The sequence below is a fragment of the Antechinus flavipes genome, chromosome 5 (genome assembly GCF_016432865.1).
Source record: "Antechinus flavipes isolate AdamAnt ecotype Samford, QLD, Australia chromosome 5, AdamAnt_v2, whole genome shotgun sequence".
NCBI classification, from domain to species: domain Eukaryota; kingdom Metazoa; phylum Chordata; class Mammalia; order Dasyuromorphia; family Dasyuridae; genus Antechinus; species Antechinus flavipes.
This window is the reverse complement of record NC_067402.1, coordinates 172,377,411-172,499,306: the sequence shown is the minus strand read 5'-3', so window position 1 is coordinate 172,499,306 and position 121,896 is coordinate 172,377,411. Positions and strand designations below refer to the sequence as shown.

At 35.4% G+C, this 121,896-nt stretch overlaps 2 protein-coding genes across 2 annotated transcripts; one reads left to right on the top strand and one right to left on the bottom strand.

Annotated features, from left to right (window-relative positions):
• Positions 1 to 620: 620 nt before the first annotated feature.
• Positions 621 to 41,361, bottom strand: TM7SF3 (transmembrane 7 superfamily member 3). Its single transcript, XM_051961963.1, has 12 exons — positions 41,114 to 41,361; positions 24,058 to 24,209; positions 23,136 to 23,286; positions 22,514 to 22,634; positions 16,982 to 17,153; positions 15,151 to 15,328; positions 11,457 to 11,543; positions 9,988 to 10,068; positions 8,341 to 8,493; positions 5,416 to 5,513; positions 4,412 to 4,574; positions 621 to 2,714 (listed from the first exon to the last, which is right to left on the bottom strand). The coding sequence occupies exons 1-12, from the start codon at positions 41,202 to 41,204 to the stop codon at positions 2,452 to 2,454; spliced, it is 1,710 nt and encodes a 569-aa protein (XP_051817923.1). The 5' UTR covers positions 41,205 to 41,361; the 3' UTR covers positions 621 to 2,451.
• A 13,881-nt stretch (positions 41,362 to 55,242) lies between these two features.
• MED21 (mediator complex subunit 21) lies at positions 55,243 to 66,319 on the top strand. Its single transcript, XM_051961964.1, has 4 exons — positions 55,243 to 56,167; positions 60,114 to 60,228; positions 61,824 to 61,924; positions 62,653 to 66,319. Exons 1-4 carry the CDS (start codon positions 56,126 to 56,128, stop codon positions 62,827 to 62,829), a joined length of 435 nt encoding a protein of 144 aa, XP_051817924.1. The 5' UTR covers positions 55,243 to 56,125; the 3' UTR covers positions 62,830 to 66,319.
• The last annotated feature ends 55,577 nt before the right edge of the window (positions 66,320 to 121,896 follow it).

Below are 121,896 nucleotides of genomic sequence, written 5' to 3'. Positions count from 1 at the left end.
ATTTATCAAAAAAAAAATCATATGATGAGATCCTATTTTAAAAATAATTTCAAACGACACTATTTTCAATGTCATCGTAATTCCTAAATACATATACTGCAGGGGGGAGGGGAGGAATAATATCATATATGACAAGAGACCCTATTTCAAAATAATTCCAAACTTGGCACTATTTTCAAGATTGCCCCTCCTAAAGATATATACTGGAAAAAATGTACTCGACCTATAATATTCTTTGCAAAGGTTTCCTATTTATCAAAAAATCTAAATTTATTTTTTTTAAAAAATCATACATTGATGAGACAAAAACTAGTTTTTATACTTTAGATGAAAAGAGGCAAAAAAAAAAGGCTTTTTTTTATCAATTTACTTAGAAAAATCTTAAGTGCTATTTGTATAAATTGAAATAAAAGAACTCTAAAACATCTTAGAGCATACTGATCTACTATGTATAGTACCAAATGTACTTAAATTTTTAATAAATTCTCTAATTTAGACTTTCCATAGGAGGATAAGAATTCAGATAGCAAATTTCACATTTAAATAAGAAACAAGCTTTATACTATTTTTTTTTCTTCTAAAAATTGAACTACAGATAAGATTAATAGCCTGGAGAAAGGTTTTCAGAAACATGTATTTATTATATAAAAAAGGAGAGACAAATTTCTGCTTCTGATTACTCACAAAATAGTATGACAATTTGAAAAGTTAAACAAATTGTGTTTTCTTCTTTATTTGAATGCCCTATCCTTACAGTCCCTAGTAAGCAACCAATCTAGACTTTAAAATAAATTTAAGAAGTGGAAATGCATCTTGTAGGCATAGGCCCCATGCTTAATGTAAAAAAAGGGGGAAAGGAAGGGTTTTCCAAGTGTTAAAATGTTATCAGGAATGATATAATTTCAGAATTATATATTTCAATGAGATTCATTTAAACCCCACAGGCCATAGGAATGGGGGTTAGGAAGTGTGAAAGAAAATGATGACATTGGGCAGCAGAGGCAATTAGAACAAAAAGTCATTTATGTTTTCCAAGACAATTTTTAAAGATTAAAAACAAAATTTGTACAATAATAAACAAATTCCAAATATCACAAAGATGAGACTATGAAAGCTGCACTGCTTTAAGCATCAATGCTTAATCCATATATAATTTCATCCTGGTGAACCAGTTTCCTGTCCATTATTATGGCAAAACTGGGAAAAGAGACCTGCTGAAATAAGCAGTCCAGGACACAACATTTTATTGTAGTGAGGGAAAAAAATGCCTCTAGGATGACAAAGAAATAAAATTAAAAGTTGGTTAGTGTGTCATTGCATTTTACCATCCTCTCCAATAAATTCATTTTCAACCACCAAGATAACAAGAGTCTTGAGGAAGAAACTGTCAGGCAAGTTTTTTATATCATGCCAGCACCATTTAATAAGTCACAATATAAAAAAACACTTGATTTTGTTTTTAAAAGGGGGGGACAGAGTGGAAGTTAATAAGTGTAAATTTTTTTCTAAAAGAAAAATACAACCTACCTATTCTCAAACAACATTTGTTAAAAGTTTTTAGTGTTATGCTGGAAATGGCCTTGAAAAGGTGAGAGTGGTCATTTATTTGGATTTTGAAACTTAGTAACCAACCTTCATTTATAAATTTTTACCACTTTTCAGTCAGTTGAAACGTCAGAGATAATTATTCTACTTTAAGCCAAAAAAATAAAGTTTGCCTTTTCCATCATACAGTCCAATGAGAAAGAGAAAATGACAAATATCACTCTCCATTACTGGTCAGCTCTTGTGAGTCATTCCTCATCTTTATATATTCTCTAAAATTCAAAGTCCTCTCAGTATACCGACAGTGGGTATACTGTCGGGTCTCTAGACCTCCAGCAACCACTAATACAGATTCAGTCTAAGATTTGCATAGAACACCACAAATTAGACAAAACATTTTAAGGGGTAGGGAGAAATATGAAGGGATTTCAATAATGAAATGACAATGGGCTTTAACAAATATTTCTCTACTCCCCGTAATGCTACCAGCCCATGTACTTTTCCTTCCATATTTAATGGATTAAGTTGAACATTAAATTAAAAGCTTTCTTTTCAGATAATTTAAAATGGGAAAATGCTTCCCTACAATCCACAGACATTTCCTGCCATCCACTCCTATCTCCATAGACACCCTCCTCAACAATATTTAGACAAAAGTGTAACTGCTTCTGAAGGATGCTTTATCATGAGAATGTCCTGAAGGCATGTCAAGCCTTGTTAACAAACACAAGGAGATTGACACAGGTTAATTCCATAATGGAGGCAGTATTTGCTGCCTGACCTCCAGACACTATGGGTTTCTAAGCAATCAAGGCATAGCACCATAAATGCCAAGCATTGCTTCAAATGTTCGTGCAGATTTGGTCCTTTGGATGAAAAGGAAGCAATGAGAGGGCATCTCCTCCATCACAGCAGCAAAGGGGTTCGTTCTCCCGTGGTCTCCTCCTCTTGAAATAACTGCTTAAACTGTGCTAATTTACTATAAAGTCTCTCTTTCAGTGGACGAACATGGTAGCTGGGATCCAGAATGTTGGTGACTCTGCGCTCTCTCGCTCTCTTCCACATTTTATATGGATGGGGAGGGAAAAATGGTCGTCCCCTCTCTCTCCGGATCTGTAATGTAATTCCACTCACTGCCAACATTCCCCAGATTGCCAGAATAATAAAGTCTACAAAGTTAAAAGAGATACAGTTGAAATTCATCTTTCAAAATCCAACAGACTTAAAATTCAGTTTACCTATTCATAAAAATGAGGATAATAATTGCACTTACCTCCCAGATTCAAATGGATGAAATGAGAATTAGAAAGCCTTTAGTACAGTACCTAGCACATAGTACTTGCTATGGCAATGTTAACTATTACTATTGTTACATAATGCACTAATTTAGTCATCTTTTGATATATGGCTACTAAGATGATCAGTCACAAGGACATAATTTCTTAGGAGACATTTTGCATACACTGAGAGCAAGTATTAGGTGCTACCTCTTTTTCAATCACTTTTATTGTTATCTAACTGAATGGGAAAATAGGTCCCTGTCATTAAGTCTTTTTCGTCCCTTGTGAGTAGATAAAAGCAAACTGAGAGTAACTGAGTCACATTGTTGTTTATCATAATTTCTTGTCATTTGAAATGAAGGAATTACATGAAAGTGTGGTGAGGATGGAAATGGTAGGAAATGTTTGTAACATGGATATTGCTTCCAAAACTATTTATGGAACAGCTATTAAAGTCTCCCATTCAATTCTCTTTCATTATTAAATCTCTCCATTCCATTTCTCAGGTTCTCAGGCCCTTCTAAAGGCAAGCTAGGGAAGAGAGAGGACTGATAAAGTTTACTACTGCTAGTGCCTTAGAAAATTAGATAGATCCTAATTGTGTCTATACCCTGTAGTACAAAGGAGCCAAGCAGAGGAATTGAAGTAGCACTTTAAAATTGATCTAATACTTGATAAATATTATTTCTTTTTAAATTTCACAACTCCAAGAGGTAGATATTATTATTATCCTCATTTTTGCAGACGAGAAAATTGAGACAGAATCCAAGTGACTTGACTAAGGTCACACAACTACATTTTGAATTCAGGTAATCCTGATTCCAACTAGCACTCTTATGGTCCTGTTTTGGAGTTTTCTTGACAAAGATCCTGGAGTGGATTGCAGTTTCCTCTTCCAGCTCATTTTTACAGATGAAAAAACTGAGGCAAACAGAATTAAGTGACTTGCCCAGGCCCATACAGCTAAGAAGTATCTGAGGACAGAGTTGAATTTATGAAGTTGAGTCTTCCTAATTCCAGGCCCAGTTCTCTATTGCACTATCTAGCTGTTTCTGATATATAACAATGTACCAACTATCTATTCCTGTGGTCTAACATTAATACCAGGAGTGAAGCAAGGGAGTCCATGGAAAAATAAATCAGGCTATCCCTATGCTCAGAAACACCACCAATGGTTAATTCAACAAATTAATGTCCTGAGCATTTACTATGTGTCATAGATCTTAATGAGGGGTGTTAGGAATAGAGGGCAAGAAATCCATTCACTACTATGAAAATTTGCTCAAACTAGAACCCACCTTTTTATTTAAATCCTTTAATTTAATTTAAACACTTTCTTCCTCAATGCCAAAAGTTACTGTCAACAGTAAGCTTTAAAATTAAGTGTTTTCCAGACCTTAATGTTAAACTTTTATTATAAACAGGCTGTTTGAAAATGGAGGAGTTTCACTTCAGTGAGTATTTTCTTGTGGTTAGTTTTGAGATAATTAGAAACAAATACTTCAACTTCACACTACCTTAAGATTTTTGGGACAGCTTATAGACATTCCCAACTGACCACACTACTAGTTCCTTTAGATACTTACCATTAGTTTGAAAAGGCACGTTGGTATAAGCTCTGTTGAAATTGGTATTGACTGCTCTCTTAAGTACATTCAAAGTGATGTATGAAAGGCTGGTATAAAAATAGCTGTCAATGGCTAAAACCACAGAATAGGAGCCAGTAATCCCACAAGCCAGTATGTTCAACTACAAGAGATGATGTGAAAAACAACGTTAGACCCCAATCTCTAAAAGACCATTGATCTCAATCAAGTGTTACTGAGAGCTAAAGAAAGGGTCTTGTCCAATCCATCAAGAATCACTGTAGGAAACTTGAGATTTCCATAAAGGTTACTGTCACCATAACAGATTGAGCTAAAATGTTTAATCCACTTTACAAACTGCTTACATGCTCATACTTACTTGGTTATATTATGTTAGTAAGCCATAGAATTTCGAAAAATTGGAAGGTTCTTGAAGGCCTTCAAGTCTGACCTATATTTCACTAAAAATTGTTGATATTCAGTCACTTTCAACTCTTCATGACCCTACTGGGGATTTTCTTGGCAAAGATATTGGAACATTTTGTCATTTCCTTCTCCAACTCTTTTTACAGATGAGAAGACTAAGGCAAAGAGGGTTAAGTGACTTGCCCAGGGTCACACACTCAGAACTCAGTCAGATGAGTTTTCCTGATTCTTCCAGCACTCTATAGACTGAGCTTTTTAGCTGCCCCCAAAATTACCTTTACAAAAATACTTGAAAATGATTATCAAACTCATCTAGAGACCTCAAGTGAAAGGAAACCTACAATGATCTGAGGCAACCCTTCAAATAGGATCAGTACACACACACACACACACACACACACACACACACACACACACACAGAATCAGTACCCCTTTTTTCTTTCTCATCAAAATCATTTCACTTTATATCTTCAAAATATTCTCCTTCCTTTTTAAAACAAGTATTTATTACTTTAGTACTAAGAACAGCAATGTCTAGAACCACTTAAAGAATAAAAATCCATTTTGACATACTTACAATTCTTAGGCAACCTATGAAAACTATTGGAATTGAAATGGCCATACAAGAAAAAGCCACCCAGAACACAGCATCATCATGAAAAATCTTCAACTCTCCTGGAAAAGAAAAGAAAATCAATAATCACAAAGATCCGTGTGAAATTTAATTTTCTCAACATAAAGGAAATATACTTTAGCTCTTTATACAATGCTACAACTGAAAGTTATGGACATCACATTTACAGATTTTTGGAAAAGTGTAAAAAGTTAAAAAGCTGATAAATTATTTCTTTACCTTATAAGGTCTACATGTACACAATTATATACACATACAAATATATGGACCTCATTAAGTGATGCTATTATTGGTACTGTATTTAGCTATTAACTTTCACTAAAGTGGATCTAACATTAACAGAATAAAAGTATATTCCAAAAACATCCTACAATGAAAACTGTTGAAACCAAATTTTCATACATGAGTCAGTGGAATATGTGTCTTCAAAATACCAAGCTAATTTTCAAGACACTTCCTACCAAGCTACTAAATGTCATAAGAAATGTGTGGGGTTTTTTGTAAGAAGGAGAAACAGCAGCAGGAAGATAAATCTCCAGAGTCTGAAGACAAGCAGCCATTTTCTTTGGCATTGGGAAAGGAAAGGAAAATAGTATTAAACATTCCTCTCCAAGATATTTTTAGATGTTCTAAGTGCATAAAAAATTACTTATCCCTTGTATATAAAGGTAATGGAGTATTGTTGTTTTATAAAAATGATGAACAACTGACTTTAGAAAGGCCTAGAGAGATTTACATGAACTGATGCTGAATGAAACAAGCAAAACAAGGAATACATGTACACAGTAACAGCAAGAATGTGCAAAGATCAACTATGAAAGACTTGGTTCTTCTCAATGGTTCAGTGATCCAAGGTAATCCCAATAGACTTTGGACAGAAAATACCATATGCATCCAGAAAAAGAACTATAGAGATTGAATGTGAAGCAACACATGCTATTTTCACTTCTTTTTAATTTTTTTTCTCCCATGGTTTTTCCCTTTTGTTCTGATTTTTCTCTCCTAACATGATTCATGAAGTAGTGTGTATTAAAAATCAATAAATTTTTTTTAATTTTTAAAAAATCAATAAATTAAAAAAAATTTTCAATGGAAATGCCTTTCTTCCAGGATGTCAGCCTTAAATCTTCACCTTGGTAATTAATAGCCACCTTACCCCTCTAAATGCACAACATAATACACATTCATAAAAATGCTATCTACACGAGTGTGTTCTGCCCTTATTAGATTATAAATGCTTAGCACAGTACTTTCTTCCTATTAAATACTTAGTGTCTGCTGAAATGAACTTTTTATATAAACTTTGGTATTTTGTGGTTTGTTTGTTTTTTTTAATACCACCAAGAAATACTGATAAGAGCTTCTACTTTGTGTTCATAATAGCTGGTACAAATATAATAAGCTTAACAATATAAAATCATCTCTGGATTCCAGAGAAGTCAAAGGGAAAAGGACCTATTTGTACAAAAATATTTAGAACATCTTTTTCTGTAATGACAAAAAATTGGAAATTGAGGTATATCCATCAATTGGGAAGAGACTAAACAAAATTTTGGCATATGGTTGTAATGGAAAAGCGTTATGTTACAAAAAATGAAGAACAGGATGATTTCAGAAAAACCTGAGAAGACTTATATGAACTGATGCAAAGTAAAATAAGCAAAACCAGGAGAATTCTGTACACAGTAACAGCAATTTTTGTAAGGATAATCAACTGTAATCAGCTCCTCTGATCAAGGCAACAATTCAAGACAGTTCCAAAGGATTCAGGATGAAAAATGCTATCCAACTCTGAAGACAGAACTGGTGAATTCTAAATGCAGATTAAAGCACACTTCTTTTTACTTTCGGTGCTTTTAATGTTTTATTTGTGTTGTGGGGTTTTTTTTTTTGCAACATGGTTCATATGAAAATATGTACTATATAACTTCACATGTACAATTATAAATATATAATATAATTGTATAATGTTCATATGGAAATATGTACTGTATAACTTCACATGTATAATGATATATATACACACACATACACATAATGTAAATTAAATAATTAAAACAAATTGTTTGCCTTCTTAAAGATAGAGGAGGGGCAGGAAGGAGGGAATTTGGAACTCAAAATTTTTTAAAATGAGTGTTAAAAAAAATTTCCATGTAATTGGGAAATATTTAATGAAATAAATTTAAAAAATTTTAAAGCAACAATGTAAAGCTATTACCAACCATTTGTTATGCATCTATGTATAACAAATATTTGAAGAAACATAGAGCAAAAAAAGGCATCTCTGTGTTCAACAGGAGCTTACATGCTATCAAGGGAGAAACCATGTGTGTGTGTTTGTGTGTATGTGTATACCCCCCCCCCAAAAAAAATATATATATAGTCAAAGAAGTAGAACAGGATTAATGCTTACAAAATAACAGTGAATTAAGGCAATAATGGAATCAAGTATTGAGCACTGAGGCTGCATCATAAATGTCACAGCAGTTCAGAGGAGAGGAAGAGCTGTGAATGGGGATTTAAAAATCAATCAAATGTAGAAAAGTCTTTTCAAGCTAGAGAAATATTAGAAACTCAAGCACAAAAACAGGGAGGAGCATGCTACAATATGTTGGAAGGCAGCAAAGTACAGAAAGGAGATCTGCCTGACTAAAATGGTGAAGAAAGATAGGACTTTGGAGATTGTGATAGAGAGACTTGGGAAACTGGTTACAAATTCTTTCCCTAGAGAATGGGAATCTATCCCTATATTTGTACAAGTTAAGAATAGTTTTCTAACTTTAAAATATGTATTTTATTGAATTTTATTTTTTAATTTGAAATATAATTCTTTGAACAAAGGGTCTAAACATACAAAGAATCTCCTACCTAGTGGAGTAAAGAAAGCCACTGATGAAACGAGGAATCCCAGTACTAGTCCAACACAGAGCATACAAACCAGGATCAAACCAAATCTCCACCAAACCATTACCAAGAGAATTCCACCAAGGCCTCCGGCAACTGTAGTCAAAACCAGGCGATCTATGCAAAGGAGGAGGAAAAAAAACCATTTTATTTAAATTCCCATACTCCATTTGCAGTTATGACTTGAAGTAAACAAACTCAGCCTTAATCTCTGGGACAAAGTGAAATGTAAAGTCACAAGTCTCTTTCAAAAAGCCCACAAAAAACATGTCAGCCCAATTCATGAAGGAATCTCCAAGAAGCCTGCCCCAGGATATGTTAATCATGATTCTGATAAGAGCTTGAAAATCTTTCTACAAGTTTGGTGCTAAGTAGGTCAGAGTGATAAAAATCTATTAATTATTTTTTAACATCCAGAAAAACTCTAGAACTAAAGACAAACAAATGCAGTTCCATTATAAATGAGGCAAAGTCACCTCTAAAAACAAACATTCACAGCATGATTAATCTGGGGATGTGTTTTATATAATTCCACCTTGATGGGACAAACATGATTTCTATATAATACCTTCCATATCCCTGGACCCATAGGAAAATAAGGGTTAAAAACAAGTTCTTCATTCTCCTAAGCATCCTGGAATTTATTATACTGATAAAAAGGTATGGAAGCATCCAGAGAAAGGAATCTGAATGCAGATTGGAACATACTAATTTTTTCATGTATTTTTTTCTTTTGATCTGTCTCTTCTTTCACAACATCACTTACATAGAAATGTTTTTATGATTGCACATGTATAATCTGTATCAAATTGCTTACCATCTCAGAGGGGGATAGATGAGAGAAAAAATTTGAAACTCAAAATCTTAAAAAAAAAAAAAAAAGCAAAACAAACAAAATGTTATAAATTATCTTTACTGGTAATGGGAAGGTTGTTGTGTTATTTTTTTTTTAATAATAAAATTTTTTTTAAAAAAACTTGTGGAAGTAGTAGCCTATAAGTAGCAGAGTAAACATTTTAACCATTAATCTGACACTATCAGGGGTAGTGATATTTTCTATTTTATTTTAATTCTGAACTTGAACACCAAAAAAACCCCATACATTTCCACATATATAATAGGAGAGAAAAAGAGGAATGCACACGAAAATGCAGAACTCTAGTTTATACAACTTTTCTTTTTTAAGTATAGAAGTTCAACCTTTATCTTTCTGTCCTGCTTATCCATGGCATTATTCTTCAAGGATTAAAACGTGGTGGTGGTTATCATACTACATTTACATTTTTGGAAGGATAGATAACACACCAGATGGTCCAGATCTATGATTTCACTGCTATTGGGAACTCCCTCTATCAACACAGATAAGCAACTACTAGCAATTTAAAATCTTAAAGTGCTAAGTAACTTGTCCATAGATATACAAGCATAGATATACATGTGTTAAATAATGGGCTCAAACCCAGGTCTCCCTGACTGAAGGCAGCTCTCCATTCACTCTGCCAAAAATGGAGGATTGGTTATTAAGGAGTCAACAGAAGGCCAGGAAACTAACTAAAGATTTCCCTTCAAGACTCAGGAAAAAACAAAAAGAAAAATTAAAAAAAAACTTACCATCATATTGAAGAAGAGTTAATCTTGTAATCAATATATAAAAAAAGAATCCCACAAAGATAAAACCTATGAAGAATAGTTCTAAAAATAAACACAGAGGAAATTACAATTCAATATTCTGTTAATTACATTAGTGAATTTTTAAGACAACATTTTCTTCTCATTACCAATACGCTTTTGGTTGTCCAGTTACTACACATTAGAACCTTTAGTGACAAAGAAACAAAAAAGTATTATGTGGCAAAGCAGAACTGAGAGAATTATCAGCCATTTGATACTATATAATAAATTTTGACACAATAATGACAATAGGGAACAAGTCCAGTATATACAAATCATCTTTTTATTATCCACTCTATGAATAAGACAGATTTATCACCATTTGAGCCTGATACCCAGCTTACTATCCAACACACACACATAAACCACTCCCAACTTTGACAATACTCAAAGATTATAAACTTAATTCTAGTATTAATCTATGCAAAACAAATTAGAGAAGTTAAATTGATTGATATGTTGGTTAGCTTTACTTTTTTTCCCCTTTTTTCAATAGTTTCTTATAAAGGATGATTAAGTAGGAAAAGTACAATATGAGCTTTACAATCTATATTTGGCAATAAGTGATGTAAAACAAAAAATATCAATTAAAAAATTAAGATTTTAAAAAAAGAAGAGTAAACCTGCAATCCAAAGACTGAAGTATCTCAATCCAAGGGTATCTGAATGATACTATTCCCATTTTTAACATAAATATTAAACAAAACAAAACAAAAACCTGTATAACTTTGATATATAATCTAGTAATAATATCTGGAGATGCCAAGGGCTCAGCAATAATTGCCAGCACATGAGAAAAGTTCTCAGTTTGTCACATCATAAATTCATCTTATTGTTTTTCTTTCTCAGACATGACAAGAATATATGACTGTAAATCAGGCAGCAATTAAGAAAGTGCTAATATATGTTGAGTTCTATCAGCTCACTCTAATTCTTTGGTTGAAAATAGCCTTAGGGAAATAACTTTATAAGGATTCAGGATGAGCTTACTGCTCAAACCTACCATCCCATTTCTACTGTGGATTTTCTAACTTGCTCGACACAAATACATTAGTGGCCTGCATTTTTACAGGTACAAACAATAGCAAATAAAACTTTTTGGACATTGCAATGGGTATCTCATTTATACAATATAAAATGCAATAACTGTCCCCCCAAAACTCACATTAATGTAGTAATTTTTTTTTAAATCCACCAAAAGAATTCTATAAGGCCACACAAATACTTGGTACCCTTCAAACTAACCTTCTATTTTGAAAGGATAATGTAGAATTCTAAGTACTAAGGAAAGGCAAAAGGCAAAGCCTCATACATTTGGTTAAATATCATGGAGATATTATTTATGTAGGTCATAGGACACCAATAACATTCAAAAGAGCACAGAAACATATTTAAAAGGTAGAGATTACCTGTTTTCCAGAATCTGTGTCCAAAGAAACAAATGAAGAGACCAAGAATAGCAAAAATGGTGAAAACCACTTTGGTGGAAAGTCTTCCTAGAAATAATTAAAATAAAATAAGAGTCATATTTGGTGATCAACTGAATTGCTACCCAGACTTAATTAACAACTAGAAGGGCCAGGAATATCAACTGATACACAAATGTTGCTTTTCAATTTAAAAAAAAAAAAAAAAAACAACTTGCTCTACTTTCTCATTTTCTTTCTTACAATTTTTTTTTTTTTTAATGCTTTGAGGTCTCCTTAAAATCTGGTTCTTAATATACCAAAAGGTCACAGGAAAAGAACATGAACTGATCATATTAAATAGCTGCTGTATCCACTTTTAGCACAAGATCCCAGAGCTGGAAGATACTTTGGAGGGCAGGTCCTACTCAACACATGAACAAGAATTCCTTATACAGTCTAAAGCGTTCCTAAGACTTCCACCACATCCTGAGGCACGATATTCTACTTGCAGAGGGCTCTAATTGTCGCGAAGTTTTTCAAGCCTCTATCTCTTCCTGCCTCTCCACTGCTCCTAATTCTGCCCACTGGATCAAAGCATAACAACAAGCTTAATCCCTTTTATCCTTGTGACAGCGGTGAGAGCAAGCCTAATATCAGCACCCTGTTAGTTCAGGTTAATGCTGGAATGAAATGAGCCACTTGAAAGTCAGTGTGTTGTTCATAAAAAAAGGTTTTATTTGCCCAAACACAGAAAAGATATTCAATAAGGAAATTGTGGCATTTAGCTTATATGGGTGCAGTCCTTCTCATCTCCATCTGGTCAGCAAAGCATAACAGGGTGCCACCAAATCAGAAATATCCTTTCTATTTTCCAGCTTGTCCATTTCTAAATTTCACTTTCTAAATTCTACTTTCCAGCTTGTCCTTTCTAAAATATAATAGTCAGAACTGAACACAATACTACAGACAAAGTCTGACCAGGGAGAAGAACAATGCAACTATTGTGTCTTTAAATGCAGCCTAAGTTTGTATTAGAGTTTTGGGCCCCATCTTACACTGTCATATAGTTTACAATTCACTATAACTCTAATTCTTTCTTAGATAAACTGTAGTCAGACCATGCCCTGACCTATACAAGAGGTTTTTTTTTTAAATCAACTTCATAAGCAAAGGATTCTTATTGAAGTATGATAGCTTTTACTGCCATCTTATAGGCCCACAAAATAAGCATTTAATCATATTTTTGGACTTTATGAAATCATTGCTTTAAAGCATAAATCTTAAAAGTATCTATTAATACAATGGCAGTCACAATGCTAAAAATTAAAACCCATTTTAACTGTATAAGTTTCAATGAAGAAAGTTCTTTTTTTCTTATATCTTAAGATAATTAATAATGAAGTATGATAATTAAATGTTTTCTGGGGTTAATAAAAACCTGATCCCATGATTCTTAGTCTCAAATTTACAGTCTAACTCAGCTTCCCAGAGATAAAACTGCTCCCTAAATTTGCCATTGATGTGCTTGTGGCTCTCCAAAGAAAAGTGAAAAGAGAATGATCTCTTGATATATTTTTAAAACAAGGTCACCTATATTCCTTGAGTGTCACATTAAAATTCTTCACACTTTCAGAAATCAAAACCAAAATACTTTTTTTTTTTTAATTTCAGAAGTCTATTTGATAGGAATTATCACCAAACTATTTAGAACCTTTCCTATTGTCTCATAACGGTGGGAATACAGGATGGGTGGGAATATATATAGGAATATAACCTACCAGTATAGAGTAATGGAAATTATGAGGTAACTTGCTCAGCCATAACACTTGCCAATAAGTCCAGATTGAGGGTATAGAAACTTTCTATTTGTTGCAGGACCTTTATTCATGCTTCAAAACTATAGGCCTTTTAAGGACAATCTCCTGGATTTACCAGATGAGAAAAGTCACTCAAAGGATAAAGGGGAGTTTCCCAAGACCACACATCAAGATAATATGAAAAGATTCCCTCAAGTTGCATATTTCTATGAGATATCTCCTTCCTCTGCAGCTGGTTTTCATTTTTTATTTTAACCTTTTTACCAAAGATACATTTTCTATCTATTTACTATAAGTGTGATCTGATATTGATAAAATACTCAGAAAATTTCAAATATTGATTAATTAACTTTAAATCAAGGAAACTCAAGACCTTAAAATTGAAAAGGGTTTTGCCCTAACCTGAGCAAAATCATCAGACATCTCTCTCTTCTTACACATAACTGTCAGATTCTTGATGTTTTGCTTAGTTTTAATTTCTCTTTCTTTTTTAGTTTTTTGTTACAAGGGGATGGTTCACTGATAGGAAAAGAAGGGAAAGACTACTGGGAAACAAGGATAATCACACAATATTGGTGAAGCTGAGGATTGGTCCTGCCATTCTGGAGAACAATTTGGAACTATGCCCCCAAATTTATAAAATTTTGTTTTTCCTTTGATCCAGTATTACCAATAAAAGGTTTGTATATCCAAAGAAATCAAAGAAAAAGGAAAATGATCCATATACAGAAAAACTGATAGGAACTCTTTTGCTGTCGTTTAAAAAAAAAAAGTAGAAACTGGGAGGTAAGGGAAACATTAACTGGACAAGCTATGGTATATCAATGCAATGGAATACCATTGTTCTGTCAAAAGTTTTGAAGGGAATGATTTCAGAGGCATCGGAAAAGATTTGTACAAACTGAAACAGAGCAAAGAGAGAAGCAGAACCAGGTAGACAATCTATACTGCAACAATAACACTATAAAGACACAAAACTCTGAAAGATTAAGAACTCTGATCAAGGGAATGATTCCAGAACAGTCAGAACAAAAAAACAGACTCAGGGTGAAGAATGAAAGATTTTTTCTTTTTCAACATGGAAAATTCTAGAATTTGCATTGGTTGACCGTGTGTATACACACACATACACACACACACACATATACATTTGTTACAAAGGTTTTGTTTTCTTTCTTTTGGGGGGCACAAGAAGGAAGACTATAAAGCAAATTTTTTCTAAAAAATATAAATTTAATTTTTAAAAAGATGAAAATAATGATTTAGCAAGTGCAAAACAATGCACCTCTTTCATACATCTTATGTAATTATCTTTTTTAGCTGATACTACCGAAACCAAATATTGAAATTATTTTAGAACCATGTACCTATGTATATAATTTATAAATAAATGTACATATATTTTTAAAAATGAAGAAAGGAAGAGACAAATTTGGAAAAAATTATTTAAAAAACAAAAAAAAATAAATTCTGGAGTTTTTTTAAAAGAGAAATTTCTCTTTTCTCTAAAGTTCTGATATTTTCTAGGGCATGCTAGCAAAAATATGGAAGAGAAATTATATGTAGTCAAAATAAAAACTAAAGAGAATACTTGGGGGCGAGGCAGGGGGAGGAAAGAGGCAGCTCTTATTGGACACAATCAAAAGAAAGGGTTGAAGGTTTAGAGCATAGTAATGGGTAAAAAAACAAACAAACAAACAAACAAAAAAAAACACTAGCTGCAGGACCAACACAGACAACAAAAATGAAAAAGATCACTAATTTTAAACCACTGGAGCTAAAAATGTTGGACCACATCAAAAGTTCTTATTTTCTAAGACCAATCTTTGGAATTAAAGAATTGTTTTTGATTTTAAAGAATGGATTAATACACTTACCAAGAGAAGAACAATTATCTAGGATTGTAGTGAAGTGACAGGCATATGTGTGAGCAGGAACATAAGCAGCTGATGTATTTAAAACTGGGTCCCTTACAATAACATTATAAATTACACCCTGTCCTGGGATAGATGAGAAGTAAACAATGGTCTTTTCACTAGATTTTAGGGTGGCAACCTGAAACAAAAAATGACAGCTTGATTACTTTGTGCCCAAAATTAAAAACTATACATAACATATCACTTAACATGCACTAGAGTAATAAGATTTAAACAACAATTTCTTGAAATGATTTTTTACCAAGTAGGGCTCAAATACTTTTAGCTCACATGAGCTTGCATTTTGCATTTAGGTAATTTACCTCCTCACCTCCAAGTTTCTATTTTTCCTTTGTCATTGGAGCTAAACAATACTGTTCACCACTAAATAACATGGTTCAACATTGCGCAACAACGTGCAATGCATTCTTTCTAAAATCTATTTTGAAATGCCAATCATAAATCACACACACACACACAACCAACTTTTTGAAGAAATAAACAAAAATCTCTAGGGTAGCCTTACTTACATACATGCATATATGCTTGTATATATACATATTTGTATATACACATATAGAAGCCTAAGTGTTTAACTATTCTAAAGCTTAATCATTTGCCTTCTAAACAATTTCAAAATTCTAAAGCCATTCTGACTTAGACACCGAGCAGGGATATCTGCTTATCAATCAATCCATTGATGTATAATAATGTACATAATGATGTATAATAATAATGTACATTTATTAAGCACCTATGTGCAGGTACTGTGCCTATGCAAGAATATAATCATTGTGAGGATTAGAATTTTATCAATAAAAATATCAGCAGCTCAATAAAATTTATCAGTTCTTTATTCCTTGAGCCAGCAGAAATAAAAGTTTCACATTTACAATGCTTGATTTAGTTTGAACATACTATATTCCTCAAACTCAAAAGCAAAGGTTTGTGTAGAACAATTATGATATAGAAAAATAATTCCCATATTTATCTTCTCTGTATCATTCCATCAGAGTACCTCTGTTTTCAAACAATCCAATTCACAATATGAAAACCATCCTAGGATGGCATTAGTAAGGACTTCCAAAGTGATAGTTCCATATTTCATGGAATTGGAGCTTTGCAGGTAATCTGTAACAGCTTCTCTGAGATTAATTAGGTAGGACTTTAGTCTACAGACCAACAGTCTTTTGCTGGGCACATCCTCAAGGCCTTCCTCTGTTAATATGGCCTTCTGGAACCCACTGACCTCAAAGGCACAACAAAATATGAGAGAAGCATTTTGTGGAATAGTTTCATAAGATTAGAAACCAAATAGAATGAATTTGTAACCCTAAAAGGGCAAAACTTATCACAGTAGCATCTGAGAAGTTGCTTTTTCTCTTCTATTTTTTATTTATTTTGCATCTTTCATACCAGTGGGCACCAGATTGCAAAGAGAAATTTGGTCAAACATTCCTTTCTATACTTGTTTTCAGCGAATGGTGTAAGCTGTTTTCTTGGTTTTGATCACTTCACTTTGCATCAGTTCATATAAGTTCATAAAAGCATCCCTTTCATCAATTTTTGCAGCTCACTAACAATCCATTATATTCATATATCAAAATCCGTTCAATCATTCCCCAATTGATGAAACCTCGTTAAGTTTTCTGTCTTGTTATTAATATTTTTCTATATTTGTTTTCTTTTTTTGTTTGATCTCTTTATCAAAGGTCTAGGAGAAAAATTAATGGATCAAAAGGAATGCTTGGATTAGTGATTTTGGGGGCACACTATCAAATTTGGCACTTACTTTGAAACCACTAGCTTCTACCTGAGATACCATAGACATCTTCTGCATGTGTCTCAGTAGTACCTCTTCAGTGAGGTTGTTCTCAGGTAAAAAATACTGATAAACATCATACTGCAGCCTCCACCTGGAGTCCAGGCCAGTCCCCAGATCACAGGGTTGAGGATCTGTGCCCCTGAAATAAAACACGATTATGTAGAAGCAAAAACACTCTTCCCTTGCAACTTAAGTCTCAAATACAAACAAAAACAGAAAATTAACATTTTACAGAAAACAACTTTACAGACAAAAAAAAAAAAAGCTTTAAATTACAGAAAATTCACAACCCCACTTTTCACATTGAGAAGTAGTAAAATCCATTCCTCTATTTAATGATCTATTTAATTCAACCGAACAAACATTTATTAAATACCTACTATATGCAAGAAAGAACCATGCTATGTAAAGAATGCAGAGATAAATGAAAACCAGGAAGGTGATTGAACATGTAGGGCTTTTTTTTTTCCCTATCAATAACTTCCTTTGGAGTATTAACCTGAAGTTAAATCACTGTATAAAGGAATGAAATAATTTTGTTATTTTTTCATGTATCATTCCATGACTTTTCAAAATGGTCAGACAATTAACAATCTCACCAGTACTGAATTGTTCAAGTTTTCTTTTTAATCATATTTATCTAATCTATTCAACTTACATACATAAAAAAAATTAATAAACTTTGGATAATTACTATTTCATAATAGAATTTGAATGTTGGTAACACCATTACTTTTTTTTTTCTTTTGCTGAGGCAATTGGAGTTAAGTGATTTGCCCAGGGTCACAGAGCTAGGAAGTGTTAAGTGTGGGAGTCCAGATTTTAACTTAGGTCCTCCTGACTTCAGGGCTGGTGCTCTATCTACTGCGCCTCCTAGCTGCCCCAACACTATTACTTCTTAAGTACATTTTTTTGGCCAGCTTTCCTTTATATTCTTGATTTATTGTTCCCTCAGTAGAATTTTATTATTTATAAATTATTTTCTTGCTATTTTCATTGTTATAATGCTTTTCAAACAGTTTTATAATATTATTGTATTATATTATACACACTTATAACATTAACATATGTTTTATATATGGTATATAATCTATATCTAATATATAATATAAACATTAGAGTAAGGAATACTAAAATACTCCTCCTGTATGTAATGATCTTCTTTTTATTTCTAAAAAAAACTTTTTTCATTGTTATAATGCTTTTCAAAGAGTTTTATAATATTATTGTTTTATATTATATACATGTAATATATAAAATATATACTCATAATATTAATATAATATAAACATCAGAGTAAGGAATACTAAATACTCCTCCTGTATGTGAAAAATTTTCCTTTTATTTTTATAAAAACTTTGGTAATTGTATTTGAGCCCTTTATATGTTTTGCTAAGGTGAATAATCAAGATACTTAATATATTTTATTATTTTAAACAAAATTTACCTTTCTACCTGTTTTGCTGTTGAGAAGTAGTATTAGAATTTATTTATATAAGCTATTATAGATAGCTTATATAAGCTGATATAAATAAGCTATTCAAGTTTAAAACTACATCGAGACTTTTGGGACTCACTGGATAAAAATACTGGTTATTTCTGTGGATATTTTCTATCCTGCTATTTGACTAAAGTTCTATTTTCTTAATTTGTGTTGATTCACCAATATACAATGATGCTATTCACAAGTGAAAATGTCTCTTCATTCCTAATTCTTGGTCCCTTAGTTTCTTTCTCTTCTTATATTGTTTATTCTTTTGCCTCTGCATTTGTGTTTTCCATCTAGGCTATTCAATTCCTCAAAGAATCTACTGATTTAGATAAGGCATTCATGTCAGTATCTTTCCACCTTTCTTCCAGTGGTTTTTGAAAAGCAATTATTTTATAAAAGCCAGATTCTCCTTCATTTCTCTTGTTGATTTTACTAAGTATACTAGAAGATCTTGTGGTAGATCTAGTTTTGTTTGGGGGTATTTACCAGAAAGAAGGGCTGTTTCTGCTGCAGAGTCAAATCCTACTCTTCATGAACTCATGGTTCATATCACACTAATACTGTACATGGGGGTTGCTTGGCAAGAATATCAGAGGGCTCTGTCATTTCCTTCTCCAGTGGACTTGGCCAGAGTCACTCGGCTAGTCATTATCCAAAGCAGCATTTAAACTCAGGCTTTCCTGACTCCAGGCCCAGCCACCAGATGCTACAGGAATAATTAGGCTAATACCATAAATTGACTAACAAGAAGGAAAATCCTACCTATACAAAAATATTCATAACAACACTATACCCTATCAACAAAAAGTTGAGAACAATGAGCTCAACAACTGGGAGTTGAATACATTATGGTATATAGTGAATGGAATGAATTATTGAATCATAAGAATAATGAACGCTAAGAATTTAAAGAAATACAAGTAAATTTCAAGAGTATAACTATATTTTGTCGTGGTATCATCACCATTAAGCACAGTATCTGGTACATAACAGGTAATAAATGCCCCAGCAGTTGGAATCACTTACATATTGTTTTATTTAGCTGTTTTTTGGTGTTATTTAGTTGTTTTATTTATATCTGACTCTCAGGAACCCCATTTGGGAAATTTGGGAAAAATTTGGGAAATAATGGAGTGCTTTGCCATTTCCTTCTCTGACTCATTTGAACAGATGAGGAAACTGAGGTAAGCAGCATTAAGTGACTTGCTCAGAGTCACACATCCTGTCTGAGCCCAAATTTGAACATAGGAAGATGAGTCTTCCTAACTCCAGGCCTAACATTCTATCCACTATGCCATCTACCTGCCCACTCAACTATTTAGGGGAAAGTATATTTGTGTGTCTTCCTGGAATAGTACCCAAAAAAAAACAATTTTTAAAAGAATAAGTAATTTTCTTCATACTCTTAGTCAAGCAACTTCAAATTTGCTTACTCATAATTCATGAGATTTAAATGAAACTTGGTTCCTATTAATGTTCACTATGGAAAAATAACACTAAGCTGAAAATAAACTTCTTGTCCAAAAATCAGGGAATGGATAAATTATATACAATAACAGAATTAATTATTGTACCATAAAAATGAAAAATATTTAGAATTCAAAAAAATATAGGAAGACACCTCTTGTCTTAACTAGTGCAGCACTCTTTTAATTGGTCTTCCTTATTCAAGATTCTCCTAACTTCAATCTATCCTCCACACAGATATATGTGTTAATAAGGGGCAGCTGGGTGGTGCAGTGGATAGAGTATCATCCCAGAAGTCAGGAGGACCTGAGTTCAAATCTGACCTCAGATATTTAACACTCTAGTTGGGCAAGTCACTTAACTCCAGTTGCCTCAGCAACTTTTTTTAAAAAAAGAGAAAGAGAGAGATTACCCTTAAGAGATGAGTTTCAATGCTTCTCTACAAACTGTAGGAAATTTTTTTAACCATTTTTGTTGCCATAAACCTAATGGTATTCTAGTAAAGCTTAGACTTCTCAGAAGAAAAAAAAAGGTTTTAAATAAATAAAATAAAATATTCGACTATAAGGCAAATCAGTTATATTAAAATTCAGATATTATGATATTTGTAAAAACAAATCCCCTAAAAGAATTGTCATAATCTGGTCCCAACCTGCCTTTCTATTCTTATATATTATTCCCTTTCACACTCCATAGTTCAGCCCACCAAGCCTTGTAACCCTGACAATTCCATTTCCCATCTCCGTGCCTTTGTTCTGATGCACAAAATTAGAGAAGCCACCTCAAATGTTCATAGGGATTATCTGCATCTGACCTGTGGCAGAGCATTGCGAACTCATATTGATCTGATCAGTCACACAATGTAACTCAATTCTAACAGTGATGTCACTTGGGTCCTCTCTGAGAGCAAAGGACAACAACCTAACCTATCTACCCTCATTCTCCAGAAGGCACTCCCTTTTTCACCATGGTTCTTAGAATCTCTTAAGATTGAGATTTAAGATTAGCCACTTTCTGCTTTTTCCTAATCCCCCATATCCTAGTACCCTATTTACCAAAACTATTTCAAATGAGATTATATTTGTAAAGTACTTAGAACTGTGTCTGGCACATAGTGGGTAAGATATAATGAGTTATTGTTATTATTGTTACTACTACTCCTATAATAGGCCGAAACTGAGTTGATGCACTGAGAACCGAGCACTTAAGGCTAATTACCAATTGGACAATATTCTATTAGTATACACTTGGAGAAAGAATGGCCCTGCCCACTACTCTGTGCAAGCTTGATCTGTTGTATAAGAGATTGGGTGGAGGATTTAGGGGGTGGAGTGTGAGAGTCAGAGTCATTCCTGGCGGATTTGTCACTTCATATCTCCATTCTGTTCACATCCAAAAAGAATAAAGATCAAGGACTTTTGCTGATCCTGACTCGGGCTGACTCTAAAGTATCCAGGGTGCTAACGCGGTCATCACATACTACTTTGCATATATCTCAATAAATAAATATATATATATATATATAATATATATATATATATATATATATATATATATATATATATATATATATATATAATATATATATATATATATATATATATATTTGTCTCCTCCAATAGAATATAAGCTCCTTGTCAACAAGTGATGCTTCATAATTTTTTTTGTTCTTTTTGGCTCAGTCGTTTCAGTTATATCTCTTTATGACTCCATTTGGGGTTTTCTTGGCAAAGACACTGAGGTGGTTTGCTATTTCCTTCTCCAGCTCATTTTACAGATGGGGAAACTGAGGCAAATAGTGTTAAGTGACTTGTTTCTGAGGCCACATTTGAAATCAAGATTTCCTGCCTTCAGGCACAGCACTCAACACTGTGCCACCTAATTGCCCAATATATTTTGTGTTTAGAATTCCAGCAATTAGCAATCTCTGAAATATATGAATTATTTTATTTTATTATATACATAATTATAATAATATATATATTAAGTGAGGTAATAAATACTTGTTAACTAAATATATAAAATTCAAACAGAGCTTGAACATGCCCCCTTTCTTTATGCCTCAACTATGATAATAATAATAATTCTCATTTAGAGCACTTTAAGGTTTGCAATGTGTTTTACATATTTAATCTTGCAAAATTCTGGTCTCAGATAAGTGTCCAGCATGTGCCCCAAATCATTTCACCAAGTTTGTCTCAGTTTATTCAATTGTAAAATGAGCTATAGAAGGAAATGGCGAACCCCTCCAGTATTTTTGCCAAGAAAACGCCAAATGGAGCACAAAGAGTCAGACACAACTGAAAAAAATAACTCAACAGCAACAACAAACAATTCTGTGAAGAAGTTGGGATTATCACTTCCATTTTACACATCAGGAAACTGAGGCACAGAGAGATTGCTATTCCCAGGTCACAAAGCTAAGTGTCTGAGGAAGAATTCACACTCAGATCTTCCTGACTCTTAAATTCTACACTTTACCCACTAGCTTTACAATGTTGCCATTTTAATCTAAAAGCAACTTGGAAAGTTACACATACCTGGAATATCCTAGATTTGCTGGGGCAAATTTGATAACTGTTTCATATAGATTATACTCTACGTAAATATTAGGATCCACATCTAAATCAAACTCCAGATTACAGCCTCCAGGGATAGGATCTGGAAGTAAAATAAACAATTAAGTTATTAGAGATCAACTCTCCAACCATGTCCAAGTGCAGATAAGCAAAGCTTACAACTGTTTACAGCCCAACAGTCCCCTCTCTGAAAGGCACAGTCCTTCAGATCTCAGTTATATGCTGTACAAGCCACTGAGAAAAACATATAAAAGGGAAAGGGCATGGGGTAAAAGAGGGAAGGTTAAGAAACTCATTTCAAAGTAGAAAAAAGATTTCTATGATGGACAAGGGACAAAGGTATGTTCCTTAATTTGCAATTTCCAAGACAAGAACAAAAATGAAGAGTTGACTGCTCACCAACCAGGTTAGTTAAAACCTAGGTTAAAATTGGGGATCATTCATTAATTCTAACAAGGTTAATTAAGTAATAAATCTCTCTTCAATGAATATTACCCACAGGAAATTGTGGAGTCACCTTCAGGTTAAAGGCACTAACTTTAGACTTGCTGGAGGAGACTGTGTGGCTCAAATCAAGAGTTACCTTTTTCTGAATAAGAAAGTGGAACAGCCACACTCCAGACATTATCAGCATTGGAAGGCTCCAAGTACCAAGTACAAATACTCTGTTCTGGTCTCAGAATGGAAACTAGGCCTTTGTCCGCACCTGTCCCTGAAGCACTTGGAGGAGGATTCTGGAAATGAAAGGGTAAAAAATAATCACCATAGAGCAGCAGCACAACCACAGGTGTACTGAATTAGGCAAAGGTAACCACAAATATGATCCACTCTTATGGGACATTCCCCACAATGCTGACACAACCATGGCACTTTTCAACAAATTAGTGCTTAGATAACAAATGAAGACTTTATGAAATAGGTCTCAGCAAAAGCCAATATCAGATGTATGAAGCAAGGCCACGTCAAAAAGAAAAATGAATTACGAAAGGCAATCATCTTTTAAATAACATATTACCCTAACAAACATTTTCCAAGGCAGAACCTGCTTCCATAATATCAATCAATTAATCAATCATTAAATATCTACTATATACCAGATGCTAAACATTAGTGATACAGAACAGGCAAACAAGTCCCTACTCTTAAGGATAATCCAATTGATTATCTAAATGAATAATCGAATTTAATTACATTAGTCACTATGACTCAATCTTGATTTCAAAAATAATAATCCAGAGGCAACTAGATGGCTGAAATCAGGAGGACTTGAGTTCAAATCTGGCCTCAGACACTTAACACTTCCTAGCTATGTGACCCTGGGCAGGTCATTTAAGCCCAATTGTCTAAGCAAAAAAAATAAAAATTAAAAAAATTAATAATAATCCAAAATTTTAAAAGAACCCATCATTTAGAAGAAAGATTTAGTTCTATTAGTATACACATGTTTTCTAACAGATCTAAAGACAGAAATTAATTGAAACTGGAGGAACTACTCATATCCTGACCTTATAGAAAGAGACTGTTATGTTCTTGTACTGAGAATGTACTTGGAAGATGATAAATGTGACATTGCTTGAGATATGGCGCAATATAGCTTCTTCTGGAAAGGGCTTGTTGAGCACAAAGTGTCTAAATTTCCCCAAAGAAAATTCAAGACCTGAAATGAGAAGATTTTTAAAAAATTATTGCATTTGTACTTCTAACAACAAAAGCATGATTTAGGCATATTATTATCTATATATATGTTCACCATATCACAATTTATCTATCTATCTATATATAAATATTCACCTTGGAAGCCAAGTCTTCTACCTCTAGATAATTCTCTAACATTATTCCTCTTTTTCAAAGTCACTGGACCCTAAAATCTGGTCAAAAAAGCATACCTACCATAAATAATTTTGGCCTTTGTAGAACCTCCATCTCTCCCTCACTTCAATTTCTAATCTCCTTTTTCCTACTATGACCTATCTTTCCTTCTCCTCTTCCTGCCTTTACTGGACAAAACACAGAGTATATCATATTTATGCAGTGAAATTTCAATGTCTATTCATTAAATGCTAGTTTTCAAAAATTCATTTCTTGTCCTCTACCTTTCTGAGGAAAAAAGGTTTGTTTTTTTAAAGGGACAAGTAAGAAGGAAAAATGTTTTCCTGACTTTTTGTATGTCTTAAACTCTCTAAATATGTAAAGCACAATTATATACAACATTTTCAAATCCTAAATCATTTTATAACTATAAAATACACATTTCAAAATACTATGCCTATTTCAATTTCCCCAAAGACAATTTTCTGAAATCTACAAGGATGAAAGACATATTATTACGACAAATTCAAATTTCACAGAATAAGCAAAAATAGCATTATTCTAGGAATATAATGAATAGTTATAATTGAAAATATATTAAAAAAAAAAAAAACAAGTTAGAAGGAAGGAAAGTTGAAAGAAAACAAGGTAACTCTTTTCTTTCTTTTTGGGTTTCTTCTGAAACCATACTCTGACCCCTTAGAAAACAGGTCCAAGATACACCACAGGGATCCTTTTTGTTTCACTTCTTTCCTGTTCCCTAACACCTAAAGTAGTTAAGTAATAAGGAGATAGACATAGTCAGAACTACAAAGGATACATAGGGAGTTGGATGGATAAGGGAAGAGAGGAGAAATATTCAAATGAGGTGAATTGAGTAAGTCAAGGGTTAGTGATTTAGTAAGAATTAAGGCTGGAGTTAGTGGGCCCCAGCAAGTAATTAGGAACATGGTGTGAATGTATGTGAGACTAAATGATGGGACTGGGCTATATTCTGGGTCCCTGTGAGCCCTTCACCAGTCTAGGTAAGATGAGAAAATCTGGCCCAATCCTCTGCATGGAAAGCCAGAGCATGGATATACTAGAAAGGGAGGAGAAAGTGGTGAGTAAATTACAAAGGAACTACTAGACCATAGGCCTTCAGTGAGACCACCATGGTGAAGGGTGAACAACTTGTAGTACCATTGCTAGTCAGGAGAGACATAGCATGAAATTCAGCTGAAAGGCAGGTTGTAGCCAGCTGGCAGAATGCCATGAATGGCAGGCTGAGTTTTTAGTGCATCCTTGGCACAACAAGGACCCGTTTAAGCAGGGAGGGGACAGAGATTGACCAGTGCCTTAGAAAAATGGGAATGGGGAAAAGGATCCACATGGGCAAAAATGTTTGTAGCGGCCCTTTTTGTAGTGGCAAGAAACTGGAAACTGAGTGAATGGAGAATGACTGAATAAGTTATAGTATATGAATATTATGGAACATTATTGTTCTGTAAGAAACAATCAGATTTCAGAGAGACTTGGAGAGACTTACATGAACGGATGCTAAGTGAAATGAGTAGAACCAAGAGAATATTGTACACAGCAACAAGAAGATTATGTGAAGATCAACTGTGATGGATTAGACAACAATGGGGTGATTCAGGCCAGTTCCAATGATCTTATGATAAAGAAAGCCATCTGTACCCAGAGAGAGGACTGTGGGAACTGAGTATGGATTATAACAGCATTTTCACTTTTTGTTGTTGTTTGCTTGCATTTTGTTTTCTTTCTCGTTTTTTCCTTTTTGATCTGATTTTTCTTGTGCAGCATGATATTTGTGGAAATATGTACAAAAGAATTGCACACATTTAACATATATTGGATCTTCTGAATCCATTTCTCCCTGTGCAACAAGAGAACTGCTCGGTTCTGCAAACATATATTGTATCTAAGATCTACTGCAACATATCTAACATATATAGGACTGCTTGCCATCTAGGGGAGGGGTGGAGGGAGGGAGGGGAAAAATTGGAACAGAAGCGAGTTCAAGGGATAATGTTGTAAAAAAAAAAAAAATTACCCTGGCATGGATTCTGTCAATATAAAGTTATTATAAAATAAAATAAAATATTAAAAAAAAAGAAAGAAAATTCCTCATGGACAGGCATTTCTATATAGTCCTGATTCCTGAGTTTCCTCATCTGTAAAATGGGAATACCAACAGTCCTACTTGCCCAGGTTGTTGAGGATCAAATAAAATAATATTTATAAAGTGATTTACAAAAAAAACATATATTGGATCACTTGCCATCTGTAGGTGGGGGAGAAGGTGGGAGGAAGAGAGGGAAAAAATTAGAATACAAGGTTTTGTAAGGGTGAATGTTGAAAATTATCTATGTATATATTTTGAAAATAAAAAGTTTAAATTAAAAAAAAGAGTGAATATTGAAAACTATCTTTGCATGTATTTTAAAAAATAAAAAGCTACTATTATTTTTTAAAAGCTGTAAAAAAAAATGGGAATGGACTGAAGAAAGTAGAGTGACGGATTATAAGACTATTACAGTAATCCACACTAAGGGTAATGGGCCTCCTTGGCATAGGCTGTGAGAGCAAAGGAAGATAAAGCCACAGGGGACTGGGAAGATAATCCAATCAGCAATAGAAATACCAAAGTTTGGAATGGAAGCACATTTGTAAGAGATTACCAATTCAATTTTTAGAACAGATACTGGAATCAATTAACCAGCACTTACTGACTGCTATAGGGCAGTTACTTTATATAAAAAGACAAAAAACCCCACTATCTTTGTCACCTAGGACAAGTCCCTTAACATGCACACAAATATATTGATTTCCTTAATTGTAAAAGGAAAAGGCTGAAATCAGATGTTCTCTGAGGTCCCTGCTAGCTCTGGATCTAGGATCCTAAACAGTCCCTGATTTCAAAGAGCTTATACAAGGGGAGACCACATACATACAGATTTAATACTCAAGGGAGGCTATCAAAGCAGGTATTTCACAAATAAAGTAATTTTTAAGGGTTAAAGCAGATGAGGTAGGTGAGAATTAGCATAGGCTTAATATAAAAGGGGATGGTTTTTGAGCCAAATTTTGTGGGAAACTATGACTTCTTATAGAAAGGAGTAACAAAAGAGTGCATTCCAGCTTTGCCAAGACATAAAGATGGGAAACAATGTCAAATGACTGGTACCACATTGTACCTTTTTACAATCAGGAAAAATTTTTTTTTAATTTTTAATCAAAACTATGCTTATGGTGAGCAGAGTTCACAGAATATGGAATGGTCAGTAAGAATAAAAAAGCCAAATAAAAAATAGTAAGCATAAAATGAAAATATTCCCAGTTTCTAGGAAGCAGAATCGATTCTCTCCAGACTCTGACTTTGCACATATGTGCAAATGTACTCATTTCAGGAGATGCCTTGTCATTTAATTGTCATTTTGTCCCCAAATGGTTAAACTGAAACTGAGGCAGAGTGTTTTGTCAACAAGATAAGAGGTAATGAGGTGAATAGATAAAAGGTCTTTAAGAAAAAAAAAAACCAAAACATTCCTTCAGTAACTTCTCAGGAAGCATTTCAGTCTGGCGGTTGGGATCTATAGGCCACTTCCTTCTATTTACTGATTTCCTGAAGATGAACCAAAAAAGGGGCAGGGGAGCCTCATTTGCCTTAAATATCAAGAGCCAGCCAAAAGGCTTCTCAAATAATGACTTCACTTTTGGGAAGCTACAGCCCAAGCTGGGAAGGAATGAAGATGTATGGATAAAAAAAGTCACTCAATGAATTTTACTTTTGTTTACCCATAATTCTTGACTTGTGTTGCTTTGCTTTTCCTGGAAATTACTCTAGCAAGTTATCAATTCCCGCAGGGCTCTCAACACAGAGCAAGACCAAGTTTTTTTTTTTTTTTTTTTTTTTTAATTTTATTTTATTTAATAATAACTTTGTATTGACAGAATCCATGCCAGGATAATTTTTACACGACATTATCCCTTGCAATCACTTATGTTTCGTTTTTTCCCCTCCCTCCCTCCCCCCCCCCCAGGATGGCAAGCAGTCCTATATATGTTAAATATGTTGCAGTATATCCTAGATACAATACATATTTGCAGAACCGAACAGTTCTCTTGTTGCACAGGGAGAATTGGATTCAGAAGGTAAAAATAACTCGGGAAGAAAATCAAAAATGCAAATAGTTCACATTCATTTCCCAGTATTCCTTCTTCGGGTGTAGCTGTTTCTGTCCATCATTTCTCCAATGAAACTCAGTTAAGTCTCTTTGTCAGAGAAATCCACTTCCATCAGAATACATCCTCAAATAGTATCATTGTCGAAGTGTATAATGATCTCCTGGTTCTGCTCATCTCACTCAGCATCAGTCCATGTAGGTCTCTCCAAGCCTCTCTGTATTCATCCTGCTGGTCATTCCTTACAGAGCAATAATATTCCATAACATTCATATACCACAATTTACCCAGCCATTCTCCAATTGATGGGCATCCATTCATTTTCCAGTTTCTAGCCACTACAAACAGGGCTGCTACAAACATTTTGGCACATACAGGTCCCCTTCCCTTTTTTAGTATCTCTTTGGGGTATAAGCCCAATAGAAACAGTGCTGGATCAAAGGGTATGCACAGTTTGATAACTTCTTGGGCATAATTCCAGATTAGAGCAAGACCAAGTTAAAAGTAACTGCATATTTCACAATCCTCAAACTATCTGTGCTTTTGATGGTATGTCAAACATACAGAAAGACCCAGAAAATTTGTTACCCCAGTCCTGGTGCTATTAAATGGTTCACAATCATAAACTGATATGGTTTTAAAAGTGGAAATGACAGTTAAAAAAAAAAGAAGCATCACATCTCTTTAGTTGTTTCCCTCTAAGGACCATGGGACCTTTCCATTTGACTGCCACCTCAACTCTCCCAAATAGCATTTCCCCTACAATTATGGGAGCTTCTTGTAATTTAGGGAGTGTCCTAATTTTCTATCCAATGTTTAGTATAGAGCTTCTGAATAGAGTAGTTGCTTTTGTCAAGCAATTTTTAGCTAACATTTTTAATTAATTTTAATTAAAATTGGAATTAAAAAGTGGAAATTACAAAAAAAATGAAAATACAAAAAATTTGGAAGCAGACACTTTAAAAAATGGTTCCTATGAAATGATATTTTGCTATTAATTTCTATCCATGGAGAAAGACTTCACAAGGGCAGATATCAACACAGAACAGGTAGAACTGTGCCTAAAACTGACAGCTCTGAACACATTTTAAAAAGCATATATGAAAAAGATTTCATGAGGCTTAATTAGGTCTTGTGACTTTGGGAGTAGGAGTAGGGAAAAAAGCTGAAGGCAGATCAAACGGTATTTACACAGCAATTGTCTTGAAATTGAGTCCTGAGAATAGGCACAGTCTGAATCTTACCTGTGATCCAGCAATAATTCTTAAAAAGTTTTCTTACAAGTCTCCACAGGAATCTGATTCAACAGCAAGAGGCTACTTTTCATTTCAACATCTAAGCTCAATTTTTAATCATCACCCACGGCTAATTTTTCTTTTTTCCAGTTCACAATAAATGATGAGAACTAATCTACTTTTTTCTACCCCATTGGACCCTAATTAGATGCTAAGATATTTCTAAATCTAGCTCATTGTTTAGTATTAAAACTCCCTCCATATATACCCCATTTTTCTTGTTTTTTTTTTTTAATTCTCTTAAACTTGATAGTTATCTAGATATTCTCTAGACAATGTAGTGTGATGGAAAATGGATATGGCCTCCAAATCAAGAAGATCTAGGTGGCTGAGTCCAGCCTCTGAAACATATATGGAATGAGTGGGTATTTGTGGGTGTGAGGGTGATAGACAGACATCCTGGGCAAGTCACAACCTCTCTGGGCCCCCAGGAAATTCAGTTCAAAAACTACAAAACGGTTGCTGATCTGCATTGGTGAAAATAATTTCTTCACAGAGAATTACACCAATGAAATCTCAATTCTGAGGGAAAATAACAATAACAAAAAAATGATCTTAAACTATTAATGAAAATTATGAATTAAAACAAGGAATTTAGACTTAAAGACAGGAAAACTATCAGTAAAAAAAAAAAAAAAAAAAACAACTGGGATATGAACTTGAATTCCCTACCAGTGGTCCTCAAACTTTTGTGCTCAATATCTTTATCCTGTTAAAAATGATTGAGGATCTGTCCAAAGAGTTTTTGTTTATATGGGTTATAGTTATAGATATTGATCACATTAAAAATAAAAACCAATTATGAATTTGTAGACTCTCTGAAAGGATTTCAAAGATTCCGAGGATGCTCTGGACCAGACTTTGAGAACCACTACACTGTACCTTTGAAACCAGGAGATGTAAAGATGGGAGTAGAAAAAAGCTAATACACCCATTTTAGCAGAAATACAGAGTGCTTAAGGGAGAACAGAGTAAAGAAAACTAGAAATGGAGGTTGGAGCCTTAAATAACAAGCTTGTATAAAAGTTTATACTTTATCCTATTGAGGAATTAATATAGAATTTGGATGGTGAAGTCTAGGAAAACTTCTTAAAATTGTGTTTGATGTCAAATGCAAACTGAAGGAAAATACTAAATTTCAGTTAGAGGTTAGTGAAAAAAAACTGGTGATTTTTTTTCCACCCAAGTTCATGGACTCCCCTTAAAGAATCTCAATAAAGCACTCCACAGTCCACAAACCCCAGATTTAAAAAGACATTAGAGAGCTGATAGAGATTTTTGAAAAGGAGTTGCATGGTCAACCCTTGCACCCTTCCCCCAAACTCCTTAAAAAAAACAAAAACTTAGCACAATCTTACCTACCCACAATCCAGTTAGACACTCCAGTACTCTTGTTCAATTTATTTTTAAAAAATAAAAATGAAAAAGTTCTCTCCTCCCTTACAAACCTCTTGGTACTGGTATCTCCATCTCTCAGATAGACAGAAAAACTTCCTGAAAATGGGTCAATAGCTTATTCATGCCAATTACTATTTCAAATAAGATAACATGTCAAGTGCTTTGTAAACATTAAAATGCTATCTGTAATCACTATTCCTTCTCCTTCCTCTGATGAAATAAGTCTCCCTTAAAACATCCACCAAAATATGGTCACGGCTATGGATATACTTCTTTTCCAAAGGTATTTGCTGACCCTGAAGCTGTATGGAAAGCTGTCCACAGAAAGGACTTATAGTGGTTGAAAACTCAATATAAGAGCTGTTTTTAGAATATCTTTGTCATCATTATCAATGGCTTTTTGCAGAACTCCAGTTCTTAACTAGCAGAAGGACCAAATATACCATTTTTTTTGTTCCACCTATTGACACTATAACTGATGTTCAAATGCAAAGGTATTGGATTCCTTGGGGGGAGGTGGGGAGCCCAGAATATAAGGAACTGGAAATTGAATGGATGCCCATCATTTGGGAAATAACTGAGTAGGTTGTGGTATGTAGGTGATGGAATAGTATTGTTATATAAGAACTGATGAGCAGGCCAATTTCAGAAAAGCCAGGAAAGACTTACAGGAACTGATACTGAGTAAAGTAACCAGAACCAAGAGAACACTGTACACAGGAACAGCAAGATTGTGTGATGATCAACTGTGATAGAGAGAAGGAGGGAGGAAGAGAGGGAAGGGGAAGGAAAGAGAAAAAGGGAGAAGGACAGAGAGAAGGGAAGAGAAGGAAGAGGGGGAGGAGGGAAGGGGGGAGGAAAGACAGAGGGAAAGAGGAAAGAAATGGGGGGAAGGAGAGAGAGGGGAGAGAAGGGGATAGTAGGGCTTGTATACACATATACATATATATGTTTGTATATAAATGCATCTGCATCAAAACACACACACACACACACACACACACACACACACACACAACCACATACACACACACCTGTGTCAAATGATGGCCTTCTCTAGTGAAAAGTGGGAATAGAGAGAGGGAGACAGTTCAAAACTTAAAATATAACCAAAAAAGTTAATTGGAAAAAAAAAAAAAGATATCTAGACAGTCACTTGCTCCCAGTCCTAATTTTTCACCTCCTAACATGTATCCACCAAGAAAACTGGAGACAGGAAGAGTAGAAGGTTATCTTTCACACAACAAGCTATTCATACGGAAATGAATAAAAATGTTTGTTGCAAATTTCACTATATAAATGTCTATTCTCTTCCCTCCCCTCAAATACAAAAACCAGACTAAAGTATTTTTACAAATCATTCAAGGTTTAAAATTATGCCCTACTTCTCCTTTAATTTTAAGAATTAAATCTCTTTCCTTACTATTGTCCACTAGAAGCTATGAACCTTTATCATAATATGTATAGCTTTGGCTTCTCACAAAATAAATACTTGTATGCCAAAAACAGTAGAATTTTCCTGCTGCAGCTTTAAAAAACAAAAACAAAACAACACATGATACTGTGCAAAAATGTTTGTGGCAGCCCTTTTTGTAGTGGCAAGGAACTAGAAACTGAATGGATGCCGATGAGTTGGAGAATGGCCGAATAAATTATTATATATGAATATTATGGAATATTATTATTCTGTAAGAAATGTTCAGCAGGATGATTTCAGAGAGGCCTGGAGAAAGTTATAGGAACTGATGCTAAGTGAAGTGAGTAGAACCAGGAGATCATTGTAGACAGCAACAAGATTATACAACAATCAATTCTGATGGTTGTGTCTCTTTTCAAGAATGAGATGACTCAGGCTAGTTCCAATGATCTTGTGATGAAGAGCCATCTACACCCAGAGAGAGAGGATTGTGGGGACTGAATGGGAATCACATCACAGTATTTTCACCTTTTTTGTTTTTGCCTGCTTGCTTTTTTTTTTCTTTCTCATTTTTTTCTTCTAATTTTTCTTGTGCAGCATGATATATGTGGAAATATGTACAGAACTACAACATACTTGCCATCTAGGGAAGAGGGTGGGAGGAAAGGAGAGAAAAAATTTGGAATACAAGGTTTTGTAAGAGTGAATGTTGAAAATTATCTATGCAATGCTCCAAGTCATTATTAATCAGAGAAATGTAAATTAAGACAACTCCGAGATACCACTACACACCTGTCAGACTGGCTAGAATGACAGGGAAAGATAATGCGGAATGTTGGAGGGGATGTGGGAAAACAGGGACACTGATACATTGTTGGTGGAATTGTGAATACATCCAACCATTCTGGAGAGCAATTTGGAACTATGCTCAAAAAGTTACCAAACTGTGCATACCCTTTGACCCAGCAGTGTTTCTATTGGGCTTATATCCCAAACGGATCATAAAGAAGGGAAGAGGATCTGTATGTGCACGAATGTTTGTGGCAGCCGTTTGTAGTGGCCAAAAACTGGAAACTGAGTAGATGCCCATCAATTGGAGAATGGCTGAATAAATTGTGGTATATGAGTATTATGAAATATTATTGTTTGGCAAGAAATGACCAGCAGGATGATTTCAGAAAGGCCTGGAGAGACTTACAGGAACTGATGCTGAGTGAAACGAACAGGGCCAGGAGATCATTATATACTTCAACAACAATACTATATGATGATCAATTCTGATGGACTTCGCCATCTTCAGCAATGAGATGAACCAAATCAGTTCCAATGGAGTAGTAATGAACTAAACCAGCTACGTCCAGCGAAAGAACTCTACAAGATGACTAAGAACCATTACATTGAATTCCCAATCCCTATATTTTTGCCTGCCTGCATTTTGGATTTCCTGCACAGGCTAATTGTACAATATTTCAGCGTCCGATTCTTTTTATACAGCAAAATAATGGTTTGGTCATGTATACTTATTGTGTATCTAGAGGAGGTGGGGGGAAGGAGCGGAAAAATTGGAACAAAAGGTTTGGCAATTATCAATGCTGTAAAATTACCCATACATATAATTTGTAAATAAAAAAAAAAAATAAATAAAAATCGAAACAAAAAAAAGAAAGAAAATTATCTATGCATGTTTTGAAAATAAAAATCTTTAATTACAAAAAAGAAAAAAGTATATTGGATTATTTGCTGTCTACAGGAAGGGGTGGGGAAAATGAAGGGAAAAAATTTGGAACTCAAGGTTTTACAAGGATTAATGTTGAAAACTATCTTTGCATGTATTTTGAAAATAAAAAGCTATTATTAAAAAAAATAAAAGGTCATCAAAGATTAAAAAACAAACAAACAAACAAAAACACATAATACTTGCTTCCCTTGCATATCATATCCCTACATGGCTACTCATTTTCCCCTTTGGCCCCAATCTTAATCAGTTCATAATCTGCCTATTTCTTTAAAGCAACATGTTCTTTACCCAGTTTATTAGACTCCAGTCCTTGCTTTCAGAATGTACTGTATATCATATTCTAGATAAAGTACTGATAAGTGCATAATAAAATAGAGAACATTCATTGGCAGGGACAGGCTATGGAGATTTAGAGGTAAGATGACTTTTAGATGACTTTGAAGTCATCTAGACCAAAACGTCTTAAACTATGGGTCAAGATTCCATATGAGGTTGGGTAACTAAAAGTAGAGATTGTGAAAATTTTGGCAACAATCAAAGGTTTCTGAATGCAACAACCAAAAATTAACTAAAAATCAAATGTGTAATGAATCTGAGAAGCTTCTGGCAGCGACTTCATTGCAACCTTGGTGCTTCAAGTTCTGAACATGAGCACTTTGCACTACATGTGCATGAAAGTTGCCAGAAACACCTTGGCTCAGATTCAAAATGGAGTCAAATAAAAATTTCTCCAGTGAAAAGAGGTCGAGTGGAAAAAGTTTAAAATGCTCTGATCTAGACCGGTGGGTCAAACTCAAAGAGAAATAAGGGCTATATAATCACATGTAAGGATTCCTTCAGGCCACATAGTAAAGAAGAAAAACACAGGTATTTATGCTTTGCTATAAAATCAGATAGGAAGTATAATTTAATCTAGTTTGGCCTTGATCAGGAGTATTACTGTCCACATTTGGCCAGTACATGTGTGACACCAGGGATCTGATGAAAACTCAATTTACAGATAAGAAAACTGAGTCCAAAGAGATTAAGTAACTTGTCATGATCACTTAGTAATAAGTATTGCAGAATGCAATATCAAATTGCTTGCTCTCTGGGGATGGGAGGGAATGGAAGGGGGAGAATATGGAACTCAATTTTTTTTTTTTTTTTTTTTTTTTTTTTTTTGCTGAGGCAATTGAGTTAAGTGACTTACTCAGGGTCACACAGTCAAAAAATTTTAAATAATTGTTAATAGAGGGCAGCTAAGTGGCACAATGGATAGAGCATCAGTCCTGAAGTCAGGAAGACTGATTTCAAATCTGGTCTCAGACACTTAACACTTTCTAGCTGTGGGACCCTGGACAAGTCACTTAACCCCAATTGCCTCCGCAAAATGAATGAATGGATGAATGAATGAATGAATGTTAAAAGATTATTTTTACATGTAATTGGGGGGAAATAAAATACTAAAACATTTTTTAAAGAAAAAAATAAGTGTCTCAGGGCCAAGATTCTGACCCAGGTCTTTAACTCCAACAAAGCTTCCCTATCTTTGACATTTTTTCTTTTTAATTTTTATTAATATTTGTTTTTACATCACTTTCATTTTCCAAAATTGTGGAGAGGTAGGTAGAAAACACATATCTTCTATGCAGGGGGCCTGAGCCATCTCTTGTCACAAAGAACATTTAAATTAAAAAAAAAAAGCTCAGCAAAATCAAATTAAAACAACTCTGAGGAACCAGTGAAAATGGCTACCATGACAGAAAAGAAAAATAACAAATTTATGTTGGAGAAGATGTGGGAAAATTGGGACACTAATGTATTGTTGATATATTATGCATTCCAGAGAACAATTAAGAACTATGCCCAAACAGCAAACTGTGTATACCCTTTGATTCAGCAATACTACTACTAGGTTTGTATCCCAAAGAGATTATAAAAGAGGGGGAAAGGAGAAGCAGGTACAAAAATACTTATAGTAGCCTTTTTTGTGATGACAAAAAACTATAAATTTATGGCCATCAAGTAGGGAATGGCTGAACAAGTTATATGTAGTATATTAATGTAATTAAATACTATTATGCTATAAGAAATGATAAGCAGGTGAATTTCAGAAAAAACCTGGTCTTACATAACTGATACTGAGAGAAATGAGCAGAACTGAGAGAGCATTATATCTAACAACAACATTATGACTGACGTAGCTCTTCTCAACAATACAATGATCCAAAACTATTTCAAAAGATTCATGATAGAAAATGCTGTCCACATCCAGAGAAAGAACTATGGAAGCATTTCACTTTTTTTTTGTTTGTTTGTTTTTTTGGAGGGGGTTCCCTTTTCTTCTTTTATAACATGCATGACTAATGTGGAAATATGTTTACATGATTGCAAATGCACAACTTATATCAGGTTGCTTGCCATTTGGGGGAGGAGAGATGGAAGAAAGGGAAGGTGAAAAAATGTGAAACTCAAAATTTTATAAAAAATTAATGTTGAAAACTATCCTTACATGTAATTGAAAAAAATACCACTTACCAAAAAAAAAAAAAAAGTTCAACAAAATCAACTCTATACATCAATTGATTTTTATAGTATATACCATATTCCACACCCACAGTCACCCACCTCTACAAAAGAAGGGCTATGTATTTTGCCTTCTTTGTGATTCAATTGCTTTTGATTACTACTCAGAGAATGCTTACATCAAATGCTAATATACCATCTGATATAGATGAAGATATATATATATATATATATATATATATATATATATATATATATATATATATATATATATATATATAGTATACAAGATATACAAAGTATCCCAAAAATTTTAAGGCAAACCTAAATTACTAAAAACTTAAAACTGCCCTCTTTTCCTATTTAGGGTGTCTTAAAAAAAAAAACAAAACACTGCAGTTCTAAGATTTACTAATTTAAAACTGCACTAAGATTTTGGGGACACTTTTCTTTGGTACTAGATATTTTCCCAGGCCCTCTTCTGTCAACAGTAGGTCTGCAGGTAAGGGAAAAGGACATAACTACCAGGAAAACAGAAGCACATGAATGAAAACACTGAAACAAATATTTATTAAGCAAGTAATACATACAAGACAAGGGTCAGCATGGGTAGTAAATAGAGCTGGCTTTATAGGGAAGAACTTCTCATTCTCCTAGGGAATTCTTTATGAGTATAACATACAAAGCAAGAATAAGGGTACTTTGATAGACAATTTCCTGACTGGGACATCTTCATGCCAAAGAAATCACAAGTCTAGTAAAATTTTTAAAATGTACAAGGCACAAGAATGCAATAAGATGCAACTCTAAAACTCTATTGAGCTTCTGAGCTTATTGCCCAATAGGAGTTAGGAGGAGATCCTAGATTCTGCCATGGAAAAGAAACAATTTTTCAATTGTGCTCAGATACAGTTTAGAGTATGAGCCTAGCCCTCACTGAGAAGATATACAGACTGCAACCCCCAATCCTGTGGAACTCCCTCCAATGTCCTGCCATAAGTCACATTAGACAGACCCTCTAGGAATACTTTCATTGGACCACATGGACAAGGGTTACACAGAATGAAAAAGCACGTGGATGGGTTAGAATCTATATGTCTTATCTCTATACTTACAGCATCAAAGGATCTTCGATTTGGAACTGGATTTGAAGCTTGGAGACCAACTACCCCAACCCCTTCATTTTACACATGAGAAAACTGACTCCCAAAGAGCACCCATGACTTGTTCAATGAGGTCACAGAGCTGACAAGTCATTTTACCAAGAGCTAAAGTTAGATCCTTTGATTCCAAACCCACTGTTCTTTCCACTGTATGAGGCTGCTGCAGTCATTTTCATACTATCACTCTGAGAAATAAGGACATATACTTATGCAAAATAAAAACCTCAACAGTAATATTCTTAATACAAGATATAAATGTTCAGTGCGAGAACTGAAAGCTTGGAGATTCAAAATCTAGAGTTATAAAAATCTAACTAGAAACAGACAAAAGAAGGCAAACATAGATCCTTACAACAGGCATATTTCATTGTTACTTAGCATTTATATCAAAGTATGAGGTGAATGAGAATTGCTATTATCATCATACAAGAGAAAAAAAATAAGATTAATAGAAGGAATTATTACCAAACTACTTCCCAGAAAGCTCTTTATTAGGCCAAACTCTTCTAAGATCTCAGTCAGCCTTGATTCCCCACTGAATTATGGCCATGAACTCCACCCTCCAACTCCAATATCTCATTTCTCACCTGGCTGCACTAGTTTGGAACTTCTCTGACAGACTACCCCACCATACTTCTAGACCTGTATTTCCTCCTCACAGTACCACATGCAGCCTTCTTTTATCTGTCTTCCCCTAGTAGACTATAAGCTACTTGAGAGCAGGAACTATCTTTTCTTCCTTTTTGGATATCTAGTTCTTACCATAGTGCATGGCAAATAGTAAACTCTTAATAAATGCTTACAGATTGACTGGTTTTTGCTTGGCTTTTTTATTCCTGGGTCTTAACACAAGTTTGGCACATAGTTAAACAATTAATGATAGGTCAGTGACTCATTGACCAGTTATTATGGGCCTATCAACTATAACCCACACTATACTAGAATCATGAAAACTTCAGTTCAGCTACTATGACCTACTTGACATATTACTTAAGTGCCTTCCATGAATCTTCAAAGTAGGGTTAATGAAAACTTGTAATACCTCCATCACAAAGTTCTGAGGCACCAATGAAATGATACATATAAAGCACTTTGTAAATGTTGAAGCACTATTCAAATACCTAACCTAAAGAACCTAGCCACCAGTTTTATGATCAAGCCCACTACTCTAAAATGCAAATTCCTTTCTCTTAATTACCTCTCTTCAGGCAGCAATAACACTGTTGGGAAGAGAAGTGTTATGGATTTGGCATTTCCACTTCAAACTCTGGTTTTACAAGATGAATAATACTCTTGACAGTGCCTGTGCTAAATTAAAGTATTTCTTCATTTTCTCGGTTCATCTTTAGCTCACATATACATGTCAAAACGAGTCTGGTTACTTAAGAGTGGGAAAAGTTAAATTCCCTCTTAAGAAAACTCAAGAAAGGCCCAACAGAAGAGATGACTCAGAAAATCAAGATGAAGGGATAAGAAAGAAAACATCAGAAAATTTCAGCAATGCTCAAATGTCATGGGGTTGTTGATTTTGCTGGGAGCTTTTTTGGGGGGAGGAGGGAGAAAATGCCTGTGACTTAAATGATGTAAGCAATTTCCTCTACCATGTAGATCAGCACAAACTCTGGGAATTGATTTTAGTTAGCAAGATACGCAGAACAATAAAAAATAAGTGATTGATTATGGTCAAAAATGAATTATGTGTCAGAAGGGAGACTTAAAACCTGGTCTTTGAGACTGAGGTTAGCTCTCTTCCATTAAAGCCTGGAAATGTCTTGCATCAAAAATTAATTCACAGCTTTTTGATTTAGTTTTTCTAGGTTAAAAATAATGCCAAGTTTCTACAAGAAATGCCAAATGCTGATGCTTGTTTTAAGTCTCTGACAGGGTGTTTATAATATTTTGATCCTGATACATCCTGAAAGAACACTGGGTGAGGAACCAGAAGTTCCAAGTTCTAGCTCAGCCTACATCATTTGACAGACGACTAGCCTTGAACAAGCTGGTTTTTAGTATACAAGATCAGGATAAAATACTACCACCTGCTGTGCCTATCATTTAGGGACATCAAAGGTTTAATGTGAACATACTTCTAAGACTTTAAAGCACAACACCAAAGGGGCTGTGATATCTTTCTAAACGACCTTGTGTTATAAACATAACATCTTTAAACAAAGCAATGCAAAAAAGAAAAAAAAAAAAAGTTAGCATTCCTAGTGATACAACTCACAGGTTTTACAAAAGCTGGATATTTATGAAATTCAAACCATTCAGATTGTTTCATTTGCTTGCACTAAAGATACTCCTTGAGACCCCAAATAGCAAAAGCAACTTAATGGCGTTTAAGGGAGTCTGATAATCTCTCCTAAATAATATGATGGGGGGAAAAAACGGAAACAAACCAGGAATTGTTGTCAGACCACATGCACCAGGCACATGACATACAATTTATAAAGACCAATTCTCTTCATGACATTTCTTAACTAGACAAAGCAAATTCCTTGAAATGATTGCTCTAAGATGTAACCCGGAGACTCCACATGTGGGGTTACCTTTGTATTCCCGAGGGGCCCTAACTCCGTTATTTCTGCACCTGAATTAAATTAACTAAGGTTCGCGTCCCAGTTTATTGAAAAGGTGCGGGAGAGCCAGAATCATGGCTGCTCCGGACCCTGGGGTTACAATGTTCCCGGGATTCTCAAGCTTCTGCCCCGGCTTTCGAGCACCGGCAGCGGGGCGGGGAGACGGCAGAAGCTTCCCGGAGGCCAGAACCGCTTCTGAAAGCAACAGAGCTTTCTTCCCAGAATGGAAAGGAAGGCCTCAGTCGTTTCTCCTCCCTAAGGGGTTCACCTGGATCATCCGGTGATATATTTCTTAAGCATTTTTAATGTTTTAAAATAAAAAGTATGTTCTGTTTCAAGAAATAATGTACTTAATGTTATTTAGCACGGCGTAAAAAATGTATATAATAAAGTCTAAGTTGCGATTGGAAGAACACACACACTTGCGCGCGCGCCATCGCCTCCCGATCCCCAGTTCGCTCCTTACCTAAGCTGGAGTTCCCCGGGGTCTCAGCTGCACCTGCCAGCCCCAAACCCAGCCCCAAAAGAGCCAGGTGCAGGGGCCCAAACAGCCCCATGGCGGCTTACGAGCCTCGTTAGCCCGGGGCGCCCCAGCGGCCCCGCATAGCCGCCTGGGCGCCGCACACCTGTCAGCCCCCGGCGGCCCCCAGCTGCTTCCCAAGGCCAAGTTCAAAGCTTCCTCTTCCGGCGCTACCCCCGGCCTGGGCACCCCGCGACTCCGCCTCCCACGGGGGGCGAGGGGCACGGAATGGCGCGGAGGGGCGTTTTTCAAGGAGCCGGCGGCTCCGCCCCTGATTCCCTACCGGTCAGCTCGCTAGCCCGCCTTCCCTCCAAGGCCAGCCTTCCTGCGCTTTGCACAGCGCCTGACACATAGTAGGCATTTTAATAAATGCATGCTCGCATGTTCGGGGAGAAGTATCGGGGAAGCCGCGGGACCCACGTGGTGGAGGGGCGGGGTTGATTTAGAATCCCCAGGGAGCTGACCGATTTAATCGAATGCCTCTCTGGGTTTTGCGGATCCTTCATAGAAAGCTCCAGTTTTCTTAATCTTGAAAGTGACCACCACCTGCTTCCCCCGCCAGGTTTCCAGCTGAACTCTCGTAGACTCCTGCAGTTGGGGGCATTGCGCTCACCCGGTACTGGCTGGCCCACCTGCTGAGTCTCTGTAAAGGCCCGGGGATGTTGCTTTCTAGGATCGTTTAAAGATCGGTTTCATTTTGTGGTCGTTTCCCTCCTTCTCCAAGAGAGGCGGTTTGTTAAAGTGACACCTAGAAGGTAAATTCTTAGTATTTGTAACCCTAGGGCTTAGAACAGTGGTATCTTAGATTTATCCAGTTCTTCCCCTGACCTTCTACAAGTAAAGAAACTGACTGAAAGTGATGACTTGCCTAGGATCACATATTGCTGGGGTAACATTTGAATCCAGCTCTATCCAGATTCCCATTCCCTGGGCTTTCTGGACTATGCCAGGTTTAAATTTGTCAATTGGACCAACTCTTTGGTTTCTTATATGCTATAAGAAAACGCTCTTTGATCATATTATTTATGAACAATATAAATTAAATTTCTGCTAAAATCCAGAGGATTTTCTATAGAACGGTCTGTATTTATGCAACTCCACAGAAATTGGGGTTTGCTAAAGGCTTTGCCAAAATGGTAGATACTGGCAGGAAGCTTACCCCATAATGGCTCCTGGGCAAAATTGCAATATTATCAGTTTTCTTAGGCAATCCACCAACCTTTTTTTTTTTTTTTTTTTTTTTTTTTGCTTCTAGCAAGTCATAACTTCTGAGCCTCAACTTCCTAAAACAATTTCTGACAAGAAATCTGAGGGAGAGGGTAGATATCGGCTGAGTCCTCCTCATAACCCCATTAAGAATCAGTTTTCCATGAGCCTATTTATCCAAAGAAAATCAATACTTTCCCGCTTCCTCCTAATCCTGAAATTTTCATCTTTCTTTTGAATTTTCTTTCTGCACTGGAAATTCCCTGAGAGCAAAGATTGCCTCTCCCCCCACCCCCATTTGTTCCTAGAACATAGTAGGCACTTAATAAGGCCCTTAACAAGTTTATAGACTATTTACTGACTCTTGACCATTTTTTGCCAAATTTCTTGAAAAAATTGTCTATATCGAATGTCTCCACTTCTCTATCACATGTATACTGTCCTCAGATCCTTGCAGACAACTTGTCTGAGAGTCTGAATGGCTCTCCCATTCTGTATTGAAGTTGATTTTTGAAGTCAAATATAAGAATTACATTTGTTCTAATCAAATTTCATCTTAAAATAGCTCCACTATTGATGAATCTGAGAATTGATCCAAGAGTTCCAGAAGACATAATAATATCTTTTTAAATCAAAAGAAGAAATTCATAGCAATTCACAAAATTTAAAGGGAAAAATGGCCATACATAGCATTCTCTGTAGTATGGTAACTATCTCCTACAGTTTTGTGTCATCTACATGCTTTTGATAGGTTTGCAATCTATAGCAAGTTATTGATAAAAATGTTAAGTACCACAGGACTGTGCCCAGTAAAAAACAAAAGAACATTCAGAAGAAAGCACAGAAAAGCAGGGTAGCTTTGAAAATGATGTATTGTATTTATTATATAGTTGTGGGTGTTTTTTAAGTAAGCAGGGTGAAAAGGAGATTCATGGTTTTATATTGAATCATTTTTTGTTGTATTGTGTACCTGAAAATTTTTTTTCTTTTTGTATTCAAGTTCAAAATAAATAAAAAATTTAAAAAATAATCAAATACAACAGGACCAAGTATAGATCTTTGGAGTACTGCATTGGAAATCTGTCATGTTAACAATGAACCATTAAACTGCTCTTTGAAGTCAGCCATCTATCCAGTTCTGAATAGGATTGTAGAGATTGTTCAGAAAAGAGCTTAAATCATAAGACCAACAAACTCATCTAACAAATAAGGAAATTGAGACCCAAAAAAGTGAAATTCAGAAGGGACAGGACTGGAAAGGGAAAACTACATTAGGACTTATGGAAAGGAAAAGTCCAAAGAGAAAAAAAGCAAAAAAACCTCTTTGATGATAACAACTCTGCCAGACCTCCAGAAGGTTTCAAAATTAAATTAAGAGAACAAAAGACTGGGTCTCTAAAAAAAAAAAAAAAAAAAAAAAAAACCTCTTTAATTCTTATCAATAATAACTATAATTAATGTTCATAATACACTTTAAGGTTTACAAAGCAAGTACATGTTATTTCCTTTGATCCTCAAAACAACCCTTGGCAGTGGACATTATTATTATTATTCTCACCATTTTAAAGATGAGGAAATAAAAGCTGAGAAACAGTGATTTGCCTCTCTTCACACCTGGTAAGTGTCCCAGTAGGATTTGAATTCACATACTCCTGACTACAACTCCAGTGCTCCGCCAAGTAACTGACTTGTTATTAGCTATTTGGTGAAATAGAATTCTTATTTCCTTGCTTTGGCAATAGTTGCAGTGAAGGTTATTTCCATTTCTCTAATAATGGTGATTATCAAGATCCCAAAGACCCAGGGCTTGAAAGAAATTGGTTACAAGTGGCTTTTAAGAAAGAACTTTAAGAGGGGAAAAAAAAAAAAAATATATATATATATATATATATGTGTGTGTGTGTGTGTGTGTGTGTGTGTGTATATATATGTATATATATATACATATATATGTGTGTGTGTGTGTATATATATATATATATATATATATATATATATGTATATATATATATATATATATATATATAGTTCTTCTTGCTTCTGACAATCATTTTGTTGACATGGAGAAGAGGCCTGGTCTCAGGATGTTGTGGGTTGGTAATATTTTTATTTTAAATCTTCACAGATCTGGATAACTGAATCGTCCCAACAGCCACTGGCTCAGGGCAGGGCCCAGCTACTGCCAAAGGATAGAAACCTAAAGATTACTGGAAATAGAAGATTAGAGAGGAGACAGCTTTTTAAGAAGAAAAGTGGGTCTTCTTCACATGAAAATTGGTAAGGAAAGTAATGATACTGACTTTGGAGTCAGTTTGTTCAGTCATTGGACTTTTAGTGACCCCATTTGGGGTTTTCTTGGCAAAGACCATGGAGTGATTTGCCATTCATTTCCTCCTCTAGCTCATTTTACAAATGAGGAAACTGAGGCAAATTAAGTGTCTGAACCAAGGTCACACAGCTGGCAAATGAAGCCAGATTTGAACTCAAGAAATGAGTCTTCCTGACTCCAGGGCCACCTTTTACCACAGTATCATCTTGATTCAAATCTTATCTTTGATATTTACTATTCATGTGACAGGAAAATCACTTCACCTGCCCAGGCTCAGTTGTAAAATGAAGAGGGTGCACTAGATGACCTTAGAATTCCTTCCCTTCTAACTCTGTGGTTACAGAGTTATAGGATTACATATCTATAATCCTGATATATAATTCCTTAAGATTTGTAAAGTATTTTATCTGCATTCAATCTTCACAACAATTATTAGTTCTACTTTTAAGAAAAAACTGAAGCTTAGAAAGGATCACCCAAGAACATACAAAATAAATATCTGTTGGCAGTGGATTCAAATTCTCTAATGCAATACTCTCCTATATATGCTATGTTATCTCAGTGAGGTTTGTAGGCTGGTAGCTGTAGACTCTGGCAAAATATATTGAAAACATAACTTTGATTTTACAATGTAAATGTTAGGACTGCTTAGTTCTTGAAGGGAGTAGGGATCTAGGGGATAGAGGCAGATAAACAATTTGTTCTAAATGAAATTTATTTAAATAGAAACATTCCCTGGCATATTAACCTAAAAAATCACAAATTAACAATATTTATGTTGAATTGTATTTTTATTTGTCTTGTTCAACATTTCCCAATAACATTTTAATCTAATGTGTCAGGAATTTTATAGTGGGAGTGTGACACCTTTGATTTAGAAAACACCAGACCAAATCTTTATATAGGTAATCAAAAACATTATTATTATGCTTACTATATATTCAGCAACAAGACTTTGCAGTCTGACTTCTGATCTGATCACTCAATTGAAACTACTTTATAGTTATCAATAATACTTTTTTGCCAAATCTGATAATATTTTCTTAGTCCTCACATTAAAAAAAAAACAAAAACATATCTGTTATATTTGTTGCTGTTAAGCACTCTTTCCTCCAGGATATTCTCTTCTTTCTGGGTTTTTATGACACTTCTTTTTCCTAGTTTTCCTCCTACATATCTGACTATTCTTTGTCTCCTTTGCTGGCTCAAAATTCATATCACGTTCCCTAATTGTAGGTATTCCACAAGATTCTGTCCTCTCTGTCTTATCTCTTTGTCTCTCTGTCTCCGTCTCTCATATTTGTGTGTATTGATATAGATTTAGATATAGATGTGTGTATATGTAGCTAAGTGGTACAATGGATAGACTGGTAGGCCTGAAGTCATCTGGCCTTAGATATCTACTACCTGTCTGAACCTAGTTAAGTAATTTAATTTTGTTTGCCTCAGTTTCTCCATCTGTAAAATGAGCTGGAAAAGGAAATAACAAACAACTCCAGTATCTTTGCCAAGAAAATCCCAAATGGGATCACCTAGTCAGAAATCACTAAAATTACAATAACAATATGCATATAAACATATATTCACACTTATATACATAAATGCATATGTATATATTTCTGTGGGCACATACATGTGTATATATAGTCAAAATGTAGGAGACACCGTTTTCCAAAGCAAAATCACATAATTATTGTATTGCTTTGATTAGCACCAGGTGTTCTCTGAGCTCAGTCAAGCACCAGACAAGTTCTGGTCATGAAATCCTGCTAGGAATCCAGCTTGTGGAATTGTTGCTCTTACCCTCATTGTCAAGGCCACAGCTCACTGCACCATTGGTATGAGTAGTGAGATCTCCACACTGCCTCAGGTCTCCCCACTGGGAATTGGACCCTGGTATCTATGTCTAACTTCCCTTCTTGCTTGCAAGTTGTTTTCCTCACTTTGAAACTAAACTTCTGTTTGATTCCTGATTCTCTTGCCTCCAGCCTGCTCTTTCTGGCTCTGACCATCCACTAGTTAGAAGCTACTTCCATCCAGTTGAAAATATTTTATGTATCTTTATTTGTTTCAATCGCACTCTGAGTTTCAGTCCCAAATAATCAATTATTTAATGGATGCTTTAAATTGGATGTCCCAGAGACTTTTCTGATTCATTATTTTTCTTCTCTTAATTTTCTAACATCTCTATTTGTAGCAAAAGTACCAACACTATGTCTTACAGTTGTACAACCTCAGTATTCCTCACTGTCCCCCTACTCTGCATACCCAAGCCTCCTCAAATCTCAATCTTCATAATTTCTCTTGCATCTTACCCTTCCCTCTGTTCCCAGTTACTTTAGTTCAAATCCATCATCTCCTGTTTAAAATATTGAAATAATCTCTTATTTGTCTTCTTGCCTCATTTAACCCACTACATGCAGTTGCTAAACAGTTTTTCTTAAGAAGATGGTTTTCCTCTTCACTTAACTCAAGGTTATCTGATTGTCTCTTTGGTAAGATAGAAACTTTTCTGCTTAGCTTTTAAAGTGCTACGTGACATACCTTCAACCTACCTGTCCAGTCTCTTTGAACTCTACCTCCAGACTCAATGATCCAGCCAAACTGTCCTTTTCTCTGTTCCTAATACATGACACTCAATCTCAATTCTGAGTGCGTTTACACTACCCATTCCACAAGTCTGACATATACTTCTTTACCTCTGCATTCCAGAATTTCTTGATGATCTCATTAGCTTCCATGGCCTTGATTATCACCTTAACATATATAAATTCTTGAATTATCCTGATTTTGCTCCTGAACATTGGACCTTAACTTCCTGCCAGATATGTTCAGTGAAATAATCTCATAGACATCTCAAACTCAGTATATCCAAAATGTATCTCATGATCATTAACTTCCCTTCTAAATTTGATTTTCTCCCAAATCTCCCTATTTTTATTGAAGGGATTACCACTGTTCCAATCACCCCAGAGACATCATTGACTCTTCCCTCTCCCTTATTTTTCATATTCAATTAATTGATAAGTCTGTTGATTCTATCTCCATAACATTTCTTAAATTCTATTCTCTTTCTTTCCATTCATGTGGTACCATCCCTAGTTCATACCCTTATGATCTTTGGCCTTAACTTTTAATAGACTCCTACCTAGTTTCCCAGTTTCTAGTGTCTTCCCTCCTTCTCCCATCCTTCCCAGTGATGCTAAAATAAATTTCCTAAAAAACAAAAACAAACAAGAAAAACCCTGGTCTGACTGTGTCACTCCCCTGCTAAACTATCTCCAAAATAAAAGTAAACTTCTCATCTTGGCATTTATAAATCCCTCATAAACTGATCCAGCCAATCAGGAGAGCAGTTTGGAACTATGTCCAAAGAAATATAAAATTGTATGTACTCTTTAATCCAGCAGTGTCTCTACTGGGCCTGTAGCTCAAAGAGATCATAAAAGAGGGAATAGAACTCACATGTGCAAAAATATTTGTAGGAGCACTTTTGAATAATACTATTAAACAACAGTATTCCATTCCATTCATCATAACTTATCCAACCATTCCCAAACTGAGGAGCATCCACTCAATTTCCATTTCCTTGCCACCATAAAAGAAGTGAAAAAAAAATTTTTAATGGAAACGAAATGAATATATTTGCAGGGAGTGAGAAGAAGCTAGTAGATAAAGTAAGTTTGATGATTAAAGATTGAGAAGAAATGGTCCAAAAGCACCTCAGGAGGAGATAGGATAAATGACACAAGAGCTTATCTATTTCTCAGAAGCCAAGAAAAGGGGGCAGTTAAGAAAAAGGAGGAGGATGAAGGGAGAGAGAAAGAGAGAAACAGAGAGCAGAGAGAGAGACAGAGACAGACAGACAGAGACAGAGACAGAGACAGAGAGATGAGAGAGAGGTGTTGTTTCCCCCAACATCAGGAAGAAAGGAGCTAAGTTTAGGCTTTGGGGTAATTTCTGGATAGAGGGACATTAGGGTCCTGGATGAATATATAGTAAAGTGCAGTTTCTTTGCATCCCAAGATGGCAAGGTATGACGCCTTGGTATCTGGATAGCCAAAAGTTACCAAGTGCTGAAGCACTGTTGCTTTTCTTTGATATTTTGGGGAAGCAGGGCCGAATAACTGAGGCCTCCTGCCAGGATCAGTGATGAAGAGTGGATCAAGGAGCCTTGGCATTAAGGGAGGCCCCTAGCTGGGCATTCAATGTGAAAGCAAGTACAGAAAGCTTTCAAACCAGGGCAGTGTTTTCAGGTGGTAGATTCAAGAGTAAGGAAACTTTTAAACACAGTCCCTGTGAGGAGTCATAAGTCTCCGGCATTCTCAGCTGTTTGCATCAGCTCCCAGCAGGTATTTTCTCCATTGTCACCCCTCCTGCAGCTGGGAATTCCTAGCTCCTGCTGGCATTAATGGTCTCCCCCTCCCAATTACAGAGGAAGAGAATCTTCGAGGTTTATGTGCATAATGCTGATGAAAAGTTAATGTTCCGAAGTTTGGGGTCTTCCCATCATCAGCTGAAATGAAGCTACTTCTAAAGCCTCCCTAGACCTCTAGACTCACTAAAATTTGCCCAGGACTGTGAAGCATAATCCCATTCTTTTCATTTTGGCACAAGAGTCTGTTACTGACTCCATATAAGGCAAGAATGAATTCACAATCTGTAAGACTCATATGCATTTCACATGTGGTCTGTTTTACAATCTATGTTACTCCTCCAAGAAGACAAGGAACTTGACAAAACATCTCAATTCTACACCTTCCCTTAAAGCTTCTGAGAGTATCTCTGAGGTCAATTTGGAGAGAGTTAATTAAAATTACTAGAAGCTATTGATACAGTCAAAAGACATGGTACCCTCATTACTAGACACCAGTTGAAGACTTGAGAAAAAAAATTAAACAATCACCTTGAAAATCTAGAGCCCCTTAGAGAAGATCTAGTTCAACTGCCTCATTTTCCATGTTAGGGAACTGAGACTAAGATCTTCCCCAAGTCACACAGGTAGTAAATACTTCCATTTGATGTGATCCAATACTAGCCTTGGAGTCAAGAAAACATGGATTCAAATTTTGTCTCAGATACTTAGCTGTGTGATTTTGGGCAAATTATTTTTCTGAGCTATGATTTTCTTATCTGTAAAGAGGGAATAATACAGAGTTGTGGTGACGATCAAATGTAAAGTGTCTTGTAAACCTTAAAACCAATAGAAGTTGTGAGTTAATACTATTACTGATAGTTTTATAAGATTCATATTGCTTGTAGCAGATCTGACTGGGCTGAATGTGTTTAGAGTTCAAACTTGGGAATGGATTCTTGGATGAAGATGAGGACTTAGCTCTTTATCCTTTTTAGAATTTATGTACTACAATAATTTCAATTCTCCCCTGTTGCCAGCTTTTTTGATTGATACATACCTAGTGTGTCCATTAGGTAATACTTCTCGCAGTTTAGCTGCTTTATGAGAGTGCTCAATGGGAATAGACTGAAGCCAGAAATAAGCATTAGGTGGAAAGGAAGCAGTTCAAGGCAGGCAGAGATGGGCTCAAGGGCACACTCAAGGAAATGTGACTAGATCAGAGAGACAACTTTCTGAGAAGATGGATGGTTGGTTTTTTTTTTTTTTTCACTCTCTTTTGGTTACCTCCTTTAAGATATCTTTTTTTTCCCAGTAAACAATTTTTCCCAGTAAATTTTCCCTGTAAAACAATTTTTACATTCATTTAAAAAACTTTTCAGTTCCAGATTCTCTCTTCCTCCCTACCCCCTCTTTTAGAAGGCACATGTGAAGTTATGCAAAACATAAGGCAACATCTTTCTACAAGAAACTAGGTGGATCATAGACTCAACTGAAGAAAACATGAAATAAATGCATGTAGAAGTGCAAATGATTTCTTTCTCTTCCCCTGCCCTCATCTCATATTATCTCTGGGTAAAATAGAGTAGCAACAAGGAATACAAAAAGAACAGCAGCAAAGGCCATTGAGGGAGCTAGAAAGGATATCTAGGTAACCATAACAGGGAAGTTAAGTGAAATAAAGCCCATTAACTTTTTTTATGTTTAAAACAGAATTCCAATATAATTGATTTTCTTTCTAGACCTATATATTTAAGGTGCTTAAAAATATTTCCTGAGAAGTCCAAGGCTTCACCAGACTGCCAAAGAGGTCCATGAAACTGACCTAAAATGTTAGCAATTTCTCAATTAAGGGTTTATGGTTTGCAAAATTCTTTCAAATACATAGTTCTTTCATCCATACTAATTAGGTAGAGAAGATATTATCATTAATCTTAAAAATATGTTATACAGATAATAAAGAACAGAACTGGGGTTAGATCTGAGGTTTCCCCAACTTTCTGGAGTCAGTGCTTTTCCCCTCATTACAACATAAGGAGGAAACAGAGTATCAGTAGTTAATCACCTGTCAAGACTTAGGTACCTGTTTATATAATTGATAAAGACAATAGAGAAGCCTGTTGTCTTGTATCAAACAATCAACAAATATTTAACAAGCACCTAAAGTGCTAGAAATTAGGGAAACAAAAATAAAACTCTCCACTCTCAAGAAGCTTAGTCTAATTGGGCTGTCAACTTGAACACAAGAGCACATAAAAACACAAGAGAGGATAATCTTGAAGAAGGCATCAACCCCTTGGGAAATCACTTTCGCATCTGTGTAGGGAGATCTGAGTCTATTGAGATATTTTAAATGAGAGTCCTGACCCAGGTTGGTGGCTGAGTGAGTGGAAAAAGTATAATCTGTCAGAAATTATGTAGATAACATCTATTCCTATTAAAAACACTTGAGAGTATAGGAATTAATGAACTTTTCCTTAAAATAATCATCAGCATCTATTTAAAACCATCAGTAAGCGTCATATATAATGGAGGAAAACTGCAACCATTCCCAAAAAGATCAGGAGTGAAACAAGGTTGCCCATTATCACTGTTACTATTCAATATTGTATTAGAAATACTAGCTTTGGCAATAAGAGTTGAGAAAGAGATTAAAGGAATTAGAGTAGGCGATGGGGAAACCAAATTATCACTCTTTGCTGATGATATGATGGTATACTTAGAGAACCCCAGAGATTCTAACTAAAAAGTTATTAGAAATAATCCACAACTTTAGTAAAGTTGCAAGATACAAAATAAACCCACATAAATCATCAGCATCCTTATATATTACTAACAAAATCCAATAGTAAGAGCTACAAAGAGAAATTCCATTTAAAGTAACTACTGATAGTATAAAATACTTAGAAATCTATCTGCCAAGGGAAAATCAGAAACTTTATGAGCAAAACTACAAAACACTTTTCACACAAATTAAGTCTGATCTAACCAATTGGAAAAATATTAAATGCTCTTGGATAGGGTGAGCAAATATAATAAAGATGACAATACTACCTAAACTAATCTATTTGTTTAGTGCTATATCAATCAGACTCCCAAAAAACTATTTTAATGACCTAGAAAAAATAACAACAAAGTTCATATGGAAAAACAAAAGGTCAAGAATTTCAAGGGAATTAAAGGAAAAAAAATCAAGTGAAGGTGGCTTAGCTGTGCCAGATCTAAAAAATTATATATTATAGAGCAGCAGTTACCAAAACCATTTGGTATTGGCTAAGGAATAGATTAGTTGATCAGTGGAATAGGTTAGGTTCAAAGGACAAAACAGTCAATAACTGTAGCAATCTAATGTTTGACAAACCCAAAGACCCCAACTTTTGGGATAAGAACTTGCTGTTTGACAAAAATTGCTGGGAAAATTGGAAACTAGTATGGCAGAAACTAGGCATTGACCCACACTTAACACCGTATACCAAGATAAAGTCAAAATGGATTCATGACCTAAACATAAATTAGAGGAACACAGGATAGTTTACCTCTCAGACCTGTGGAAGAGGAAGGGATTTATGACCAAAGAAGAACTAGAGATCATTACTGATCACAAAATAGAAAATTTTGATTATATCAAACTGAAAAGTTTTTGTACAAACAAAGCTAATGCAGACAAGATTAGAAGGGAAGCAATAAACTGGGAAAATATTTTTACAGTCAGAGATTATGATAAAGGACTCATTTCCAAAATATATAGAGAATTGACTCTAATTTATAAGAAATCAAGTCATTCTCCAATTGATAAATGGTCAAAGGATATGAACAGAAAATTCTCAGAGGAAAGAAATTGAAACTATTTCTAGCCATATGGAAAGATGCTCCAAGTCATTATTAATCAGAGAAATGCAAATTAAGACAACTCTGAGATACCACTACACACCTATCAGACTGGCTAGAATGACAGGGAAAGATAATGTGGAATGTTGGAGAGGATGTGGGAAAACAGGGACACTAATACATTGTTGGTGGAATTGTGAATACATCCAACCATTCTGGAGAGCAATTTGGAACTATGCTCAAAAAGTTATCAAACTGTGCGTACCCTTTGATCCAGCAGTGTTACTACTGGCTTATATCCCAAAGAGATACTAAAGAAGGGAAAGGGATCTGTATGTACACGAATGTTTGTGGCAGCCCTGTTTGTAGTGGCCAGAAACTGGAAACTAAGTAGATGCCCATCAATTGGAGAATGGCTGAACAAATTGTGGTATATAAATATTATGGAATATTATTGTTCAGTAAGAAATGACCAACAGGATGATTTCAGAAAGGCCTGGAGAGACTTACACAAACTGATGCTGAGTGAAACGAGCAGGGCCAGGAGATCATTATATACTCCAACAATACTATATGATGATCAATTCTGATGGACCTGGCCATCCTCAGCAATGAGATGAACCAAATCCATTCCAATGGAGCAGTAATGAACTGAACCAGCTACGTCCAGCGAAAGAACTCTGGGAGATGACTAAGAACCATTACATTGAATTCCCCAATCCCTATATTTTTGCCTACCTGCATTTTGGATTTCCTGCACAGGCTAATTGTACAATATTTCAGAGTCCGATTCTTTTTGTACAGCAAAATAATGGTTTGGTCATGTATACTTATTGTGTGTCTAATTTATACTTTTATTTAACATCTACTGGTCATCCTGCCATCTAGGAGAAGGGATGGGGGGAAGGAGGGGAAAAATTGGAACAAAAGGTTTGGCAATTGTCAATGCTGTAAAATTACCCATACATATAACTTGTAAATAAAAGGCTATTAAAAAAAAGAAAAGAAAGAAATGATGTGGATAGTGTCCCAAGGAGGACAAGCAGAATAATTAAAGTTCTTGAATACATGTCATGTGCAACTGGGCCTGTTTAGCTTGGAGAAGAGAAGACTCAGGTATAGCCTGATAGCTATAGCTATCTATATAGAAGGCAGAAGCAGGAGTAAAGGGGAGATGTTGCAAATTTAATCTTAATGTTAAGAAAAACTTCCTAAAAATAAGAACTGTCCAAAATTTGAATGTGTTGCTTCAAGATGGGCTCCCTTTCTTGTAAGGTCTTCAAGCAGAGGTGGACTTTCCATTTATAGTGAGGATTCCTTTTTGTTTAAGGGGTGGATTGTTGGTTGCTGAGATTCCTTCCAAGTCTTAAATTCTATGATTCTGTGAAGAAAACATTACTCCTATTTTTGGAGTGAAGAGTAATCGCTTAATGATTTATGATTGTTTTCCCAATAATTTTGGTAAATTTCTGTATCCTATTAGCAATATTTTACTTAAATTTTTTCTCATTGGTGTTAAGGCCCAGACAGAATTAGCCGACAATTCCCTTTTTTCTGGGTTAAGGAATCAAAACCACGTTTGACTCACAGAAGGAATTGAGTAGCATACTATTTCTGTATTTGTAAAAAGTCTGTTAACATAGGAATTGTTTGTTCTTTGAAAGGTTGGAAGAATTCATTTGTGAATCTGATCCTCATTAAAGGCTTAAGGTGTGTCCTTCTGAGACGGGTATATTTAAATTGTTCGTTTCTTATTCTTGTCATAGAGTATTTAATCTAAAAACCTTTACTCTCCTCCCCTCCAAAGTGAGCCAGTGCTTTAAATAAGGAATGAGGGAAAATCTGCAAAATCCAAAGCATTGTTGGTGTTTTTTAAAAAATATTTACATGATTATCTTCCATGTTGTCGACTCTCCCCATTGATATGTGAGCTTTTTATGAGCAAGGACTTTTTTTTTTTTTTTTTTTTTAGCCCCCATGAAGTACCCTGGCATGGAAAGTTATTATAAAATTAAATAAAATATAGGCTCACATAGCCTATATAAATGTTACTTGTTATTTTTATTTTTACTACAATGTGCTAAGTAATTTGCTACATTCCACATCCACAGTAAATCAATAAGCATTTATTAAGTCCGAGGATTAAAAAAAAGAATGGCCCAAAAAAAGGAAAAAAAAGAAAAACCCAGTCCTAGGTCTTAAACTCAGTCTTTTTTTAATATATTTTATTTTATTTTATAATAACTTTCCATGCCAGGGTAATTTTTTTTACATTATCCCTTGCACTCGCTTCTGTTCCGATTTTTCCCCTCCCCTAGATGGCAAGCAGTCCTATATATGTTAAACTCAGTCTTAATGAACACGTACAAAGAATGCACCACCCATTTCCAAATATTTAATTATATACACATGAGTGTATATGCATTTAAAATTTAATAGAATACAGTCCCCAACAGACTTCTAGAAATGCTAGGATTTCACGAGAAGCAACATTATTGAGCATTGACGACTGGTATCCAATACCTGCGTAGTTTGCAACGTAAAGGTGACCATGTACAATAGAAAAGGGCAGCACAACCGCACTTCAAGCTGGAAGATTTAGTGCTAGGTTTAAGTGATGAACCTTAAGTTGGACAAATCATTTAATCTTAGTTTTTTCCTCTGAAATTCAGGGACACATAAGCAGATAACTTAAGGACTCTTTACTGCTCTACAACTAGGATCCTATGTCCAAAATAAAGCTAGCTACAACTGTATTTAGCCCGCCTATGAAACGCTAGCGCTGTGCAAGAACATAGTCCCTGCCCTCAAGCCGTTTACAATCTAAAGGGAAGAACAAGTCACAACAGAACTAGATAAGTAGCGCAGTAACGCAGTGCTTGGTCTGAGATAGGAAAGATTTGCCAGAGTTCAAATTTGACCGTGAGCATTTAATTAGCCTTGTAACCTTAGGCGAATCACTTAAGCCAATTTGCCTCAGTTTCCTCAATTGTGACATGAGCTAGAGAAGGAAGTGACAGACCGCTCCAGTAACTTAAAAAGAAAATCCAAAAGGAGTCCCGAAGAATAGCTCAGGAACGAAATAACTAAATAACAAAGTAGTTCCACGAACTATTCCCTCTAGGACAATGGCTCCACCCCCCCTTATGGAGAGCGATCACGCAATTGGTCGCTGGCGCCGTCCAATCAGCCGGGAGCGGGCTATAGGAAGGGCTGCGGCATTGGCGTCTGCGCTAGCAACATGGCGGATCGGCTCACTCAGCTTCAGGACGCCGTCAACTCGGTGAGGAAATGGCGTTGGGGTCACCGCCTCATCCATTCTCTTTCTTCCTTCTTTGGGCGGGCGGGCAATGGGGCGCTTGAGTTTTGACGTTTTCTTTCTCCTCTCGAAGCGACCGGGGATAAGGGGAGAGAGAGATGGATATGCCGTTGCCTGACCGGGAGTCTCGGCCGGACTGACGCAGGCTGTGGGGCAGGGGGGAGGGGCCGCGGCTGCGGCGGGTGTGAGCTACCAACCGGAAACGTCATCGTCTCCGGCCCTAGTTGACCCTTCTCCCTGCTCCTCCCCCTTCGCGGCTGGTCTAAGCTGCAGTCCTCTCTGCTCGCCGCCAGAGAGAAGGGCTCAACTCAGGGCCCAAGCACTGGAAGAAAGCTGCGTGACTCCCGGACGGCACGGGGTCCCGGGAATGAAAGCGAGCGCTGGTGGCCCTCGGCAGGTGCCTGCTTCTCCCCGATGATGGGTGCAGGCTTGTACTTCTCGCGAGGGCAATGTTGTTTTTTGCTCTTGCCCCTTCTCGCTCACATCCTGGGCGCCCAGAGAAGGACCAAAGTACTGATTCCACAGCAAACCAGGAGCTCCCCTCCCACAGAGGAACAAACTCATTATGGGCCAAGCACTGTGCTGACCGAATTAGAGATATGACTCAATAACTAACATTTATTAAGCATCAACTGTTTTCCACTCACTGTGATAAAAGTAAACATTAAGCGCCTAGTAAATGCTAAGCACTATATATAGATCTTAATCACTAAACATTAAGCACCTCTTTGCAGCGCTTTCCAGGTATTAAAAATGCACATTAAGTTCCATCTGTGTGCCGGGCACTGTGCCGATGTTAACGATCAATAAACATTTATTAGGCATCTTCTATGGGCCTGGCGCCGTGCTAATAATAAAGATTTATTAAGAGATGACTGTGTGCGCCAGGTACTTCGAAGTGCTGCCGTTCATTTAATCATCACAACAACCTAGAGAAAGGGGCTAGTCCTATTTTACAACTAAAGAAACCGAGGCAGATCTAAGTAAATTGCCCTGGCACAAACAACTTGTATCTAAAATCGAATTTGAACTCAGGACTTTTTGACTATAAGAAGCAGTTAGCTTTAATGTTTAATGTTCTATTGTTTCATCTCTCTTGGTTCAAGAGAATCATTAGATGTATTAGTGATCCATAGTTAAATAATTCGTATTTATGAATAAATTTTATGCGTGTTTTCTTAATTATTTTACACAGAGGCTTTGAGGTAGTTGTTAGAAGCAGCTAGTTGTGATGGGAGAGGCTGAGTCTGAAAGACTCATAGGGCCTCTCCACTCAAGTCATTTAATCTCTTTGCCTCAATTTATTCAATTGTAAAACGGGAATCATAAGACCTATTTTTACAGAGTTGTGAGGTTAAAATGAGATGTGTTTAAAAAAAAAAAAAAAGTTTTTAGCACAGTGCCTGGCAGGGAGTAAACCTTATATAAATGCTTATTCTCTTCGCCTTATCTCCCTTTTAAAGATGTTGTATCTTCCTTAGAAGTGACTGATTTGAATTTAGGTCTTCCTGACTCCAAGTCTGTTAACTAGCCACCTGACTGCCAGCTAATTGGGCTAACTGACTGGGATGGCAGTAGAATGAAGAACCTTAAGTTCTGATTATTGCAATGTGGTTGTTCAGCCAGGATTAAACTGGAGATAGCACTGCAAAGTTGTTCTTAATTTAAAATAAGTTTATATGTAAAATTAGGGAGTATTGACAAATCTTATCCATTGTCTTGTGGAGGGAGCTTATGAATGTTGAGTTGAAAGTGCAAGTTTTTTATTTGATAAGTAATGAGTGTATACTGCATGCACAGCCCCACTGAGTCCTGCAAGACAGGGTTCTTTCCCTCAAAGATCACTTACCCTCTGGGGGGAAGGTGGGAGAAGGGAGAGGAAAAAATTAGAACACAGGATTGTGTAAGAGTGAATGTCAAAAATTATCCGTGTATATATTTTGAAAACAAAAAGCTTTAATTTAAAAACAAAGAAAAAGAAAAAGAGGTTGTAGTTGTGCTGTGGGTAGCTAGGTGGCACAGTGCATATAGTTCCTGGCCTGGAGTCAGGAAAACTCTTCCAGAGTTCAAATCCTACCTCAGACATTTAATTACCTGTGTGAGCCTGGGCAAATCACTTAATCCTGTCTGCCTCAGTTTTCTCATCTGTAAAATGAGCTAGAAGAGAACATGGCAAGTCACTCCAGTGTCTCTGCCAAGAAAATCCCAAAATGGAATTATGAAGAATTGGAACAATTGAAATGATTAAATAAAAACAAATTGTGTGGCATTATATTCTGGTCACACCACAACTGGACATTTGTATCCACTTCTCCTTTTTTTAGAAGGACTTGAAAAATGTGAGGATGACCAGAATTATGAAGAGTCTGTTAACTGTGCTAAGGTGCCTTAGGAGCTAAGGAATTCCTTATTATGAGGCCTTCCAAGTAGAAACCCAGTGACCATTTGTTAGTATTGTGGAGGCTGGTCTAGATGAACTCTGAACTTCCAGATGCTTTTCAACTCTTGAATTTTATTAGAGCTTGATGGCTAACAAGAGAGTAATGTTAATGTACCATTGATAGACACAAGAAAGAAAGGGTAGTTGGTTTTATGGGGAAAGGTGATTTGTACTGAAGCTGAGATTAGGTGATGAAATATTTCCTTTGAAAAGTCTAGTAGGCAATTGGAAATAAAATGTAAATGCTGGAAGAATGTCATCTCTGACAGAAAACAATTAGGCAGTTATGTCATCTTTTCTTCTAAATAAGAACTCCAGAAAATCAAGAATAGTCTGTGAACAACATATTTATAGGTACCTAGGTAAGTTCTCAGATAATTCCTCCCCTCTGTCTTTTTACTTTTTATTTTTTCAGCCTATCCTAGGCCCTAAGATACAGCTGCTTCAGTGAAACATATATGAGGCTTCTTCTGTATACCTCTAGGGCAGTTGATATATATTTGCTTAAAGATAGTAAAATTTTAGGGTTGCCATAGGAAGTGTTGAAAGAAGCTGAGTAGTTTTAGAGAAAGAGATTGACTTGGAAAGAGTCTTCGAATTCTGAAACTGTGTTCTATCTCTGACACTTAACTAGTTTAATAATCCAAGGCAAGTCATTTGAGTCTCAGTGTCCTCATCTTTAAAATGGAAATAATGCATTCTTTGAATATAAAACTATAGAAATGTGAGTTGTTAGTAGTACTATTTTTTCTTTTATTTTTTTAATTTATAACTTTTTATTTGTAAGATGTATGCATGGGTAATTTTTCAGCATTGACAATTGCAAAACCTTTTGTTCCAATTTTTCCCTTCCTTCCCACTACCCCTTCCCCTAGATGGCAGGTAGACCAATGCATATTAAATATGTTAAAGTATATGTTAAATACAATATGTGTATATATATCCATAGTTATTTTGCTGCACAAGAAGAATCGGACTTTGAAATAATAGTACTATTTTTTCTTGACCTTATCTCATAACCATATTGGTATTAATTTTAGTTACATGATTGTAGTGCTTTCATACAAAAGAAAGGTATTTTAAAATTATCATTTCAAACTATTTTATGTAATTCCTCATCTGTGTAACATTTTTACATTGGTAAAATACTGCCAATTAGGGACAGCTAGATGGTGCACCAGCCTTGGAGTTAGGAGGACCTGAGTTCAAATTTAGTCTCAGACACACAACAATTCCTAGCTGTGTGATCCTGGACAAGTCATTTAACCCCAGTTGCCCTGATTAAAAAAATCCAAATATATTGCCAATTAAATTAATCTAATTTATTTGAAATCACTTTTTAAAACATTATTAATACTTAAAGCGCTTTATGTAGAGACTTCCACTAAAAGAATGTTGTTTCCAATATCCTCAAAGTGTCCAAAAATACCCAGTTTGAGTATCTCTAATCTTTTGGCAATCTGTTTCAAGCTTGCAGATCAGTTTTGTAATGCCATTGGAGTGTTGCAGCAATGTGGTCCTCCTGCCTCCTTCAATAATATTCAGACAGCAATCAACAAAGATCAACCAGCAAATCCTACAGAAGGTAGATTCTTTATACATTTTGATTTAAATTAAACTCTTTTGGTAAGGTATTTAATTACATACATTTGCTCAGAAGATCAAAATATATTTTCTTTTTATTCACTTAAGCGTTGTGAAGCTCTTTATTTTCATGTAATGGGTTATTATAATCAGTCTTATGAAATAAACTGTCCTTTTATACAGTTACAGCATTGCTGTTCCATTCTCAGCTGTTCTTAACCAATAATGGTAATGAATTTGTACATCTTTACACACTCAATCCAACCTGAGAATGCATTTTAGTAATAGTAACTCTGGGAAGGGTGCAACACATATCTGTGAATCAAAGTAAAGCCAAAAGGCATTCAGCTCATAGTTGATATCATATTTTAACCAATTGAGCTAACCAGATATAAATTAATCTTGTGAAGTAGATCATTGTTGTTCCTATTTCATTCAAATGAGTCAAGTATACTTTTTTGATTCATATAGTACATCAGAAAACTGGTATCAAGTCATATTTTAATATTTAATTTTGTGAATCATACCTCTTCTCTTCTGGCTGGGGACTAGGAGAGGAAGAGGAGGAAGGACTTTTAAATTTGATGAAATCTGTTGTTACAATCTATAAACTTTCTATCCAATTTATTTTTAAAATATTAAATCTTTTATTGAATATCTTTTGTTTTTTTTAAATCACATTGTTTCCAGGATATCCTTACCCTGGAAGCTTTCCCTCATAACAATTATAAACAGTGGAGGGGGAAAGTAGTTAGTAAAACTGACAACACTGACCAATCAGTGGCTCTCCACCCTTTGCAATTGAAAGAGAGTTTTTGCTTTGTTTCAATGAGTGCTTTGTATTTTCTTCAAACAAACTCGAGAGATTTTTGAAATAACCTAGTTCTGGGTATGATAAAATTGAGCTCAATTATATGTATAGCTGAATGTGTCATATTATCCCATTAATTATATTTCATGGGAAATATAATTGTGCTGAAGTATTCCCTGCTTTCATCCATGCTTTCTTCCGTGTGACTTCTCTATGTTTTCCCTTAAATCTTCTGTAGAGGCTACATCTAACATATTGGTAGCCTTCTTATAACTTGTCATATTATTTGAGTACTTGGGAGGTATTTGGATGATCCATTTATTATCTCTCATTTTTTGATACATCTGGCCCATTTCCTTTTCTGGTCAGACAAGTATTTTTTCTTCTTTTGCCCTGAATTTTGCATGCAGTTTATATTTGGTAATATGTTCCATAATATGTGACTCTCTTGCTGACCTATTTTGTTTCATTGAAAATTATTATTTTTCATTATATATAACTAGTATTTATTTTTATTATATATTAGATCTGTACATGATAACTTTTTGGACACTACTTCTATTAGATTTGCCTTTGATTTCCAGGTTAATTAATAACAGTTAATAGTGATAAAAATAAGTTTAGTCAATATTGGCTCAGTAGGATTTGGACATTAAAAATAAATTTTAAAGTTTGGAAACCTTGTATAAAAAGACAATGAACTAGGGTTAATTAACTAAAATGTTTGGTTTCTGACAGCTTCAGGTATTCTGTAATTGCCTAATCAAGTTAAATTCTTTCTATAGAATATGCCCAGCTCTTTGCAGCACTAATTGCACGAACAGCAAAGGACATAGATGTTTTGATAGATTCATTACCTAGTGAAGAATCTACAGCTGCTTTGCAGGTAAGATGCATCTCTCATCCCTCACTTAAGATTGCTTAACAACAGAAAATTTCTAAATAATTAGATTAATATCTTTTGTTGTAATATTTAAAGCCTAGCACATGAGAGTAGACCTGGATTTTGCACTTGAGGCAAACCTCACTATGCTGAGTTTTTCAGCCTTTTCCTGATTTCTAAGCTAACCTCCTTTTTTGTTAACTTTCTCAAGGTAGAAAATCTAGCTTTGTATATTACCTCAAATATATCTGCTAGCTCTCTGACCATGACAAGGCACTTTACCTTATCTTCAGTATCCTTAAAATAAGGATAATATTAGGATTACTATTTCATAGGCTTCTTGTGAAGAAATGCTTTGAAAACCTTAAAGCATACTGTAAATATGGTTTATTTCCTCCTAATTAAAAGTGAGTGAAGTAAAAATCTGGATATGGTGTTATATTAACATTGAAAAATGATAAGCAGGGCAGTCATCATTAGATTCTAAGAGATTCCTAGTTATTGCAAAGTTACATTGCCATATTTGCTCAGTATATAAAATATTGACAAATTTTGATTTTCTCCCAAGTCTATTAATTTCATTGTATGAAAACCCATCCAAATTTAAAAGCACATCAATATATTGCTGAGTTTTTCACTTTTAATCTTCATTAATCACCAAAATTGTTTTCCTTCCCTTTTCATTCTAAAGATATTTATTTGCCTTTGTTTTTTGTTTTTGTTTTTTTAAGGCTGCAAGTTTGTGTAAGCTGGAAGAGGAAAACCATGAGGCTGCTACTTGTCTTGAAGATGTTGTTTGCAGAGGAGATATGCTTTTAGAAAAAATACAGAGTGCCCTTGCAGACATTGCTCAATCACAGTTGAAGACAAGAAATGGTACTCACAGCCAGTCTCTTCCAGACTCCTAGCACTGTTGAACACACAGCATGTGGCTGAAAAATTGAACTGTTTTAATACAACCTAAGTTCTGCATCAAATTTAGATGTGAATTATACCAACATTTGCAAAAAAAAAAAAAAAAAAAAACAAAAACAAAAGCACTGTGAGATGATTTATCTCTAATAATTCTGAACAGTCTTCCCTTGTCACTTTTGATATAGAATAAGCCCTATAAAATGTTGTGGTAAGTTTGTAAAGTGAATCAGCTTTAAACTATTTTGTTGTCATTGTTTCCATTGTTTTCTGTATAAAGTTAAATTCCTTTTGCTGATTGAGGATAATCTTGCTTTCAGGGTCTTATTAATATAGTTAACTAGAGTCAGTTATAAAGTCCTGAGTTGAAACAATTTGTTGTCTCATTTAATTGTTTCTTCCAGACTGTAAAATTTCTTAGTGTAGGGAAGGGAAAGTAATAATTATTTATTAAATGCCTACTTTGTGTCAGGCACTCAAATAATATTTCATTTCGATAAAGCAACCATGTTCTACCTAACTTTTGTATCTTCTGGGACACTAACTAATCTTCTTCACATAATGGGTACTTCATTGTTGAATTAAATTTATTCAATAATTTCTGCTCAATTTTAAAACCAAAATGCTTTTTTTTAAAATCAGTTTTGTTGATTTTTGTTTTTACATTGCCTAGATTTTTTCATATCCCTTTACCTTTTTTCTCTTAGTCATACCTTATAACAATTATTTTAAAAGAAAAGAGAAAGGAAAAAATATTTAGTAAAACTGCTCAATATATTAAAAAAAATCTCATGTGTAGTGTTCCACTACCTCTCATTTCTCATCTTTCTAGTTATTTACCCTGCCTCCTCCCACAAAATCATTTCTTCCCTCATCTAAGTTTTCATTTATTGCTAACATTTGCATTTCTGTCTTCCTTGTTCCCTTTGTACTCACATGCCCTTCTACTTTATCTCTATACCTGTCTTCCCAAAATGTCCTTTTGCTCTGTCCTTCTGCTGTACCCTCTGGGATTTTTGTTTCACAGTCTATCCTGTTCTTTTTCTCAGACCCATTTCTCATTTTTTTCTATATCATTTTGCATGATTGAATAATTACAAAATGCTACATGATTAATACAAATAATATGCATTAAGAGTTCTTAAAAGGGAGCGATCGCTTTCAGTCTTGGAATATTCTACAAAGAAGCTATACCTTAAGGATTTTAACACCAAGGCAAGGTGATGAAAAAAAATGGTATAAACAAAAGTAGGAAAACACAAGATTTATTGCTTGATTAATGTAAAGAAGGAATAGCAATTAAGACTAGAAAGATAGTTTGGATCCAGATTATGGCAGTCCTTGAATGCCTGGCTAACGTGTTTGGATTTCTGCTGGCATTTAAAGGCTTTTCATATGAAAATGATATGATCTATTGTATCACCAGCTACTTAGTGGACATTTTGAACTGAATGTTCCATAGGATTTCCAAATTTAACATATATGAAATAGAACTTTTATCTTTTTCTGTTTCCCTCTTCCAAATTTCCTTTTTTTCCATTGAAGATAACACTATCCTTTCTACCTTTTATAACACTCTCAGCTCCTTACTCTCTCTAACAGTCACTTCCTTTCTTCTCCATAATCAATTGCCAAGCCTTATCATCTCTTATTCTTTCCCTTCTCTTTACCAAAATCATATGCACCCTAGATCAGTCCCTTTAACATTTTCATCTTCTCTATTGCAATACCCTAATTGAATTTCTGGAGACTTGCATTCACCTTATCTAACCTGGAATCTCCCAATTGCTCTGTGACCATTTCCAAACCATGTTGTTAGCATGGACCCCCCTTCCCCTCTCTAGCACACTTCTATATGTTGTTCTTACCAATAAGAATGTATGCTGCTTGAAGGTAGGATCATCATGCTTGCTTGTATTTAGATCCCCAACACTTACTGTGTCTGATACATAGTGCTTAATAAATGCTTCATTGTACATGTCTTGCTACTCATCTAATCTAGCACAATAATTGTTCACCCTCAAATCTTTTCCCTTTCTAGTAATTCTTGTCAAAGGAATATATCTAAAATGTGTAAAATGTAGTTACTTTTTGCTTCTAGGAGTATTTCAATGTTTTTCCTGGCAATACAACATGGTGTCACCCTTTCCATACTTATTACACATTGTTCCCCTTAATGTAATTTACTGGCCAGCCAGACTTCCTTTGCTATTTGTCACATAAAACATTCCATCCTTCACAGGTATGCAGCCCTTCCTCACTTCTGCCTCATAGAACATGTAATTTATTTTGAAGCTCAGTTCAAGCCTCTACACGAGTTCTTCCCTCATCCTTTTGAGTTGTGGATGTTTTCCTCACTCCCCAAATTTTCTTAGATAATTTTGTATCTGTTTTAAATATATGTAAAGATATTATATTCTGAAATAGATCTCCTTGAGGAAGCAGTTGAGGGAACAGTGTCTTTTCCATCTTGGTTTGTATCCCTAGCATTACAATGCATAGTAATTGCTATATAAATACTTGGTAACTGATCAATGATAAAAACAGCATGTGAAAATATCTGATTGTGGAGAAAAGCTGAAAAAAATTATAAATGAATGTGATGGAATATAATATTATTAACGTGAATTCAAAGAAATATGGCAAGTTTTTTTTGAGCTAATGAAAAGCTAAAAAATAGAACCAAAAGAATATAACTATAATGTGCTTTAAAAAGATCAAAAAAAACCTGAATTTTGACTAACTGATAATGCAACATATTATCTACCTCATTGCAAAAAAAAAAAAAAAGTTCCTGAATCAAATACGGTCTGGCACAGACTGATTGCTTCACTTAGTAGTATTGTCAAAATTTTTCACTTGGTCATCTTATTCCTGTAATTTATAGAATATATTCAAAAGTAGAATGCACCAGAAAACTAAAAATAAGAAAACAATGTGGGTTTGTAATAAGAGCATTTACCTTTAATATTTTAAAAACAGAACTCAAATTTCATAAGTTTGTATATTTAGGAAGAGAACTAAACTTAGAGGCCTCTTAGTCCAAAGCCCTCATTTTGTTTATGAGGTAATAATGTTACACATTAAGTGATTTGCTCAACACCACATATAGTATATTTTATTCAGTTCCATAAAAAATAGCAAGGAATTTCATTGATTCATCCATATTAAACCAATGTGTTGTGCTTAACTGTTCTTATCTATCAATAGGGAAATTAATCTGAAAGCTAAATGGAAAAGAAGCTCCCAGTAGCTATATAGAAACAATGAATTATTTTGAACACCATTTCATCCTACTATGTTGTGTCAACAAATTTTGTTTATTCATGAGTATGGTGATGGAGGAAATTTACTCAAATGTCACTGTTTTGTCCTTTCAGCTTGGAAAGCATTATAGGCTTTAAAAATATTTATATTATCAAGTTATTCAACAATTTTTTGTCTACTGTAAATATAATCATTTCATTAAAATCTTCTAACAGTCAATCTTAACTTTACAACCATTTTTCTAAAATGCCTTATAGGTATAATTGCCTGAATGGAAAAAGAAGCCCTTCTTAGCAATAATTGTCATTAATTAAAGAACTTATTCAACCCCTTTCTCCAAAAATGGAGCTCAAAATGTAGGACTTGTAAGTTTTTTTTTTTTGTTTTGTTTTGTTTTTTTTTGGTTTAGAAGTAGAAGGGGCTAATTTTGTAAATGGAGAAATTGTGGCCAAGAGAGGCTAAGTGACTTTCTTACACTAGATGATGAGTTGATTTATTCTTTTCTGCTTGTTTGACTCCCATACCTTTTCCCACTAAAGATAAATCCCCTTCTTGTTTAGGATGTTTATTTATTGATTGTTTATTTTTTGCTGAAGCAATTAGAGTTAAGTGACTCGCCCATGGTCACACAGCTAGGAAGTGATATCTGAGATTGGATTTGAACTCAGATCCTACTAATGTCAGGACTGGTATTCTATCCATTGCACTTTTGCCCTCTATTCTGAAATACTCTGAGTAACAGATGGCTGTACTTTAGTACTAACCATTTTAGCCCACAACTGCTCTCCTAATTCTGAACTCTGAAATTCTCCTTTCTGATCCATTTCCTATCATTCTATCTTTACATTGTTTCATTCCCAACTCTTTCCTTCATTCTCATTTTAATTTCCAGGTTTTCTACTCTCTCTGTTTTCACAGTTCATTGTCCCAGCCCATTCACAATCTTGCCCATATAATATGTTCAATTAATTATAGTGTTCTCCATTCTTGAACTCAATTATTTGACTTTTCTCCCTCGTTACCTTATGTAATCTTTTGTCAGGGCTTGATTCTACTTCTGCAACAAGTTAAACCCTATCTTTTCTCCAATTACAAAGCCATCATTTCAAGGCTCTTTCTTTTGGATTACTCTTATTGGTTTTTATTATAATTTAATTTTAGATATCAAACAGTTTATTATGTATCTTTTGAAATTTATCATGATTATTTAATTGATCTATATGTTTTCGGGTTTTTCTCTTTAATCTTTTTTTCCTACAATTTCCAAGATAACTTTCCTAAATCACAGCTCTGACCATGTCATTCTCTTCCTCAGAATTCTTCAGTGGCTCCTGACTACTTTTAAAATAAAAAAAAAACTCCTTAAGCTGACATTTATAGCCGCCATTTAACTGATGCCCTTCTATTTTTCCAGATTTATTTTATGTTTTTCTCTTTCAGTCACTACATTCCAGCCAAGCTCTTCTCAAAAGTCAACATTCTGTCTCTCTGTCTCTGATGCTCTATACAAGAGTGCTTAGAATGCATTCCTTCCTTCATCTTTGTCTCCTAGAATCCTTAGCTTCTCTTTGTGCAGCATGGAAGCTTTTCTTTATCCCCTAGTTAGTGCCATCTCTTTCCTCAAATTGCCTTGTGCTCAATTATAGGTGAATACACTTTGATTTCTCCCAGTTAAATGTAAAAGCCTCCAGTGTAGGAACCATATGGAGGTTTTTGTCTTGCTATCCCCAGGATGGTACAATGCCTTGAACATAGCAACTACATGATAATTGTTTACTGTATTGAAATGAATTTCTTTGCTCCAGGGAGACCATTTTCTACACAAACATGTTAGGATTCATTCCCAGTTCCAAGCCTTTGCATATGCTCTTCCTGGCTGCCAGAATACACTTCTCTCATTTCTCTGAATTTCCTTCATTTTTCACACTTCAGCTCCAATCCTACCTGTCTACTCAGACCACTTTAACTCACTTTGATGTCCCCTTTCTCAAACCTCCTTAGCCTTAGGCTAGATTACTCATTTTCCTACTCAATCTTAGTGTACTGCCTTATGTTGTTATTTCAATTGCTTAATTAACAAGCATTTATTAAGCTCCTAGGAATTTCTTAAACAAGTCTATCTTGTCCCGCCAACAAAACTCAGTATCTAGCCTTGCACTTAATAGGCTGTACTTGGCTTTGCTCTAAGGACTGGGTGTGCTGTCAGACATTAGGCTGTATTTGTGAGCTTTAAAACTTCAAAACTCTATGTCTGGACGCCTAGGAAGTAGAGTGGGTAGTTTGGATTCAAAAGTAGATATACAAGCACAGTCCTTTGATGAGATTCCAGTTCTGGAGGAGTTGTGCCCAAGTTGTGCCCATCAAGGGCATTTAGTGAATACGTGGCCAATTTCCAGTTTGGTTGAAAGCTGTTATGTCTCTCTTCCTCCCCTCTTCTTCCCTTAGAGTAATTTTTTAACACTCCAGTGAAATTTCTTTTCAAATAATTTAAAAGAATTGTGGGTTTAATAGTTTACTAGTCTTCCTCAAATTAATACACATTGTGAGAGTAAATCTCATTTAAATCCTTGTTAGTCTTTAGTTTCAATAAATTCTTTTGTGAGGAAGTTTTCAGATGCACAGTCCCTGGCACATGGATGCTTAATAAATACTTGTGGATTGACTATTTAGAATGTGATCTATAGGAGATGATGATTCTGAGTTGACTTTGTATCTGGAAAGTAGAGAAAAATCTAAGGGTGGCTATTGCTGGTATAATAAAGGTAGAGCTATGTTAATTCCGTACCTACTTGAACCACCACTAGGGAGCAGACCAAACTCATAATCTGTCCCCACCCCCATTAAAACTGTGTTTTTTTATCTCTAGAACTCCAGGAAGAGTATGTATTTAATCAGCGTCTTCACAGATAAGGCATTTAAGCATAAGTATGCATAAAAAGAAATTTAGCTACAGTAATAAATATTAATTTAGAAGAGAGAAGAGACGCTATGACTGCCTAGTTCTAGAGGCTAGAAAGGTCTTAGAGTAGATCCTTACAATGCTACTATTATACTTGTTAAGTCGTTTTCAGTTGTGCCCAACTTCCTGACCCAATTTTGGGTTTTCTTAGCAAAGACAATTTAGTTGCCTTGAATGCTGTGTGTAAGGGATGAATCTTATATATACTAGGAGTATGACATCCTCAATAAAGAAAATGAAATATTGGGTGATAAAATGGTATTAAGTATCAATGTGCTCTTATACTGTAATGATAAAGTGATCAAATTTAGGAGGAGTTTTTTTTTTTTTTTAAGAAATAAATACAAATGGGGGCTTCAAGGTGGTAAAGTGGATAGAGCACCAGCCCTGAAGTCAGAAGGACCTGAGTTCAAATCTGGTCTCAGACACTTAATACTTACTAGCTCTGTCATCCTGGGCAAGTCACTTAACCCCAATTTCCTCAGGGGGGGAAAAAAAAAAAATATATATATATATATATATATATGTGTGTGTGTATATATATATATATATATATATATATATATATATATACATATATACACACATACATATACATATATATACAATACATATACATATATATACACATACATACACATATATACACATACATATACATATATATATATATATATATATATATATACACATACATATACATATATATAGTTGGCTATTTGACATTCTTCATTTTGTTATTTTTGCCTTTCATTATTTCCTATGATTTTGATCCCAAGTTTTTTTTTTAATTTGAATGATAAAATAATGTCACATTGACAACACATCATTAAATACCTCAACCAAATGACTAAAGGCAATTAAATCAACATAAGATATTTCAGGATTTCTTCAGGAAAATCTCAACAAGTGAAACAAATCTTTTAATTAGTTTGGAAAAACAAAAATTAACTTTATAAATAGTAAATCACAAAATATACGTATTTATGCCTTCTTATTTCATAGGAGTACTCAAGTATACTCACGGGTAAAATACTCAAGAGCCTCAAGAAGTAAAGAAGGGAAGAAGGTAGTTAATAAGACAAAGTAGGAAAAATAAACAGTTGGTAAGGTAAAACAAATTAGAGGCTAGTCTAAAAATGGAAAAGAAGTAGAATGTGGCTATTAAGTTATTAAAAGATTGAAAAGGTCTTAGAAAATTCTTTTTGTATTAAATAACATATTTTCATCACTTACAAATTATAACTTGAATCTTTCACCTGGAATCGCTTAAGAAAAAAGTTACCTTTATCCTAGCAACAGACATTTTATTAAAAGTTGGTCATAGCATGGACCAATATGGTGTGAGCACCTACTGTTGAACTTTAGCATCCCAAAAATGCCTAATACAATGCCTATTTTACAATGTTACCAAAGTTCTGAAATAAGAAAATTATTCATCATAAATACCATTTTGAGAATTACAGAAAAACTTTGTTGTTGTTATCTGAAAACTTAGAATGGAATTTAATGAACTTCTTGGATGGATTTGTGATTTTTTAAAAATGTAAATCCTCCTTAAATGATGAAGATTGCATTATTCTTTATAACACAATTTTGTAGTTCAGTACAGTACATTATACTGTATTAACAGTATTATTTTTATCATCAGTACAATTTTGATTCTTTTGACAATGTGCAATTCCATGATTCACAGCTATATGTCATAAATGAGAGAAAACTGGGTATTCAATTTTATGTGGCCAAAAACTTGTAAGCACTGATAATATTGCAGAATTTCCCACCAGTAATCCAGACTGATTTTCTCCTTTGATTAACTCTGGGCCCAACTCATTGTCCATCTGCATGTATGTGCTCTTGAAATGACTTGAGCTTACCCAATAGTGAACTACAATCTAGGCAGTAGACATTCTCTATTCACATGTGGATTGCTTAGATTAATCTCATCTGAATATCTCATCTTAGAGGTTCTGAAAAGTTCTGGGAACTTGAAGCAATCAGGGCAGTGCCATTCATAAATAAGATCATATGAAGGAACCCAATATTTGTAGAGAATGGACTTTGAGAGCTCCCTCATTATAGTTATGAGCCCATGAAGGTTCATCCTGGACCACTAGTAGGATATTCCTTCTTAACTAAACACCTCTGTTAATTGGCTTCTCTGTATATCTCTGTAAAATTGCCACTGCATGCTTAGCTGTACATGGTAACTTCTGTGCCTCCACTGAACCAGTTAAAATTAGAATTACAATTGCACACTTTGTTGGAATTCTTTATGTCTGTCTTGTCATCCTGTCTGGTTTTTGAGTCTGTAAAATGTAAAATGTCTGTGGTTACTTTAAAAGATTTTAAATGCATCCAGTCAGAAAAACTTAGGGCTGTAGCCAAATTGTTTGGAACAATTGAATTGAAGTAATTGTCCCATTGAGCAAGACTAATTCCCACTTTAGACTTTCTGTGGGAGATTAGGTAATAAGAAAGGAGAAAAAACCTACAAGATACTTTTTCCCTTGTTATTTAAGCTTTGGCTCTGTTGGAATTACAGAAATAAAGTCAGATAATCAAAGTTTGTAGAACTACCAGAAACAGCATATTAAGAAATTTGAAGATTTCTCATTTTTAGAATTTCAAGAGAGAATTCCTAAGTGGCATAATTCCAGGAACTCACTTCTTTTTCAAATATCTTGGTAAATTTGGGGATAACATTATAGAATTTGTTTTAAGGAATACATAAGGATTAAATTTTATAAAAGTTTTTCATGTAAATGGCAAGAGTAATTGCTTCATTGTTTTAGGGCAATAAAGGGAAGGCAGCTACTTTGTACTTTGTAACAAGCTCTTGCTAACCTTTTCTTGAATGACTGTTTAAACCAGAGAGATCTTGTAATTCCCCCATTCAGAGATTCTTCTTTCTCTGTTAGCCCCTCTCATCCCAGATCAGATTTCTAAATAGAAATGTTGAAAAAAATGCTGGAAAAATGCAAGGAAATCTGAATTACATTCTATCTCTCCAGCCATGCAGAGTCCACTAAGGGTGCAGCAGGTGCACTGCCCCACCACCACCACTGGCAATGACCTCAATGTCTCTGTGTCCCTGGGCATCCTGTACCCCACACCTCTAGGCAAACCTGGGAGCATTACCCAGGTACAATGCATCCTATCCACCCTGTCACAGCTGCTGGAAATGGCCCCAGCTTCAGCAGTGCCAGGCTCCAAAGCTGTAGCTTTTGGGAGGTCAAGGCCCCTGCTGGCAACCAGGAACCACCACCAATGGGAAGATCCTGGTACCAGCCACCCCCGCCCCTAGGATTCCCACTCTGTAGCCAGTGCCCTCTGCTACACACACAAAAACCCCACCAGTGTCTCCAGGGCTCTGCCCAGCTGCTGCCTGGGAAGATTCTGGTGCCCTTGGCAGTACTTAGCATGGCAGTCCGAAGTGGGTGGGTGGGAGACTAACCAATCTCTTCCCTTGATGATTCACCCTTCTCTGTTCTGGTTGATGAAATTTATTAGCTGTGTAATTTTAGGCAAATTATCTTATCTCTGCCTCAGTTTCTTGATCTTTAAACAAAAAAATAAAAAAACTCATCCCACTTCCCAAGGTTGTTGTAAGGACCAAAATAACATAATGATTCTAATATGCTTAACACTTTACTCTTGGCATAAACTAAACACTATATTATTTCTTTAACTGAATGTAATTGTTCCATACCTGATAACTCTGAAGTGGTTTTAAAATATCAAAGGTAATAAGATCAATGATTTTTACATTTACATGTGATAATTTGGAGTTAAAATTGATGCCATCTGAAATTTTGTTTCATATTTTAATATATAATATTGTTTATTATTATTATATTTCTAAATTCTTATATATTGTGAAATTTGAGAGATCATTGTAACAGAAAAACAGAACAAACAAAAGTTATTAGATAAAACAACTTTTTAAATTTGGATGCTGTTACATATGAATTGGGCTTTTAAATGTGGTTTAAAAAGATACTTGAAGACTATTAAATATTTAATGATGTGGTTTTTTTTTGTAAAGTAGATATAATAAGCTTATTAAAATAGCATGTTTTTATTTGAAATTCTTGGCTATTATGAAAGCATATAGGTGATTTAAAGATGTAGCTTCAACATGAGTCATCTGGCAAGTGTTTGATTTATGAATGAAGCCTCAGAATATTGATTGTTTTAATTAAAAGAAAATGATAAATGAAATATTAATTGTTAGGAAAACATCAAGAAAGTTAGTCAAGCCCTAAGTTGTGGCTAGTGGAATCTTGCTATTTAAAGTATAAATTACTAGAATTTACTATAGTTTGAGCTTTGATTATAGGGATAGTTATCCCAATTGTCATGAAATCAGTAGTAGAAAATAGTCTGTGTGACAGTCTTCCAACTGCTAAAGGTGGATGAGTGTGTTTGCGAAAAGTTTTGGGGATGACCTAGGCAAGGGCCTTTGCATTCAATCTCAGAATGATCTCAACCACAGCAAAATCCCAGAATTGTTTCTAGTCATGGAAGCCCTGGGGTGAATCATACTTGTCACATTGTTGCTGTTAGCCCTATAGCTCACTGAATAGACCTAGGTATAAAGGACTGAGATCTGCCTTCACTAAATGCAGATCCTCACCCCCATTGGGTCAGAGCTCCAGCACATATGTCCCTGCTTGCCAACCTAACTTTGAAATTAAACTTCTGTTTGAACCCTGATTCTTCTGTCTCTAGCCTGCTTTGTTTGGCTCCTGCCACCCACAGGTTAGAGACCAGTTCCATCTGGTTGACAGAATGTACTGTTGGAAGGTGGAAGGAAGGAAATAATCAAAAATCTTTTAATAGACAATAAGCAATAAATAAGTACAATGGGTATTTACATATCTTTCAGTCAATTTTCTGATGATAAAGAATGTGGCATTATCCCTTGCAAAAGCTTGCAGGTTTCTACTAATACCCTCATTGAGTATGTATGCATTTATAGATAATTCTCACAAAATGTTTGTAAAGTTGAGAAAGTAAACATATAGGCTGGTAGTTGCTAATGTTCTCTCCTTAATCCTGTTTTGGTAAAAATAAAAACTTTTAACCCAGGTATCTGTTATCTTCCCTTGTAAACTGACTCCTCAAAGTCATCAAAATTGTGTTTTCATCAGCATATCTTCTATGTATTTTTCATCTAATCCAGCTATCTTTTCAGTTTTTGTTCTTCCATTTCTACCTTTTCTCTAAGCACATTAGAACTTCACTATTCTAACGATGAAAAGAATTTTTATTTTTTTTAAATTCTTTACGCATCTTTCTCAGTCTTCTTCAGTTTTGCTCCTTGTTTTAATTTATTTTTTTTTATTTTATTAAAGCTTTTTATTTACAAAACATGCATGGGTAATTTTTTTTTTAACACTGATCCTTGCAAAACCTTCTTTTCCAAATTTTCCCTTCCTTCCTCCACCCCCTCCTCCAGATGGCAGGTAGTCCAACACATGTTAATATGTTAAAATATATGTTAAATCCAATATATGTATACGTAGTTACATAGTTATCTTGGTGCACAAAAAAAAAAAAAAAATCGGATCAAGAAAGAAAATCAGTTTTACTCTAGGATGACTTCATTTATGTGATGGTGGGCATTAAATGAATAAACCAATCATTTCCACTCCAAATTAACAAGAAACTATGATCTGTATACCTTTATGAGATGAGAATTTATCTCAATTTAGACAGTCGGAAATAGAATTAGGTGTGAATGAAGCTTAGGGATTTCCACTGAATCAGTACAAAGGTATTTACCGATGCAACAGGATGTCTGCTGGAATTTGTTGGAAGAACTTGCAGTTGTGTCCCGTAGATTTTATATAAAAGCAACAAGCTAGTTTGCGTTCCAGCTGATTTGAGGAGAGAGGCATCCTAGCCAATTCCCGGAAAGGGAAAAACTTGAGAGGGAAGGGGAGGAAACGGTTGCTTTTAATGAAGCCTTTTCAGTTCACTTCTCCGCCCAGCCCTGCCCAGGACCTTGTGAACTTAGTAGGGCCAGAAGTTTTGGAAATTCTCATTAATATTTTATCGTCAATAGTGTCTTTATGGGGTCAAACTAAACTTTGAGGGAAAGTAGCTCTAAGATTCTACAAGGATTACACTTCGTTTAATATGGGGGCGGGAATACTTTGGGGGGGCGGGTCTTAGCCTCCATCGCGGGTTCTAATCTGGACTAGAAAGGTTAGGGCAGTGTAACCTGAGCCGGTCCGCTGGGCATCTCTACAGCAGGTCAGGAATCTCTTTTCTAGGTCGCTGCGCCGTTGGTGTTGGACGTACCGGATCATCACCTGCCGCTGTTGCCAGTTGGGCCCGCCGGCATCTACTTTGTGCAAAGCGATGCCAGTAGCACGGATCCCTCTTTCCCCTCCTCCCTCCCACCCCCTGGGGCTTTCTCCTTGTGAACCTGCGGGGCTCCTGGAGCTGGAGCTGCTTCCACTGCCAGAGCAGCATCCGGAGGCAGCCAGCGCTCACCTGTAGGAACGGGGGCTTCCTGGGACTACCCCAGGATGGTTTAAGAAGCGGGAATCTCCGAGTAAATAAATGTCTCAGATAGTCGCCCGAGAGCGAGAAAGGACAGATCTTGGACTTCCTCGAGGTGCTGTCCGTGGGGTGTCCGCGAGCCACATCTCAGACTATCTTTGCGATTAATATATAGTGCCCAGAGCTAGCTGGGGCCCTGGCCACCCTACCTTGGATAAAGCAACGAGGCCGGGGCTGGACCACGAAAGTTATTGTTAGTCATATCACTCACTACAAATTGACAGGGAGATACAAAGATTACTAGGCACTAACACTAAAACCTCATTTCTATCTTCTAAATATTTAAAGTTAAATATAAAAAAGTAAAAAAAGAAATTTAAACAATTCTTAAATTAAAAATAATAACAAAATCAATTTTAAAATAATATTAAAAAAAAAAAAAAAGAAATTCCAGGTGGCTTCTTTAGAAACATCTGTCTCTCTGGGCTTTTTTTTTTACATTAATTTTTAAAAACATTCCAAATTCCAAATTCTCTCCTTCCAGATGCTCCTCCATCCTTTGAGAAGACAAGTAATATATTACAAAAGACGTTTCCATATTAGTTATGTTGCCAAAAAAAAAAAAAAATGAAAAAGGTATGCTTTGATTTATATTGAGAGTTTGTCAGTGTTCTGGAAGTTGATTGCATTTTTCATCACTGGTTCTCTGAAACTGTTAGGACAATTTCTTAACCATCACTTTGTAAGGTTTTCTTTTCCTACTTCTGTTATTGAGTCCTGTCCAACTCTGTGACTTCATGGGCCACAGGGTTTCCCTGAAATGGTTTGCCATTTTCTTCTCCAACATGCCCCTTTTTTATAGATGAGGAATTAAGGAAAATAGGAGTTAAGTAACTTGTATAGGATCACATAATATCTGACTGGATTTGAATCCAGCCTTCCTGACTCCAGACCGCACGCTATTATCTATTGCACCATTTTGGCTGTCCTGGGCCACAAGAGAAATCACTGTTGATAAGACATTGAGGGTCTTTGGGGCTGAGCTAGGTGAAGATATACACTGTATATATAAACATATAATTGACAGGAAAAGATGATGATGAATGTTGGAGGGAATGTGGGAAAACTGGGACACTAATACATTGTTGGTGGAACTGGGAATGGATCCAACCATTCTGGAGAGCAATTTGGAACTATGCCCTTGTTGTGATGGGAACTTCCACTTTGAAGTGACCTGCCAGATCTGAAACCAGGAGCACTTCCATGACACTCTTCTTTCTAAGCTGTTAATCATCTTGGATTTCAAGCGCTCTCTCTCTCTCTCTCTCTCTCTCTCTCTCTCTCTCTCTCTCTCTCTCTCTCTCTCTCTCTCTCTCTCTCTCTCAGTTTAGTGTCCTTTTAGGCTGTGTGGTGGAGGCAGAGCTCTATAGCTTCAGGTTCTATTGCATGGGTTTGCAATAAAATGCCCCTACACTGGACCAATGGGGCCTCTTTGTGGTCCTTCCCATCCCTTTCCCCATCCCCTACTTTACTGATCTGAGTTTCACCAAATCTCACTGTGCCAAATTGAACTCTCAGGTAAGATTCTCTTTTTTTGTTTGTTTTTTTGATTTTCCTAGGTGTCCTCTGAAGTCAGGGAATCATGGTAACCAGTGGAAGATTACTATGCCTGATAAATTTTTATTTTGTTTAATGTTTAGAAATGGTATATCTCTGAAGGAGTCCTAGATGTATGTAGATATGGTAGTGCCTGAAGACTAGTTTTCACTCTCTGCTTAAATTACTTGCCACTGGTTCTGGTTCTGATTATCTAATCTTGGACTTCCTCGAGGTGCTGCCCGTGGGGTGCATCACCTGCAGCTGTTGCCAGTTGGGCCTGCCAGCATCTACTTTGTGCAAAGGGATACCAGCAGCACTGATCCCTCTTTCCCCTCCTCCCCCCCACCCCCACCCCCTGGGGCTTTCTCCTCGTGAACCTGCAGGGCTCCTGGAGCTGGAGCTGCTTCCACTGCCAGAGCAGTAATTGTGAGACTCCATCCAGAAAGGTAGACCTGGAATGATCACAATCATGAGGCATTATTTCCTGATCCTTCTGGAAGATTCCACATGAACTAACAAAGTACTCTGGACCCATCTGGTGAAGAAGACTGCTCCCATCATTGTTTTTGGACCCACGATAATTCAACAGGATGGAGTTAAGCTTCCCTCAGTAGTTTCATGTCTTATAAGGAAGCTTTGTAGTCCATATTGTAATTTCTCTCTAGGTTTCAACTTTATCTAAATATACTAGATCTTACTCCCTCCATTTATTTTCTGTAACTGTCAGTCTTTCTAATTAACTAAAATATTCATATAAGTAGAGTTCCAAAATTGTGCCAGTAACTTATAGGCAAAAAAGGGTGACTATCTTGAATTGTCTGTCTTTTCATATTTGGCAACAAATCTTGGGTGCTGTTTTTTCTAATACATTGTCTCAGTTTTTGAATGAAAATCTTAATTGGGTAGGATTTTTAGTTCTTGTTTCTTTGAAGATTACTTTATAAGAAAGTTAGGTGAATCAAATCTTTTCCTTGAGAATTAAAAAAAGAGAGAGAAGAACTTTACAAGAAACCCAGCAGAAAAATTATTCCATACCTCATGGGACCTTCATAAAGCATATCGTATTGTCAAAGAACCAAACGGAGATCAGTCACATAAGCCAAAAGAGAATTTACTTGTTAAACAAAGGAAAATGGCCAGATTGTTGTGAGTCCTGTTCTCATTATATTCATGCACAGCTGCACACTTTTATAAGTTTCTGGTAGGGATTTCCATTAAGTGGGAGAAGTCTGTTAATAGTGGGGAAAAAATTCAACATTTTTATAGCTTTTTGTGATTTCTTGGTTTACATTCTAAGCAGTTTGTCATGAGTGTTCTTGTGCTTTTTTGTTATACTTGCTAGTGTGTTTTTTATTTTATTCAAAATTTTTCAGTGCTCCAAGATACAATAATTAGCTTCCTTTCTTTCCATTCAAAACCAGAGACTCTCTTGTCACCTGAAGAATGATTGTTGGCTCACTGCATCTGAAGGGTCATTTATGATGGAAGGATCACTGCAACTGGAGCCCATGACCTTTAAAAATATGGATCCCTCTGTCAATGAAGGAGTCTTCAAACAGGAAAAACAATATTTAAAAGTTTCTTTGGGACTACTAACACTGTTGCTGTTCTACACAATAAGGCTTCAATCCATTTAACAAAATACAGGACAATGGGCCTTGTGGATGGGATTCAGTACTTTGTCCCACCTTTACAGATCTCTATTACACCTTGATGTAGTAGATTCCTAGATCAACTGTAGAATCTTCTGTTAAATATTAAAAGCCCCCTTATAATCCACCCTTTTTCTAGATTTCCAGTCTTTTTATACCTTATTTTCCCCTATCTTCTCTACTTCTTTACTACTCTATCTGGAGTATACAATAGCCTAATTCTTTTTTTTTTAACTTTTTTTAAATATTTTATTTTATTTTATTTAATAATAACTTTATATTGACAGAATCCATGCCAAGGTAATTTTTTTTTTTACCACATTATCCCTTGCACTCATTTCTGTTCCGATTTTTCCCCTCCCTCCCTCCACCCCCTCCCCTGATAGCAAGCAGTCCTATATATGTTAGATATGTTACAGTATATCCTAGATACAATATATGTTTGCAGAACTGAACAGTTCTCTTGTTGCACAGGGAGAATTGGATTCAGAAGGTAAAAATAACCCGGGAAAAAAAACAAAAATGCAGATAGTTCACATTCGTTTCCCAGTGTTCTTTCTTTGGGTGTAGCTGCTTCTGTCCATCATTTATCAATTGAAACTCAGGTCTCTTTGTCATAGAAATCCACTTCCATCAGAATACATCCTCATACAATATCGTTGTCGAAGTGTATAATGATCTCCTGGTTCTGCTCATTTCACTCAGCATCAGTTCATGTAAGTCTCGCCAGTCCTCTCTGTATTCATCCTGCTGGTCATTTCTTACAGAACAATAATATTCCATAACGTTCATATACCACAATTTACCCAGCCATTCCCCAATTGATGGGCATCCATTCATTTTCCAGTTTCTAGCCACTACAAACAGGGCTGCTACAAACATTTTGGCACATACAGGTCCCTTTCCCTTCTTTAGTATTTCTTTGGGATATAAGCCCAATAGAAATACTGCTGGATCAAAGGGTATACACAGTTTGATAGCTTTTTGGGCATAATTCCAGATTGCTCTCCAGAATGGTTGGATTCGTTCACAACTCCACCAACAAAGCATTAGTGTCCCAGTTTTCCCGCATCCCCTCCAACATTCATCATTATTTTTTCCTGTCATCTTAGCCAATCTGACAGGTGTGTAGTGCTGTCTCAGAGTTGTCTTAATTTGCATTTCTCTGATCAATAATGATTTGGAACACTCTTTCATATGAGTGAAAATAGTTTCAATTTCATCATCTGAAAATTGTCTGTTCATATCCTTTGACCATTTATCAATTGGAGAATGGCTTGTAGCCTAATTCTTATTACTTGTATTGTTATGCCTCACCTTCCCTGAATTATTATACCCTAAATAAAATTATTATGGCTACATTTACAGAGAAGCTCTGACCACTTTACATTCCACAGAGTCATAAAACTCCAGGTGGCTTATCTCAAATGCCTGCTAGGATTGCCCTCTACTTGCTGACTCCTGCTATTGACTTTCTTATCTTGATCCCCATCCTGTCAAGACTAAGTTATAATCCTTTCTTGGAATTATGGTTTATCCACTCACCCAATGTTCTCCCCTACCCATGCCTTTGTTTCCCTGATAGCTGGAGGTCTATAAAAGTCTCCGAATGCTTTGAGACAAGAGTCCCATGCAGCCAGCTGGGGGGTCGAACATCTTTTGGACATGAGTCCTATTTGATCAATTAGCCCAAATTCTCCACTATTAAAATATTAAAAAGAACAACAACAACAACTCCTTGCTGTTCATCCTGTTTTTCATCATCATCATCTAGTATTTTTCCACTACTCCCATCAGTGTCTTTGGTTCAGGACAGATAATGGGATTACTTGATTAAACAGAGATGTTCTAATGGGTCTCAGTTATCCAGGATGGAGTTCCCCAAATAATATGTAAATTTCTGTGAATTCACAGAAGGAACAGTATAAGTAGTAGAATTTACAATATTACTTTGTGAACTCAAATACCTGATGATAGTAATAGTAACAGTAAGATTCATCAGAAAATGTTTATGGTTCTCCTGTCATGCTCAGGAATTTTCTATGAAAAAAGAAGGAAGCAAATAATTATAATAACATCAAAAATTTTCTGTAAATCTTAGGCCTAAAAAAAAAAAATCAAACGCTGACATCATAAGTAAGTATAGTGAGATAAAAATCCCTCATTTTTAATTTCAAATAAATGTCATAAATATCTTTTGGATTAGCCAATTCTTGTGCCAGAACATCACATGTTCAGGGGATCTCATAGCCAGATTCTTTATCTAGCAGGTGAACAGTTTTCCTGCTTTGAGAGGAATTTATATAATAGAGAAAATGAGTCAAGAATATTCTACCATTATCTTCATAAAATGATACTCTCACTCTACTCTGAAATTTATAACCAAAAGGGAGGACTTGCAAGTAAATGTTTAGCAAACAGCTTTAGGAGGAAATGGGAGCAGGACACACTTTTAATTTGCATTAAGGTTTCTTAAGTCAAAACAGTAATTCAAGACCTAAACTGTGGCTTTTGTCAATTTTCAAAGGGTAAATATTCCCTGAAAATTTAACTTCCTGTTCTGGAGAGCTGGATTTGAGCTGGCTCTGGCACATTCTTGTGGCAGATTACCTTTTACATTTCAATAGGAGCTTTCTGTAAGTAGCTATTGGCATTTTCTTTTGAAAGGTAGACTACTGCATATGAAAAGTGCTCTAACTCATTATTGAGCAGAGAAATGCAAATAAGACAACTCTGAGATACACCTTTCAGATTGGCTAAGATGACAGGAAAAGATGATGATGAATGTTGGAGGGAATGTGGGAAAGCTGGGACACTAATACATTGTTGGTGCAAGTGGGAACGGATCCAACCATTCTGGAGAGCAATTTGGAACTATGCACAAAGAGCTATCAAACTGCATACTTTGATCCAGCAGTGTTTCTACTAGGCCTATACCCTAAAGAGATCATAAAGGAGTGAAAGGACCCCCATGTGCAAAAATGTTTGTGGCAGCCCTTCTTTAGTGGCAAGGAACTGGAAACTGAGTGGATGCCCATCAGTTGGACAATGGCTGAATAAGCTATGATATATGAATGTTATGGAATATTATTGTTTATAAGAAATGACCAACAGGATGATTTCAGACAGACCTGGAGAGACTTACATGGACTGATGCTGAGTAAAATAAGCAGAACCAGGAGATCACTATACATGGTAACAACAAGATTATATTCTGACAGATGTGGCTCTCATCAGCAATGAGGTGACAGACCAGTTCCAATGGTCTCATGATGAAAAAAACTATCTGCATCCAAAGAGAGGACTATAGGAACTGAATGTGGATTACAATATAGTATTTTCACTCTTTTTGTTGTTTGCTTGAATTTTGTTTTCTTTCTCTCTCTCTTTTTTTTTCCTTTTGGATCTGATTTTTCTTGTGCAGCATGATTTTTGTGGAGACATATAGAGGAATTGTACATGTTTGACAAATATTGGATTACTTGTGGACTGGAGGCAGGGAAGGGAGGGAAAAATTAGAATACAGGATTTTATAGGAGTGAATGTTGAAAATTATCCATGAATATGTTTTGAAAATAAGAAGCTATAATGAAAAATTAAAAAAAAAAGAAAGGTAGACTATTGACTAAACAATTACTGAACAAAAACTCAAATTAAGAACAAATTAAATTATAACCCAAGAGGTCCTATCTCCGAGAGTAGATAATTTTGAGTAGGGTGTATATTTATGTCTGAAGTAAATAGTAATGCCAGTAAGTTCACAATAAATGACAGCTACTGGGAACATTTTTGCTTTGTGTCTATTGAATGTCTATAAGCTCTTTTGAAAACCATTTAATTTTTTTCTTTCTTTCTAGTTAAACACATATAAAAGTCAATCTTAGAAATTAATAAAATAATTATAATCTGAGAGTTTATTCAGAAAGTAAACCTTAAAAAGTTCATTTTAAAACAAAAAGTCACTGACTAAATTTTGCCCAGATAGCTTAATGCAAGCATCTTTTTAAACTGAGATCTGTGGATACAAGTTTAGTCTATAGACCTGGAGACAGTCCTTGCTCTCAAAGAGCTTGCCTTCTAATGGTGGAAGATAACACATAGAAAGGAGCAGAAAAGTGGGTGGAGGAGCTCAAAGAGATGGAGAGTCAGAAGTCCAGTCTGGAGAGGAATGAAGACAATGACTTCCTCCTTAAAATGAAGGTCTTGGTAGAAACCAGCAAACCAGAGGATTTGATGGATTGAGGATATAAGAAATAATGCAAGAAATAATCCAAGAGTGATGTGAATTTCCAGGATGAACAGATTTCTATGGCAAGATAGACAGAAGTCCTGTGGAGAGCCAAGAACAAAGTCTTTGTTTTTCTCCTTTCTGGCATTTGATTTACAAAGTTCAAACTTTGATCTGAAATTATTGTAACTGATGTCTAAGTTCTTATATCTGTCTATATTCCATTTTTGGTCATCAACGACTAAAAAAATAAGATGATTGGAGTTGTTCTAATTGCTCTAATTGCATGCCATTTCTTTGTCTCATTTTTATTCTTTCTCCACTCTTTGTTTTAATTTCCACCATAAAGTCAATGGTTACAGACTAGCTGATTCAGAAACGACATCTATCAGTGATGAATCATTTCCCGTCTATTACAATGCAATCAATTTCACATTTTGTGAGGCTATTCAATTCTCACCATATTTGGTACCTTCTAATTCTTTTGTTAAGGCATTCATAACATAGATGCATGAGGCTTCTGTTTAGTCTGTGTGACTCTGACCTCATCCCTTATTCATAGTCTATATTTTCCTACATATTTTTCACCATCTTCACATACTTTAGTGTTAAAGTCATTCAGTATCAAGATATATGCCATTTGAATTTAAACTGATCAAAGAAGTTTCAGCACTTCCCTATTATCAGGAGGATGAAATGCAAACTCCTCTGTTTGACATCTAAAGCTTTTCACAACATAACTCCTATTTATCTTTTCAGACTAATTTCATTACTTCTGCCAACATCCCTCCCCCCCTTCTCTCTTCACTCTCCATTGTAGTTCACCTGGCCCACTACATTCTTTCTCGTTTATAACATTCAATCTTCAGCTGATAGCTTTTTGCACAGTAAAAAGTAAATTAATTAAAAGTAAGTCAAAGTAAAAAAAAAAAATCTCAGTGCTTGGAATATTTTTTCATCTCCTCTGCCTCTTAGAACAATCAATTCTTTTTGAAACTTAGCTCAAGTGATATTTTCTACTGTAAGAGACCTTTCAAGTCATCAATGCATCTTCAATTTATTGTGTATTTATTGGCATTTGTTTTTCAGTCCTGTCTGATTCTTAGTGACCCTATGGACCGAATGCCATTTCCTTTTCCAATAGATTAAGGCAAATAGAAGCTACATGACTTGTCCAGCATCACACATATAGAAAGTATCTGAGGACACATTTGAACTCATGTTCCCGACTCCAGATAGTTAGATCCTACCATCTAGATGTTCCATTTATTGGCAAAATTCTATATTAGCTTTTACTGAACATGTTCCATCCCCTTCAGGAAAATATAAGCTTCTCAATTATGATGTTTATTTTATTTGTATTTATATCCTCAATACCTAGCACAGTGCTAAATTGATTGAGCACATAATAGATGCTTTTTTCTCTTTCCTTTTGCTTTCTTCTATTTTCCTTTCCTTCCTCCTTTCCTTCCTTCCTCCTTCCCTCCCTCTATCCCTCCTTCCCTTCTTCCCTTTCCTCCTTCATTTCTCTCTTCCTTCCTTCCTTCTTTCCTCCTTCTCTCCCTCCTTTTCTCTCTCTCTCTCTGTCTTCTTCCTTTCTTCTTTCCTTCATGCCAGAAAAACTGAGGGAAGACAGAGATTAGGTTTTTAATATTTTAATGGTGGAGAATTTGGGCTAGCTAGTCAGGACTGTTGCCCAAAAGATGTTTAACCACTAACAATTAAAACACAGACCTTTTATAGGGCTCCAGTTATAAGGGAAATAGAGGCAAGGGGGGAGAACACTGGGTAGGTAAGTCATCATTTCAGGAAGGACCACAACTTTTTATTTCTGACAAGTTGGGGGTCAAGAAAGTTGAGAGCAAGACACAGAAAGTCTGGAGCAAGAGATAGTGATCTGCTATCCAGAGATTTGAGATAAGCCACCTGAAGTTTTATGACTCACAGGAATGTGAGAGTGATCAGAGCTTAATGGGGAAGTAAAAGGGAGATGACCATAATGTTTTCTTCAGGGTATAGCATAATAATTCAGGGAAACTGGGGTATTATAATTTGGGGAAACTGAAGTATTACACTTCTTTCCTTCCTTCCTTCCTTCCTTCCTTCCTTCCTTCCTTCCTTCCTTCCTTCCTTCCTTCCTTCCTTCCTTCCTTCCTTCCTTCCTTCCTTCCTTCCTTCCTTCCTTCCCTCCTTCCTTTCTCCTTCCTTCCTTCCCTCCCTCCTTCCTTCCTTCCCTCCCTCCTTCCTTCCTTCCTTCTTTCTTTCCTTCCTTCCTTCCTTCCTTCCTTCCTTCCTTCCTTCCTTCCTTCCTTCCTTCCTTCCTTCCTTCCTCCCTTTCTCCCTCTCTCCCTCCCTCCCTCTTTTTTTCTCTCTCACTTTCTTTATTTCTTTCTCTCTCCTTTATTTTGGGGTTTCTCTTTTCAACCTCATAGAAAATTCAATTCCTTCTTGCTTTCTCTCTTTTAAAACCCTTTTTTAGAAAAAAAAAAAGATTGGAAATACATTAGTACTAAAATGTAAGAAGATGTCAGCTTAAATGTCACCTAGCCATTGGAGTATTTACATTTTAAAAGGAACTCAAATTAAAGGATGATGCTGTAAAGATCAGGAAGCCATCATAAGCATAGGTGAAGAAAGTGTTTCAAGGAGGTATGTTGAAGAGAATGGAAGGAGAATTTCCAGGGACTCAGAAAATGTCTATGCTCCCTATGCATCTTTTGCTTATCTCTTTTGGGAAAGGATGAGCTGAGTCCAGAGTTGAACTGAGGATTAGCCAAGTATACTAATAAGCCAGGATATAAAAGAATCAACAATCCTAGGGAAATAAAGCAGGGTGTGAATGAACTCCATCAGAGATCCTGGAGCAGAGTTGGAAAGCACAAGTTTAGGTTTATAAATTCAAAAGATCTACATCATTTTTCAATGATATCTATGCTGGAAAAAAAAATGGTTGTTGATGTTTTTATGTTAGTTTTTAAAAAAAATTTTTTTTGTGGGGGGAGTAGTGGGGAAGATGTGATTAGGGGTGTTGCTGGCAATAATAAGTCCTGAGCTTTTCATTTTACTCAATTACACCCAAGAGGTTGGTGTACCCAGACTGAGTTTTTTGAACAAACACTTGTAAAGACTGTAAGACAAAGTGGCAAGGTCAAACATGGCGTGGCTTTGTAAACCGAGGCTTTAATGGCAAATTAAAGCATGCTCAGGATATAAAAGACTAAAGGTCACACACACATTACTGCATCTGGGAAGCAATCATCTTAAATATCATTATCTTACAATGCAAAGATTTAGAAATAAATTGAGGAAAGCCAAGTAGAAGAAGTGGTAATACAGAGAATTGAAATAGAGTAATTTTAGATTTTAAAATCATAACAGCTAGAATTTGTATAGCATTTTTAGATTTGTAAACCATTATATATGGGTCATCTCCTCTAATTCTTACCATAACCCTGAGAGGTAGGTGTGATAATTAACCCCATTTTCCTGAAAGGAAATATTAAATGTAATATTAATAGATACTGTCCTTTAATCACCCTAACAATGTTATGAATTTCAGTAATTTCTTCTTAAAAATTATTTTCAATAGTATTTTATTTTTCCAAATACATGTAAATATCAAACTTCATTTTTGTAAGATGTTTTTGAAATTTTTCTCCTTCCCCCTTTCCTTTACCTTTCTCTTTCCCAAGACAGCAAGGAATCTGATATAAATTAAATATGCGTAATTCTTTAAACACATTTCCAGATTTGTCATATTGTGTAAGACCAAAGGAGGACCAAAGGAGAAAAAGTGAGAAAGAAAAAAAATAAACAAAGAAAAGTGAAAATACTATGCCTCAATCAATATTTGGTCTCCATTATTCTCCCTCTGGATGCAGATGGTATTTTCTATCCCAAGTCTATTGGAATTGCCTTGAATCACCAAACTGTTGAGAAGAACTAAGTATATCACAGTTGATTATCACATAATCTTGTTCCAGTAATGTCTCTACATTCAATTCTTTTTTTTTTAATTTTTAATAGGTTTTTTACAAGTTATATGAATGAGTAATTTTACAGCATTGACAATTGCCAACCTTTTGTTCCAATTTTTCCCCTCCTACCCCCCACCCCGATGGCAGGATGACCAATACATGTTAAATATATTAAAGTATAAATTAAATACAAAATAAATATACATCTACATTCAATTCTTAAGATATTTATTCTTATTTTTAGTTTTTATTGTGTGTCTATGTCTGTGTGTTTAAGATATTTACTCTTGACTATGTTGAGCTGAACCATATCCTATCCCTCCCATCTGGAGATTTTTACTTTGTAAAGAAACTTAGCTTAACTGGGATCTCAGTTTCTAATGTTCTTGCCTCTTTTCTTTGGGATTCATGGTATGAAGGACAAAACGGACAGTGAAATGTTTTTCCTTGCCCAGATTGTCATTAATGAGGGTCTCATGACCAGGCCTTGCTACCTCATATTACCTCCTTTCCCACCCCTCCTAAAAGTATAAAGAATTTTTCTTATATTTCTAGTTTGGGAAATCCATTATGCTCTGCACTCATGGAACATTCCTCAGGATATCAGATTTGCTACTCTATTATCTCAATTGTTCCTTTATTTCTCAACTCATGGCTTTGATTTATTTCAGGACTTGACACAGCTTAACAAATTTGTCACATTCCTGGTTAATATCCATCTTCCTGACTCCCAGTTTAGCATTGTACGTGCTGTGCCACTTAACTGCCTCTTGGAAGAAAAATTTCATATGATGGTCCAGTCACTCCTGCACCCAGTTGAGATACAGTGGAAGTATAGGTTACAGAAACTGAGCCAACAGTCCTAAAGAGATTTCAGAGTAGACTGACAAAATAATTGTGTTGACAGTAATAACAATATTGTGAGATGATCAACTGTGATATACTTAGCTTGTCTCAGCAATGCAATGATCCAAGACAATTTCAAGGGACTCAGTGAGGGAAAATGCCATTTTCATGCAGAGAAAGAATTATGAACTCTGAATGAAGATTGAAGCTTTTCATTTTCACTTTTTTGTTGTTTTTCTCTTTCTTGTGGTTTTCCCTTTTTGTTATGATTCTTCTTTTACAATATTTGGTTATTAATTTGTTGTTTAGATTGATGTGAAAATATGTTTAACATGATTGTACATTACACATATAAACTATATCACATTGTTTGCTGTCATGGGGAGGGAGAAGAAAAGGAAGGGAAGGAGAAAAGTTTGGAACTTAAAGTTTTGCAAAAAATGAATGTTGAAAACTCTATACATATTTAGAAAAGTGAAATACTATTGAAAAAATATTGCATTGAGAAGAAGAAAGGTGACAGTCCCACTTTATTCTGTGATGGTCAGATTCCATCTGTAGTACTCTGTTCATTTTTTAGTCCTACTAGGATTAGAAAAAGATTTTTGATTTAGTATAAAGAAACATTTTGTAATCACTAGAACCACACTAGAATGGAATGGGTCACCTCAGGCCCATTCCAGTCAACTTCTTATTGCTAGACTTTTTCAAGCAGAGACTGGGTAATCACACGTCAGAGAATTATGTTTATAATGATTCAAGTAAGGGGTAGGCTAATTGACATCTAAGTTCTCTTCCTATTCCAGGATTCTGTGATTCTAGAGTAGGTAGAAAAGGTAAACTACTTGAAAGATTCAATTTCACATCCTTTAAGAAAAGTCTGCTCCAAGGGATAGTTCAATATTAGGAAAACTATCACCATAATTTACCTTATCAATAACCAAATTAACAGAAATCATATGATTATTTTAATAGATCGAGAAAAAAACATTCAACAAAATATAACACCTATTTCTATTAACAACATTAGAGAGCATAAGAATAAATGGAGTTTTCCTTAAAATGATAAGTAGCATTTATCTAAAACCATTAGCAAGCATTATACACAATGGGGATAAGCTAGAACCATTTCCAATAAAATCATTATAAAATAAACCCACGTAGATCATCAGCATTTCTATGTTACCAATAAAACCTAGCAACACGAAATAGAAAGAGAAATCACATTTAAAATAACTGTAGATAGTATAAACTATTTGGAAGTCTATCTGTTAAGAGAAAGTCAGGAACTATATAAACACAATTCTAAAACACTTCACACAAATAAAAAAAAAAACGATTGGAAGAATATCAAATGCTCATGGGTAGGCTAAGCTAATATAATAAAAATGACAATTCTACCTAAATTAATCTACTTATTCAGTACCATCAATCAATCTGCCAAGAAATAAAGTTAGAAAAAAATAAAAACAAAATTAATTCAGAAGAACAAAAGCTCAAGAATTTCAAGGAGATTAATGAGAAAAATACTAAGCAAAGTGTCCTAGCTTTTCAAGACCTAAAAGCTATAATATAAAGTGACAGTCATCAAAACCATTTGGTACTGGTTAAGAAATAGAATGGCATATTAGTGGAATAGGTGAGGTTCACAAGTGTTTGATAAACCCAAAGAACTCCCTATTTGACAAAAATTGATGGGAAAATTGGAAAATAGTATGGCAGAAATTCAGCATTGACCAACACGTAACATCATATATCAAAAGAAGGTCAAAATGGGTTCATGCTTTAGACATAAAGGATTATACTATAAACAAATTAGGGAAATAAGGAATAGTTTACCTCTCAGATCTGTGGAGAAGGAAAGAATTTATGGCCAAAGAAGAACTAGAAAATGTTATGAAATGCAAAATGGATCATTTTGATTACATTAAATTAAAAAAATTTTTATACAAACAAAACCAATGCAGCCAAGATTAGAAGGGAAGCAGAAATCTGGGGGGAAATTTTTATATCCAGAGTTTTTGAAATGACCTCATTTCTAAAATATATAGAGAATTGACTCAAATTTATAAGAATACAAACATTCCTCAATTGACAAATGGTCAAAGTATATGAATAGACAGTTTTCAGATGATGAAATTAAAATCATTTCTAGTCATATGAAAAAATACTCTAAATCACTATTGATTAGAGAAATGCAAATTAAGACAATTCTGTAGTATCACTTTACACCTCTCAGGTTGACTAAGATGGCAGGAAAAGATAATGACAAATGTTGGAGGGAGTAGGGAAAAACTGGGACACTAATGCATTGTTTATGAAGTTGTGAACTGATCCAATTTGGATTTATATCCAATTTGGAATGATGCCCAAAGGGCTATAAAACTGTATATTCTTTTATCTAGCAGTGTCTCCATTGGGTCTGTATCCCAAAGAGATCATAAAAGAGGGAAAAGGACCCACATGTGCAAAAATGTTTGTATCAGTCCTTTTTGTAGTGGCAAGAAACTGGAAACTCCCCAAAGGAGGGGAATGGTTGGATAAGTTATGGTATGGAGATAATGAAATATTATTATAATATAAGAAATGTCCAGCAGGCTGATTTCAGAATGCCTGGAAAGACTTACATGGCCTGATGATAAGTGAAGTGAACAGAGCAGAAAGAACATTGTACATAGTAACAAGATTATGGGGTGATCAATTGTGATGGACTTGACTTTTTCAACAATGAGGTGATTCAAAGCAATTTAAATAGACTGAAATGGAGAGAGCCATACGCATCCAGAGACTGAATGTGGATAAAAGCATATTTTCATCTTTGTTGCTGTTGTTTGTTTGCTAGCTTTTTTTCCTTTCTTGTGTTTTTTCCCTCTTTTTATCTGATTTTTCTTATGCAGCATGACAAATGTGGAAATATATTTAGAAGAATTATATATGTTTAACCTACATTAGATTACTCACTACTTTAAGAGGGGAGAGGAAAGGGAGAAAAATTTGGAGCATTAAATTTTTCAAAGGTGAATGTGGAAAACTATCTTTGCATGTATTTGGAGAAATAAAATACTATTAAAAGGGGGAAAAAAAGGAAAAGCTTGCTCTATACTCCTTTTTCTTCCATCCCATTATTATCGTTGTTCAGTTATGTCTGATTCTTCAAGACCCCATTTGTGTTTTTCTTGACAAAGAAATAGGGGTAGTTTACCATTTCCTTCTCCAGTTCATTTTATAGATAAGGAAACTGAGTCATGAGGGTTACATATTTTCCCCAGGGTCAACAGCTAGTAAGTGTCTGAGACTAAATTTGAACGTAGGATGATGAGTGTTCCTTAATCCAGGTCTGGTGCTCTATCCACTGTACTCCCTAACTGCCAATACAGTTCTCCAATTGCATGACCAATGCAAGAATTTCCACAATTAAAAATTTGATCCTTTGGTTTGTAACTTGTCATTTGTTAAACTACATATAAAGTGGGGAGTCAGAAAACATTGTCTTGTCTATAATTTACACATCTTTACAAGTTTATCTCCATTCCTGGGAATTGTCTTTTATAATGAAGAAAGGAAGATGGCATAAAAATATTAGATGCTTAAAGGCAAAAATGGGTCCGGGGGGAGGGGGGAGAGTGGGAATGGCTTAGAAAGTGAAAGTACTAGAGAAATTGTTTAAAATAAATTCATTTTCTTTATAATTTTGCATAGATATAACCATTGATCTATCACTATTATCTATATTAAGTATCAAAACGAGCATCTTTTGCAACTCAAACCACATTAACTGTCTCTGGCCTGTTCCTTCCTCTAAATTTCTCCAATTGTTTTGCTCCTTACCACAGAAAACTATAAATCCTCTGCTGCAAGATTTCATCAAAGACTCTTTTGCTTATTGTTCTTTTACTTCTCTATGCTTTCCCCCATCATATTCTACATTGTCTCCTCTTCCTGTTCTGGCTGCTCCTTCTGTATAGACTTCCCATTTTCTAACTTTTTCTTATCTTAGACCCAAAGTTAAGGAGAGCCTTTCTTGGTGAAATATGTCTCATGTCACAAGTTCTTTCTGGACATCCAAAAGACCTGAGTCATCTTGGAAACGTCTTAGTTCTCTTTGCCTTGTTTGCCCTTGTGCAAATAGCACTATATACCTATATATTTATGTTTATTTACCTCTACCTATATGAAACTTTGATGGGTGTATTTGATGGAGTTTTATAGCAGAAGATTTATAATTTTCTGTAGTAAGGAGCAAAACTCTCTATTCAAGAATAGCCATCTATATTAGATGTCCAGTTATAGTTATATTCAAATATATTTTCAATATATTTATACACAAATGTGTGTGGAGAGAGACAGAAAGAGAGAAAGAGAGAAAGAAACAGAGACAGAAACAGAGAGAGGTAGAAACAAAGATGAAAAGCAGAGATAGATAGAAACAGAGAGAGAGAGGGAGAGATCGAGAGGGAAGGAGGAAGGGAAAGAGGGAGGAAAAAATCGAGAAGGGGAAGGGGAAGGAGAAGGGGTGAGGAAGAGGGTGAGGAAGAGGGAAAGGGAAAGAGAGGGAACTCTCTACTGAAGAATGGTCATTTATATTAGATGTTTAATTATTTCAATCATGTCTAACTACTTGTAGAAAATTGTTATTGTTGTTGCTATTGAGTTCAATCATGTCTGACTCTTCATGATCTCATTTGAGTTTTTCTTGGCAGAAATAGTGGGGTGGGGTGCTATTTGCTTTTCCAGCTCATTTTAAAAGTGAGGAAATGAGGTCAGCTGGATTAAGTGACTTGCCTAGGGTCCCACAGCTAGCAAGTTTCTGAGCCAGAATCTGAACGCAGGTTTTCCTCATATAAAACCAGGACTCTATTCACCTAAGCCATTCAGGTACCTTAGTTGTGTCTGGGTGTTTCGCATAACTATTGATTTCTTATCCTTTTCTATTCTGCTGCTGCTGCAACACTTATATATAACATTCAAATATTCAGTTTGGCCATTGGAGGAATCCTACTAAGCTCTTCTCTAACACTATTTCCCCTCTTGATTAGATGGGAGCTATTCCTAAGAGGTCACTCATTTGTCTGACTGGCAGATGGTGAGGGAAAGTAGCAGGAAATACTTGAGTAGGATTCTTCCAATTCCTAACTGAATATTGCAATGATGCATATAATATAATAATATATTATACAAACATGATACATAAATTATATCAAAACTGATACCTTTATTAGATACACATAGTAGGTGTTTAATAAAGGCTTATTGAATAAAATTGAGTGAGTTTGTAACCATAAAGCTGCCTGCCCATATTCATTAAATAACTTTTATTTCTGTTAGATGAATTATATTTGGGGGCAATTTTCTTTGTAACATTTGCCTCAGAACTTCTCAATGGATGTCTCAGTGATGTAGCTGGCACCCACTATAAACCTTCACACCTACGTCTTATCTGCAGGATTTTTATTAAGGAATATGGGCCTAAGGAACACAAATTGGTCTAATTTTTATTTCATTATTCATCCCTCTTTGAAAAATAACTTGATTTCCCATCATAGCAGACTTAGAATTATGCATGCTTTATTGATGTGGGAATAATTTTAAGATTAGAGAACGTGAGTAGGAGGGAAGAAGACAAAAAAAAGTAAAATAAAAAGACAGCAAATAGATAATGAAGGAATTATGTAATAGAAATTCATGCTTCTAATGCAATCAATGTGTCATTGTGTGTGTGTGTGTGTGTGTGTGTGTGTGTGTGTTAGGCAGTGTACTTTTAAAGTCATAATCCTATTAATTCTTCTATTATTGATGTGACTTTATATCTTCATTAGGAGCCAAAATTCCTTTTAGCGGTGACACACTTAGTCAGCAGGTGCTATGGAAAACTTCCTCCATCCACATGATTTTGCCACTTCCAATTACAAGTATTGCTTTAGTAAGTTCAGCAGTCATTTGCTTAGCCCTGCTCCTTTTTTCTTCTCTCTGTGATATTTTAGTCCAGATTACACCAAGCAGCAGCTGTAGGAAATGACAGGAATTTCAGGTAGCCTGTAGATAGCTGGAGAGGTTCAACATGTCTCTGATTCTCTATGACACAGCAAGTAATGTAGAGAGCATCACTGAAGAAGTCCATGATAGCCTTGGCTGTTTGGTTGAGAACTAGATACAGCAATCTAAGCATAGCAAGAGAAGAATAAATGAGATATATGGTTCTGTATTAGAACATGGTCTGAAAAGAAATGTTTTTTGTCCTAGAAAAGCCTCAAGAATAAGCAAAACTAGGGCAACTGGATGACACTTATTAGTTGTGTGACCCAGGGCAAATCATTTAACTCCTATTGCCTCAAAAAAACAAAGAATAAGCAAAACCAAAATATTATTCTCAGATGAACGAACTCCTCACATTGTTATCAGGAGAACATTTATAGTGTGTCTGCCTCTCTTCCTCTTCAACCTTCCATTCTCTAATACTTTTACTTGCTCCCAAATCTGGGGTATCTGAAGAAAAATTTCTAGGGGCTTAGCATTCCATTATTTCCATACATATTTGCTATGACAAAGCAAGAATCAGTTGAACCTATCTTTTGGTTGGTAGTTCTGGAAAGTGGTTTTTTTTTGGGCCCTCAAAACATCTGAATGTCATTTTTATGAATTAATGCACAAGGGGACTTAATACAGATGTCTCTTAGGTTGACACAAGGCTGTCCTGAAAATTGAGCTCTCTCTCTAAAGAGAACTTAATTAGAGTCTAGAAATTCTGGATCAAGCTAGGCTTTTGAATCTGCCTTGTTGTATCAGTTACAGATTTTTTTGCTTCTTGATTCCTCAACAAAAGGAAATAGGATTAAACTGTAGTTAAGAGGCAGCATAGAACACTGGATAGAAAATTGACCTTGTAGTGGAAAAGATTTGTTTTGGACACATAATAACTTTTTGACTTTGAACACATCATATAAGCTCTAAGTACCCAAACTATTAAGATTATAAATCACAAACTAGATGCCAATCTTCATTGAAACAGGGAATTTCCCATTTGGGACAACCCAATGAAATCCTAGATCTAGTCCAAAACAAAATGATCAAGTTAGGATTGACATAAAAAAGAATTTCCTGTGCATGAGAAAACAACATTTCTTCTCCCCATGTCTTATTTTTATTAATTAATAACCCAAGAAGCCAGATAGTATTTTTCCTCTGAATGTCTATAGGAAACAGACTAGCATCTATTATGTAGATGAAATCAAGGCTATGTCTCCTAAGATTCCTTCTGGCTCTAGAAGAAATAGCACTTGCATTGTTCCTGGTACATGGTAAGAGTATAATAAATATTTATTAATTAATTAAGCTCCATATTAGTTAATTTATCAATAGTTCTATAATATATAATTTTGTAGCACTCCTTTGGACAATTCCCCAACTTGTTCTTCTAATATGAAAAAGATGCTTCTACTTTGAGTTCTAGGAGTGATTTTGATGGCAGCTACTCTTATTATTTTAGTTTACATGTCTCTTACTGGTAGGCTTTCCATTAACAGTCAGTAGACACTAGTAGCTCCTAGCAAAGGCATTTACTCAGATGACAATGCAATCATGGCAGTTATAAAACATTCTCTCTATAAACTTTTTTGTTGTTTTGTTGTTTTTCAGTTGTATTAGACTGCTCATGATCCCATGTATTTTTTTCTGTACTCACTGCTAATACTTCATGGTCTAGAAACTTTTTCTTTGTAGTCTTCTCACAGAATTTCTCTTGTGTACAGCATTTCTGCTACATGAGGTGCTCAATGTCTTCCTCTACAGCTTGATTCTTTTTTTTTAATTATAGCTTTTTACTTACAAGATATATGCATGGGTAATTTTTCAGCATTGACAATTGCAAAACCTTTTGTTCCAACTTTTCCTCTCCTTTCCCCCACTCCTTCCCCCAGATGGCAGGTTAACCAATACATGTTAAATATGTTAGAGTATAAGTTAAATACAATATACATATACATGTCCTTACAGTTATTTTGTACAGCTTGATTCTTGATTAATGAGGTACTTGAAGTTGCCTCCCCTGTATCTGAGTTTGTCTGGATTGTGTTATTTTTGGTCCCCGCCAGTTGCAGTTGACTAGTCCAGCAGCATCCTTTCAAAGATATATGTCTCATGGTAGAGAGAGGAAAACAGAAATATTTGTCAACTGGCCGTATTTAAGACTATCAACATCTAAAGACAGTTCTGGGGCTTGTCGCTATTACTAGAGATTTATGAAGTACTACAATACTGTTACAAATATTTTCAATAATTTCATTTGTAGTTTGAGAATCATAACCAAGAAGACAGAAAAAAGGCAAATCAGTCAGATTTTTGGGATAGAAAGTATAAGCAGGTCTTAAAAGGATTTGGTTTACTTCTTTCATATAGTCACCAATATTAATTTTGGTTGAACTAGGAAAACTCATTGACTATTCTAAAGTTCTGTATAGTAAAATGATGATTTCTATGTCTGTTGCATCTAACTTCAGAGTATTCAGGAACACTAACTCACAAAACATTTTTTGAAGCTTGAGACATCTTTGTCTTGATTGTCAATGGATGATTGACAGTAAATTCAGCTAGAATAAAATGATATATCCTTTTTTAAAAAGTGTGTGTGTGTGTGTGTGTGTGTGTGTGTGTGTAAGGAGAGGAAAGGAGAATGATCTGGGAATTAGGCTTAGTTTTCCTATTGAAAAAATAGTAAAAGTTAGAATTCTTTCCCATAGCATCGGGAAATAATTACTAGTATACAGTATATTTAAAAAGTAGCTAGTGAAGCTCAAAGCCTTCTATTTTGTGGTAACAAAAGTACACCATGATGACACTGGACATTTGGACCAGAAGAAAATTTTGGATTTGCTGTGAGTGAGTTTCTACTGGCCTTAAAAGTGTTACACCTGTACTCAATTGTGTAAAGGAAATTTCTTACCTGGAGAGCATAAGCAGTAATGAGCTTTTGGAGATAATAAGGATAAGCTTATTGTTTCTGCCTTCAGATTAAAATATTATAAGCAACTATCTCTGCCTACTCAGGTTGGGTAGTTCCCTAAGGACAACCCTCTAACTACTTGAATTGTCCTACTCTTTAAAAAAAATTATTTTCAATAATATTTTCTCTTCCAAATACATGTAAAGCTAGTTTTCAACCTTCATTTTTGTAAGACTTTGTGTTCCAAATTTTTCTCCCTCCTTCCTTCCCTCACTCCTCTCCTCCCCCAACAGAAAGCAATCTGACACAGATTAAATATGTGCATGAATTACTTTTAAAGGGATACGATACCTCATTGCCTGAGAGATCTCTGAGTGGTACACAGTAGAAGTGTGATTTTAGGTGGTTGAAGGATTTTGACAAAGGCAGTCTAAAAAGACAAATGAGAGCTTTTGTTTTGTTTTGTTTTTTCCTTTTTTTTTTTTTTCCTTTTTTATTATTATAGCTTTTTATTTACAAGATATACACATGGGTAATTTTCCAGCATTGACAGTTGCAAATCCTTTTGTTCCAACTTTTTCCTCCTTCCCCCTCCTTCCCTCCCCCAGATGGCAGGTTGACCAATACATGTTACATATGTTAAAGTATATGTTAAATACAATATAAGTATACATGTCTTAACAGTTATATTGCTGTACAAAAAGAATCGGACTCTGAAATAGTATACTATTAGCCTGTGAAGGAAATCAAAAATGCAGGCGGACAAAAATAGAGGGATTGGGAATTCGATGTAATGGTTCATAGTCATCTCCCAGAGTTCTTTCGCTGGGTGTAGCTGGTTCAGTTCATTACTGCTCCATTGGAACTGATTTGGTTCGTCTCATTGCTGGAGACGGTCACGTCCATCAGGATTGATCCTCATATAGTCTTGTTATTGCTGTGTATAATGATCTCCAGATCCTGCTCATTTCACTCAGCATCAGTTCATGTAAGTCTCTCTAGGCCTTTCTGAAATCATCCTGCTGGTTCAAATGAGAGCTTTTGAATGCAACATGGACATCTCCCTGAAGCCATAAACATGTGGGGAAGCAAGGCCCCACCATGTCCCTAATTTTCATTGCTTGGATCTATTGAATGTCTTTCTCAAAGTCACTGAAGTCACATGTCCCTTAGGTACTTCTTATGACCATGCATAGTTTCTCAGGGCTCAGAGATCTCTCTGTCAATCAGATATCCCTTATACATGCTGATGAATCATTCCACTAATTATATGTCATCCTATCTACCAGGAATCAGAAAGTTTACATAGTGCCAAAGGTGCTACAGGAGAATTATTTTTTACTCTCCTACTAAGATTCTCTGGATCAAGGTCATTATTTTTTTCCCTCAGTAGTATTTTATTTTTCCAAATACATGTAATGATAGTTTTTAATATTCATTTTTGTAACAAGGTCATTATTTTGAGAACTCAAGAAGGTGCTGGTCTGGTCATAACTCAAATAGGGAACAGGAATATTTATAACCTGGCCATCTGTATGTTTTTATAAGTGTTTTCACCTTTATGTTATTTATTTCACTAGAGTCCTCCTAGGCCAGCTGTATAAAACACTGTGTGGCACCAAGAATTTCCTCCATAATAGCAACACATCTCAAAAGTCATCTGCAAAAAGGTTGTTTGCAATTGCCATGAACTCAATTTTCAATTTGGTTCTTTTGTTTTAATTGTATTTGATTTTTTCAAGTTACACATAAATTCAAATTTTATCATTTAAAAAATTTTTTTGAGTTCTAAATTTTCTCCCTCCCTTCTTTACCTTCCTTATCCCTAAGACTGTAAACAATTCAATTTAGGTTATATATGTGCAATCATGTAAGACATTTCGGTATTAGTCATTCCATTTGGTTCTATTAACTTTCTGATTTGAGGTTGATAGCAATTTGATACATTCTTTTGTTGATGAGTAAGGTATTCATTAACATAATGATAGGATAGATATAAGTTAACTGATAGTCAAATTTTTATGCTACAACTTTTGTCTTCCGAGATTTCAGAGCCATAAAATAGCTATTAGGCTGACTTATCTTCCTTTCATTGGTCCACATTTGTAAAGAGTCTTGAAATTTTAGGGCTATTAGCATCTCAGATTCATAAGCGTTTATAATCCATCCCAAAAATATAGTAAAAACAATTTTTTAAAAAATCTGTAGACCAATTACTGACTTCCCAAGATTGTTCATGGGCTTCTCTCTTTGGCTCTTTGACCCTTTCATAATTTCTTAGCATGTGTATCTTCTAGACGGCAGGTAAGGGAGGAAAAGGAAATTTCTAAACAAAAAGTTTTAAGGGGTATGAGAATAAAATAAAAGCTCTATATTTATGTCATCTTTTCAACCTGTGTGCCCTCTCATTCTTTAGCAGAGATTCTTAACCTGGGGTCTGTGAACATTTTTTTAAAAATTGTCACCTGTATTTGATTATTGATTTCCTTTATTTTTCAATTTAATTTATTAAAAAATAATTCTGAGAAGGGGTTCATAGTTTTGCCAGATTTTCCCACAGCACCCAAAAAGGTTGAGTTTCTGCTTTAATGAATCCCATACATTCACCCTAATTAAAAAAAAATGACTGTCTTCAATTTTGAAATAATTCCTCACACAGTTTTCAGGCTAGCTTTTCAGAGTCTGAAAAGCCAGTTCCAGAATCAACTGAGTCTCATTTAAGTACTAGAATGGAATTTTCCAACATGTTCTGGCTAGTTCTTCTAAGTCAACACTGTTAAGTGGGTGATATCAGAACACTACCATTTACGTCCTTTCTGACATGCTGCTTTTCTATTTTTGGACTACAGCACAGCAGCAATATATGGTTCCTTCTCCCCCTGCCCCTCCCCCCGGGACTTAACAATGTTCTATCTTCCCATTTTATTTACCCTTATTTAAAGAATTCATTAAAATAGCATTCAATTGACAGTAAATACTAGTAGTACTAACAACTATTTTTCTTCTATAGCAACAGAGTTATGTTAAGCCCTTGGTACTGTCCTTGTAGATGGGAATAGGGTTGGGGAGAAAATGGATGATGGGAAAACTGGGGAAAGTTGATATCATACATTTTTTTTTTTATATTTATCTTAGATTTTTTTTTTTTCCTACCTGGAAACAAGTTCTTCAAAGTCAAGGAGTCAGTAATTTACATAATGCTTTTATAGGTGAAAACTCTCTTCATATTTCTCTGGGTTCTGTCCAGAAGTGCATGCCATACACATTAACCAGAGAACTGAGAGGAAGTACCCACAATCTGGGAAAAAAAAACAAAAAGGTGCTCTGTTTTTTTAGTGTGGTCTGAACAAAATTTTCTAGTTGTCCTTTTCTGCACAAGACATATCAAAATTTCTCTTTGAGTCTTTGTACCACATATAATCCCCTTTGAAGTTTAGGCAAATTTCCCAGGTCCCTATTCCAAAGAACACATGAAATTTCTTCCAGTGGATCCTTGCTACTATGAAGACACTTTTATTAGAATTCCAAACTTTCCTAACAACAGGACAATAGGGTCAATTAGAGACAATAGAAACAAGATTAAGAAGAGTTTAAATAGGAAACCCTATCAGAGTTTAACATAAATCCCTACACATAAAGCAAGAATTCTAGACTTGCTTAAAAATTAAAAAAAAAAAAAGAACATTTATGACCTAGTATCCCTAGGCAAACTGCTAGGCAACAGTATTTTAGGGAAGTAAATGTCATACATCTCAAACTAATTCCTTTTTCAAAAATCTCTTCTTTATGTTTCTAATTTTCCATTCCTTCTTATACCATCTTAATTTAGGTTTCATTATGTTAATAGCTGCAAATTAAATTTGAGTAATGTCTAACAAGCTACAAAGTGCTTTGTTATTTATTATTCCATTTGGTCCTTACAATAGAGTTCTTAGCTTCTCTTCTTAGATGAGAAAATTGAGACTTCTGGGTGACTTGTTCAAAATTACTCAGTGAATGGTAGAACTCAAATCTCCAGACTTCATCAAATATTATTTTCATACTACTCCCTGCATAATCAGAGATCAGATTCTAATTTCCCTTTTTCCTCTGCAATTCAATACACATTGTTACCAGGTTAATCTTTCTAAAATTCATATTTCAACATTTTTTTTTGCACTGTTCAAAATCTTTCAATGATTCTCTGTTGTTTATAGGTTAAAACTCTTTAGCCTGACATCCAAAGCCAGGCTACTTGGTCCCACTTCATGAACCTTATTTCCCAATACGACTACTCTGCAATTTTTTTTCACTATTCCCTAATTTATTTTTAATTTTTGACTCCCACAGTTTCCTCAAATGAAATACTCTCTAGGATCCAAATATTTCTCTATCTAGTAAAGCCTAGTTAAAGTCCTGCCTTCTTCACAAAGCTTTTTCCAAACATTCAGGCTACTTTGATCTCACCTTTCTTTAAATTCCCATAGCACTATATGCTTAGCTTTGAGAGACCACTCAAATGATCCCACAGAGAACGGCACTCATTCTTTTTTGTCATTACAAAGTGTAATGTCCTGGTAGTCTATCTCTGTTGAGTGGAAGCTCTTTTTTCTCACAGTTATTGGTTCATTAACAAACTCCCCCCTCAGGGTTGATTCCAATAATAGTAAAAATTATGACTCATATCTAGGACCTCCAAAGTAGAGGAGTGAAAAAGAGTACAATGTACATCAAGTGTAATGGGAAACTGGTCAGAATCCAGTCTTTATGAGTCTGGGTAGAGTGCATGGCTTATGCAACTTCATGTGAACTTCAGAGTATGTGTATACCAGTTGGTTCCCATCTGTTAACCATATAATGACGAGGAGTCTTTTTGACTGACTATAAAGCTAGAACTACGATGCATTGAAAAAAGACATTAGTCAGTAAGAGCCCATCTCATGCCATACATTCTTTCTACACTTGCTGACATATCAGATAAGGAGGAGCTGGGAGGATCACTACGGGGAGGGATGTATTTGTTTGTCATTTTTGAAGCGGACCAATGACATCATGGATGATGTCTAGACTCCTTGATGAATTGGATTTAAGTGATGTAGAGCGGCACAAAGTTTTCCATTTCCCTCTCTCTTCCAGAGCACCAAAGTGCAGTGACAACACAAAAGTTAAGCCTGAGATGCAATGGATGACCTTGACATCTTTAGTATCTGACCAATAGCACCCGATTCAGCTGCCTTTATAGCCAGTAGAATAAATTGTTCTCATTTGCCCAATCTGCTGGAGGAAGTTGTTATGCCCTGAATAAAATTATTATAGCCCTCTCTTTTTCTTTGCCATTAGGACTAAGAGAATTGAGTCAGAAAAGAAGCCTTGAAATACCACTGAGTCATACCATTGCAGGTGTCTCAATCCTTATCTCAGTCCTTACTGGGATAATTCCCTCTCATTTTGAGTATTGTCCCTCTCCTTGCTGTCTCTTGCTCTCTACCTTCTTATCTTGACCCTTAGCCTGTCAGGACTAAGTTATGATCCTTTCTTGGAATTATGGCTTGTCTGCTCACCCAGTCCCCCTTATCTGCCTTTGTTTCCCCTTTAAGATTGTATACTCAGGTTATTCTGTTTGCAAACTCTAGTTAGCTATAAAAGTTCCCCGCTTCAGTCCTTCGGCTGATTTTTGGACATGAGTCCCACTTCAGTCAGCTAGCTTAAACGCTCCACAATTAAAAGATTAAAAACTAATCTCTGTCTTGCCTCAGTTTCTCTGGCATTACAAAGTCTTCACATGCTCCCTGATGGTTTAAGACCTGTCATTTACCCTTAATCTGATTTGATCTATTCGCCAAGATGGTTTACCAGAGTGTAGCTTCTGTACATACTTCAGTTTCTTGGAACCACAGGTGAGAGCTGAGTGTCAGGTAGACATCAAATGTGAGTGAGCATCCTTGAAAAGGGTGACTGTCAGACCAGAGATGCTCATCTGCCTTGAATTCCCCAGACATAGGGTGGGGTAAGGCTAAAATGAAGGTGAGAGCATAGGACCCTTCTCTTTCTTCTGTCTCTGTAGTGTTTACTCCTTCCCACTGCTAGGTGAAAAAAATTGGAAATAGCTATGACCTTGTGAGCTTTGAAAAGAAGGGAAGTCACCAGGTGGTCTGGGAGTGAAACACTTTTTGGGTTTTGCAGGCGGCCAGTTGAGAAGCCCTAAGGAACAACTTTGTTAGCTGAGATGCTGGCTGTTCAACTAGTGGCTATGCTGCAAGTAGATGAGAACTTGAAGGGATGAATGTTACATAAAAACTGCATTAAGTCTAAACTTATTCACCCCAAGGACCAAGGCGGTTTAGAGAATAATGTTGGAGAAAATCCCCGAGGTATTGAAGGACAATGTTGTACTTCAATTCAGGCAACAGCTTCACAATAAATATCCCCTTGTGAAAACTATTCAATGTTAATTTCCTGAAAGGAACTGGATGTTAGGTACTTTTGGTTGACAGTGGAAGAACACTAGAAAACCAGTTTAAGGGAATAATTTTTTTTGTATTTATTGTTTATTTTTAATAAAGCTTTTTGTTTTCAAAACATGTATAATTTTCAATATTCATCCTTGTAAAATCTTGTTTTTCAGTTTTTTTCTCCCTTTCTTCTTCCCACCCTCTCCCTTAAATGGCAAATAATCCAATATGTGTTAAACTTGTGTAATTTTTCTATACATATTTCCACGACTATCATGCTGCACAAGAAAAATAAGATCAAAAAGGAAAAAATAAAGGAAAGAAAACAAAATGCAAGCAAACAACAAAAATATAAAAATACTATGTTGTGATCCATACTCAGTCCTCTCTCTGGGTGCAGATGATTTTCTCCATCACAAGACTATTGGAACTGGCCCGAATCATCTCATATTAAAAAGAGCCAAACTACCAGAATTGATCATCTTATAATCTTGTTGTTGCTGTGTACAATGTTCTCTTGTTTTTACTCACTTAAGGAAATAATATTACAGAAGAAAGACCCCCCAATTTTGGAGGTGTATGTTAAAGCCTTGACAATGTAGCCAGATTTGTTCTGGGAGAATGAGTCTAACATATGTGTCGTGAAATGGGTATGAAGCAAATAGCTCATTTCTACCCAGAAAGAAATATATAAAGAGATATATAAATGGAAGAATTATAACACAGTAGCACAATTAACAGGATTCAATAAGTTAATTTGTAAGCCTCATCAGAACATAAAGCAATTTTTCAAGATCAGTTCTGGGGAATTCTACATTTCCCTTTGGTGCAATCACCATTTAACCATTCCTAGCATTTATCTCCTAATGACATAAACATGTTGGTGGCCATCCCCAAGATATAACATCTACCGTTGTTTCTCTAGGGATACTACTGACACAGTACTTACAAGTTTCCCAAGACTTCTAAAACTTTCAAACTTGAAATAATCACCTAATAGAGTAATTATGTAACCTCTGGAAAGAACAACAGAAATTGATAGTTAATTAGAGTAAGGAGATAGCAAGAGAGCCTCCAGGTATCCTCAATTAATTCAAGTCTCAGCCCAAATAAATTACATTTCAGTATATTGAAAAATTTGTGAATGGGATTGAAAAATTGTAGAAAATAGATTTGGAGATAGGCAAATGTTCTTATTTTCCAAAAGGGAACAAAGTGGTTTCTTTGAATTGTAAGTTAGTGAAATACATGGATTAATGAAAAAGATTATTTAGTATTTACTATGTCCCAAACACTGTGCTAAATCAATGAGGATACAAATGCAAAGCCCTCAAGAAACTGATATTCCCTCTTTAGTCTGGCTTCCAATATCATCATCAACCAAAACTGCTCTTTTCAAAGTGATTAATAATGATTTCTTAATTGTAAAATCTAATGGTCTTTTTAAAATCATCTTTCCCCATCTCTTTATAGCATTTGATCTTGCTTTTCCTGGATCATCTCTCCTCTGCAGGTTTTTGTGACACTGATCTCTCTTGTTTTCTCCATTTATTGGTCTTATTATTAGCCTTGGGTCTGGGTCAAGGTCCATTTTCTCCATCTCCTTTATTTGCATCACTTTTTTTTTAAAATAGTATTTTATTTTTCCAAATACATGCGAAGATAGTTTTCATCATTCACCTTTGCACAACCTTGTGTTCCAATCTTTCTCCCTTCCTTCCTCCCTGCCCTTTCCCCAAGACAGCAAGCAATTCTTCATCTCCTCAGACTTTAATTTTGGGATAATCCTAAAAACTGTGCTTAAGAAGTTGCTTGATTTATTTTATGTAAATATTTTGTCGGTCATTGAGAGCTGTGTACATGGACTTTGTCGAAAGGTTATTGTTTAACTGTGTCCAACTCTTTGTGACCCCATTTGAGCTTTTTTTGGCAGAGATACTAGAATTGTTTGTCATTTCCTTCTCTGGCTCATTTACAGTTGAGGAAACTGAGGAGGTAGACAGGGTTAAGTGACTTTTCCACGGTCACATAGCTAGTAAGTGCTTGACAGGCTCACTCTCTATCTACTACACCCATCTAGCTACCCTTGTTTTTTTTTTTTTAATATTTTATTTTATTTAATAATAACTTTATATTGACAGAATCCATGCCAGGGTAATTTTCTTACCACATTATCCCTTGCACTCGGTTCTGTTCCGATTTTTCCCCTCCCTCCCTCCACCCCTTCCCCTAGATGGCAAGCAGTTCTATATATGTTAGATATGTTGCAGTATATCCTAGATACAATATATGTTTGCAGAACCGAACAGTTCTCTTGTTGCACAGGGAGAATTGGATTCAGAAGGTAAAAATAACCCGGGAAGAAAAACAAAAAATGCAAATAGTTCACATTCGTTTCCCAGTGTTCTTTCTTTGGGTGTAGCTGCTTCTGTCCATCATTTCTCCAATGAAACTCAGTTAGGTCTCTTTGTCAAAGAAATCCACTTCCATCAGAATACATCCTCATACAATATCGTTGTCGAAGTGTATGATGATCTCCTGGTTCTCTAGCTACCCTTTTGAAAGATATTTGAATTTACATGAACTGATGCTAAGTGAAGTGAGTAGAACCAAAAGAACATGGTACACAGCAACAAAAAGATTATGCGATGGGATCAATTGTGATGCACTTGGCTCTTTTCAACAATGAGGTGATCCAAGACAATTCCAATAGACTTGTGATGGAGAGAGCCATCTGCATCCAGAAAGAGAACTATGGGGATTCAATGTGGATCACAACATTGTGATAGTATTTTCTTCTTTATTATTTTTGTTTGCTTGGGGTTTTTTCCTCTCATTTTTTTTCCTTTTTTGACCCTATTTTTCTTATGCAGCATGAAAAATGTGGAAATATGTTTGGAAGAATAGTAAATTTAATCTATATTGGATTACTTGTTGCCTAGGGGAGGGGAATAGGGAGAGGGAGGGAAAAAAATTGGAACACAAGATTTTGCAAAGGTGAATGTTGACAATTATATTTACATGTATTTTGAAAAATAAAAAAAAATATTATGTGTAAAAAAGAAAGGTAGCTGAAAGGAAATTGCTTGATTTTCCCTAAAGGAACCTAGTGATTTTTCTGAAATTGGGATATGGACAAATGTGCCTATTGCATGTCAGTTTATTTATTGGGGGCAGAGGAAGTTGCATCAGTTTACAAAACTTAAAAGACAATACTATTCCCATTTATACAGTAAACTATGAAATGCAGCACTCTCGCTCTGTCTTGGTCTCTCCATCTGTCTATTTGTCTATCTGTCTGCATCTCTCTCTCTCTCTGTGTTTCCCTCTGCTTTTCTGTCTCTGTTTGTCTTTCTGTATCTCTCTGTCTCTGTGTGTGTCTCTGTCTCTGTCTTTTCTCCCAACCTCTTCAACCACTGTTTCTTTTTCTCCTTTTGTCTCTCTCCCCGCTTCCCTTTCCTTTTCTTCTTTTTTTTAATTTCTCTGTTTGTATTTTTCTCTGTGTATCTGTGTCTGTTTATCTGTCTCTCTCCCTTCTTTTTTCTTCCCTTTCATCTCTCCCTTTTTCCTCCACCTCCTCCTCCTCCTTTTTTTTTTTTTTTTTTTTTTTTTTTTTTGCTGAGACTATTGAGGTTAAGTGACTTGCTCAGGGTCACACAGCTAGGAAGTGTTAAGTGTCTGAGCCTAGATTTGAATTCTGCCCTGGCATAGGGAGACTGAATTAGATCCAGATCTAGAAGCCCCGAAGGTGACAGCCTGTGACAGTGCTCAGGCTCTAGGGGATTATATACTATATATATAGTATACATAATAGCATATGTTATATTATACACATAGAATATATATAACATGTAGTATATATAATATATTTAACAGTATATATAGTATATTACATATATAATATTACATTATACATATAGTATATATAGCATATGTTATATATAGTATTTTATTATACACATAATATATAGCACATATTATATATAGTATTATACATACAGTATACATATAGCATATATTATATATATCATATTATACATATAGTATATATAGAATATATTATATTTGGTATTGTATTATACATATAGAGTATATATAGCATATATCACATATACATAGTATCATTATATATATAAACATATATATGTGTATGTATATATATGTATGTGTATATATATACATATATATATATATATAAAAGAAAGAGAAAAGAGAGAGCACATATTAAATATATGTAGTATTATTATGTGTATGCCAGACTTTGGCAGACTGGGCTGCGGTGGCAGTGGCCAATGTCCAGTGATACTAGCCCCAGTAGCAGCATATGGGAAGATAGTTTTATGGATCCCAGCAGAGTGGACACTGGCATGGGCTGTGGGAAAAGCGCATTTACTGTGGCTCTTTCCTTACTGAAAGTTAGAACTAATAAAATCCTTCCCTATCGTTCCCACCATCACAGCAAAGACCAAAGGAACAGCATTCTTGAAAGGAGACTTGCTTTAATAGAAGTGAAAATATGCACCCAGCCCTCCCAGAAAAAATCTGGTTGTCTCTTAAAAGCTTGGGACGGGCCAAGGATTTATTACCCATACATCATAGTCGGCCTCCCAGGGATGGGGAGGTTCAGGCCAGTGGGCCAGGAAGCACCAAGTGCAGCAATGGTAGAAGTCACGTCTCCCTGGCCCAACATGAGGGTCAATGTCTTTACAGAAAGTGTCATCATCTTTTTTTTTTTAATATTTTATTTTATTTTATTTAATAATAACTTTATATTGACAGAATCCATGTCAGGGTAATTTTTTTTTTACAACATTATCCCTTGCACTCATTTCTGTTCCGATTTTTCCCCTCCCTCCCTCCATCCCCTCCCCAGATGGCAAGCAATCCTATACATGTTAAATAGGTTACAGTATATCCTAGATACAATATATGTTTGCAGAACTGAACAGTTCTCTTGTTGCACAGGGAGAATTGGATTCAGGAGGTAAAAATAACCCGGGAAGAAAAACAAAAATGAAGTGTCATCATCTTTAACATAGTCTTGATGATCCTCATCTTACCCTTCGCTGTGAACTGCAAGGATTTGCCATTTCCTACTATATGGACCAAATCATTTCAATCCAGGACTTGGTCCTTCCAAAATATATATCCAAGATGTATGTGTATATATATATATATACACATACATCTTGGATATATACTTTGATAAAAATCAGACATTCCCAACTTCCTCCATATATATATATATATATGGAGGAAGTTGGGAATGTCTGATTTTTATCTTCCCACATTCAGACACTCCTTTCAGGTGCTAATATATTACTTTTGCTATCATTCTATTTTAGTTTTTTTGGTCCTCTTTCAGAGATACTTATAAAAGGCTTTATATCTCCAAAGTCAAGGCTGACCAGAATTATCCCTAATTATCTTTTAAGGGGTGTCAAGTCCCACCATCCTACTGGGCTATATCTCAGGTCCTCCTCCAACTCCACATCCCATGAAATTAGCTCAGTTTTCCTTAAAAGGTATGGAAATGGTCCTTGATATTTTATTGGCTCAGGGAACTAAGGATTTGGACTTTTGATGTTACCCACTGCTTGACTGATTACAAAACAGTCACAGTGAACTCTGGTCTCTATCATAAGCTTGACTGATGGACCATCACGGGCAACTCAAATACAGAGAAAATTTGCTAAATCAATTCATGGTATACTTAATACACTATTGGCAACCAGGTAGCACAATAGATAGAGAGCCAGGTCTGGAATTAGGAAGAGCAAAGTTCAAATCCAGATTCAAATTCTTACTAGCTGTGTGATCTTGGGCAAGTCACTTAACTACTGTTAGCCTTAGTTTTCTGATCTATAAAATAGGAATAATAATAGCACTTATCTCTTGGCTTGTTTTAAAGATCAAATAAGTTACTAATTATAAAGCAATTTATTATATAGCATATTATATATTATATATAACATGTTACATAAACTGTATAAAACTATGTGTTATATATTATGTATAATATTAGATATTTGTTGTACACATGACTATATAATCATGCAGAATATATCTGTTATATATAATAAATTTTTATATAGCACAGTGTCTGGTATATAGTAAGCAGTAGTCAATGTTAATGATTTTTATTGTTTTTGAATATCCTTCTGTTGATATGCTGAATTACTGAATAATTACTGAATAAATTAAAATTATTTTATTTCATTCCAGTATTGAACTTAAACCACTACCTAATTTCTTCTACTAATAAATTCCGATGGCTCTCTGTTACTTTTAGGAGCAAATGTAAACTCCTCTGTTTGTTATTTATAGCTCTTCACAACCAAATCCTAACCTAATTTTCCAGCCTTATTACATATTCCTCCTTTCCCTGTACTCTATGATCTACACAGCTTGCTGCTTTTGCTGTTTTTCATACAATCCCATGGGATCTCTACATGGGGCCTACACTAATGATTGATGGCCAACTTTCTGGTTGGTTCCCAGACAACAGTTACATTGACTGTCATCAGGAATATATTCAATTTTTTTTAAGTGCAGTAGGACGTGACAGAGTCTGTACTTCATTGGCACAGCCTTCAAGAATCCTGGGTCATTCCAACTCCAGGATGAATCATCAGAGTAAGATAATAGAAGAAGTGATATATTTAAGTAAGTGGAAAAGTTTAAATGGTTAAGTCATCAGGCTTTGAAGGGCAAAAGAAAGCTAGACAGAACAATAATTCCCAATCTTTGTGGAGATTCCCTACACTATAATTTATTTGTCTTTTTGGTTTCCTCTCTCCATATCCTGTATTACTCACTACCCCATTTGCAATTGTCTAATCAACATATACACACATTAAAGTGGATACTATATTTCTGGCTTCTTTCTCTAGAACTTACTCATGAGTTCATTCAATAGGCTACTTCAGCTTCAGAAGATCTATGATTTCAGTCCATATTGATATTCCAACTCCATATCTCTGCCAATGTAGACTGCAAATCCTAAAAACTTTAGATAATTTCCCAAATTTTTCAGTCCTCTTCTAATCCCTGCAATATGGAAGAGATACATTTAGTCTTCATTTCATCCCTGAGATCCCAGTCCTACAACTGACAAGTTAATACCTCTGAGACATCTACTTCAAATTTCATGTATTACCTTTCCTAGCCCTTCCCCTTTTTTCTCTCTATACAGGGCTACCACCCTGGTTTTGCTCTTCTTGCCTTTGCCTCAGCAGACTATGGTAACAGCTTCTGATTGGTCTTCCCTCCCTCTCTAATCCATTCTCCACCCAGGATCTTTCTAATAAACTATAGATCTGACCACTTCACTCTCCTGCTCAAAAACCTTCAATAGCTCCCCAAAGCCTGTGGAATAAAACAGAAATGCCTCAGCCTAGCTTTTAAGCTCCTTCACAATGACAGTTCTGTCATTATTTTACCTCCTTCCTCATCATATACTCTATTTGAGCCAAACTAGATGACCAGTTTTACCCTGAACTTGAAAGACACCTCCACATATTTGCATCTACCCTCTTTCATCTCTATCTTTCACAATCCTTGTCTTCCTTCAAAGTTCAGATTAAATGTCACCTCAATAAAGGATCAGATCTATCCATTTGTTGATGCTTCCTTCATCCTTAAACTACCATTTAAAATTACTTATATATAGCTGCTCTAACCCTCCTGGTTAGAATGTAAGCTCCCTGAGGGCAGGGACTGTTCCCTTTTGTCCTTCTATCCCTGGGCATCCATCTCAGTGTCTGGCTCATAATGGACACTTTAATATATATATATATTTGTGAATTGCATTGAATTCCTCAGAACTAATTGAAGTTTTAAAATGCATATTTACTCAAAGATTGCTTATGTTAGTGGCCATCAGAAAGGGGTAAAACTATGGACTTCTGTTAGGAGAAAGACCCAAATTAAGTGACTTTCCTGTCACTTCCAGTTACTTCCTGTGACTTCCAGTCACACAGCTAGGCAATGACTGTGGCAAACTGGGATTTAGGTTTGCTGACTCTTAATCCATTTAAAGACACTTTTTTTTCCTTTCTTCATTCATCAAAGTCGACCAAATGTCCTCTTTTGTTATGTTTCAATTGAAAAATAGGGCAAGATGCCTACTATGGCTTTCATTATGGTCATGTGTGAATTAACACTCTAGTAGATATAGTTTCATTGTTAAGACAAAAGAGGCCCTAATTAAATATTCCACACGTACACATGAAATGTTTTGAAAGAATTTGGCAGTGCTTCAGATAGCGCCACATGAGGATTGCCAGCCCAAGATATATTTTTTTCCTGGATATCTATGTAATTAGCTAGGGAGCACAGTGGATAGAGAGCTGGGCTTGGAATCAGGAAGACTCCTCTTTACAAGTTCAAATTTGATCTCAGACAGTAGTTCTATGACCCTGGGCAAGTCCTTTAACCTTATTTGTCTCAGTTTTCCCATCTATAAAGTAAGCTGAAGAAAGAAATGGCAAACCACCCTGTTATCCTTGCCAAGAAAACTCCAAAATGGGGTCACAGAGAGTCAGACACAACTGAAATGACTCAACACACTTATAATTAGCAACCACCCAGTCCATTCCAGCCAGGATTGTTTATCTAAGAAATATTAGTTCTGTCTTTTATTTCTCTTTGCAAGCACTAATACTATGCTTTGAAGAAGTAAAGTGTTACTATCCTATGAATATTGCAGTTAATCTGAAGTGGAGTGAATAGAAGAATATCATAGTCTCACTTGTGCTTTAGATTTGCCATCCATGGGGGTGATGGATTGGATAGGGGGAGAGCCCTCCCTCTGGGAGACCAAGTAGGAAGCTACTTCACTAGTACCAGAGAGAGAATTTGAACTGGGCTGGTTGTGGTATGAATGGAGGGAGAAGGAAGGAATATAAGCTATGGATGTAAAATTGACAAGAATCAGCAATTGTTTGAATGGTGAAGTGAGGTGTGAGTGAAAATGAAGAGATGGGCTAGCTAGGTGGCTCAGTGGATAGAGCACCAGCCCTAAAGTCAGGAGGACCTGAGTTCAAACTTGACTTTAGACACTTACTAGTTGTGTTACCCTGAGCAAGTCACTTAATTCTAATTGCCTTTCCCCTAAACCCCCCAAAAGAAGAGGTGATTGCTAGATTTCAGGGAGACTAGAAGAATGTTGGTTGTCATTGGATCCTGACATGAAAATTCAGGGAGTCAGATACCATCAGCAGTAGTCAGCCAACTACTTCAGAGGCTCAGAAGGATGAGGAATGAAGAAGGGCCATTGGACTGAGAAATCACCTTGGAAACAGTAACCTTGGAGAGAAGTTTTCCTTGAGCAGTGAGTGGTTCAGAAGCTGGATTTCAAGGGATTGAAAAATGAATAGGAGGGGAAGAAACTGGAAGCAATTGGTGTAGAAAAAAAAAATTTTTTTAGGAATTTGTGAGAGAAGGGAGATAAAGGATGATATAAGAAGAGAGGCTATAGTATGTCAAGGGAAAGGTCTATTTTTATTTTTTTTAAGAAAATGATATTTGGGTTTGTTTAAAGAAAACCAAAAAAGGTCTTTGTCCATTTATTTTTGGTTTAAACTCTACACTAGTGTAGGGGACAATGGATAAGGAAATTTCCTTTGTCAATGTATATTGACACCTATTTTGCAAGAGTAGGGGTTCTTAACCTTTTTGGTGTCATGAACCCCTTTATACATAAGTGAAACCTATGGATTCTTCAGAATAATTTTTGGAATGTATAAAATAAAATATATAGATTGGAGAAGAAAGACCTCTAAACACACTTCTTTCATCTCTACTGCCCATGAGCTTTGAGGGAAGGTGTCTAGGAGCTTGTTAATCATTCCAGAGATTTGTGGCAGAGGAGTCAGAACTTCTTTTTACCATGAGCCTTCTACTTCCTGCTGAGATAAGACTGAGGCACTTCCAGCTCCTGTTGCACCAGCCAGTCTTATATCTCACCCTAGGATATGAAAAGTATTTGGAGCAAAGAGAAGACTCCCTCAGATCACAAGCCTTCCATCTCCTGAGGGTTTCCTGAGGGAAGAAGAGGAAAGTGAGCAAGGAGCAGATTTTCATCTCCTATGTCCTGTTTACTCCCTAATCTTTAGCCTCGAGATGGAAGAAGAGAAATGAAATGGACCTCCTTGTCTGACCATATGCCTTCCATCTTGTTTTGACTTTTCTCCTACTTGATCACCAGCCTTCTCTGGAAAGAAGAGTGGCAACTTCCATTCAGGGATAAACATTCATTCCTGATCACATCTTATACATCCCAATGATTCTAAGTTATCCATCATCCAAAATTTCATTTCCCTTGCCCATCCCCTAAGTTCTTTATTCCTAGTCTTTTCAACTCTTTCTCCCCAAAGTCTCGACCAAACACTCCCTACTCTTCCCACTGTGTTCTCTAGAAAGACAAAGGCAACTAACTTCCTTTCATCCTATATCTTTTCCTTTCTCACTCCTTCCATCTTTTAATAATGGAGATCTGGCTCCACTCAGTGACATAGTCTTTCCAGTACTGGCTATATTTTCACTCATTTCCCCTTAGCCCACTATTAGAGGAAAAGGACCTAGAAGACTTCTTGTTTTCCACTGTCACCACCAGGTTGTCCTCCTACTCCATCACTAGTAGTCTCTCCTTTGAGGTTCATGCAATCCATAACTACAATTCAAACAAAATCCTGGTAGCTATTGTCTATGAATCTTCAGGTTATTTTTCTTTCTTCCTCAACAAATTTAATACTTGAATCACAACTTTTCTCTTCTCCCCTACTCTTGCCCTCAAACTAAGAGTGCATATTGAGTTTCCCTCAAAAACACTAACTATTCAGTTCTTCAATCTATTCACTTCCCATGGCCTCTGACTTCACTCCGCCTCAGTAACAGGACAAAAATACTTATACCTCTGATAGCCATTACCCCCAAATAGACTACCTCCATGTTCAAGACTTCTGAAATGCCTTTATCCTACCATAATCTATCGATTTTCCAACTCTCTCTCTGCCTTCCCTTATAAACCCTACTTAGTCCACATGTGACCCTCATTTCTCTCCCAGACCATCACCCTGCACTAGCTACTCTTTCTGTTCTTCCCCATCTTGACCATTCAGTAAACAAGTTCATAGCTATACTGACCTCTTATCTTGAGTTTCTGACCCCCTTATGAATCACTTCCACCATCCACTGCCTTCAGTCCTACTTATGTGTTACTAAGCAGGGGTGGAGAAAATCATTATGAATGGGTCCACTTCATATTTATGTTATATAATTCAAACTCATTGCTTCCTTACTGCGGTCAGGCAATTTTTCTTCCCCTTTGTTTTACATTTGCTTTCCACTTTTCCTAAGAGATCTTCCAAACCTTTCATCCCATCTCTAACCTCTCTTGTTTCCCCTTCTCCACCCTTCCATCTTCTCAGCTGAGAATTAACTTATATTTCATAGAAAAAGTTGAGGGCCCTTGGAACTCCCTCTTTTTTCCTTTTTCCCATCTCATACTATTCAGATGCCTTTTGCCATTATCTCTTCCATCATCCATCTCACATGAAGATGTGGCCTTAATTCTTATCAAGACAAATTCTTCTACCTGTACAAGAGATCTTATTCCATTCCATCTTCTACAATAGATTGCCCACTTTGTCATTCCTACTCTATCAACTTATTTTCAGTATCTATTGGCTCCTTCCCAATTATTTATAACTATGCCCCTATTTTCTCCAATCCACCAAAAAATCCTCACTTGATCCTTCCATACCCATTATCACCCTATGTCTCTTCTGTCTATTGTAGCTAAACTCTTTGAGAAGGCACCTATAATAGATGCTCCCATGTTCTCTTTTCTTACGCTCTTCTTAACCCCTTATATCCAGTTTTCAACCTTTTTATCAAATTTCATCATGTTATCTATTGATAGCTCAGTGTTCTAGCATGATGCTGCTGAATGTCCCCTTAAACTCGAGCTATCACTCCCAATTTAAAAATTTTTTTAAATTAAATTATTTAAAATATTTTTAAAATTATTTAAAATATTTTATTTCCCCCTCCAAAAAAATTTTTTTAACATTCATCTTTAAAGTTTAGTTTCAAATTTATTCCTTCTCTCTCTCCCTGTCATAGAGGCAAGAAATTTGATAAAGGTTATAGATGTATATGATCCTTAAATTTGATAAATATATCATTTTCCCCTTAACACAAGTTGTTGATTTAAAAAATATTAAATATTATAGGGCTAAGGACAGACTCTCAGGTTACTACAGTAGACTCCTTCCAAATTGACATTAAAACAATTTATTTTCATTCTTTGGGTCATTCAACTTCAGCGCTGAATCCATTTAACTATACTATCCTCTACTGACATCTTTCTATGGTATCACCAAGCATGAGAATGTACTAAAATTGCTCTATCATTTAAGAGGAATATGGAAAAATTCCAAATCTTACATGCCCCAATTCTTGAGGTAAGCAAACTCTTGACTAGGTTCTCTCCCATCTCGTTCTGACGACATATTTAGAAGTATCGTGGCCTTTCCTAATTATTTTTACCAACTTGATTGTACTTATAAATATAGTCCCAGCTGATTGCACCACTGTTCCAACAACATCAATTTGTACTGGCTTTTATTCACTCTTGTTTAGTCTGTTCTGTTGATATTGCCTGCTTTCTCCTAATGACTCTTTGTAACTAGATCTTTTTTGCTTACCCTGTTCCCAGGCTCTGGGGTGGATTGTCTAATAATCAGTCTCTTTCCATAGCTTATTCCTATATCTGGAAACTGATGAAATTATACTGTTTAACTGGGAACCATTCTGTTTTACCATGCCAAATCCAGATTGTCATGACACTCAGAGACATCACAATATTTATACAAGATAGGCCAGTATCTTCCTTCTTTGGCTTCCTTTCCTGAGTTCACTAGAATATTAAGTTTTAAATTGAGACGATCTAGGAAGAAAAAGAAGCAATTGATTATTGTATTTTTTTCCATGATTTCAGAACAACTTCAAAATATTTCCTTAATCTCACACGAAAGAAAGTCCTTTGGCCAGACTGGACAAAAACCAGATGACTGTTACTTTTTAGATTAGTGGACTAGGGATAATGTACCCTCTGGGGATTTAGATAGTTCTAAATTGACTTTTTAAAAATGACACAATTGTGCGAAATATGCAAATTGTCCCTTTAGAAATAGATCTTTCTTGGATGGAAATACCCAGGCTCAGAAATACTGCCAGCTAAGAAATGCTTAAGTAAATAGCTCATTGTTTGCTAAGAATATAAGTCAATAAGGGTTTGAAAGCCCGTAAGGCAGGGGCTGTGATTTGGTAGAAGACAGTGTACTTTAAATGTCTGATGGTGACATCAGACATTATAGGAAACTATAAAGGGTAAAGACCATTTCTTTGCCGTGGGCCGTTCTGCTCAGGTATAATAAAGATGATGAGAGGGTTGGCTCAGGGGACCCAAAAGAGCCAATGAAAAGATTTTGAATAGTTTAACCTGAAGAAAAAAGACTGAAAGATTTTACTAATGATAGTATGTGGTATGTTATTATACAGAATATACTATCAATTGTATATTTCTCTTTCTCTGCTTTCTCTCATTCTGGATTTTAGAGACCATTAAAGCAGAGAGGAGTTAGGGATGGATAAGAAAATAATTATTTACAGAGAATGCGAATAAACTCTGGGAAATGTGTGAGAGAGACAGAGAGAGAGAGAGAGAGAGAGAGAAAGGCAAGCAGAGACAAAGAGAGAGAGAGAGAGGCAGGCAGAGACAGAGACAGAGACAGAGACAAAGAGAGAGACAGAGACAGACAGAGAGAGAAAGAGAAAAAGAGATAGAGACAGAGAGACAGAGACAGAGAGAGACAGAAAGAGAGAGGGAGGAAGAAGAATTTCTTTGTTTAGATAGGTTTAAAAAATTGATTAGTATATATATATATATATATATATATATACTAATCAATTTTTAATATATATTGAATATATTTATATTTATTAATATATATTGAATATATTTATATTTATTAATATATATTGAATATATTGAATATATATTGAATATATATATATATATATATATATATATATATATATATATATATATATATATATATATATATATATATATTCAAGTGCCCAGGGCAATGAATTAACTTTAATAAGCATCTATTAGCTGGAACTTAATATAAGTAAACAAGCTATGTTTAGGACTGGAGATAAATACACAGATAACAACTGCCCCCAAGGTGTTTACAATCTAATAGAAAGGGAAAGACATACATGAATAATTGTGATTTAAGAGTAAATATGGGGGCAGCTAGGTGGCTCAGTGGATAGCATACTAGCCCTGAAGTCAGGAGGACCTGAGTTCAAATCTAGCCTCAAAAACTTACTAGATGTATGATATTGGGCAAGTCACTTAAATACTGATTACATACACCGCTCAAAAAAATCAATGAGTATAAAGATTTTAATACAAATAGGACACAAAAAGTGAATTGTATATGCAATTATGAACTGATGCATGTAATTTGGTATAAAAGCAGGGCAGAGAATATAGAGTTTTCTTGAAGCAAAAGGGCTGTGGTTTGAGTTCTATCTCTTCCATATAGAAACTGTGTAACTCTGAGCAAGCCATGTTCTTAACCAGAGTTGTCAAACTCCCTGCCTGAAAGATTTGTGCTGTCCACACTTGTCATAAAATGTAATTGGAAAACATTTATTTTCTCAGAAAACAAACAAATTTATTACTTAGAACAATGCATATGAAAGATTTAGATTCTCACATTAGACAAATAAAAATTATATATGATACAAATGTTTTATAAAACACATTTAATGCAAAGAGTTATGATCAATTATTTCAGAAATAAGAATTATCAAGTATTGAGTGAAATTTGTATTGTGCATAAAAGAATTTTTTTACCTTATCCAATTTGGAAATATTCAACAAAATAAATAAAAATATAATAAAGTTAAGAATGAATAGGTTAGCAATTGAAATGGTGAGTCAAAAGTGATTCAGAGGAATTCAGAGCAAGGCTCAAGTCAAGTTTATTTTTTTCAATAGTATTTTATTTTTCCAATTACATGTAAAGAGTTTTTCAGCATTCACTTTTGTAAGATTTAGAGTTCCAATTTTTTCTCCCTTCCTCCTTTACCTCTCTCCCTTCCCAAGACAATAAGCAATCTGATGTAGGTTATATTTGTACTATTTTTTAAAACATATTTCCAATTAGTCATGTTGTGAAAGAAAAATCAGAGCAAAAGGGAAAAACCATGAGAAAAAAAAGCAAACAAAAAAAAAGGTGAAAATAATATGCTTCAATCTGCATTCTGTTTCCATAGTTCTCTCTCTAGATGCAGATGGTATTTTCCATCCAAAGTCTATTGGAATTGTCTTGGGTCATTGCACTGCTGAGAAGAGCTAAGTCATAGATGATCATTATTGTGTACAATGTTCTCCTGGTTCTACTCACTGCACTCAACATCAGTTCATGTAAGTCTTTCCAGGGTTTCTGAAATCAGCTTGCTCATCATTTCTTAAAGAGCAATATTCTATGAGATTATAAATAAATTAAAAGAACATAGGATAGTTTACCTCGCAGATCTATGGAAAAGGGAGGAATTTATGACCAAAGAAGAACTAGAGATCATTATTGATCACAAAATAGAAATTTTTGATTATATCAAATTGAAAACTTTTTATGCAAACTAAATTAATGCAGACAAGATTAGAAGGGAAGTAATAAACTGGGAAAACATTTTTACAGTTAAAGGTTCTGATAAAGGCCTCATTTCCAAAATATATAGAGAATTGATTCTAATTTATAAGAAATCAAGCCATTCTCCAATTGATAAATGGTCAAAAGATATGAACAGACAATTCTCAGATGAAAAAATTGAAACTATTTCTAGCCATATGAAAAGATGCTCCAAATCATTATTAATCAGAGAAATGTAAATTAAGACAACTCTGAGATACCACTGTCAGAAAAGCCACTATAGGAAACTATAAAGGATAAAGAATGACAGGGAGAGATAATGCAGAATGTTGGAGGGGTTGTGGGAAAACAGGGACACTGATACATTGTTGGTGGAACTGTGAATGGATCCAACCATTCTGGAGAACAATTTGGAACTATGCTCAAAAAGTTATCAAACTGTGCATACCCTTTGATCCAGCAGTGTTACTACTGGGCTTATACCCCAAAGAGATTTTAAAGAAGGGAAAGGGACCTGTATCTGCAAGAATGTGGAGCCCTCTTTGTAGTGGCCAGAAACAGGAAATTGAATGAATGCCCATTAATTGGAGAAATTAAGTTTACCGAATAAATTGTGGTATATTAATGTTATGGAATATTATTGTTCTGTAAGAAATGAGCAGCAGGATGAATACAGAGAGGACTGGCAAGACTTACATGAACTGATGCTGAGTGAGATGAGCAGGACCAGGAAATGATTATATGCTTCAACAACAATACTATATGATGATCAATTCTAATGGACGTGGCCATCTTCAGCAATGAGATGAACCAAATCAGTTCCAATAGAGCAGTAATGAACTGAACCAGCTACACCCAGAGAAAGAACTCTGGGAGATGATTATGAACCACTACATATAATTCCCAATCTCTCTCTTTTTGTCTGCCTGCATTTTTTATTTCCTTCACAGGCTAATAGTACACTATTTCAGAGTCTGATTCTTTTTGTGCAGCAAAATAACTATATGGACATGTATACATATATTGTATTTAACTTATACTTTAACATATTTAACACGTATTGGTCAACCTGCCATCTGGGGGAGTGGGTAGGGGGAAGGAGGGGAAAAATTGGGACAAAAGGTTTTACAATTGTCAATGCTGAAAATTTACCCATGCATATATCTTGTAAATAAAAAGCTATATAAAAAAACAAAATTCTATCATATTAATATACCATAACTTATTCAGCCATTCTCCCATTGATGGATATCCATTCAGTTGCCCAAATTTCTTGCAATCACAAAAAGAGCAGCTACAAACATTTTTACATATGCGGCTTCTCAAACCCAGTAGTGACATTACTGATCAAGTCAAGTTTACAAGTATTTATTAAGCACCTACTCTGTGTCAAGCACTATGCTAAATAGCATCATGGCTGGTTAGCAGCTTTGGGAGATTATTGCTGGTATTAGACAAGATGCTTCAGGTTTTATTTTTTGTCTTTTAGCTTCCTGGAGACTTCTAGGCTCACTGGGTCACAGAGTGATGTATGCCTTACAACAAACATCCAAATCAGAAATTCTCAGACCTGGATATCCATATATGGATTTTTATGTTAATGTTGTTATAGCTTAATTCATGGTACCTGAGCTTGTCTAAATAGACAAACTTAGTTTTACCAGAACATTTACCAGAACAACAATGCTCAATAGACTCCTAACCCGGTATTTGGCTATGTCAGATCCTTCAAATGTAATTGGAATTAGTGGCTGGGGAGCTAGTACATGTTCTTTTGCTTTAGTTTGTTAGTTATACAACAGTGAGCGAATTAGTGATGAATATTTATGAAGACTAATATCCTTATATGTAAAATAAGATAGAGTTGAACAGTTCTAAGTTCTTCAGGAAGTTGAGAGATAATAAATCTTTAGGTTACTACTGGTACCTCCTATCAGTTTTATTATTATTTATTATATTTGTTTATGTATATGTATATAAATAAAATTAATTTATTTATTCTATATTTATTATTATTAGTTTTCTGCATAAGAGTAGCCACACATATCTAAGAAGCAAGTTGATGTTAGACACACAAATGTGTTTAAATACAAAACATTAATATTTTCAGTGATGATGATATCAACAGTATTTATAATAAAATCAGATAATATTAATGACCCTATTCAGGAACTAAATAGTTGTATTAAACTAAAGATTTGAATTTGTTTGTGTGAAATATTTCTACAACATTTTCTCCTTTCTTTCAGAAGGAATGTGACAAGAAATAACCTTCCTTTGGAAAGGAACACAGTATAATGGAAATAATACTGAACTCGGATCCTGGTTTTTGTCTCCTGTTTTTTTGAATCCTCTTTTTTTTGACTTATATTGACTTCAGCAAGTCATTTAAGCTGTGTAGCCTCAATTTCTTCATGTATCTGTAGAAAGAAGTCCCTTCCAGTTCAAGAGCCAGATTTCTTTGATCCTCCTGAATCATTTCTAGTTACCTGACTTTGCAAACAGAATTAATTGAAAGGAAATGAAAGGATCAAGGGAGGTAGGCCCCCACCCACCCCACCCTACCCTACCCCATCCCATCTGCTCTGGGTGGAGTACTTCCTCTGAAGTTGAGCATACCCTTTGGACCCTTCTGGTGGCCTCATGATTGGGTCACTTCCCACCACATGTATCTTGGCATCTTACTGAAAGTGAACAGAGTCTCCTGGTTGATCCCTTGCCATGACACAGAACAGAGATTCTTAACCTATTTTGCATCATTCACACCCATGAGCTATCTATCTATTACCTATGTGTCAGAATCATGCTAAATAAAAGTTATCTGGAACATGGTAATTCTCAATGCAAGGTTTTGTTTTGTTTTTCCTTTTGCACATAGAACAACCCAAAAAAGTTTAATGAATGAATGGAATC

What these genes read in the sequence shown, in the direction of transcription:
- TM7SF3 (XM_051961963.1), bottom strand. Translation starts at nt 41,204, where the DNA reads ATGGGGCTGTTTGGGCCCCTGCACCTGGCTCTTTTGGGGCTGGGTTTG. An exon ending in TAACAGTCTCTTTCTATAAG is followed by an intron (nt 23,287 to 24,057) that starts GTCAGGATATGA and finishes TTTCATTTCCAG; the next exon opens with AATCCTCCTCCAAGTGCTTC. An exon ending in TAGAAGCTAGTGGTTTCAAA is followed by an intron (nt 15,329 to 16,981) that starts GTAAGTGCCAAA and finishes TTTTTGTTTCAG; the next exon opens with GTTGCCACCCTAAAATCTAG.
- MED21 (XM_051961964.1), top strand. Translation starts at nt 56,126, where the DNA reads ATGGCGGATCGGCTCACTCAGCTTCAGGACGCCGTCAACTCG. An exon ending in TTCAGGACGCCGTCAACTCG is followed by an intron (nt 56,168 to 60,113) that starts GTGAGGAAATGG and finishes ATCTGTTTCAAG; the next exon opens with CTTGCAGATCAGTTTTGTAA. An exon ending in ACCAGCAAATCCTACAGAAG is followed by an intron (nt 60,229 to 61,823) that starts GTAGATTCTTTA and finishes TTCTTTCTATAG; the next exon opens with AATATGCCCAGCTCTTTGCA.